This window comes from Primulina huaijiensis, chromosome 2 (assembly GCF_012295235.1).
Source record: "Primulina huaijiensis isolate GDHJ02 chromosome 2, ASM1229523v2, whole genome shotgun sequence".
Lineage (NCBI taxonomy): Eukaryota > Viridiplantae > Streptophyta > Magnoliopsida > Lamiales > Gesneriaceae > Primulina > Primulina huaijiensis.
Window position 1 is genome coordinate 29811344 of NC_133307.1, and position 106733 is coordinate 29918076.

The 106733-nt window shown below is 34.0% G+C and overlaps 9 protein-coding genes, 1 long non-coding RNA gene and 1 pseudogene across 18 annotated transcripts in view; 4 read left to right on the plus strand and 7 right to left on the minus strand.

Moving 5' to 3' along the window:
* LOC140961416 (probable flavin-containing monooxygenase 1) overlaps positions 1-2044 on the plus strand; it is a 2834-nt gene extending 790 nt beyond the window's left edge. The window contains exons 2-5 of the mRNA XM_073419920.1: positions 47-287; positions 974-1152; positions 1244-1593; positions 1691-2044. Of these exons, the coding sequence (XP_073276021.1) occupies positions 47-287; positions 974-1152; positions 1244-1593; positions 1691-2036 (1116 nt within the window). The 3' untranslated portion in view covers positions 2037-2044. The remainder of the gene's footprint in view (positions 1-46; positions 288-973; positions 1153-1243; positions 1594-1690) is intronic.
* An 8537-nt stretch (positions 2045-10581) lies between these two features.
* LOC140961424 (auxin-responsive protein SAUR76-like) lies at positions 10582-11233 on the minus strand. Its single transcript, XM_073419933.1, has one exon. It carries the CDS (start codon positions 11168-11170, stop codon positions 10748-10750), a length of 423 nt encoding a protein of 140 aa, XP_073276034.1. The 5' UTR covers positions 11171-11233; the 3' UTR covers positions 10582-10747.
* A 5088-nt stretch (positions 11234-16321) lies between these two features.
* LOC140971481 (phosphoinositide phosphatase SAC3-like) lies at positions 16322-36620 on the minus strand. Of its 3 annotated transcripts, none has more exons than XM_073433762.1 (17): positions 36499-36620; positions 35863-36256; positions 34890-35094; positions 34640-34805; positions 33716-33938; positions 32586-32662; positions 31989-32176; positions 31768-31865; positions 31456-31589; positions 31245-31373; positions 30477-30864; positions 29927-30048; positions 29540-29653; positions 19720-19911; positions 17639-17797; positions 17153-17261; positions 16322-16871 (listed from the first exon to the last, which is right to left on the minus strand). In XM_073433762.1, the coding sequence occupies exons 2-17, from the start codon at positions 35980-35982 to the stop codon at positions 16734-16736; spliced, it is 2562 nt and encodes an 853-aa protein (XP_073289863.1). In that variant the 5' UTR covers positions 35983-36256; positions 36499-36620; the 3' UTR covers positions 16322-16733. The 3 variants fall into 3 exon arrangements, with proteins under 3 accessions (XP_073289863.1, XP_073289864.1, XP_073289865.1); XM_073433763.1 differs by having other exon boundaries at positions 36564-36581; XM_073433764.1 differs by lacking the exon at positions 19720-19911 and having other exon boundaries at positions 35863-36557.
* Positions 36621-39491: 2871 nt separating this feature from the next.
* LOC140958307 (GDSL esterase/lipase 1-like) lies at positions 39492-42801 on the minus strand (annotated as a pseudogene).
* A 2238-nt stretch (positions 42802-45039) lies between these two features.
* LOC140971482 (suppressor of mec-8 and unc-52 protein homolog 2) lies at positions 45040-50564 on the plus strand. Of its 2 annotated transcripts, XM_073433766.1 has the most exons (12): positions 45063-45101; positions 45135-45268; positions 45547-45690; positions 45770-45819; positions 47115-47229; positions 48035-48083; positions 48174-48263; positions 48377-48445; positions 48525-48648; positions 48982-49334; positions 49462-49845; positions 50124-50564. In XM_073433766.1, exons 2-12 carry the CDS (start codon positions 45222-45224, stop codon positions 50400-50402), a joined length of 1704 nt encoding a protein of 567 aa, XP_073289867.1. In that variant the 5' UTR covers positions 45063-45101; positions 45135-45221; the 3' UTR covers positions 50403-50564. The 2 variants fall into 2 exon arrangements, with proteins under 2 accessions (XP_073289866.1, XP_073289867.1); XM_073433765.1 differs by having other exon boundaries at positions 45040-45268.
* Positions 50565-51445: 881 nt separating this feature from the next.
* LOC140971483 (uncharacterized) lies at positions 51446-55934 on the plus strand. 2 transcript variants are annotated; one of them, XM_073433768.1, is made up of 5 exons: positions 51446-51627; positions 52197-53071; positions 54131-54331; positions 54758-54953; positions 55518-55934. In XM_073433768.1, exons 2-5 carry the CDS (start codon positions 52232-52234, stop codon positions 55700-55702), a joined length of 1422 nt encoding a protein of 473 aa, XP_073289869.1. In that variant the 5' UTR covers positions 51446-51627; positions 52197-52231; the 3' UTR covers positions 55703-55934. The 2 variants fall into 2 exon arrangements, with proteins under 2 accessions (XP_073289869.1, XP_073289868.1); XM_073433767.1 differs by having other exon boundaries at positions 51456-51788.
* A 1788-nt stretch (positions 55935-57722) lies between these two features.
* On the plus strand, positions 57723-68263 carry LOC140971484 (1-phosphatidylinositol-3-phosphate 5-kinase FAB1B-like). 4 transcript variants are annotated; one of them, XM_073433769.1, is made up of 12 exons: positions 57723-58164; positions 58439-59124; positions 60130-60861; positions 61298-61451; positions 61624-61968; positions 63023-63868; positions 63962-64293; positions 64792-64915; positions 65006-65164; positions 65492-67024; positions 67305-67571; positions 67799-68263. In XM_073433769.1, exons 2-12 carry the CDS (start codon positions 58511-58513, stop codon positions 68123-68125), a joined length of 5433 nt encoding a protein of 1810 aa, XP_073289870.1. In that variant the 5' UTR covers positions 57723-58164; positions 58439-58510; the 3' UTR covers positions 68126-68263. The 4 variants fall into 4 exon arrangements, with proteins under 4 accessions (XP_073289870.1, XP_073289871.1, XP_073289872.1 ...); XM_073433770.1 differs by having other exon boundaries at positions 58548-59124; XM_073433771.1 differs by having other exon boundaries at positions 58584-59124.
* Positions 68264-68422: 159 nt separating this feature from the next.
* On the minus strand, positions 68423-83186 carry LOC140971485 (conserved oligomeric Golgi complex subunit 3-like). Its single transcript, XM_073433773.1, has 25 exons — positions 82589-83186; positions 82144-82227; positions 81925-82032; positions 80946-80990; positions 80786-80860; positions 80578-80673; positions 80215-80292; positions 78617-78702; positions 78256-78322; positions 78071-78133; positions 77867-77968; positions 77607-77711; positions 77288-77380; positions 75765-75853; positions 74276-74495; positions 73576-73662; positions 73119-73235; positions 73005-73037; positions 72612-72698; positions 72470-72532; positions 70963-71079; positions 70380-70472; positions 69320-69445; positions 69096-69196; positions 68423-68852 (listed from the first exon to the last, which is right to left on the minus strand). The coding sequence occupies exons 1-25, from the start codon at positions 82685-82687 to the stop codon at positions 68723-68725; spliced, it is 2364 nt and encodes a 787-aa protein (XP_073289874.1). The 5' UTR covers positions 82688-83186; the 3' UTR covers positions 68423-68722.
* A 2000-nt stretch (positions 83187-85186) lies between these two features.
* Positions 85187-86355, minus strand: LOC140961432 (uncharacterized). Of its 2 annotated transcripts, XR_012172346.1 has the most exons (4): positions 86284-86355; positions 86166-86201; positions 85703-85797; positions 85187-85612 (listed from the first exon to the last, which is right to left on the minus strand). It is a non-coding gene; the product is annotated as an uncharacterized lncRNA (long non-coding RNA). The 2 variants fall into 2 exon arrangements; XR_012172345.1 differs by having other exon boundaries at positions 85187-85797.
* Positions 86356-91402: 5047 nt separating this feature from the next.
* On the minus strand, positions 91403-94041 carry LOC140971486 (probable pectinesterase/pectinesterase inhibitor 54). Its single transcript, XM_073433774.1, has 3 exons — positions 93670-94041; positions 92985-93590; positions 91403-92190 (listed from the first exon to the last, which is right to left on the minus strand). Exons 1-3 carry the CDS (start codon positions 93971-93973, stop codon positions 91499-91501), a joined length of 1602 nt encoding a protein of 533 aa, XP_073289875.1. The 5' UTR covers positions 93974-94041; the 3' UTR covers positions 91403-91498.
* Positions 94042-103646: 9605 nt separating this feature from the next.
* On the minus strand, positions 103647-106692 carry LOC140971487 (pectinesterase-like). The gene is made up of 2 exons (XM_073433775.1): positions 105602-106692; positions 103647-104509 (listed from the first exon to the last, which is right to left on the minus strand). The coding sequence occupies exons 1-2, from the start codon at positions 106629-106631 to the stop codon at positions 103818-103820; spliced, it is 1722 nt and encodes a 573-aa protein (XP_073289876.1). The 5' UTR covers positions 106632-106692; the 3' UTR covers positions 103647-103817.
* Positions 106693-106733: the final 41 nt, after the last annotated feature.

Sequence of the window (106733 nt, forward strand, 5' to 3'; positions counted from 1 at the left end):
ATGAAATAAATAATATCTAAAACCATATATTTATTTCCATTTTTAGTGGCATACGTTCGAGTGTGTGGTGATATGCGCTGGGAAATATGGCGATATCCCAATGATACCCAAATTTCCAAATAACAGAGGGCCTGAGGTATACAAAGGGAAAGTGCTGCACACGCTAGACTACTGCAAAATGAACCAAGAGGAAACAACAAAGTTGCTCAAAGGGAAGAAAGTTGTAATATTTGGATTCAAGAAATCTGCCATTGATTTGGCATATGAATGTGCTCTAGAAAATCAAGGTAAAATTTCATANAAATTTAATCATGTAACTTTCAAAGCAAAGTATTTTAAATGGTTCTGCGTTAACCTTGAATAAATCTAATCCAACTATTAATATATATATTTTCTCGGCTTCTCAAGTTAATTTTCTTGATAGCGTGGTTGACAGATAAGTCAACTTTCCAATATAGTTGTTAAACTCGCAACCTTCTTGTAAGCAATATTATTATTCAATAAATTATTCAGTCATGTAATGTTCGGTCGATTTAAAATTAGTTTAAACTTTGAATAAAAATTCGTCCATCTATTATAAAATTCAAGAAAGTCCATCACATGTGAACCAAATTAAACAATGTTAAACTTTGGCCTTTTATAGAATATATGTATGTCACTGCTATGGAACTAGAATAATACAGAATGATGCACCCACTTTATTTATTTATTCCAATCTTTTCTTAAATGTATATTTATCATTACCTCTATAATTAATATGGAAATTGAATGGTCAGGCGTGGAGTGCTGATATCACCACGTAAGCACTCTAGTAAAGTACAACTAAATACAAAAAAAATTGCAACTTACAAGATGAGATCAAAATTTGACTACATAAATTATCAAAATCCAAAACACAACAACTTAGTCGATGATTTCAACTATTTTCCCGATTTAACGATATTGATATGGTTTCGTGTATGTTAATATACAGGACCAGAAGGTCAAACTTGTACCATGGTTATAAGGACTCTGCGGTGGACAGTTCCACACTACTCAGTATGGGGTTTACCGTTTTCCATGTTCTATTCCACAAGGGCTGCCCAGTTCCTCCAGGAAAGACCCAATCAAGGCTTCTTTAGGTCCCTTATTTGTACCGCACTCTCTCCTATGGTAACCTTCTACATATAATGTTTTTGCCAAATTTTAGAACTGTTCTTGTGGAGGGGGAGCTTAACTTTTTCTTTTTTCATGGTTTTCATAGAGAAAAATGGTGTCAAAGATTATTGAATCATACTTGACATGGACTCTTCCGTTGGAGAAATATGGGTTGAAACCCGATCATCCTTTCGAGGAAGATTATGCGTCGTGCCAAATGCCTATCTTGCCGGAAAATTTCTTCTGTGAGGCAGAAAAAGGAAAGATTGACTTCAAAAGAGCTTCGAAGTGGGGTTTTTATGAAGGGGGAGTCGAGCTCGACGATGGCAGCAGACTGGAGGCGGACGTGGTGGTTCTTGCAACGGGTTTCGATGGAAAGCAGAAGCTCAACGCCATGATCCCTGATCCATTCCGAAGTTTGCTTGAGTTTCCTTCTGGCATGATGCCCTTATACAAGTACTACACATTCTCTATTACATTAAAGTATTATAAAGCAATCTTTTTTCCGTTTATTCGACCCTCATGATCAACTCGAACTTCGTTACGTTGTTAGGGGAACGATTAATCCGCTTATCCCTAACATGGCGTTTGTCGGTTACATCGAGAGCGTCTCCAATCTCCACACGGCCGAAATACGCTGCAAATGGCTATCAAGGCTCGTAGATGACCAATTCAAACTCCCGAGTGTCGAAAAAATGCTCGGGGACACGATGGAGGAGATCGATATCATGAAGAGGACAACAAGATTCTACAAAAGAAGCTGTATCTCTACTTTCAGCATCAACCATACAGATGAGATTTGTGAAGAAATGGGATGGAAACCATGGAGGAAAAGCAACTGGATTGCTGAGGCTTTTAGCCCTTACAACAGCCTAGACTATGCAGAAAAGGAAGACTAAAGAATCTCATGGAAATCATTCACGCAAAATTAATATTTGTTGTATTATTTATTCCTTTTTATTAAGCAATAAATGGTAGGCAATTCTTGTAATAGGTTGATAATAAACACAATTGTATGGAAAATTAAATAAATTTTTAAATGAAAATTAATAAAATATTGGAGTGTTCACTACCAGCCTTCGATCTTTTTATCATGCAAAGGTTATATATGTAATTTTTATATGTTTATCACATCTTATAGATAAGTCTCATATCATCGGTTCTCTCATGAATGTGCACGGTACATGTCAAAACTTATATACATAGATTGTATGTATTGGGTATTGGGCCATAAGTGTAGTAGCGATTGGACCAAAATTACGAGATTTCATTAGCAAGGTTTGGGCCACATTAATTACTCGACGGACTGATAAATATTAACCACTCAAAACTTATATCGAGATTGGTGAAATTAGAATCATCTTCCGAAATAATTAAAATAAACTTTTTCTCGGTACACATAATTTCTTTTCTCAATAATAATAATAATAATAATAATAATAATAATAATAATAATAATAATAATAATGTCATATTAATACAACTAATAAAAATAAATTATGAGTATAAGTTAAACAAAGAAATATATATTTTAATATAAAAAATGCAAAGAATTAAAATATACGTAAGTGAAATATAAAAAAAACTATCTAATAAAATATGCAGTAGCTCCATATTATATCATCATATTAGCTCATTTTAATGAATTTGTGTGTTAATGTAAAAATAAAATGAAATATTTGGAATTTAACATAACTAAAAGCTAGTTTAAACAAATAATTTAAATTAAAGCCAAATTTCATTACAGATACTGGTAGAAGACCATTTTCAAAAATCCCTCTATTTAAAATAGGACAATTGATTAAATATGATATCTTGATTTTTTCTCGTCTACGATAATTATTTCCCTCAATCCTTCTCCTAACCATTGAAAAAACTTTTCGTGGCTTTAATCATGACATTTGTTGTAGGAACGAGAGGATGTTGTCGTACCAAAAGTTATAACATCTAGTAATGCTTGTGTTTGGATAAAATTGAGATAATTTTGTTTCTTATTAAATTTATCATAATATAATTTTTTTTTCAATATTATATATTACATAAAATTATGAATGAAGATATTTTGTCCCACCTAAAACATAACAGATCATGTCATTCAGTAATAAACTTCATGCTCGATCTCAACTCATGTACATTTTGAGTTGCTTGAGCTGGAGCTAGCTTGTGCTAGAAAAGCTCGAAAGTCTTCTTAATATATTTACGGTTTAAATTTTAGGTATCTATTGACAAAAATATCTTCTAATTTTTAAATCATCTGAGTTATGTACTCGAGAGTATAAACAACTAAACTCGAACTCGACTCGAGTAAAGTCTCGATATGCTCGAACTTGAATCGAGCACGATCAAATTAAGCTCAAGTTAAATTTTGATCGAGTCCACTCACAAATAACTCATTAGTAGTTCGAGTCTCTCGTATATCCGGTTTGGACCCTAATTTTGATAACTAGCATAGAGAATATATGGACTTGACAGTGATTTAAATACAAAAAAGAAAGAAAAATGGAAAATAATAAACAATAGAAGGCCCACAACTCATACACTAGGCACCAAATAGGGCTCAGGCAAATACCCTAGGCCATATGGCTAGTGAAGTGCAGCATATATTATATATATATAGGCTAATCTATACAAATAGCAAAGTTAGCAGGACTCGAGAAAAATAGGGATGTGCTACATTTGGTCTCGATTTTATTCCGACAACTTTTCAGAGGATTAATCATTAATAAATGTCTTTTTACCTTTATCATTTTCACTTTTCAAACATGCATATTGGATAGTTTTACTTGGACAAATATGAAGTACATGAAACTAACAGGGGCAAGCCAAAAACTTCTTTAATTTGGGGGAACATGATCGGTTTTAAATTTTAGATTGAATTAATTCATCACAAAAGTTATAACCAGCACCTAAAATTTTCCTAAGATAGTGAAAATGGGTTCATCTCGCTACCGAAATAAAATCTCATGCTCGGTATTTGTCTATACAGGTATGTAATGTATAAACATTTCAACTGTTTAAAGTTTTATTACTACCAAACAATGAAAATGGAAGGCTGATCATATCATGTATACTTGTGTAGTGGGTGGGTAACACATAGTGAATCCTGATGTGGTGGAGTTGCTAGTTTGAGTACAAAACTATGGTAGATGGATAATGTAGGAATGTATTGTGGGATGAATCCAAAATAATCCAATAGTGAATTTAATCATTTGAGCAAAATGATCCAATAATATGTATGTATATTCATTCAGCTCGAGTCATCAAAACACGTCACAGAAGCATAAATTTTTACGACCAAGTACGATATTTACATACATTTTTTTTATGATATCATATCCAGTTAACTAGACACAAAAATCCGTTACTGACACATGATTTATTTATCTGGATCAAAATTGTTCTGCCCTAACAAATAAAAGCAGATGAATTAAAACAAAAGGATATCCCGGAACAGACGGAGAGATCACTTGTTGTTTGGCATCACATCGTGTTATGTTCGTATGTGTCTTCTCTTTCTCTTCAATCATCTCATTTCAACACTTTACTTTTTTACTCCATTTTTGTATTCGATTCACAGTCTTTCTCAGAGAGTGCAAAAATAAAATAAAAGAGCCCATAGATTGTGCTGTGGGATTATTTCTTCACATGTCATGTTTCTTGGTTATGTACTGTTGGAGTTTAGTGCATGATACATCCCATTTCACTTTCATTTTCTTGAAATTGTTTTTATTATTAGCCCTATTATATTGTCCCAACGCGGGTAAGTTCGGCGTCGGGGTAAGGAGGGAAGGATCTTATTTCGGGGATTTCTACTTATGAATTTCATTATAATCTTATTTTGTTTTGGGTTACAGTGGAGTGAAAAGTTTTGTTTTAATATAGATTTCAACGTGTACATATCTTTTTTTATTTGAAAGATATCTATCTAACTTCATCACAGAAGAGTTTGGCAATTACCTTACTTTTACTTATATTGGACTATTTTTTGAGTGAGCAAGAGATGGAGATATCAAGATTGTCCAAAAGCAAGGGAACAAATTCTCTGCTTCACTTTGTGTAAACTTTGCCAACTTCACAAAGTATGGGTATAATCTGTTAAAAATATGGACTTTGACTCTAATTTCATCCCAAAAACTAGCTTGACGAGGAGCATTGTTCAAAAAACTTAGTACAGCCAATTTGAGACATCTTAGTATACCCCTCATGTTCGTGAATGAACGTAAAGTTTACAAAACATTAGTAGGTGGCTCATAAGGACAGTCCAACACATAATGGTGGGTTTTAGCTATGATATTATGTAATGCACAAGCTCAAATTTTAATTGGTACACTAAATTTTAATATTTAGCTATTTTTTGTCAATTACTAATATGACACCAGACAAGTCAGCAACTTCTTATGCTGCTTCGGTGTCACACCAGTATTTTCAGGTGTTATTTCAACACTCCATCAAAATATGACGGTAAGCTAAAAAAATTCAAAATTAAGGCACCACTAGCAAATTTTAAAACTTAAATTACTTAATGGATCATAACCTAAAATAGAGCAAATTAGTTGATCAAAACATTTATGTTCTCATTGATATAATTTTAATTTGCATATTTTTTATATATATTTATGGACCTCATATTATTTTATATTGATTGTAAAGTTATAATGATATGTTTTCAAAGTAGGTTACAATATGTCATTATTGGTATCAAGAACACTTCCCATCACCTTGTTTCTCTCGTCATTTCATTGGTTGTGAATTTTTATATAAAATGAAATAGAAATTATGCTTAATTTATTTTTTTAAGATCAAATAAATAAGTTTTGTGGGAGTACGGAAAGGTCAAATTATTAATTGAAGGATATACTATAATTGAAAAAAAAACACAAAATTATAAATAATAAAAATAGATTTTAGAACGCTGAAATATTATATGGATGTTTGTCCATCTTTCCTACGACAACATATTTTTTTATATTAAATTTTAAAATATTTTCATATTTCCATTTTGCTCCTACTCATCAAAATTTTATATATCAAGGGCAAAAATTATCCTCAATGAGGCAAAACTAACAAAACATAATTCTTACATTGTCGTGTACCAAGCCGAAATCGGTTAATTAAATAACGAGTTAACAGTGGGGAATCGCATCTTGAAACAAACGCGTTTCCAGATAATCTTACCAAAATGCGCCTAATTAATATTATAAATTGTTCAAAAGCGTAATTAAAGGCTTTGTCTGACAACAAACTAATCGAGTTAATCACCAAGAATCTTTACCTACCCAATCATTAGTGTCATAAACCCCACATTTTTTTTATTTCATCGCTAGTCTAAATTTATTTTAAATATATAGATTTAATTGTGTTTTATATTAATTAATTACTCAAAAGTAAAATTTTTTTGAATAAATTTGCATTGGTAATTAGATATTTAATAACCCACTATTAATGGCACGAAAGGATAATTTAGAACAAATAAAAATTGATTTTTGGATGTTCTAATCAAAAGCGGGTATGAAGCACGAAGACAATTTAAATTTACGGTTCGGACAAAAGTGTGAAGAAAGTGGGGTTAACGAAAACGCAATTAAATATTAGCTTTTTAGATAAAATTTTAAATTAACTTGTTTTATTTTTATAAATATATAATTTACTTTTGAATATTAAATATTTGATAATNCAACTCAAATATAGTTTAATAATATTAAGCAATGGTGCCTCCAACAGGGTTCATGAGTTATCGGAGTTGGTGAATATTTGAAAAATGGTCATGAGTTTGATTATCTAGATACCAACAATTTTAAGACAAACATATTGTACAAAGCTTGTCTAATGTAGTTTATCTAGCTAGCTAGTGTAGTTTATCTAGCTAGCTAGTGTGGTTTGCAGACTACTGCGTTAATCCGATAGTTTATAAAATGTGCATCGAATGGTAACAGCTACATGTTAGATGTCTCCCATTGACTGAATTAAGTTCTTGTGAATTCTACTTGGACTATTTTTCCCACATCCTAAATAATAATAATAATAATAATAATAATATTAAGCGGCGTATCTTACATGAAGTTATAAGTTGGTAAAAATCTTCCCTCGAGAAGTATTACCAAACATATAAAATCATCATTTCTCGACAAAATTTCCCCAATAAAATATTTTCCCAAAAACACTAAACTTCTTGAAAATAAATTGGAGGGCAGGTGTAGACTGTATTCCCAGTAAAATGAAATATAGCAATTTACATGTATATTTTCCTAAAAATGTTCAAATTATGCTACCCAATTTTCAAAATTTTATTATTTATTTGTTTTTAAAATATATGTTTCTAAGTTGATGTTCCTCTTCACATGCTTAACCGTGCAAAATTTTGTCTCTAACCGATCGAATATAACATAAAATAAAAAGTGAATGGCTCTTTTTAAATTTAAGTTTAACAGATAACTCCAAATTGGTGCTGCCTAAAGGGAAGTTTAAATACTGATTAAGAATAAAATTACATTGTAATTTTCTACTTAGGAATCTAATCTTATGTTTTCCCTTGTTACTTAACTAAGCTCAGGAAGTAATTAATTATAAATTATTTTTTAATTTGTTTACGCTTCCTAAATTTGTTGTTTGTATAATGCTCGTGATGTTGTCTTATATTACATTGCATTCCAAATTTTTAATTATAGGATGTGCATATTTGGAAGTTACTCATGTACATTTCTCGATTTATCATCTCGTTTGATCGAGGGCATCTGACCCATATATGGGTTCCATAACATTTTTTTAAAAAAAATTATCTTTTTAAACTCCAGAAAATCAGATTGAAACTCAAGCTTGTTAATTTTTAGTGCAAGATTAGTAGACTTTTGTGTGCTCCTGTTTTAAATTTCGAAATGGCCATTATTTTCCAAATCTACATTGATTTTCCATTTCAATTGTTGTAAATTAAGGGGTTTCAGTCGCCACCCATTGTAATAGAAGGAAAAAAACTCGAATTTTTCTTAAACATCGAATTTTATCACTCTCATCCTCATTTCTCACGTCTAGAAATTATTTAGGCATAGTTTGGTACACATGATAAGATAAACATGTGATATATANAGGTTCCGAAATATTCTTGATCGTTTACTCTTGACAATAAAAAATATTTCTAAATTTTATACATTTATTTTTTTTACCTTTGTATGTGTATGTGTTCTTTAATATATTAGTTGACTTAATATAATTCAAATTATAGTAAAAACCAAAAACACTTTATATNTGTGCATCGAATGGTAACAGCTACATGTTAGATGTCTCTCATTGACTGAATTAAGTTCTTGTGAATTCTACTTGGACTATTTTTCCCACATCCTAAATAATAATAATAATAATAATAATAATATTAAGCGGCGTATCTTACATGAAGTTATAAGTTGGTAAAAATCTTCCCTCGAGAAGTATTACCAAACATATAAAATCATCATTTCTCGACAAAATTTCCCCAATAAAATATTTTCCCAAAAACACTAAACTTCTTGAAAATAAATTGGAGGGCAGGTGTAGACTGTATTCCCAGTAAAATGAAATATAGCAATTTACATGTATATTTTCCTAAAAATGTTCAAATTATGCTACCCAATTTTCAAAATTTTATTATTTATTTGTTTTTAAAATATATGTTTCTAAGTTGATGTTCCTCTTCACATGCTTAACCGTGCAAAATTTTGTCTCTAACCGATCGAATATAACATAAAATAAAAAGTGAATGGCTCTTTTTAAATTTAAGTTTAACAGATAACTCCAAATTGGTGCTGCCTAAAGGGAAGTTTAAATACTGATTAAGAATAAAATTACATTGTAATTTTCTACTTAGGAATCTAATCTTATGTTTTCCCTTGTTACTTAACTAAGCTCAGGAAGTAATTAATTATAAATTATTTTTTAATTTGTTTACGCTTCCTAAATTTGTTGTTTGTATAATGCTCGTGATGTTGTCTTATATTACATTGCATTCCAAATTTTTAATTATAGGATGTGCATATTTGGAAGTTACTCATGTACATTTCTCGATTTATCATCTCGTTTGATCGAGGGCATCTGACCCATATATGGGTTCCATAACATTTTTTTAAAAAAAATTATCTTTTTAAACTCCAGAAAATCAGATTGAAACTCAAGCTTGTTAATTTTTAGTGCAAGATTAGTAGACTTTTGTGTGCTCCTGTTTTAAATTTCGAAATGGCCATTATTTTCCAAATCTACATTGATTTTCCATTTCAATTGTTGTAAATTAAGGGGTTTCAGTCGCCACCCATTGTAATAGAAGGAAAAAAACTCGAATTTTTCTTAAACATCGAATTTTATCACTCTCATCCTCATTTCTCACGTCTAGAAATTATTTAGGCATAGTTTGGTACACATGATAAGATAAACATGTGATATATAATATAAATATAAATTAAAGATAAATAAGACGTAGGATATTATATTTAAAATTTGCTATGATATTAATAAGTGTGATTAAATTTATATATTAGATTGTAATGACAAAATTAACCTTATCATAATAAATTTTATAATTTCAAAGTTGTTGCTTGAGTTTATATTTCTTATCTGTTCATGCGGCTTCATGCGTCGACAGTGCTTGCATGATTTATTTATTTTTACCTAATTTTATATATTATATAATATGATATATTTGAGCCTTTGATTTTGTGAGTCAAGTTAAATATCAATTTTTAAAGTTAATAGAGTGATACTAATAATTTTATTGAGATTTATAAAAATCATTTATATAATTATCTCAAATTCATTTATATAATTTGCATATTACATAATATATAAAAATAAATAAAAATATTTATTTGATGAAGCGGTGAAATGAGAGAACGATAGGGTTTAGGATTTTTATATATTGATGGCAAATAAGTCATTTATCGTGTTTTTTATCATTAAATTAAAAGAGTAGGTCTCATGTGATACCGTCTAACGGATCTTAATCCGTGAGACGGGTCAACCCTACTCATATTCACAATAAAAAGTAATACTCTTATCATAAAAAGTAATACTTTTTGATGAATGATCCAAATAAGACATTCGTCTCACAAATACGACCCGTGAGACCGTCTCATACAAGTTTTTGCCAAATTAAAAATCTCATAAAGTGATATTTTATCCTTGTATAAAATTATTTATCACAGGCCCGTGATAATTTTCTAAAAAGATATCAAATGTGGGATAATAAGGATTATTTATCCATCCCTCTCTTATCCAGTGTACCGAATTATACTTTAGATGATAATTTTTTTGTTGTACCTAATATATTCCCAATATTTTTAATTTTGGCTGCAATTATAAAGAATTAAAGATTAATAATTATTTATAATAAACATTTATTTATAATTTTATTTTAAAATATATGTTTGTACCGAAACAATGATAATTAGAGGAACAAAGGATGAAGAGAACAATTTTCAGATAACGATATTAGCAGTGTAAAATGGGTTAGCCGGTTAATCCTCACCGTGAAATAACGCTTTCCCCAACGTATAATAAATCCACACCGCTAATTTACTCGCAACATTTTGACCGGAGAGGACAAAAAAAATGGAAATTAATACAAATGTACACCGCCACCCCCCGCCGTCCGTTAGCATGCGTAGAACTCCACAAGCTCTCCCAGCGACTCCGACCGAGGATCGGCGTTCTCCAGCATCCAGAGCAGGTGCTCGAACAGCACAACCTCACAGGCTACGGTGACCGACTCATGATTGCCGACGGATCCCCGACGCCCGACGAGCTCACGGAAGAGAGGGCTCTCCATGACGTCGGATGTTATGAGGTAGCGCCGCCGAGAATTGCCGACGTAGACCGCGTGGAGGTCCTTGGAGGTGGAGTCGTCGTCTTCGTCGGATGGAATGGCGGCGGCGGCGATGGAGCTGGCGTTGGAGCGGCTGAGCTTGAAGGACTGCATCTTCTTGAGGACGGACTTGATCTTGTCGAGCTTTCCTCCTCTGGCCATTTTTGGGGAATTGTTGAACAAGGGGTGACTGTATATATAGGGAGCGGGCATTGAAGCTGGTACCTCGGAGCAGATGGGCTCCACTGTTTTTTTTTTACTTTTTAAGTGTTCGAAAAAGTAAATAAATAAAGCTGCGTGCTACTTTGAAATGATATTTAAATTTTATTTTGTGTTTATTTAATTATAAAATATATGTTAAATTTGTTTACAAATAAAATATAAATAACAAAAAATAAAATGTATATATCAACTATTTAAATAACATCCATGTTATTTCCTATTATCCAACAAACCCAAATTATCGAATTTTGTTTATACAACTAAACCGAACCGAGTTTTTTGAAACTTAATAAAACCGAACTAATTTATCAAATAAAAAATTTAAAAAGTAAAAATTGTTAAAAAGAACAACAATGTAAACGCTAAAACTCGTAGTCCATAACAAATATATATCATGAATATTATTTAAGCATGTATAAAAATTTTGAAAGCCAATGAATCAAATGGCAAAAATAGTGAATTTAATCTTGTAATTATCATGTTTTCTATTTTTTTTAGTTTATCAAAAAAACGAAAAGTACGATTTACAAAAATCACAAAAATATATTCATATTTTATTAAAGTTTCCTAGTTATATTTGTAATTTTTGAAAATTATTATTTTATTAATTTATCGAAATTAATATTTTAGCACATTGAACCATGTCGGACGGATAAAATATATAATTTTAAAGACGTTATTAATTTATCGAATTTTAATTTATAGAGATTTTACTGCATGGGAGTCCGAAAATAGTGTCATTGTACTTATTTCACTACTACCAAAGTTTTCTATTCTATATACGTCAATTTACATAACCATTTTTTTTAATCACTATACATGACCAGTTTTAGAATTGGAGAAATTGTAACTTTTTTCTTTTATTGGTTTTTGTAATTTTGATTTTTTATAATTTCAAATTTCAGTTTTAGTCTATTATCTTTGTGTTTTTGAAATTACCCAAAAAAATAAAGAAAGATACATTACTAAAATTCAATTTTGAAAAATACATAACTAAGATTTAATTGTAATAGTATAGATGACCAAAATTTTAGAGAGTTAAATATAAACGAAGAAAATATAAATTTTCTATGTTAGAATTTTGCCGATTTGTGTGGGAGTTGAGAAGATGGACTGATGGAGAAATAAAATGGGCACTGGAAACTAGTGAGTCTCATTATATAAATTTAAACTATTTTTTGAAAAAGAATTGAAGGTAAAATAAAAATAAAAAAGCATTCGTTTTTTTTATTTATTTCAGCAATCAACAAAATTATTATATTTTAAAATTTTGGTGTCTCTAGTGCCACAAATTAAAACTAAAATATAGTGATGTGTCGCCAATATTATGATTGCTTCATGTTATTCCTATACTAGTTACATGCGTGGCAACATATTTCATGGACAAAAAACTTCATTGGATAGTTTCGTGAGTCAATTTTGTGATACGAATATTATATTTAGGTCATTCATAAAAAAATTATTATTTTTATTGTAAATTCGTACGACATAATTGGGTAGCATGTGACACCACTACAGGAAAAGAAAATAATACAATAATATTCACTTTCCTTGACATATCCTATCTTTACTAGGGCAGAGGATTGTGTCCTGTTCTTAGGATCAAATCTATGTGTGAGATTAAACTGCTCGTAATATATAACCATTTTGGCATGAAATTTTTTTTTTTAAAGGGAAGGGACAATATGTCAAATCATTTTTGTATATATACACACACACACATACATATATGTTTGTTTATGTTTATATATTATTTTTATATGTTAATTTACTGTATGTAGTGAAAAGTGAAACTAAATTTTAATTAATTTATATATTTTCACATGAATATATATAGAGAAATTAGGTTCATGTCTCGCAATCGGATGTCATGTGGGTGAAAATAAAGTAACTGCAGACTAAGGGCTTCTGCGCTATCATTTCACGCTATGATAGCGCAGGGTTTTCACTTCAACGGAGGCTGCGTCATTTCTCCAAAATGGCACAGCCTCCCTCCTCTGCGCCATATTTGGCGGAGAGGAGAAACCCAGCGCCAAAATGGCGCTGGGTTTGGGCCTTTTTTTTTTAAATATTTTTAATAATAATATTATATAATTGATGAGTAAAATTAAATCGTGTTGATATAAAATATAATTCATAATAAAAATTAAAACACAAAAAAATTAATTATAATTATATTAGAAAATTTATAAAAATATTTCTAGTTTTTTTTTATTTTTGACATTTTTAACTCTCGTAAATATATAATTTATAAAATATCAGAAAAACCAACAGCAAAATTTTGAAATTAAAATTATAATACCCAATTGAAATACAAAAATACCAAAATTCTAAGAATATACTTTTTAGTGTAAGATTTGAAGTAAATAGGTTGGAGATGAATGTTATATTTGGTGCAGAAACTGCATCAAAATAGATTTATGGGTCAAAGATGGTCTAAGGATATGTTTGTCCCCCTATCTACACAATGGGGGCTTGTTTGATTAGGTTAACACTAGATCCACTTTGGTCAAAACGACATAGTTTATTAAGATTATTAGCCGGAGTTTGTCAATAAATAAATAAATAAAACCTAATAACCGGAGCATTTGCGATACATGTCTTATTGTTGATTGTATAAGCACGTAACGTATCCTAAATCGAAAGTGAATTTTTCTTTTTATTTCTTTGTCGACTTGTGTAAATTATAAGATTCAGAGCATACCATTATTTGGAAATATGAAAAAAAAGTCTTTCACTATATTAAACTGAAACTAAGCCAGATTTTCTCATGATAGATCGAAGGCCAATTTTAATTTAGCAAAAGATATTAGTAAATCTTATATATTTTTACATTCACATCAAAATTATATATTTATTTTTGATATGTTGAACACCGTGCACATTTATGTGAGCATGATGATGTGTCACTCACCATTGAACGTGATGAAATATAGAAAAATTGTACATCAAATAGGTGAGTGTAACTTCATCGGTGCTCATATAAGTGTGTACGATGAGTGTGTACCACATCAAAACTATATATGTCTACAACCAAACACCCTACAAGGCAGTGGGCCTTCCTAAAACACTGCAGTGGGGATTTGAAACTAGCCACCCCTTCAAGACCGAGATGGAGGCTCTTTGCAATCTGCTGCCTACTCAATAATTCTCATCACTTTCTGTGGTGACGAAGCCTTGGCAATTAACTCATTGAGGCAAAAGTTTTTTTTTTTTTTTAAAAAGGAATTTTGTGACATGGTAACCTGATGATATTCCTATTTTGTTTGTTTATTTGCAGTGGTGGAAAGAAAAGTAACCACATTGCTTACTGAGATTCTAAACTCGCGAGGATATTGTAGACTTCACTAGGTGGAAATGCACGAACGGCAATAATTTGCACAATGAGACCTACTTTGAGCCATGTAGAGCAATCAAGAAACACACTTTTATTTGCTACGAGTGCAAAGGAAGTAACAAATACGGCCCGAGTAAACATGGTTAGAAAAATATTCTCATACGAAGTCCATTTCGTTTCCTAATGCAAAACGGTTTTTTCCTATATATGCATCTCATGCAAAGGTTTTTATGTTTCCACATGCATTTTTTTGTATCTGGGGAGGTTAATATTTGAACCATATTTAAGCAGAACAGTGTTTATCCGTTGTCTCTTTTTAATATTTGAACCCTTTTTTGAGTGAAAAGATGAACTAGATCATGGCATTAGAACGTCGTGTGATAACTTAGTACATATTGTCAGCGGGCATTAGTGGGGAGAGAGAAATTCATGAGCTTAAGCGTCAGAGAGACCATGTTCAATCTCAGCTCGAGTTAGAAAGAAGTTCGCACAAAGAGCAAAAGCCAAAAGGTATATTTATTTATGTGTATTCCCATGTCGTCTTTCCTCTTTCTAACCTCAGATCTTTTTATTCCAAAATCATGGTCATTTCATGTTATATATATAGATGACAAGTGTGTATTATATATTTTAACTTTATTTCAAGATAATATATGATTTTTTAACGGACATCTGGGCTGTTCCTCTCATTGGGCTAGACATCCACATGTCCATCTCTATCTTGTTTTTGTGGAACGCATTTTTGAGTAATCTTGGTTCGTTTCAGGCATCAGAGGATCACCGGCCTTCTCGTCATGTGGTTAAACGTCTTTCTTATGACGAGAATGTCTCATGACTTTCCAGCAAATGTGATTCAAAAGCCAAGATAAGGAAGAAAGGGGGAAAATACAAACTTCTACAGGTGTTCTGGTAAATGAAATCAGAAATCTGGAGACTTGGCAAAGACAACTTGGTGAAGAGGCAAATCGTGCACTAGAACTACTTCACAAGGAGATTGTTTCTCAAAAGCTTGGAAGTCAGGATACTGCTGAATCAATAGCAAAGATGCCATCAGAAAAAAAAATATGATTTTTAACTGTCAAAGATACTAAATTGTTATTACTAATTTGTGTATTATTTGTAACAATCTTCTCCATGCAATTTACGTTTGCTATAGTGTATTTTATTAATATTAACAATCGATTTAGTTTGTCATATGAAATTATATAGGAATTATTTGAGAAATATTTTATTATCTATATGTTATCGTCTCAGTTCTAGGTATCTTGGGTTCCTTTTTGTCATCCATTTTTTTTTTGTTAAACTAAAATTGTCATATCATACGGTTCAATTTCATACGTCTTAGTAATACAAGATTAACAGTATATATATTATCTAATTTAATTTCAATATCATAAAAAAATTATTAATTTGTATGTTTTTTATTAAGGATTAGTTTCAGTTCATTAATTCAAATAATTTACAACTTGTATTGTAGTATTTGATTTGGTACGAGTATATTTTTCTCATTTTTTTTTGGAATATATGAATGATCAACCAAGTTTGCATGATTTTGTTTGACTATTTAGCCATCATTTTAGTTTTAATCGGCTTGTAGTTCATATAGCTAGGCTCGTCATTAATAGTCCTATTTGGACACGTTGAGGTGGTGCTTTCCTTAAATGGAGCATAACATCCTCAAAGACAACCAGGATCAAAAATGCTCATTGAGATCCCAAAGCTTTTCGTGATGATGAACCATAAAATTATCCCAAATGGTAACCATGAGTCATTAAAGTTTTTTATTCAACTATTTTCACAAAGTTAAAGCTGCAAAATAAACGTTAAAAATCAATGGCCTATTTCAAGAAGTCTCTACAAGAGTCGAGTTCCGATCATTATCTATATATCTATTTACATCGTAGAACCTCGGAGACTCCATCATGTAGACGACAGCTGAATACAAGGACAAGACTAAAACAGAGAAGCCAAAAAGAAATGGAAAAGAGAAAAAGCGAGCCGGAACGGACTATTTACTTGTTAGTGGTATAAGGGCCGGAAAGATCTAAGATATTTAAGTTACAAACCATACCGCAGAACAGAGGGTGGCTCTAACTTGGAAATTTTTTATCCAAAGAATATCGAACAGAAACATTATGTTTCTCCTTGTCACGTTGATTTCCCCAGAATCCTAGCATCACCTCTCAAAAAATTGGCCTAGAGCCTATTGCTTTAGAGTTATAGTGGCGGAACTCCTCGATGGCACAGTGCTTCGCCATTCATTACCCAATGCACAAAAATGTCTGAAAATCCCTCGACAACTTCAGTTTTACGAGCTTCACCATAGCGCAAATAAGATCCAGTGTGCTCTCTTCCCTGCATATACAGAACATGGTATCAAGAATTGGCACGGAGTAGTTATCAAAGAATCCACACTAAGAATTGAACCACCAAAATAAATTCTAAAATATGCTTGGGAATATAATGAGAATAAAAAGGCACGAGGAAAGGACAATATCTTGTTTATTTCCATACATTCTAATTTATGCCTTAATTTTTGGAATGAGAATGGCACCGTAATTTTTGGAATGAGAATGGCACCGTTGGTATCTCACTTTCTTTCAAGGACTAAAAGATGGATAATAACATATACTGACCATTGTGCTAGATCCACGTTCACTGGCGGACGAAGTTGTTTCTCTAGCCATTTCATTGATAACATTGTCTGACGACAGTACAGCAGTTGGAGAGGCTGATAGCATTGACCTGCGAATCAAAAAGTAAACAAGCTTAGCCTCAGCAAACAAAAACATTAAAATTTTCCCCAAGGAATCCCAAAATATACCGTTATCAACAACATTATTGTCATTCATTCAATGTCCTTGCGTGTGTGCAAGGGTAAGTCTGTGACTCTGAATAGAAGTAAAAAGTAAGAAACGCAAGATTAAATACAAAGAACCCTAGTGACTACATAGAGTTCATTCATGAGTAACCAATGAGTCCCACTGCACATCTGAAGAAAAGAATCTGGAGACTGTTTGTCTGAACAACAAAACCCTGGTTCTCAGCTTGTGAAAGGTAACTGAGTTCTGTAACTCATCCTCTAAGATAATAATGTAAAAAAATCAACTTGGAAATATTACCTTTCCAACAACTCCTCTTCGCATGAATTTGCAGATGACGAGAGCCAGTCCAAGTCAACAAAGTTTGACCAGTCAATTGCTTCCCCATTTTCATGTTCAATGTATTTACTTCTGTGCATTGCAGTAAACAGCACTCTTGTAGGAAGTGGAGGAGTATCTCTGCAAACACAAATATCGAGAATGATAAGGGTAAGGAATTACTTTCCAAATAAACGCTTTATAAGCCAAGTCACAAACTCATTCAGATGATATAAATAATTGCCAAACAAATTAACAGGTAAGCGATAAATACCTTAAAATACATAAAGCACAGATAAGCAGTCAAATATTAAAAAAGATAGAAAAGTAGTACTTCATACTAGAATAACCAGTGTCTACAAGCAAGCAATATGAATTTTCTCTCAAGGTATTTAGCTGAACCATAACCTTGTCAGACATGGTTGGAGTCCATCCACAAAACACAAATAATCAAAGGGCTCGTGCTTCTTAACTAAATATCCAAGGGTCTCATTCATCCTCCATTATCCAGATCAGGATGAATGTCGCAAGTTGACCTACTCTAAGCCATTGACCACTCACCAGCATCTCTAATCAGGAATCAAGTCAGTCACATTGAAAATGTTTCCCGATCAGAAATCACATTTTCTCGCATCTGTAGCCTACTGCCCTCATCAAATCCACAATTAAATCAAAATGCTCTATCATGCCTCAACAAGTCAAATAAAAAATTATATAAATGAAGAAACCTGGTTGCTTTCAATCTATGATGTAGACAGCATAAAATCATTAATGACCTAGTTATTTGGTCATGTACTGACAGATCTCATTTTCCATGTCACCAAGTCCATATGACAAAGAATTGTGGTGCATTGTAAAAATCACAAAAATCAGACTTCACAGCTTTGATCTAACATCTGATTTTTTCAAACTAAACAGAGTGAACTCAGAGAAACAAGTTAATTTGACTAGAAGAAGGCTGATAACACTCGATAAATAAAAACTCACTCTAAAGGTCAATGCCGAGCATGTTTCATTTGGTGAGCAAGAAAAAAGGAAAGGAAATGAACGATGGTAAACAAAAGAAAATATTACAACTTTCAGATCAGAGATGGGAGGTCAGAAGCCTGTAGACTGACTAGGTAATCCAGACCTTCCTTCCATCCATATTCAAGTCCTGACCCAGTTTAATCACTGAATTAATTCAAATGTTCAAGACCCAAAACCCAATTCAGACCCACAAATTCATATGATGGGTCTGGATCACATTAGATGGTTACATCCAACCTAAATGTACAAATCACATTAAAACACTGAAAGAAATATTAGATCCACATCAAACAATTCATGCATTCTAAACAGCCCAAACCGTTGCAACAGATTATCACTACAGCGAATTACCTCTCTTCATCCTTCTCACTGCCAGTCACTACCATCCAGGGACTCTCGATTTTTCCCCATGTTTACCTCTCTATTCCTCGCTCTCTTTGCATATTATTTAATAGTACATATTTACTTCTGTACGCCTACTAAGATCGCAATATGCACAAATACAAACAAACTCATAAAAGAGTAAATATTACAGTATGAAGTTTGGAATTTGAAGAGTAATTAAGGACGGGATACAGAAACTGAAAAGAAAGGAAGAAGAATATGAATCATCTGAATTCGGTGATTCGGTCAAGTTCAAATCTTACAGGTGGGGCTATGTGCTTGGATATTTAAAATTTAAGTGGGGTCTCAGCAGTGTGAGTACATTTGGGAGAATTTTAAACTACATATTACAGATGGCCCAGAACGAGGAGATAAAAGGAGGGAACCCACATTGATGGATTTGTTATTTAATATCAATCCAACCTCATATACCATCATCCGTCAATGTATCTCAACAATTCCATCTTCTCTGCAAACAAGGGGTCAGAGGGAAAATAGAGTTCCTTCACGGAGAGTTCTGTCGCTCTTTGTTAGGATCCCCCAATTAAATGTAACTACACCAATCTAATGCATCCATTCAGTTGATAAAATCTAAAGTATTCAGGTCATCAGAAACGTAATTGCCCTAAACGAATAGGAAATGGAAGCACCTTGGACACGCTAGCTCGCTTTCGGAAGTTGATAATTCGGGTGTTGACTCAGAAAGCATTATGCTTCCTCTGTTTAATTTGTTGGAGAAGGGACCATTAGAAAAACCTTTATTGATGTTTGATGTAGATGTGGGTGAGGGTGAGGGGCTCCCAAGAATATTCCCGTCCGACAACGATCTTTTGAAACGAGACCTGAACATCCAAAAATATTACATGAGGTTACCAGCATGCAGTACACAAGATTATATATCCATCTACAGCCTCACAAGAGCATTAAGCTAAGTACGTCATCAACAACTGACATGTAGTTCAAACCTGTGCACCACTCCCATATAGGATCAAACTTACTTCTTACCTCCTTGCCTTGAGTACTAAAGGAATCATGTGCCGCTTTCAACATCATAAATCACAATGCGGACCTTATATTAGCAATCTATAAATAGAAATGCTTTCAAGGAACTAATCATGTTATAACTAATGCTTTTATGGCCATTTATTGGTATCATATCCGGACAAAATCTAATTAATCATAAGTACGAGTATATAATGCATTATAAGCGTGAGTCTTGACAGATTTTGGCAGATATCATACTGATATTTCATAGCATACTCTATAAACATAATCATTGTGTGAAACTGGAGCATTGAATTTATTGTCATTTTAAAAAAAAGGAAAAATGAACTTGTTCACAATATACTACTCCCATGGCTTCACCTAGATACGAAAGTAGCATATCAATTTGTAAGCCAAAGAGTGGGGGACAGTAAAATTTTCATTGATATCTCTTTTCGAAGGGGTGGATGGATATTTTTCAAAACTACAGACAAACAGTTCTACCAAAAATCACATCGGACCACTGCCCAGTCTTGCTTCATACCACTAAGTTGAGGTGGGGTCCTGCTCTTTTCAGATTTGAGAATACTTGGCTGTCCCATCAAAACTTCAAAGATTTGGTTAAGGTGTGGTGGAATAATGGGGTAACACGGGGGTGGGAAGGATATAAGTACATGACGAAACTCAGAGCAATGAAAATCGAAGTCTCTAAATGGAATAAGGAGGTGTTCGGAGACGTAAGTGTTAGATACACCGAGGTGGTTAATAGGATTAATCGGCTGGATAAGTTGGAGACCGGGGGATCGTGGTCTGAAATTCTTCAAGATGAAAGAAAGAAAGTGAGGTCGGAACTGGAAGTGTTGGCATTTAAAAAATTTCAGATGGACAGTCAAAAAGCAAAGGTGAAATGGCTGAGGGAAGGTGACCATAACTCGAAATTTTTCCATGCTATACTCAATACTCGTAGGAACAAATCGACTATAAATAGGTAGAGTTGGAAGATGGGACTGTGGTTACGGAAGAGAAACAGGTTGAGGAAAACATTGTAAGTTTCTACAAACATCTATACATGAAATCTGATGGGGAGCGTGGGGGTTTTGATGGATTGGAATGGAGTCCCTTAGCTACGACTGAAGCAGAGGAGTTGGAGAATGCATTTTCTGAGGATGAGATTAAAAAGGCAGTTTTCGAATGCGATGGGAACAAAGCGCCAGGGCCAGACGGGTTTACAATGGCATTTTTCCAAAAGAATTGGGATACGGTCAAAGATGATTTATTTAAGGTGTTTGCTGAATTTTTTGGCGGTGGCATTGTTAATGCCATTACTAATGAAACCTACATCTACCTAATCCCAAAGAGAAAATATGCAACCAAGGTTAACGATTTTTGACCGATCAGCTTGACAACTAGTTTGTATAAGATTTTGGCTAAGGTCTTGGCGAACAGATTGAAAAAAGTTTTGGGAAACACAATTGCAGAGAGTCAGTGCGCTTTTATTAAGGGAAGACAAATTTTGGATTGCTGCCTGATAGTTAATGAGTTTGTGGGGGAACATCGCCGGAAAAAAAAAAGGGATGGGTGTTTAGAGTTGATCTGGAAAAAGCTTATGATAACGTTGATTGGAGATTTCTGGATTTTGTGATGCAAAAGAAAGGTTTTGGGACAAGGTGGAGGTCGTGGATTAATGGGTGTGTTTCGAATGTTTCTTTCTCAATATTCATCAATGGCAGACCGCGGGGCAAATTTCGAGGGGAAAGAGGTATTCGACAAGGGGATCTACTATCCCCTTTTCTATTTAACCTTGTTGTTGATGGTTTGGGTCGGTTGGTTGATAGGGCCAAGGCAAGACATGAAGTTACAGGATTGGTCGCAGGGAGAGACAAAATGGAAATTTCACATATCCAATTCGCAGATGACACACTATTTTTTATACAATCCGAGAGTCATCTAGGCATTAGTGGCAATTCTCAACAACTTCAGTGTTCATTCAGTATTGAAAATCAACTTTGAAAAAAGTGTGATCTTGGGCTTAAATGTTTTTGACGAGGAAATTGAGGGTATGGCACTAACAATTGGTTGCAAAAGAGAGAATTGGCCGATAACGTACCTTGCCGCGCCGTTGGGAGGTGATCCTAAGACTGCTGAATTTTGGGAACCAGTGTTATCAAAAATGTCGAAGAAACTAGCGAGCTAGAAGAAGTCCTTTCTCTCAAGAAGAGGTCGTCTTATGTTGATTAAGTCTGTGCCAAGTGCCATGCCGACTTACTACATGCCTCTATTCAGAGTGCCAATGAAGGTGGCGAAAAAGATGGAAAAATTAATGAGGGATTTCTTGTGGGATGGAGCTAATGGGGAAAAGCATTACCATGTTGTTGGGTGGAAGCAGGTTTGTAAGCCAAAGGATAGGGGAGGACTGGGGTTGGGGAATATTTGCCTGACGAACAAGGCACTTCTTGGGAAATGGTGGTGGAGATGCTCTTTGGAAAACGATTCATTGTGGAAGAGAGTTGTCAAGAGTATCTACGGGTTGCAAGATAACGGTTGGGACGTGAGATTGGCAAAGAACACAACTTTTAAAAGCCCCTGGAAATTTATCTTTCGGTCGTACTCGACTTTTCTACTTTTGATTAGGGCGGTTTTAAAAGGAGGGAATTTTATTCGGTTTTGGGAAGATGTCTGGGGGGAGAAGTCTTGTCGTTCAAATATCGCTTTCCATCTCTTTTTCTCCTTTCCACTTCGACTAATAAACCGATCACTAGCTTCTTAGATGTTTCAAGTTTAGGAGCCCTTAATAACTATCAATGGGATGTGCGTTTCAGGCGAGATTTAAATAAGTTAGAAGTAGATGAATTCATTGATCTTCTAGGGGTTTTGGAGTTGGTTAACTTGGAGAGGGGTACGGACGATGTTAAAGTGTGGTTGGGGGACTCGTCGGGGTTGTTTTCAGTTGGCTCTTTCTACACATCTTTTTTCCCAGTAACTGTTTTTCCATTGTTTCCTTATCACAATAATATTTGGAAGATACCGATACCGTACAAGGTTCAAGTCTTCTCGTGGATAGTAGCGCTGAAGAAACTCCCAACCTCCGACAAACTGCAATTAAGGTGGTCTACATGTGCATTATGCCCGCAATGGTGTTGTTTATGCAGGAAACATGAAGAGAACCAGGACCACTTTCTGCTGCACTGTTCGTTCTCAAGAGCAATTTGGACAAGAGTCATGCAAGAGCTGTGTTTCGAATGGACCTTTCCAAGAAATGCCAAGGAATTATTTATCATGGAGACGGTTTTCCAAAACAGCAGAATGAATAAGACATTTAGGTTTTTAGTTGTCCACGCCACTTTTTGGTCGATTTGGTTGGAGAGGAACAGCAGAATATTTACTGATTCGGCAGTGTCTGTTGAAGAAGTATGGGCTAAGATAAAATTCAGGGTTGCGACTTGGACGACAATATGGCCGGAGTTTAATCATTTACTTATTTTGGATTTAATTAGGGATTGGAAGTTTGTTTGCTGCTAATTTTAATTTAGATAAATTATGTCCTTCTAGTAATTTCGTTTAAGGATTACTATCCTTTGTAATCCAACCTCATATTATAATAAAATTAAGTTTCGTATCAAAAAAAGAAAATAATTACTTAAATCGAAGACACTTTTTTGATGAAAATATGGCCATTTTAGGAAAGAGCACAATTTTTTTTCCAACATACAAAAGAGCTTTAATTGGGCAGAGCAAAGGTGTAGAACAGAAAAAATTGCCATTTGAGTTGTGCCAACAACAAAGGATTAACAATAGCATAAAATAAAGGATCATGCGCCATGGGCACATTGATTTCTATGTTGGTGAATAATAGGGGAAATCATAATATCTACTTGAAAATGGAACACATACATGAGTGAAATAAAAGACAAGCTCAACTAAATGGATCAAAGTTCTTAGAAGTTATCCACGGTAAATTTTCTATGTAGTAATAATTCGCAAGGCGAAACAAAATCAATTCCCCCTAAAGTTCGTTATCCATACCCACTTATCCTATTATCTCAGGTGAGTATATTTCTTGGGTAAAACAATTATCAAGATGTACTGAAGTCAAAATTAAAGCATGACCAACTCCAACTATACGAAGTCTAGTGCCATATATGTATATCTCCATTGTAAACATTCATCTGCAGAACGGATTCTACAGCCAGGTAAAAACTGAAAGAAGGAAACGGTGGTATCATATTGTTGAACTACAGAGCCCCTAGAACATCCCACCTCTGCGCAATTCCACCAACTGCTACCCAACTGGTTCAAATTAACTCTAGCCTACCCAACACGCACAGCTTCCGCGGTCAAAATAGCATAATTCACTGTTTCCATAATCTTTATCCTCTCCTGAGCTTTCACATGGAATGACTAATGCTCAATCATGCTGATGTTATATATGCAATCAAAATGCCATCATTAATGACTGTCAGAGTCCTTTTGCGGAGGTCTGGCACAATAGTCGTCACAGCTGCTGATAAGCCCATACCACTTGAAATGGACTCGCAACTCATGGATCAGCAACTTGAATATTGGGCCAACCAGGGGATGTTTGTCAAGAATCCGGCCCAATTACAGGAAGAACCAGAAACTTCTAATGCAATCGAATCACATGAGGGAGAAGAGAGAGAGGGAATTTAGATACCTCATTCTAGAAGACGCAACAAACCCACATGGATGTACTACGTCATGTAACCGAGAGAGCATGTTTTCCACCCATTTTAGTTAGTTAAAATTCTGTTTAGCATTGTTTTTCTTTCTGTTATTGCACAGCAATAGGGGAGGGATACAAGTGTAAAGTGAGTATTTGTAGATTCATTGAGAAATATTATCAATCTGGTTTTGCTCTTGGGAGTTTGGCACAGACTCGTAGTGTGCATATCTCAATCTTATCATTGGTGCTCTTGTTGAGAGGAACCAGACGCGAAACACCCATAAAAGAAGAGGAATAAAGATGTAGCAGCAGAGACGAGACAGATGGAAACCAATTTCAAGATACACTCTGAATCCCAATTGGCAAGTTACATGAAGATGTTGGTGCAATATATGACGAGCATGGATTTGCGATTTGGGCAAGTCGAACAAAAGTTGCATGAAGGCTCGAGTGGGTCTCTGGAATCTCCCAAATATGACGGAGAAAACAGTCAACAATTGGGGATGGAATCACTTCTTATGGACTCGTTGAGAATGATTCGAATCTAGTTCATGACCTATTAGAAGTAGAAGGCGCTCTGGTGGGATCTTCACGGACAGAAAAAGATGGCAGTTCGTTTGATAATGATCGAGTTACATTGCTTCTTCGGCCCGAGCCGAGGAATCCCTTAGATATGATGCAAAATGGATCTTGTTCTATCCTTGATAAAAAAATTCTCTATGAAAAATACGATCGGCGTTTGAAGAAGGAACCAGACGCGAAATACCCATAAAACATGGGGAATGAGGATGTAGCGGAAGAGACAAGACAGATGGAAACCAGTTTCAAGACACACTCTAAATCCCAACTGGTAAGTTACACGAAGATGTTGGTGCAATATATGACGAGCATGGATTTGCGATTTGGGCAAGTCAGCAATTGGGAGAATAAGTAAAGGATCTGGCATCATACACAAAGGGATTTCGATTGGATTTACTCAAGTTCAATGGTGAAGAAGTACACAGCAAAAACATTTTCATCTCCACGCAATTCCGAAATAAGTGAGGTTACAGTACCGCCTTCCACTATGAAGGGGAATCAGCTGCATGGTACCAATGGGCGGATCTCAATGGGGTTTTGACATATCGGGATCAATTTTTAAACGCATTGAAGAAGTGATTTGGATCATCTGTCTTCGATGATCCGTTGGAAAAGATTGTGAAACTAGTGCAAACAGGTCGAGTTTCTCATTTCCAAGCGGAATTTGAGGGGTTGATGAATCGGATCGCGGGTGTGACGGAGCCAATGTTTCTCAATCTTTTCATTTGGGGTCTCAAACCCGAGATACGCCGGGAGCTCTTGATCAATCATCACAAGGGTCTCACGAAAGCCATGACAAAAGCACAATTGTTCGAGTTAAGGAACGAGGACCTGCGGCCTGTGGGCATTTGCAGAAGGAGATAACGCGTTCGAACGCAGATGATGTACCGTCGAGACCTACTGCTATGACACACAACTTCGTCGGACAAATGGCACTACCAGCAATGAATCCGAAGGCACGCTTGCAACCTCCTACCGAGTGGTCGTTCAAAAGATTAACCCTGACTGAAATCCAGGCAAAGAGAGAGATGGGCTTGTGCTTCACTCACGATGAAAGATACATCAACCATCACTTCAAAAATCATACTACGGTTATGTTGAGGGAAGAAAATGATGAGGCGTGGAATGAATTCGATGCGGAAAAAACTGATGATTATCCCAAGGATGAAGAGATGAAAGTAAACTTGCACACGCTAACAAATGTTTTTAGCCCATGAATTTTTCTAATCATAGCAACTCACCACCAGGTGCCAATTAAAATCTTGATTGACACTAGCAACCACAACAATTTCATACAAGAAGCGCTAGTCACGATAATGGAGATCAATTGCATCTTAGCCAGGCATTTTCGGTTTTACATGGGGAACGGGCAATATTTTTGGTATGATAAGTTGTGTCCTAAGGTATCTCTTATCCTTCAAGGACATGAATTTTGATTGATCTCTATGTTTTACCCGTCTAGGGATTGGAAGTAGTGCTGGGTATTCAATTCTTGCAGGCACCAAGGGCTTGTCTTCATGATCACTAAGATATGATCATGGAATTCTCATTCAATGGGGGAGCATATCTGTTTGAAAGGAAACAATGTAGCTGAACCAGATGCTATTTCTTATAACCAAATGTATATGTTGATGGGAAACACATCCATCAGAACTAGCCATATTATCACTCAAGAGCAATTGACAACCCAAGTTGATGAAAGGGGGTAAGGTAACACTTCCAGGATATTCTTAGGCAAGGACAGCACTTGTTGAAGAGATATCAAGAAGTGTTTGAAGAGCCCAAAGCTCTTCCACCACACCGAACAGTAGATCACCGCGTTCCATTACTTCCCGGCACGACACCCGTCAATGTGAGGTCCTACTGCTACCATTATTTTCAGAAGTATGCTATGGAGAAGTATTACAGGACTATTAATGCCATCATAATACGGGATAGATTCCCCATTCCAACTATTGATGAATTACCTGACAACTTGGCAGCTGCACGAATGTTTTCCAAGATAGATTTGCAACTCGGGTACCACCAAATCAGAATGAATGAGGGCATTCACAAAATGGCTTTTCAGACACACGAGGAGCATTATTAGTTTATAGTGATGTCTTTTGGTTTGTCAAATGCACCATCCACTTTCCAGGCTGCAATGACCATGCTTTCAAGACATATTTGAGGAAGTTCGTCGTTGTTTTCTTTGACGACATTCTGGTGTATGGTCGAATGGAATGGGAACATGTTGAACATTTACAGCTGGTGTTGAAGTGTATCGTAAATAGGAGGTATTTTGCAAAACTGAGCAAGAGCTGTTTTTTCAAACCACGGTTGAGTATTTGGGGGATCTAGTTATGGGTGGAAGGGTAGACCATGATCCAGTGGCCGCAACCTAAGACGATAAAACAATTACGGGGATTTCAGTGAAATACGGGTTACTACCACCGCTTTGTCTCTCAGTATGCGACCATTGCAGCTTCCCTCACTGAGTTGCTAAAAACAGACTCATTTCATTGGTCGCTGGAAGCCACGGCAGCCTTTGAAGAACTTGAGAAGGCCATGACAGACACTCCGGTATTGGGACAACCCGATTTCTCTAAGAAGTTTATTATGGAAACATATGCTTTGAAGGGGGGGTGGGGGGTTGGTGGAGTATTGATGCAAGCAAGACAACCAATAGCCTATTTTAGCAACTAGTTGTGTCCCAAAATGCAAGCATCTTCTACTTATGTTCAAGAATTACATGCAATCACTGAGGCGGTATCTAAATGGAGACAATATTTGCTTGGGTGACAACTTGTTATTCGGACCTATAATAAAAGTTTGAACGAGTTGTTAACCCAAACCCATACAGACACCGGAGTAGCAACATTATTTGAGAAAATTGATTGGGTACAGTTTGTGATTGAATATATGCCAGGACGGGAGAACTCGGCAGTTGAATCCTTGTCAAGAGTTTATGAGGAGGAAGGTAAAGGCACCAAACCAGTCGTACTTTCTACTTTATCTAAACCGGAGTTTGTTTTCTTGGATGTTTAGCATCAGGAAAATCAGGCAAAGCCCGAATTGAGAACAACAGGATTATGACCAGAATTTCATGGTGAAAAATGGGCTGCTTTTGTTTAAAGAGCGGTGTTATTTAGCTAGAGATTCTGTGCGAAGGGAGTTGATGCTACTGGATTTTCATAGTTCACCATCAGGAGGCCATGCAGGTGTGAAAAAAACACGTATCTGCGTGTGTCTACATGCAAGTATTAGTGCAATGGTCCAATAGTTATCCCGAGGATGCCACATGGGAAAACTAAACCTTGAGGACAAGGTTATTTTTTAAGAAAGGGGGAGTGATAAGTCCATACCACTCGAGATGGACTCTAAACTAATGGATCGGCAACTTGAAGATTGGACCAACCAGGGGATGTTTGTCAAGAACCTGGCCCGAGTAAACCAGGAACTTCTAATGCAATCGAAGCATACGAGGGAGAAGAGAGAGAAGGAATCAACCAGGGGATGTTTGTCAAGAACCTGGCCCGAGTAAACCAGGAACTTCTAATGCAATCGAAGCATACGAGGGAGAAGAGAGATAGGGAATTCAAATACCTCATTCTAGAAGACGCAACAAACCCACATGGATGAAGGACTACATCATGTAACCGAGAGAGCATGTTTTCCACCCATTTTAGTCAGTTACAATTCTACAAGTAGGAAAATAGAAGAGGAAACAGGACATTGATGCATTTTGTAAAATTCCTGCTGAATTTCTTCATAAATAAAACTCTTCCTTCTCAAACTTCTTGAATTCCCTTTCTTCTTGCTTCTTGAGGAGATAAGCTTTCCCGAACAAGCTCCCCGAACATATATGGTTATCTAGAATTTGACCGCTCTTGTGTATTGGAAAATAAAATCAATAAAATAATAAGAAAAAATTATTCATAAACTTTTTTTTACAAGATCTGATGTTCTCTCCCAATGAGCCTCAAGACCAACAGATTGAGAGGTTCTCTCGGACGAGCCTCAAATTTAAAATATCATTAATCTTAACGATTAGCCAATAAATCACCTCATAACCCGATTCATAACTCAGGACCGTAATAAGCATCTAAAGATCCAAGATATATTTTCATCAATTGAGTTAGTTACAGTAGAATGTCAACCAAAAGCATTCCGTGAACATTTAGGTGGTGCTCACCATAAGGCATTGAGTATACCAGCAACAATTTAGCAATGATTATTTTCTGTACCTCCCATTTTCTTCTAAAGTTGATCGTCCATTCCTTCTCACGTTGTAATGCTGGTCAGAATCAAGGTCCCAAACATCAGGTTTACCAGGTTGAGGTTGAAAGTGTCCCAGAAATCTGCGCAAAATACCATCATACAAAATGTTCGGTGAAACTTATTTGATCAGAGTTGAGACATACAATGAGAAATATAAATCAAGTTAACAATTCCAAAAAGGATGAGAAACCTTTTTAATTCATGATGAAACATATCAAAGATAAAATCAGTTTATCAAGTCTACTACACTCGGAATGATCCTTAATCCCCAACAATCTTCACTGCCTATTTTAATTTCACAGGCAATACATATATTTCCAAAAGCGTGGCAAAAGTCAAGAGTATGAACTCACACATTAATGGCATTTTGTTTCTCCGCATCCATGTATGCATTGTTGTAATATCTTTGTAGTGTTCGAAGAAATTCCTGGGACTCCGTAGCAGCTTTCCATTGACCTCTTCTCTCAGAGAAAATCTATGAAATAGAATTACATCATAGATACATAGCCAATGCTTTGGCAGAAAAATGAAACAGAGACTGAAAGAATGTGTAAGAAAATAAATAAATCTGGTTTGGAGTTATATTATTTTACTTTAAAACATAAGACATTAGTTTGATTTGTTTCCATGGATTTAATTATCTCAACGTATAGAAAGACTTGCATCATTTATCATTTGTATACCAAGAACGCATCAATAATTCAACATTCGAATTTTTTTTTGGTGCAGTCCCTTTGAAAGATTTCAGAAATTACACTCGGAGAACAACCAGGTTGAAGATGGCAAACTTTTATAATATTCGTATTAAGTTTGACGGACTCAACCAAGATTAAACAGTTTCCGTTAGGTCAAGGACAACTTCCATAGAACTAAAATTTCAAAGAGAACGATGCATTAATTTACCTTGTTGTGTGCAGCCGACCCTCCATATTGATGGGCAAGAGTATCTCCCATTCTCTCATAAAAACTCATCAATTCTTCAGCCAAAGGGTCATCAAGGTCTATCTTTGTCGAGGTTGTCACTCCTAAAGCATGCAGCTGATTCCCCAAAGCAGCCAAGCCATAAGCGTATTGCGCCACATTAGTGCGATCCAAACAATCTATGCAATTAGTCCGGAGCACTCCCTTTTGCACCATCGGTGGACCGACAAATTGATTGCCATTAGAAATATTATTCGCTCCACAAGTTTTTCTGTCTGGGTCGTCAGAGTCCTCATTTTCATCGTCATTATGTTTCACATTGTCAATGTTAGTGTATCTAGGATCGAACGTGTCAACAGCAACACCTTTCCTGTGTCAGACAAGTGTTAAAAACTCCAATTTCAGTATGAACTCATTCATAACATGGCAATTAAGTGAATTTCCCATTGCTCCGTGATTAATAAAAAATATAATGGAATACTGCAACCAATTCATCCATGATGTTTACAACTCCAATTTTAGAAGCATAAAAAATTGCGGAGTGGGCGGTCAGGAAAATAAGGAAATCAATCCAAAGAGGTAGAGTTAAATATATAGATTTGAACGGGTTCAAATTCCAGTACAACCACCATAACAGACCACAGGAAAAAATTTGCCAAAGTATCCGATTAACTCCACCTAGCCTACATCATTCCCACTCTTTATTTGGGCAATTTAAAGAAGATTGTAAGATTGAGCAACTAGACTTACTCAAAACAAGGCCAGGCAAGATGTTCGTCTGATGTTAATGCTTGTGTTACTTGACAATAGAAGAAACCTGTCAACGTTAGCGCATACACAGCTACCTTTCCTAGAAGTAGCAAAACATTTGTTTTTTTGCTGATGAAAGATCGAGACAAAATAATTAGTCAGACCACGTACCACAAAAATAAGCCATGCTCGAAAGGATACAATTAAGTACCTCCGAGAATGTTTATTCAAATCCCAGTGGAGAAATTTAAGCCGATTCTCTTCGGACAGATCTTTGTTGATGAATTCAATGGCATTCGCGAACTCGGCACGAAGTATGGATTCTCGAGGCTTCTTTTCAATGGTCTGCCAATAAATTTTGACCAGGCAAAACATAATGGATTTTTGTCAGGACTTGTAATCTTGTATATTTCTGTAAGCAATTATATATTTGATTGCATCATTGCAGATACTAAATAAGGGTCACATCATTATACCTATAACATTCTTGAGTATAAACACCAAAATTACAGCATTCTCCTACCTTAATCAAATTCAGAATGATGATAGGATTCCCATATCTCTTGGCAAGATTTTCAAAATGAAGTCTAGTGGCCTCATATGCTTGGTCCCTTTTTGACACTGGAGAACAGAACAATAATATAAAGTGATGCAAAAACAGTAAAGAAACAAAAAGGATACCAGTACTCCATTTCAAGATAGAAAAATACAGAATACATGGAACAATTAATTGCTCAAACATACATATAATATCAGGCTTAAGGTTGAGACGTGAGGTTTCTTGTGACCAGTATAGTGGGATGGAGCCACGATTTTGGACTACAGAACTAATTTGCACTGGAAGTCCTTCAGAAACATCCTCAAGCACCATCTGCTCGGTTTCAACATCATTTGCCACCCTGCCCTTCTCGTTTACACCTCGTTTTAGATATCTACATTCAAACAGAAAGATATTGAAGTAGGACAGAGAATGCTTGCCAGAAACTCTCTATCAACCCAAGTTGAAATAAATCAACAAAATAAACAATGATGATATGAAAGATGGCTTAGAGTTTTGGCATGAGGAATTCAATTTCTCTCATAGGAACCAGAGTATAGAAAGCACTAAAAATATTCAATCGAAGTATAGAGAAATAAAAAATAGGTACAAGTTATGTATGAAGGAACACGGATAAGACCATTGGCTGCCGTGCAGTTCAATCCTTGATAAATCTCATAGAAAGATGTGCCATGCATATGATAAAGGATATATAATGATGTAACACCTCAGAACGAGTAACTTGGAAACGAATCAGTAACATATAACTCAAATTTTAATCATGTATAAAACTAAAATCTTACCGGGTACCAGCATAATGCCGTGAACGCCTGGCAATTAATGTTAGCTTGAGGTTCCGTCCTGATATAGAAAGTGTAGCCTGGAATCATCAATATAAAGCAATTAATATCACATCCAATTCTAATGCTCGCATATAATTTCCTGCAAGATTTTATATACTAGAGGACCATTCGATTTCGGAGGATGCATTATTCTGATTCAGATAGATGTAACTAGAATCTTCCAATTATATTAAGATTTTGCTGGATTGTTTCCTCACATGTTTCAGCAACTCAACCTAAACAAAGGCTAACGTTTTCATCAAGATATATCAACAATACAAAGTTATGTGAAATTATTTCCTCTCTACATGGAACCAGAGGCTTGAAAGGTGAGAAGAGGTCTCTAAAAAAGTCAGAGCTAATCAATTAGTCTGTGAGCTAATGAATCTAGCACCGTAATAGCTCCCATTTCTCAACATCCCCAATTCATCATCACACTTTCAAATTCTTCAACACTTTAGCTTATGAGACAAGAATCAAGTGTCTGACTGTCAGTCAACATAGTGACTTTTTTATCTGACCAAGAAGCATGATGCTTCTGTTTGTAGCTAAGAGTGCTATTTTCATAAATGACTCAATCTTTTTAAGCCTTATAATAAGACAACCATTGACTGGTTCAAGTTGATTTTTTTTTTTTTACAGTCAGAAGTGAAGTAGTTTCTGAAGAAACCATTCAAGACAGGTGCCCATGGGGAATATGAAAGAATGACAGCAAAGTCGTTGCATCTCCCTAGAACCATTACCATCCAAGTTTATGAATTATGGCAGAGTCAAACTTAAAATATATGATATTTTATACTTCAGCTTTAAAGGGAATGTTGGAAATATGTCATTTAAATTTGAAATTATAATTCATTTAGATGCACCTGGGATTCTCGTAGTTATATTGAAATTTTAATTTGAATTGTTTACTAGTGGATTTAACACTAATATCTTTTACCGTGAATTGATTATTGTCTGAAAACCATATTACAGAAACGAAATTTCTTGATTGTAAAGGTGAACCGTAGATATACATTACATGAATGCATAAAATAAGAATAAATGTTGAAAAAGTAATTCCCGGTGGCCAAGGTCAAGTAAAAGCACACCTGCTTAAAAAACCCATAGACGAGTGCAACGGTCCATATAGTGTTTTGAAGAAAATTTCGTATTCCACGAGTTAGAAACTCGTTCCACACAAACATAGTTTCATATAAGACTTTCCCAGTCCTGTTGTCACATACATTCTTCTGGAGGCTCCTCATCACATGGTAGGAGTAACTGAAGAAGAAATCTTTCGTAAGATCCACCATCGACAAGAGTTTCTTGTACCTATGCAACCAACAAAGTGTTAACACTTGGTAACCAATTAACGGCGAACAGATTTTTTAAAAATAAAACTAGGTCAAGTTAACCAAGCTTATCATCATCTCTGGTCAGCAAACAATGTTCAAGTTCAAGAAAGCTGAAATTAGTACAAAGAATAAACATAAGGCATGAAGCTTTCTTTACATGATTTGAAACAGTAAACATCATTTAACACACAGCCCTTCAGTAAAATCAAATTAAGCAGCTGTAAAAGAATCTACTAAGCGAAAGAGGTGTTTGGTCAATAACACCAAGTTTGGCACAAAGAATGTGGAAATTTGTAACTCTATATGCATCGAGTACAATCATAAAATATGAAGAATGTGCCTTCATCATTTCTTTATAAGAATTAGGAAATTTGATAAGAAAATGCAAGCTGAAAATAGTGGTCAAATTGAAAAGAGAGAGTTAGTAAGGAAGCCATTATCAAGGTTGCAAGAAATGAATCCACCAAGAAGAGGTTTATTTAATTCTTTTAAGAAAAAGGGTCCATTCATGTTTTGGCTGAAGAAAACCAAGTTACGAATTGATAATCCCGCACAAACAATTAAACAGTTTTATCGATTTTTGCAGGAAAATGAATTAAAAATTAGAAAAAAGTGGACCATCCGTCATTTAATTAAGAGACATTAACAAGTACATTGTAAATGCAGAAAGGCTTTAACCTATTTTCATTCTTATAGTTAACTGTGCTGGATCGAACTGCAGAATTTGGTATGGGAATTATCTGACTCTTGGAGATAGCATAAACATTGTGGCCACAGATTGTACCAATCTGCCTCCTTTTTGTAATGAGTAACAGATAATAAGGTCCCAGAAATTTAATGAATCCTGATAAAAGAATAAAAAGAAAAATGATCAAGAATGCCAGACTATCGTTGCACAAGAAAGGGCTACATGCAAAGATCCACGTACCAACAATGCCATAACAAATAGTGACAAAGGTAAGTCCTCCTGTTGCTATGTTCCCCTCATGTATTCTTTTCAACAGGTCAGAGCATTCCCTTTCATTGTATGTGGTGGGATCTTCTTGTATGTGGAGCTCTGAGGGTTCCAACCTGCCAATTTTCAAAACTTTCCAATATGTTCTGCTTTTGTCCCTGCCTACCATATAAAAATTCTGCAATCAAAATAATAAAATAATTAAGAAAAAGTAAAGCCATTGGATAAAATATAAGGTGCACAGACATAAAACTTCAGTTACTGATCGAGCAAGTTAAAGACGAAAATTCATGTAGTCAATCCCAACTACTTTCTACCAAGACTTGTTCAGTGAGGACTGAGTATATGTCAAAAATAAATACATATACACACTATGTACATACTCGAATTCGTGCGGCGTAAAATAGGACACCATATACCAAATATGCTACATATTAGTTACATTTATTAAAAGTGTTTGCACATGCTATGAATTTCACACAGCAAAAGACATTGGTTAGAAATGCAAACCAGCGGAATAGAAGACACTGATTTGTGACCATAAAGTAGATATGTGGTTAGTTTTGGTCATCTGCCATGCTGACAAACAAAAAAAGATGAAGGTAAACAGAAACAGAGGACAGTACTTCCTCCAGCATATTTATTCATCAAATCAAGCTTCAGCGAGGCTTTTGAGCAAGAAGTAGCAGTAAGAAGCATTTGTTAACTTTTCGATTGATGATAATAAATTAGATTCAAAGCTGCAAAGTGCACAAACCCGAGATGCTAAGCCAATGAAAAACAAAGCATTTGCTGCATCTTGCCAGGCATATAAAGAAAGCGATCACAAGAATTCAAGAATAGCAAACGCAAGCATCATCAACTATCGCCGAGGCTCTTTAAGCTATGCAAACATCAGTATCTTCGCTGAATCTAAGAAGTATCCATCAAAGGAAGAAATTAATACCGATCGAGTTTCATAGAGTCTGAATTTCTGCATAAACATCTCGGGAGGAGGCAGATTACGAGGAGAATCAGGTCGCACTTCCTGCCCCTGCTGCTGCACCTCTTGTAACACATCCGCCATAGATTATTTCTCCTTCTTGACAATCCCCGGGACTTGGCCTCGGGGAATCACTCACTCTACCATTCAAAATTAGCTCACAACACTTGCACCCACCGCTACCAACTTCCAAACCCAATAGCCACACCCTCAGGTTGCTTCAGGTACAGCATTCCCCAAACACAAGAAAATAAAAAAAAAATTGAAACCCTAATAACCCTTTGACCTTTTCAATAGCCAAAACTAATAGCTCCAACAACCATGGAAGCACAAATCGCAAAATTACAGCAACTGATCCCTGATCAGCAATCACAGACCGAAAATTCACAAACTATTCAACAAAACTGAATATTATTTTTACATAATATCACAAAAAGCTAAAAAAAAACAGCTAAATCACACCAAACTCGGGGAAATGGAAAAAATTCGCAGAAAATTAAAAAAAAATCAGAAAAAATAAAACTACGAAGTAGAAACGATGATTGATTATGATAATGATTGATTATGATGGAATACAGAGATTGAGAGAGAGTGGTATACAGAATTCGCTCGATCTTATAAAATTCTAAGAGAGAGAAGGAGAAGGGAAGATAGACAGCTTGGACCTGGAAAGGCAATTTGAAAGCCACAGGTGATATGGTAATAGGAACATGCTTAGTAATTGGCCATTAGTTAAGTTGAGCCTTCCATATTTGTTGGTTCTAGTTTTGAGACCTGCAGTGGATAGTTTTTTTAATTTATTTAGTTAGATTCAATTATTTTTCTAAAATGGTGTGTGGGTAATATTTTCTCTGCTGGGTACAAAGTCGACAGTAGAATAAAGGTAAAACTGATCTCTAAAAGATATGAGACAATACCGACAGATAGACACGCACATCTCCGTACTCATGGCCTAACAGCCTGACCTATTAGCATCAAGTAGTTGCAATCTGCGCTACCATAATTATAAGAAATTAAAGTTGAATTTTAGCTAACAACTATAGTTTTTGACATATTGCTAAGCGATTGATCTTAACAATTGACATCAGAACGAGGTTGTGGGTTCGAGTATCTCAAAAAACACATTTCTATACTTTTTGGGAAAGTTAGGTCAAGCGTGCATGAGTTAGGGTATAATTGATATATGTGACATTTTGGGAAATTATTGTGTGTCAAGATGTTGACGTTACTCCGTCTTATCTAGTTAGAGTGGACCATAAAATAGTGACTTTAGATCTTAACAAGTGATACTATCTGTATTGGAGAAAGTATCTAATGTAGAAAATTGGTAAGACTAATTTCTAATAGATACATGACAGCACCAAAAAATCCAGACACATGAGCCTAATAGCTCGATCAATTAGCACTCATGTAGGTGAACTTTGCGTTGACATGAGTAAAAAATAAAAATAAAAATATGTCTTAGCTAATAATTATTCATTTTAACGTAGTAGTAAGCGTTTGATCATAACAACTAATATAGTTTTTTTTTACTATTATGAAACAAAAGGATTAGTTTTGTTCATGTACTTAAATACGACTAAGCAGCTCGTGGCTTCGTGTTGTGTCGAGCTTGAAATCATCTAAATTGTAAGTCCATCCAAGACAAAAGCTTCGCTGTTCCAGTTTTCCCATAGCTTTTTATAGCATGGTCGAAACAGTAACATGTTATGTGTCTATACAAAACGGAGAGACGAAATATTTAACGAGTAATATAATTATATATATTTGACAATTAAAGTGATTAGCAAACAAAAATAATAATATTTTTTTTTCAATTTATCACGTGGATACTAATTTAATTATTGTCTTATCAAATATAAATTTAAAGTTTATTTTTTTATTTCTATGTGTGTGTGTAGGATAAAATTTGTGAGAACCTGTTCGTTTTTGGTAGACAAGGGAAATAAATGACTTTAATGAATAATGTCTAATTTCGTGATGACTCGTCAATTGCCATGATAAGAGAGAGATTATAATAACAATTCATTTAATAAACTTTAATGTAATTTAATATATTCTTATATATGAAAATCTATCTTGTGTCATAATTTATTATGAGGATAGAGGAACTACCCACGTGTAATATTTAATAAGTTCTTTAAATACGTAAAATAATCAAATTATACAAACTAAAAATCATTTTAAAAAATAAAAAATAATAATAACATTATGGGATAGAAAAAGTAAAATCACAGTGTTACACCATGACACCAATATGTTAGTGTCGACTTTTATAGAATACTAGATATTCTGCACACGCGGTGCGTGTGTACACAGTATTTTTTATAATTATCGAGAGATTAAAGTGAAATTTGACAAATTATCGAGGGATTAAAGTGCAATTGATGAAATTTAAAAAAAAATTTAAAAAATGTTTGTTGAAATAAAAAAAAAATTGTAATATTGATACAATATAATGGCAAAATTGGAAAGGAAATTTGGTGTCCCATTTTGTCTCTATTAAGCCCAAACTTAATATATAGTATAGATATAAAATAAATTTTCAATAAAAATAAATATATATGATAAAGCCATTAATTAAATTTATATAAAAATTAACATATTGTCATCGTGGTGTATAAGAGATACCAGTTTTAATTAATTGATAAATAAATATTTTTAAAAATCGATCCAATTATCATATGCATGTCAAATAAATATTTTTAAAAATCGATCCAATTATCATATGTAGGTCAAAGAATGAGTATCGTCTTAATTTTGATTTAATATTAAAAAAAAATAGGTATTTTATGAGACGGAATATCGCGCATTTTTATTCGTTGTAGAGTGACGTCGTATCTTAAAAGAGTGATGTCATATCTTAAATTTTAGAATCTTGTTGTAGAATATATATATCATGTTTCATCCAAGTTATAGTTTATAATACGCCTCTCAAATCTAATATTCTCAAATCTAACTAATTAATAACATATCATTCTAAAAAGATTATTGTTATCAGTGCTTGTCAAAGCGACATATCATAAATAGTATCCCAACGATACGACCATGTTGGGATCTATGTTTCCATGCTTAACAAATGGAGTCATAGTTGAGTAGAATTATGATCTAAGTTTCCAATTATTTGAGGGGGAATTGATTCTGTGGCATTTAGGAATATTCAGGTTTTGGACTACAAAAGGAGAAGGAGTCTCTATAATTTTAAGTAACCCTTTAGTACCATGGGGCCTGATAATTCACATAAAATTTTAAAATATAGCGAACCCATTATTTTATTAATGAAATGTAACTTTCATTAGTTATAAGTTAACTGTTTATTCATTTTGGACGACGGGTAAATTTCAAAACGGCTATATGATAATCTTTAAAGTTGCGTAATAATAGGATTGAAGGATTTAAAACAAAAATTATTTTAAGTAAATAAGATCATTAAAACGATATGATGAGAGTTATACACCGAGAATACACGTAAATGTCACAAAGACATGCCAAATTCCGTTAGTAAAACGATACTTGTACCTTTTAAATATATATTTATTTGATTTGGAAATGCAGGATGATTTTGTAAAATCAACCATTCACATAAAAAAAAATTAGAACTTGTTTTCCAGAGTATCATCAACTAAATCAGCAACGGTGGTATCCTCCTCGTCGAAGAAGATATCTCGTAGATTAAACGGGCCAACAACTGGTCGGGGCCCGGCCCAAAGAGCCTCTGCAAATTGCTGATGGATCTTTTCAGTCGGGTGAAAAGAATCCCACCACACGTGTTCATCTGCATTGTCACACAATTCATAACTAGTCACTTTCTTTGTCCCTCCACAGGTGAAGAGCCCGGCATAAGGCCCGGTCCCGCAACAAGCGTTCACACCCTCCTTGAAACCTACAAATATTTATCATATCACCATGACCTGAAATCAGACTTGTATGCGACGTCGGATAACCAGGATTACAAAATCAGATGGGCAACTACTTAAATTATACTAGCTACTATGCACACGCGGTGCGTGTGTATATTTTTTTTTATAAATATCGAGGGACTTAAGTAAACTTTGACAAATTATCGAGGGACTAAAGTGCAATTTGAATTGTTAGAATTAAAAAAAATAAAAACAAAAATATTTGTTGAAATTAAAAAAAATAAAAATAAAAGTGTAATATTGATATTACATAAGGATAAAATTGGAATAGCAAAAAAACAGACCAAGACACCATTTTTGTCTCTATTATAGAGAATTTAGCGATGATCGAAACATATAAATTTTATTATTTGTATTTTTTATTATAGCGTAAAAATACTTTGGAGGTCAAACTGTATCATTTCGATAATTATATAGCGGCCATAGGGATAATAGGAGAAGAAGATCATAATTTTAAATGTTCTTTTTTAATTCGAAATATATAATTTATGTTTTGATGAAATTGATTTGGGCATAAATATAAAGATATGATAGTACAAAATTAGTTGTCTACGGTTCATCCTGCTAAATGTATCACGAAAACGAGATTAATCTGGAAACTTCATTCATGTTTGGAAAACGACTTCAGTCCATGCCAGATTCATTGGGATCCACAACTTTTAGGCTGGTGGGTATGGAAATCAAAAGCCTACTTGGGTATTTGAAATAGTGGGACAGGGACGTTATCACTCGTTTTATTACAAATTATAATAATGATGAATACGATACAAATAATTTTTTTTAAAAAAATTTATGGACAACAAAGCTCGTGTTTCTTGTGTTTTTTCAACACTGGCAATCATCTCTTCAAATAATTCTAATAATCACTTTAATCATAATATGTTGCATAATTATCTTTTCAAAATTATCCACATAGCACGATGAATTTGCTTTTTTTTTTTTTTCCATTTTGTTGAGGTCGTGTCATTAAATAAAAAACATGCTTGTAAAAAACGTTTAACACGATCAAATTATAGTTTATGAATTGCATACCGTAGTTGGACGGATTGCTTATACGATCTTGAAGCCAATCGTAGAAATTGGAGTTGGAATACTTGAAACCTTTCAACAAGTGATCAAGAGTTGAGAGGACACTCTCGAGAGCATTATTATGTGCTAATGCAAGAGAATTGGCCTGCTCCAAGCACCCTCCATTGGCTTCCGGATCGAGAGCCCTTAGCACAGGTAAGCACCCGAGCGACGACAAACTTAAAAATCCAAATTTTCTCGCACCGTTTGCATATAATTCCTGGGCAATTGAATCCTCGTGTTTTCAAGTTTTATTGAGACAATTTATGCTACACAATAACATTAGTCTTGAACAAGAAAATATATATTAAGATATCGCATTATGATGTTGCAGTAAAAACGAAATAAATAATTAAAAACCATTGAGAGTAATTGGCAGTTCATAAGTTTTTTGGGTCAAGTCTGGACTAAATTAAGAGACCAGAGAATGAAGGTCTAGTTGGGTAAAACGTGAAATTTTAGTAACCTGACGAATCAATAATCAATTGGATATTATGATTGGAGCCCAACTTGTTTTTATAGTTGGGCAACCACCCACGTTGACCATATCATTAGATAATGTAGAGTAGCAGAATCAAAGTTCTCGTACCATAAAACAATTAAATATGTTTGATAATTTCCGAATTATAATTGTCTGAGTTCGACTTCAATTCGATAATTTCAAATATGGATGAAAAGTTTTTCGAGTCAACTTGATTTGTTTATACTCGTACTCTTATGAACCACTAAATCAGTTTTCGAGCAACATGTCTTGAATATGAAAAAGAAAAAAAATCATATTGCAATCCATCCAAATTANATTCCCAAATATTCCTCGGGGGGATGAAGTTGTTGCATCCTAGGATTTCCAAGATAGCCACCTAAATAATCGTTGCTTCCAATACTAAAGAAATAAACCGCACTTGATATTACTTCCTCTGCTTTTGAGTTTCCCAACTTTCCCTCGAGCCATTTGCGAACAACCTCAAAGTACTTTAGTTGAGTCCTAAGATCAACGGCCTGTTTAAAAAAATTTCATGAACAAAAATCAATAAAAAAAAATTTTGTAGAATTTTATGCGATAAATATTATAAAGGTCGAAGGTCGCCCATTAGGACTGACCCGACTGCAATAATTCAAAATACATTTTATTATTTCTCGGAGGGACTGTTTTTTTTTTTTTCAATCAAATAATTTCTAGCTTGAAATGATACATTATGGATATAAAATCGAATGATAATGATTATATTTATTTACCCGAAAGAGAATATACCACGATTATTGAATTATATTTTGGGTCGTGAAAGCGTTTCTTTTGTTTTGTGATCAATATCGAACACTCGACGAGTTATTATTAATTAATAAAGAAAATCTGGTAATTTAAATATAAAGAGCCTGTAATATGTTTTTATTCAATAATCATATTCTGATTTCGAGAATTTCTTCCACTGATTAATTACCTGCCCACTGTTGGTCGATGAAAGAATGCCTGCCCCGCCGGAGGCAAAGTTAACTCCGTGACTATAATCAGCATATGGATCCAAGAATGGAGGAATTATTGGCAAATTAGCATATTCAGCTATGTAACAAAATATCAAATTAATCCATCTTGTGACTATATCCATGAATATAGCATAAAAGTAACCTATTCAGTAGTACCACATGCATACATATGAAATTTGATCATACCTATGAAATCTACGATGATCCGACCATCCGAAAACCGGCCCGTCGAATCCTTAAAGAAGCCATTTTGACCATAAGGCTTGTAGTTCGCTTGATTTTCTGGGATCGTATCAATGTAATTGTTGTTTCCAGGATCAACAGACGAGTCCCCGAATATAAAGAATGTCGCGTGACGTTTTTCCGCTGAAACCATATCTGACTTGAAAATCAGAATGACAGATATAGCAATAACGTTGAAAAACATGGCCATGTTAGGATGATAGTTGGGAAATTGTTGTCTCATTTTGGTTTCAAGTTTGATTAATGGTTTAGGTAATTAAGGTTTTATAGAGTCATTCGGACTTCCTTAAATAATAAATTAACTCTGTAAGATTGCGACAATGGCGTATATACCAATGGCTGAAGGAATTTTTTTAGTGAATAAATTATGTTAAAAAAATTAAAATTTAAGAGGATGAAGCTTGGAAATGTTCAGCCCTAATGTCCAAACGTCATCCCTGCCTCTTTAGGGTTTTAACTTTTAACACGTTAATCACTGCCATTATAAATATATCGATTAAATAACAAATTGGAGTCGAAAGTTATTCTGAATCGAATTTTGATTTTTTTTATTAGTTAAAATTAGATATTAGTATAGTAAATTTTTTCTACATATTTGATTGTTTTATCGTCAGATATTGTTGATGTAATGCTAAAAATTGTTTAATTAAAAAAAGTGACAAAAGCTTAAAAGAAATCAAATTATTGGATTAAATGTGTTTTTGACTAACTATATGAATAAATCCAATTTACAATATAAAAATTGATGTTTTCCTATATATACATACACATATGTGTGTGTTAAAAAAATTCATCTGTAATGTGTGTATTTAAAAAAAATTCATCTGTACTACAGACTATTATATTTTAGTTTTAATGAACATACTAAAGCTTTTTATTCCAAAATCACTTTTATGCCAATTTGTCCTCTGGATCTCCTCAATGCATTTAACCAAAGGACTGATATAATTTATACGATACCATGTAATTAAATGTAAGACGTTTAAAATGAGTAATTGTGGCCTATAAAGACAAAGTATTAACAAACAATATTTGAATGGAACTTTATTTTAATTATTTTTCCATGCAAAATTTGTACGCTTAAAATTATATTTCGTATTAGGATTTAATGGGATATGTTATTTTTTCATTCCATAATTTATATATTTTTCATTTCATGTCAAAATGATTCGTAATTTAATAAACATGTGTTGGTGTAAAAAAAATATATAAATCCAGTTGTCGGTTTTGAACATAGTCGATTCCAAAGCTAAACGTCATGCAAGACATTTCATGTAAGTCAAAATTGATAGAACCAATGCAAGCACACAAAAAACTAGTTTCATGCGGTTGCAGGGAAAAACAAGAAGTACATCAAGCTTTTCTGATAGTAGTACAAAACCTCGAGAATGCCAAATATGACAATTGAAAATTTAATGGCACATGACTGAACCAATGGATCTTTGTGGCAATTTTCATGTATTCGTCTTTGTTTTACGATAATTGTTAGTCCAATTTGAAGTGATTGTAAGTTATTATAATTTTTTTAGAAACTTTTTTCTTACTCATGTGGGATGAAGAATATTGTACTTAAAAGTATAAATATCTGAATTGAAAATGAGACGAGAGAATAATCACAAAGTATCTATCTCCATGCTCGCATATCACTGCAAATTTTGCTCATCAAAATGAAAATTTTTCGTGCATCAGATCATCAATTTACGAGTCCTCGTTAGATTGTCAAAGATCATCAGTGCTCATGGTGCAGCAGTATGTTGTAGCAATGTGTTGTTGCACATTATTTCAGCTTTCTCACAAGTTATATTCAATTGATGAAGAGGAGTGGTTGTAAAAGTTAATGGATCACCAATTTTATCATCTATATGATATATCGTAAATGAACTTTGGCTTGTCGTTGAACTGAATGAGTTGTTGCTAAGAGCTATAACTGATAAGGTGACTTCACTTGGATCGAGTATGCCCAACGAGATTGTATAAATCAAAGACTTCTAGTGAATTTATTGCATTTGTATAATATGAGAAATATAGATTTGTTTCCGAACTTTAATAAACAAATCTCGTCTTCATTTATCTACTTTACACATTTAGTTTCACATCCACTTTTATTGGGTTATAATATATGTCTACTCATTAGTCTTGTTATATATTCACTGGACCAGCTCGAGTTGTTTCCTCACTTTTATACAAAGTTACTCGATTAATCAATTTATAATAAGAATCGCTTATCGTTTACTAATCCAACCATAAGACACACTTTACACGATCTTAATATATTAACATGTATTTTTTCAATTTTAATCATTTTCAAATTGCATAAATTTTGCACTCAATCAATTAAGATTAAGGTTACCATTATGATTAATTGATAAGTTATAGTTTTATCGTTTGACTATAATAAATAATATCATATTTGTTTTCGCAGGGTAGTTGCGTACTTTCACGCATAAAATGTCGAAGCTATGGAGGCAAACTCTTCATGCGTTAATTTTCTGCCTCATCCCACTCCGGTGCCATGATTAATCTTAAAAGCCCTAATTTTGTGAGTTGAGAAAGGATCCCCAATCCAAAATTAAATAGCTAATATTGTGTCTGGTTTGCACGTTCTCAGAAATGTCCTCGAAGCGTAATCCCAAGGAGAAGACCGTTCGCCGCCACCCGTATGTGTTTCCTTCTGTTTCTGTTTTTTTACGTGTAATCATATGTTCTAAATTTCTAATTTGTCAAATTTGAATGTTTCTTGTTATTTTTTGTTCATCTGGTCTGTTTGGTTTGCTGACGCGGAATTTGTGTTTTTGCTTTTGTGTATATTTCTGTTCTGGGGTCCTAATAAGCTTCGGAGGCTCATCGTTTTAGTTAATCATTTGTTGGGATGAAGGGAGGGATTTTTCAGTTGAGTTATATTGGTTTTTGAGAGTGTGGATGTAAAATTTTGCAGCAAAGAGGAGAAGCCGGAGGAACCGGAGCTTCCAAAGTACAGGGACAGAGCGAAGGAGCGGAGAGAGGACCAGAATCCCGATTATGAGATAACTGAACTGACGTCCTTTCATGCTGTTGCACCCCCAGGAACTGTTGATCTCTTGTGAGTTACTGCCAAATATTGTCTATAGACCTTTTGTCTGTATGTTTTTGTGTAATTAACCGTGCTTCTGGTATTAAAGGTCTGCTGATGCCCATAAGTTATCTATTGAGAAGAGCAAGTATCTCGGAGGTATAAATTTTTAGATAATTCGCTAGTTCTTGAATACATGTTAAAACAAAATCCTATGTATGTGAATTTTTATGTTTATATGTTAGTTCGTTATGGTAGATAAATAACTATTCAGCTACATCTTCAGGCAAGAATAAACAAGACTTTATATGTTGCCCATGCTTGGCTTCTCAGTGCCTGTGGATATGTATTTTTGGAGATGGTATTGAAAAACATGATGTTATTTGGTTTGTTTTTTGAATGAGACATTTTTTATGCTTATTTTTTAAATAAATTTATGGATTTTTTTAAAATATAAACTATAACGCTGTGTGTTGGAATATGATAATAGAATTTTTTGGAATATGATAAAAAGTTTTGAAAAATTGATGATTATGTTGGTAGGGGTATAGGTGAAATGGAAATGAATTTTTAGTAAAGAAAGTTTAAGCAAGATGGTAATAGATTTCTCCCCCTTTTTTTTTATATAATATGTTTTGGAAAATGAAACCGAACATAGCTTTAGCTTTCAGTGCTTCTCCTTCTCTCGAAGAAAAAAATTTATAAGAAAGCTATCTGTGAACTTTTGTATCCAAACCAAAAACAATTTCTACTTCTTTTAAAATAACACTTTGAAAGTCATGCTTAATAACATACTTTTGTAAGCTTATTTTTTTGTATATAAAGATACCCAATTTCAGCCGTTTGAAGTTGAGCAACTCAACTTATTTTATTCAATTTCACTGAGAATGAGTTTGATGAGCGGAAACATAATTTGGATGTACTTTCATTGATTTTGTTTTTTCTTTCATTCTCCTTCAGTGATTCTTGGTCATATCACACTGTTACTGTTTTCGTCCGTGAAATCCAAGATATTAAATTTCAAATTAATTGTTAAAATCCTAGTTTGAGGGTTCTCTGTATGCTTTAATCACAAAGCCCTCGGGTAATTTGTAATTACAGATTATTTTATTTGCTTAAACTTTTGCTAAATTCCCTCCATACCAAGTTTATGTTCCTTGTACAATTGAATTTATAAACTATGGGTCGAAATTCGAATTCACATTGTTTTTGTTCAAATCTGTAACTCCTATGATGATCTTGCACTTGAATAGAGTGGGATTTTTAAAATCTTTTATCTCAAAAACATGCAATTTTATGATATCTTGACTCTGATAATTTGGGCTCGTCTCCATCATCATGAAAACTCATACAATTGATTTGTTCTTGATTGTCTAATGGAATAATGAGTCTGGATGTGACTGTTTCATTGTTTTAATGGACTTCACTAATGGGTGGGTGATTATGCTGATCAGGTGATGTTGAACACACACATTTGGTGAAGGGTTTGGATTATGCTTTGCTTCATAAAGTGCGAAGTGAAATAGACAAGAAGCCTGATGTTGGAGAAGAGGCCGATGGGAAATCCAAGTAAGTGTCTTTGTTTTGCTTCCAAGAACATTGAAAATTTGTTGAACGTGTTTTCATTTCTTGGCCTTGAGAAACCACTTATGTGAAAATACTCTGCTAATTTTCAGATCTTTCCTTTTTATTTTTGTTATCCTTAACGTAGAACACATGGCAATGGATGCTTTTTTAGGTACAGTAACAGGAGACTTATTGTCTCTTTTTGGAAGCCGGTGTAAGGCTCCGGCTAAGTGCTTAGCTGTATCTGATATGCCAAAAATGTGTTTTACATCTTAGTGCTTAGCTGTATGTGATATGCCAAAAATGTGTTTTACGGCTGATGACACTTATTCCAAAACCATTGTTTACCAGTTAAGAAATATGAGGATCTAAAAAGTGCGAGGGAGGATCCCAAATAACAAGCATTAATCTCTTTACAAGTTAGATGAAGGTAGTTGAACAGGACTATCTTTGTCGAGAATTGCAAACGCCTATACTTTTTTGAACCTTATGCTGAACCATCTCTTTTAACAAACAGAGTTGACGACTGTATAGCATTTCCTTAAAGACTGTCAAGGATAAACATTTTATTGACAATAATTTGGATAATGATTCTTTGCAGTACATCCACAGGTTAAGGTTTTGTTTAGAAGTTTCAAAACTTACAAGTTATAATCACTCCTAACAGACAATTTTATTTTACACATTTCCGGAATCAGATAATTGATAAAGTGAATGTAATGTATACATGCACTGGGTGCAAATGATAGAATATTCATAAATTTTTGTTTTTATCGACTTATGGATTAAGAACATCTCATGTTAACAGAGGATCAAAAGATGATCAACCAGTAGCTTTCCGAACTGCATCAGCAAAGGTGTGCACATTTTTGTCTGGTATTAGCTTAATTTTTGAGTTGCTGGATAATTTAGTTCTTTTGAAATAACTGTAATTCTTTTTGTTACAGTCAGTTTATCAGTGGATAGTCAAGCCACAAACTACCATCAAGACCAATGAAATGTTCCTACCTGGACGAATGATGTTCATATTTAACATGGTGACAATTTCTAATTTTTTACGTTTGGTTATTTGTAGCTTCTGAAGTTTTCCTTTTCTGATTGAATAAAATTGTGAGCTACATCTATTGAAAAAGCATTGTTTATGTGTCAGGAAAATGGGTTTTCCCATGATATTCCAACCACTATGCACCGCAGTAAAGCTGATTGTCCTGTTCCTGAGGTATGTCTTTTGTTTTTTTCTTTGTAGTCAGTCCTCTTGATATGTTTTCTGTTTGAATTGTTTTCTTATTTATTTCCAGGAAATGGTTACTGTCAGTGTTGATGGTTCGGTCTTAGATCGTATTGCCAAAATTATGTCATATCTTCGCCTAGGATCATCTGGAAAAGTTCTCAAAAAGAAGAAGAAAGATAAAGATGCGAAAGGTGCTTTACATAAGTTTGCAGAACATGATCTCAGTTTTATACATATGATATTACTGGATATAATCCTTGTAGTTCATTATCAATCACATTTCAGTCATGAAATGTTCACTACACTGATGGATTATTTAAGTACTCCCCATAGCTAGTGCTGATCTAGATCACGCTTGCATAAAAGTGAGAGAATAATGATTCCATATGTAACATGGAGGCAGCATCTCATTTTCTTATTTTAGGCCTTTATTTTTCAATTTATTTGTTTTATGCATTGTGCATGTTTTTATTTTTTCCAAATGGTTACAATTGCTTTTTATAATGTGAATTTGTATTATTCAGGGAGGCCATTGACTGCTTCTAATGGATACGAGGAAGATGAGAAATTGTCAAAATCTGATTTGCTGAAGAATCAAAATGGAAGGGAAATTCTACCACCACCTCCCCCACCTCCTAGAAAGAACTATATTGATCCAAAAGATAAACAGGTCCCAGCTGCTGTTAGGAAAGAAGAAGAGGATATTTTTGTTGGGGATGGCGTAGATTACTCTATTCCCGGTAAGGATATGAGCCAAAGCCCAATTTCAGAGGACATGGAAGAATCTCCTCGAAATAAAGAGAGAACTTCCTATTTCACCGAACCGGCCTATGGTCCGGTTCCTCCCTCTGAACTATCTCATGGCTGGCAACAAACAGTGAGTGCCTTGGGTTTCAGTTTTGCATAAAAAAGAAACATTATTATACCTTATCTGCCTGACTTTAAATTTTCTACCCTTTATTTTTGAAGTTCCACTTTTTTTAAAAGTTTTATTTCTTATTTAGAACGGATATGATGCATTGCAAGCTCAAGCATTGGCAGGTGGCTACCAAGGAGAGTGGCAGGATTACCAATATGCTGAACAACTTGTGTACCCTGAGCAATATCTACAGCAAGAAATTCAGGCATATGAAATGCAGGCTGGAGTAGATGTTCAACTCGAACCACAGTTGATGACTCAGGAAGAGAAGGATAGAGGCTTAGGATCCGTGTTTAAGAGGGACGATCAGCGACTTCAACAACTAAGGGAGAAAGATTCCCGAGAGAAGGATCCAAATTTTATTTCCGAGAGTTACTCCGAGTGCTATCCTGGTTACCAAGAATATAACCGGGCAATTGTCGACAGTGATGATGAAGATGATTTATCCAAAATGGATATGGGAGGACGAGTAAGTATTTTTCTGCTGTTACCAAATATTGATACAAATGAACACACTACATATATCTTTTCCAGATTCTTTAGTTATAGCATACTTGTGAAAAATTGTCTAGAAGTTTCCACATGCCACTGAATCATCCTTTCCCTTGTTTTGACCCCCTCGACATTCCTGGATTCACAAGAAACCGATGTTAAAGCTTCATTTTCAGTTTTGATTTGTGCAACAATCAGTTCTGCTTTTCTTGGGAGGGTAAAACAAGTTCGGAATATTCTTTTAACTTTTTGCAGGCGAAGGGACGACTCCACCGGTGGGACTTTGAGACAGAAGAAGAATGGGCTAAATATAATGAGCAGAAAGAAGCCATGCCTAAAGCTGCATTCCAGTTTGGTGTGAAGATGCAAGATGGGCGGAAGACCCGAAAACAGAATAGAGATCAGAAACTGAACAACGACCTGCACAAGATAAACCGAATTCTTGCCAGAAAGAACTCGGAGAAGGGAGAGAGAAATGATGATGGAGGGACTTACGACGACGACGCACATCCTGGAAAGAAGCTTAGAATATGAAGTTTCGAGACTATTTCCAGGCTGGGAGTTCTGCTGAAATTTTTATTGTTTTATATGTAATTTAGTTTTTGGTTCAGTGGAAAGATGGAGGACATTTTGTGTTGTATCCATTGTTGGTATTGTGCCTGATTTGGACGGTAAAAATATGGGATCTGTTTACTACTTTTCAGTCTTTAGTAAGCAAGTAATCTTATTTAGTTTTCCATATTTAAAAAAATAAAAATAAATAATAATAGTTTTTATACACGAAAAACGGTATTTTTAACTCTTCATTTATTATATTTATCGTTTAATATATTTATATAATCTTATTATTTTAATTATGAAAAACTTTTGTTTTCAAGTATATAATTGTTTTTGTTTTTACAAAATATTTTCTCTCAATTATACGTATAGTTACTTGGTTCGCATTAAATAATTGTTGGCGTGAGAAAATCAAAACCAGATGTGATACTAACATATCATTTAGAACTAGATAAAATAATAGTTGCTGTTTGTGAAATGAACACCAGGGATATGCACTTGGATGCAGATATTACGTAAGAAGTTGGAATTCATCATACCACTTTTATAAAATTAAAAAAAATCTATTTTTATTTAATAAAATTTTTATAAACACCTATTTTATTAAGTTTGTGGTATATCATCTATATCTATCATATATTAAGAAAATATTTTTTTCTTTATGTTCATTTTAAAATTTTAAATTATAATATTATCAACTTAAATAATTATTTTTAGTTTTTAAAGTTTTTAATTTTAATAAAATCTCTTGATTTTTCACACGAAAAACTATTTATTATAAATTTTCTAATATGTATGTATGCATCACATATGATAAAGATAAATTTAGGAATTTATTAATGACATAAACATATTTTGTCCATGAAATCAATTTATTGGTAAAACATATAATTTAATATAATAATATATATATATATATATTTTTAACAAAGAAAAAAATGAATATATATCATAAATCATTGTTCGTATTCAGTGTGAACGAAAATTTTATAATAGCACACAGAAAATAATCAAATATTAAAAAATTTCAGTTTGAAAAGGTGTTTTTTTTTTTGGAAGCGATAAAACGTCTCGTTTCGGCCACATTGAAAATCCCTTTTCTTCCATCAAATTACACAATTAGGCGATTTACTCTTCGATTGTTTATAGATTCATCTTTAATCTTGATCCAGTCGAGCGTTTTCATCTGTATTAATTTCAGGTTTTTCATTTTGAATTTCAGTTTTTAACTCCGTAACCCTAAATTAATGGAATTGTGCGATTGCGTGAACACTGTATTGGCAGCGATTGTTCTGGGCAACTAACTCTTTCTTCCTCGCGCAAATTTTTTTTTTTTTTTTAAATTTTGGCCGTGTTGTAAGGGTGAGCTGACTGTTGATTTATTTCCGAGCTGCTCGTTTGTTTATTTCTGCTCATGTTATATTTAGTTTGCTGACTCAATTATGCAGCTGTAATTGTTTTCTTGAAAATGTTTATATGAAACTTCACTCTATGCTGTCACAAATAACTAACTTAGCTCTTTGGTTGCAGTTGCTTTGAATATGTGTAATACCGGATTCTTGGTTTCACGATTTGCTTAGAATTGTTACTTTTGCCTGGGTCGCATTTTTGTTTCTGTAGATATGCATTTACAACTTTCAACTTGTTTCCACGTGTAACATTCTTAGAAGTGCTAGTTTTACCTGACTCTCTTGCTTTTGCTATTTTGATGATATGCGAGAAATCTTGATGTGATTTCTTATAGTGATTTCCTATTTCCCTTTTCTTTAGGGCGTCGTTATTGATTATAGGCTGGTTCGTAAGTTATGGCAGCATCGAATGGTAAAGTCATGTACTCTTCTATTTCGAATGTAGAAAGGGAAAATAGAAAGTTCACATTTGTAGATGACATCGATGATGATTCCTGGTCTGCTGCGCCTGAAGAGCCACACATGGAGGCCTTGAATAAAAAAGTATCTTATTCATTGCCATTTGGTTCTGATGATTTTATGGATGATGGGTATGACTCGGGAGATGATAGATACAACCTTGTGCGTCACAGTGGACCCCCTGAGGTGAACCTGAGGAATGTATTGAATGGGATGTTTGCTATCCTGACAGGACGTAATAAAGATCAGTCTAATCTCGGTAGCAGTTCAAATGTTTCATTTCTTGGATCTTCAAAGAATGGAGAGACATTCTTGCACTCTTCAGTTTACATACCAAGTGCTCCCCCACTTCTCGAACAGAAAGCATTTGATTATAATGCTTACAAAGAAATTTTAGAAGCTGAACCACCTGAATGGCTTCCAGACAGTTCCACAACAGTTTGTATGCAGTGCAATTCACCATTTACAGCTTTGACTAGAGGAAGACACCATTGTCGCTTTTGTGGAGGTATCTTTTGTAGAGCGTGTTCAAAAGGCAGGTGCTTATTACCAGCTAAGTTTAGGGAGAGGAATCCGCAGAGGGTGTGTGACACCTGCTACGATAGGCTTGATCCATTGCAGGGTGTTTTAATCAACACCATTAGCAACGCTGTACAGGTTGCAAAGCATGATGTAATGGATTGGACTTGTTCAAGAGGATGGATTAACCTTCCACTTGGTTTGTCCATGGAGCATGAAATATTTAAGTCGGCGAACACATTGAGGAGCTTTTGCCAGGTTCAGTTCCTTTGCTTTTACACGCTTTCTCGTAAGTTAATGGCTGTATTAGTTTACAAACAAACCTAAATTTACCAATTGTTGCGACCACATTATGTTCCAATACAAAATCATGAGGATTAAAGGATGTTTGATTGAACTCGACTTGTAAACTCCTAGAATTTATAACTTTTTTTAGGAGTTTATAAGCTTTTTTAGGAGCTTATAAGCTATTAGGACTTATTTAAAAAATAAGATAGTTAAAGTGTTTGGATAAACTTACTTTAAACAAGTTAAAGATGTTGATATGTTTTGTATTATAAGATTTTTTTTATTGTCAAAATTACCAAAAAAAGGTATAATGCTATGAAGGTAATGTAAATAGTTATATATATACGAAAATAGTTTTAAAATAAACCTAAATTTTAAAAAATGAAACTATTTTTTATTTTAATTTAGACAAATTGATATTATTTGGAGTTTTTTTAAAAAATAATATTTATTGGGTGGAGGACACGGTTAAGATTTTTGAAAACATGCAAGGATATTTTGCAGAAAGAAAAATTTAAAATAAAATATTTTTAAAAAAAGTAAGGGTACACCAAATTTTTTAAAAACAGCTTATAAGCTGTCAAACAATTTATTTTGACAGCTCATAAGTTGTTTGTCTAAATTAATTCCAAACATTTGAACAACTTATAAGCTCAAAAACAACTTATAAGCTATTTTGTAGAGCTTATAAGGCCAGCCAAACATCCTCTAAGAACCAACCAAAAAGATTTAGATGAAGAAATATGATTAAACATTATAAATAAAGAAAGAGAATTAATATGACAGAACGCTCGAACGGATCGGAATTTGCGCCAAGAGCAGGAGTAGCTCTTGTTGAAACCTCCTTGCCTCTAGCACCAGAGAGTCCTAAAAAGATTATAAAAATTATAGCATGTCCTCTAATCCAAAGTAAACTCTAACATACCCCAAGGTGGCTATCAAAAGCCTAATGGACCTGCGGTTCGGCCAAAGTTTACTGTTTATGAACGACCATCTGTATGAATTGAAACCAAAGTGTATATTGCACAGGCTGCAAGATTGAACCCTGAGAAGTCAATTCCTGCTACTGTTTTAAGAGGAGCCAGAGGTTTAGCTATCCTCACAGTTGCAAAAGCTGGAGTGCTACTTGCGTACAAATTTGGAACAGGATTAGTTGTCGCTAGGAGGTCAGATGGGTCGTGGTCTGCACCATCTGCTGTACTTTCTGTTGGTTTAGGATGGGGTGCCCAGGTATTAACAAAAGTTGTTTGCACATTTATATTACTTCTTCTGGTTTTATGGGTTCTTGTACAGCTTTTAATTTAGAAAACAGGACCAAGCGTCAGGAATAGTCTTATCATGGTGATTATTGAAATAAGAAATATCTTATGTGAAAGATTCGTTTGATTCTTAACTGTCTTTTTATCAAATGCCGCATCAGTAATATTGGAAAAGGGTAAAGAGAATTTGGATGCATGAGTTCTAACGTTCTCTGTTATTGGAATTATTTCAGCTCTTTTGTTATGATATCCTATTAATTTGCATTTCTCTTCTATTAAAACTTGATCAGTTGCTGGTATGCCACAATGGACTTCTGTTTTTGAAGTGACTGACTGTTCCTTTGGATATGCAAGTTGTGTTGCCTCTAGTTACAACAGACTTTTTATGTGATTACAGGCTGGGGGCGAACTCGTGGATTTTATTATTGTGCTACGTGACCATGAAGCTGTGAAAACATTTTGTAGTCGCATGCACTTTTCTCTTGGTGCTGGTTGTAGTGCTGCAGCCGGACCGATAGGGAGAGTAATAGAAGCAGATCTGCGAGCTGGAGACAAAGGTTCTGGCATGTGCTACACGTATAGTTGCAGTAAAGGTACCATATTCTTTATTATACTTTTGTGGATTTGTGACAGCTGAATGCCAAAATTATGGTGTTTTTGTTTCTTAAACTGAAAATTTAGGTTGCTACTGATTCAGATCGACGATTCCTAATGAAGATAGAACAAATAATGACCTACCTTTGGTTGATTAATAACTAGAAGCCATTGCATGCAACACTTCTAAGAATAAGTGGTGTCGTGAGGGAATTTTGATGAGAAGCTCGATATTTTATGACATTGCTAGCACAATTTGGCAACAGGTGGTTGTACACCACAACTCGATGATGGGTTTCCTGATTTCTTGCCTTTCCATTTTCTTTTACGTATTCCTATAATGAATTATGATGGCATATTCATGTGCTGATTTGATTTATTGTGTGATTACTAGATGTTCAAAACCTTTTTCGCTAAATTATCAGTGAAACCGTTATTTGTGAAACATTAATTTCCACCTAAATCTACGCTTAGTTGGCAAGTTCTTTTAGGTGAAAAAATATTTCTTTTTAGAAAAACAGTAAAAGAAAAATTCACCTGTGTATTTGGTGTGGACGGACCAGGTGCTTTTGTGGGTGTATCACTTGAAGGGAACATTGTTGCCACAAAAATGGATACAAATCTTCGTTTCTATGGTGATCCGTATCTCACCACTTCTGATATCCTACTTGGGACAGTGGACAGACCGAAGGCCGCTGAACCATTATACGCTTCTCTTAGCAACCTTTACACTAAGTTGCAATGCTAGTTCCATTTGCTCATTCAAATATGCACCTTTATAAGGTGAGAACTTGGTGAAAATTTCACGAAATTATGTGTGTGTTGAGTCTCACTTTCTTTGCAACTATTGTGAATATTGATTGTTATTCCCCTGTAATGTTCTTAAAGGTTAGATACAGCCTAAAGGTTAAATTACTTGTATATACATGGAAGAAATGATGTGTTTCATGAAACTATTAATGTAAGTTCTACTGTCTATATGTGCTGGAACCTATTTGCTAAGTTGTGCACTATGATTTATTTTCTACAACTTAATGACTTTTTTTATAAGAAATTTAGGAATGTTCGTTTGTTTTCTTTTAATATATTTTTATGAAAGTGTTATTTTGTGGAATAATTTAATGAGAGTAAAATGTGAATTTGCATTATTTTTTTGAGGGGGATACCTTTTTCCGTACTTTAGTGATATAAATATCCGATTTCAAAAAATAATGTGTAATGCATGCTGATTTAAAAGTATATTATGTAATATAAACTAATTTGAGTAAAAATATTAATTTTTATGTCAAAAATATTATTTTTCACTCTAAATATAGATCAAATCAACATGTTCTTAGTTGTTTTGAGTGTGATCATGCTATCAAATCATTTTACAAATAATTCAAGACTGTTTGATTGCATATGATATTTTTGTAAGCTCTTGTCTACCTAACAAAAACAAAAAAACTTTCAATTCAAGACTGATTAACTTATGTTTTATTGGGAAATATCTGGATACACACATGTATGTGTATTTATAAATATTTGTCTATTTTGCACATGATGTGTGCATACTATGTTTGATGATCATGAATTCCACTCAAATTTGATATATAAAATAGATAGATATCTCTTGGGATCTGTCATTATCCTTTTCTAACTTCTTCCCAAGTAAAATGTGTCTTGTGGAATATTATATTCGAATTCTAAAGTTTTAGAATCAAAATTTATAAAACAGTATGTAAGGCTTACCATCGAGTTAATCTTGTGTGCAAGAATTAAAACTAAATTTTTTTTATCCCGTTGAGTAAGATCGTCCAATTTACTCTTACGAATTCTTTGTTCAAGTTAAATCATTTAGTCCAAAAATTATAAAGAAAATAAATGATTAATACGATAAAATCTCACGGCTGCAAATTTCTTCTCAAGCATGTCTCTCCTGGTAATTTTTATTCTTTTTAAAAAAAGACTAAAATATATTTTTATAAAAACTGATATTCTAAAATTTTATAATAATTCTATGTTTGAAATTTAACTATTTATAAAATATTGTTTTTATGCGTGTTTTTTTATATAATTATATTTATATTATATACTTAGTAATTAATTTTCCACGATGTTGTGAATTTCATTTTCGCATTTCGTGACATTTACTTGTTTTTTTCCCCCAAAACTTTGGTAAACTTTTCGAAAAGTAAGAAAATATTCAAAAAAAATATCATCGTTTTGGGGAAAGATATAAAAATAAAAAGCATACAATATATTACTATTATTAAACAAGTGATTGTCTTTTACCACGAAAGTTTACACGTAGGAAATATAATCACATTTTTTTATATAGATTTTCATATTCAACTGTCTCTATAAATTTATGTAATATTATAAATCAAAAATTGAATCGATATATTTAAGTAAATTTTTAAGAAAACCACATATAGCGTCTATTTGCTACAAACACAAAAAAATCTTAATATATTATTTTTACAAAATTTTCCGGTACCCAATCTTAAAATATGAAACCAGATTTAGAATTAAAATCGTAAATTAATAATAAATTTTAAGATTTTGTAGTATATATTGACAAGTAGAATAACTAGTCAAACCATTTAATCCATATAAACTAATTTTTATTTTTATTTTTATTTTTATTTTTATTTTTCTAAATATTAATATTATTTTATAGTATAATTGTCAAATAATTAGTTCTACTGTCTCTCGTTTATTGCATTGCTACTTTTCTTTTTTACTTTTAAATTAATCCAAAATGGGAACGGTCGAATTATAACGGTGGTGAGTGGTTAACAATGCCGGCGAGGCTGTTGGATGGTTCCAGAAGTCAAAACGGCGGCGGCGCGTGGCTTGTCATCGTAAGAAAAAAAAGGCAGTTACAATGGCCATGCCCCCTCCCTCACATGACGACAGAGGATATTATATATATTTGTCTGCGCTATTTCTAATCACCTTTCCCTTGCCCGCTTCCTCTCATGCCTTTTTCGTGACTCTTCGTACTTTACCACTCTCCTCCATTTTCCTCCACACGCTTTAAGCCACAGCTCCAAACTATTCCACCCCGAATTTCTTCTCTTTTTTTCCCCAGTTTTTGTACGCTCTTGAACCACTGATTTCTCTTTTGTTTTGGCCCTTTTCTGCTGTTGTGGTTTTGGGGCGAGTTAATTGAATTGAGCTTGTGGATGGGGTAATCGATAAAGTTCTTCTGCGATTTGGGATACGGTACTTCTACTTTTTGAAGGAATATTGTTGTAAATGCTTATGGTTTATGAATTGGTGGACTGGTGGTGGACTTCTTTGACTATTGTGAATTCTGTGTTTTAGGTTCTACTTCAATTTGTACTGGCAGTTGATTTTGATTAATTTATGATTTATGCTATCTGTTGTCGCATATGATACTATAACATATGGTTTTTAATTGGAATTTTTAAGTTCATACGGTATCCATATAATTGGTTAACTTCTTTCCTGTTTCCTTATTGTATGGACTTTTTAGGAAGTTTGGTAACTACCACGAATGGTCCGGTGATTAATTCATAACCATGATATTTGATTGTTACATAATTTAATGGATACTCCTGATAGTAAGAAAGTTTCTGAGATAGTTGACGTTGTGAAATCATGGATTCCTCGGATGCCAGAACCTGCAAACATGTCCAGGGATTTCTGGATGCCAGACCAGAGCTGCCGCGTGTGCTACGAGTGTGATTCCCAATTCAATATTTTTAATCGCAGGCATCATTGCCGACTGTGTGGCCGGGTTTTCTGTGCCAAGTGCTCTGCGAACTCTGTTTCCTTGTCTTCCGATGTGCTCAAGAGTGGTCAGGAAGAAGGGGATAGGATTAGGGTTTGTAATTATTGCTTCAAGCAATGGAAACAAGGATCAACTAGTGGTGATTTGATGGCTGCATCAAGTCCTGGACCCAGTCTGTCTCCCTCATCCTCAAGTTTGATTAGCACTCAATCTAGTTGTCGAACCTGTAATAGTGGCTGCTCTGCTGGTTCAATTGGATATTCAATGGGACCCTTCCAGCATGTTTCATGTGATATCGGTCCAAGCCCATGTCAGTCTGAGCAGACGGATTCTAAGTCAGGAAGGCAAAATTTGGCAACAAGCCCCAGAAGGCTTGACTATGTTGATGCTGGGGATTCTTACACTGAACAGTTTGGATCTTACTGCAGGTCTTCTCATTCAACTACCTAATTTAATTCTAGCAAAAGTGATAAGTTTTTTGGTTTGTTGAAATGACGGTGGTTTGTTTTTGTCCTTTACTTACAGAATTGTTCATTTTGTGATAGGTTTTCCCTGTTTGGAATTCTCCTTGATTGAGTTTGTGTTTATCTACGAGCACTTTTTACGCGTTCTTGTTTTTTCGGTCTGATTACATCAAGTATTTAAGGAGTATCCTTTTAGATTCAATTGAAGATGCTGGTTTTAATCTGGTGTGTCTTCGTGTCTTTTGCCTCTGGCTGCAACATTTTTTCTCTGGATAATTGAGGACTCATTGTAGAGACTTATCAGGACAGCACCTACACTTGTGACAAGGAAACTTCCTTGTGTTGCACGTGGAAGTTCCTGGAAACACAACCATTTATTTATTTTCTAAAGAACTCTTGGGATTGAGATTTGTTTTTCCAGTGAAATTTTCGAAATACTTTTAGGTCTTTTCGATTTTATTATTTGACAGCCCACTTCAAGTGTTGATGAATCCTTCTACTGACTTTGAAATTCTGTGTATATAATACTTTACCAGATGCTTGGAACAATGGGAAAACACTCAGTATTTCCATATTGAGAAGTTTTTAAATCGTCTACAAGTTTCTTAAGTGATATTGTATATATCGATTCTAAATGCTCGACCCTCACCCCATTTATACCGAGGGTGAAGCCCATTTCAGTCGGAGACCTGACGTCTTTTAATAGACGGATTTCAAGTGGCACCAAACTTTACATCTGTGATCTCATTTAATAATCATCTATTTGTTCTTGATTAATGTTGTATCTATAAATCATATAGATTGGTTCTCTTTTGCCCCTCAAATATAAAATAGCTTTAGCATCAATCTTTGACACATTGTGTTCTTGAGCTTTGTATATGTTTTAAGGTATTATGCTTATTTTTTAACTCTTTCTTCCTAGTAATTCCCTCATAGTTTTATTTTTTCATTATGTGATTGGAATTCCAGAAGTGATGATGAGGATGATAGCTACCCGTCACATGTATCACATTCTGGGGCTATTTGCTTGAGCCCTTCTGATGTGTGTTATGGTACAATCAACTGTGGGGGGGATAAAAGCGTATACCAGCCACATGAAGTGCACCCTAATGATGAAAATGGGGATTCAACTTATAATTCGACTCTGTTTCCTGAAAATTTTGAGTCGCAGGGAGTGGACAAAGCGACAAAGCTTGGGGAAGAAGAAGAGCAAAATGATGCACAGCATGGCACTCCGCCTGTTAATGTTTTGAATGCTGTTGACAATGAACCTATGGATTATGAAAATAATGGTCTGCTATGGTTACCTCCTGAGCCTGAAAATGACGATGACGAGAGAGAAGCCCTTTTATCTGATGATGATGATACTAATGAGGATGCAGTGGGAGAATGGGGTTACCTACGCTCTGGCAGCTTTGGTGGTGGTGAATGTCGAAGTAGAGATAGATCAAATGAGGAGCATCGTGAGAGTATGAAAAGAGTAGTTGGCGGGCATTTCAGAGCTTTGATAACTCAACTTCTGCAGGCTGAAAACCTACCTGTTGGCGACCATGATATGGAAGAAAGCTGGTTGGACATTATAACTAAGTTATCATGGGAAGCTGCCACTTTTCTAAAGCCAGACACAAGTATGGGCGGGGGAATGGATCCTGGAGGATATGTTAAGGTTAAGTGCATTGCTTGTGGGCATCGAAATGAGAGGTGAACTTAATTGACATCCCATTACTCAGTTACTGCATCCATCTTCTTTTTTTGTACTTGGTGATTACTCTTTAATGCCTTGCAATATGATGGTATACATGTGGTTATTGTTGGTACAGAAATATGGCTCTCCAATTGTGCAGGTTACTTTTTTGTGAATGCAGCAGAACAGGTATCTGGAGTTGTTGGCTAGCTATAAGTATTAATTAATATATGTCAGTAGGCATTTTAGCTTCTGATTGATCATCTGTCAAATTCCAAAAGCATGAATGTTTTTTCCTAATGGATAAATCTAATATGGGAATATTTGAAGAAAATATCCAAGTTTCTGACCTCACAGCATTTGAAATATATGCTTGTTTTTAATGTGTTAAATATTAGTGCCATCTAGTAGTAGTTCATATTTCTGATAAGATCCTTATTGTTTTTTTATTAGTATGGTTGCCAGAGGGGTCGTTTGTAAGAAAAACGTGGCTCATAGACGAATGACTTCAAAAATTTCCAAAGCACGTTTACTACTGCTTGGTGGTGCTTTGGAGTACCAACGGGTTTCTAACCATTTGTCAAGTTTTGATACTTTATTACAGCAGGTTGTGACTCTGACTCTGACTCTGACTCTGAATTGACTTTTCTACGTTCTGATATTCTTTACCATCATCTATAGGATTTTAAATGGCTTTAATTGTGATTTTTTTTTCACGATGAGAAGATTTCTATTTACATGATCTTATGGACTCCTTGGCGGTGTTTTTCTTGTTTCAGGAAATGGACCATTTGAAAATGGCTGTAACAAAAATTGATGTGCACCACCCCAATGTTCTTTTGGTAGAAAAATCAGTTTCCAGATATGCACAAGATTATCTTCTTGCAAAAGAGATATCTCTTGTTCTTAATATCAAGAGGCCCCTTTTAGAGCGTATAGCGCGCTGCACTGGTGCACAAATAGTTCCTTCAATAGATCATCTTTCAGCTCCAAAATTAGGGTACTGTGAATTTTTCCACGTGGAAAAGTTTATGGAAGATCTTGGAAGTGCCGGTCAGGGAGGTAAAAAGTTAACAAAAACGCTGATGTTTTTTGAAGGCTGCCCTAGGCCATTGGGATGTACTGTAAGTCTGTAATCACTTTGACTGATCACACATATATTGTTTTGGTCGAGTGTGTTTTTAGTGTGTGTTTTTAGTTTATCTATGTCTAGAACAGGAGAACTATATATGCTGTATTTAGCGATTCTAGGTTTTGAGGGTTTGGAGACCTTAAGGTAATAAATAGTGCATGGCTTCTTTTTCTGCCTTCCTCAAAACGTATGTGTAAGATGTTTTTATTAAGGAAATAAATTCAATGACTGATCTGGAATTTTTTTATCGCATACAAATTTTTGAAACTACTGTTTGATCTAGTTAAGCTGTATTACGGGGCTGTTCATATCAGTGATGCAATACTGGTTGATTTCGAATGAGAAATTTAGCATCTAGTGAGTAATAGATGTTAAACCGTGGGTAAATTGCAAAAAACTCAATGTTTTTTGTAACACAAGATAGGTGATTTCTAGCTTGCTGATGGAAACGCTACGCCTATGTTTCACTGTTTGCCAGTTGCATCTTATTATCTGCTTTACCATTGTTTAAAATCAAATCTGGAATTTCAAAGTTATATCTCTGTTATTTTTCTGTAGATTCAGTTTATGCCTGATAGCCAAATAAGGACTGAGAAATTTTTTGTTTTCCATAAATTTACCTTTTATCTTTCTTGGGAAAAGTTGAAAGGTATTTCTTCTCCTTTTTTTTTCCGCTTTTCAAATCTCTCCTTTGCAGGGGTGATGAGGAGTTCGAGGATGTTTGACCTGTTTGGTTTATAAATGGAAAATATGGGTTTTGCTATTGAAGTTTTCTTGTTAAAGGGAAAATTCTGTGTTTCATTTTTAAGGATGAGTTGGTTTCTCTAAAAGGATAGTCTGGATTTTGTTGATGTCTTACTGACTTTGTTCACAATATCTTCTGCTTCTTTAATGGAGTTTATTGTGAAAACTCCTGCTGTTCCATTTTGCTTAAAACATGTTCAAATAAGAAAAGAGTAGTACGAATTTATTATGTACTTTACAATAAATTGCTTTATTGACTTTTCCTTTTTGGCTTATCCATTTTGTTTCTTATTGGGCCTCAGGTTTTACTCAAGGGTGCCAGTGGGGATGAGTTGAAGAAAGTGAAAAATGTTATCCACTATAGTGTTTTTGCTGCCTACCACTTATCTCTAGAGACATCGTTTCTTGCTGATGAAGGTGCTTCTCTGCCAGAATTCCATTTGACATCTCCAATCAAGGTTGCACTGCCGGATAAACCCTCAAGCTTTGAAAGGTCCATAACTATGGTACAGAACAACAATCTTCATCCTACTGAAAAACCTCAAGGGTTCCATCAGCCTATCTGTCAGTCTAAGAACAACCTGTTTCTTGATATCAGACAATCGTCTAGAATAGTTCCCATGTCTGAGACAGAGCCTCGAGGCTGTGCTCGAAGTGCCAATTTTGCATCTGCCATGGGTAATACTGACTCTATACCTCTGCAGGAGCATATCTCTGATGCTGATTCCTACAAGGAGACAACTGGTCTGGGTTTCAGAGAATGTTATGCAGCTAAAACGCATTTGAATCAAATAGGTGAAGTGGAGGGAAAAGATAATCTAGTTTCTAACCACATTTTCAGCCCAGAGGTGTCTAGACAGAGATTTGGCTTTTCTTATGCTCATGGAAATAAACTGCCTTCGCATTTGAACGGTTATGAATTAACATCTTTGGAACAGGATAGCATTGATATTCATGGGGAGTTAACATCGTCGAAGGAAGAGTTTCTTCCCTCACCATCTGATCATCAGAGCATTCTGGTCTCTCTTTCGACAAGATGTGTGTGGAATGGAAGTGTATGTGAGCGTGCTCATCTGTTTCGAATAAAATACTATGGATGCTTTGATAAACCTTTGGGTCGATATCTTTGGGATAATTTGTTTGACCAGGTATCTGATTTTTTCCAACATCTTCATATGCTACTGATGTGACTATATTTTACACTTCAAACTTTGAAAGAGTGGTTTGTAAATTCTTATCAGGGATACCGGTGTCACTCATGTGAAATGCCATCAGAAGCACATATTTATTGCTATACTCATCAACAAGGCAGCCTTACAATTTCTGTAAAAAAGCTTCCAGAATTCCTGTTGCCTGGTGAGCGAGAAGGAAAGATTTGGATGTGGCATCGGTGCCTACGTTGTCCAAGGACCAATGGTTTTCCTCCTGCCACCAAAAGAGTGGTTATGTCAGATGCTGCCTGGGGTTTATCTTTTGGAAAATTTTTGGAACTTAGTTTTTCAAATCATGCTGCTGCAAGCAGGGTTGCTAGCTGTGGTCATTCTCTTCATAGAGACTGTCTTCGATTTTATGGGTATGCATTTATTTTACTTATCTGGATATAATTTAATGTAGTGTTCTCCAATTTATCTGTTGACTGTTGAGTTTTTTGCAATCCTGCAAGTTGAAAATCCAGCTGAATCTCATATCTGCTCCATTTCTTGCGGGTGGGTAATAATTAGATTAGCTCCTTGATTAACTAATGGGATTTTTGTTGAAAATCCTGTTAGTTTGATGTCTGATATAAGGCATTCTACTTAATGTCCTTTTATGATTGTTGACTAACTGCCCCTTTATCCAATGTCCTGCTTAACGTCTGTTACAGACTTCCAGTTCCTTCATATCTGTGTGCAAAGTTGCGTCAGTTTTTTAGCTTTCTTAGACAGTTGTTTCTGTCCTAAATACAGATTTTCTATTACACTTTGCTTCAGAAGCTCTTGGCGTAATCTGAGTGTTGTACTCTTAGAATTTGGTAGCTTAGTTTGTTTTGACTGGATCTCAACATTTTCTTACATGGTTGTACTATATGCAGTTTCGGGAGGATGGTAGCCTGCTTCCGGTATGCTCCCATCAATGTTCATCGTGTTCATCTCCCACCCTCAAAACTTGAATTTAATCATAAAAAACAGGAGTGGATACAGAAAGAACTCGACGAGGTGAAAGTTTGTAAATTTTCGGCTCATTGCTCCCCCAGATATTTGTAGTTCGCAGCATTTATGCCATGGTACAATTATTCATTACTACAGGTCAGCAGCAAGGCACGTCTTTTTTTCACTGAGGTATTGGAAGTTCTGCCTCAAATATCTGAAAAAATTGCTAAACGGGCATGTGCGAAAGCACCTGAATCAGTTCAGGAGATTGCAGAACTGGAAGTGATGCTTCAGAAGGAAAAGGAAGATTTTGAGGTGGTTTCTATGGAAAGTTACTCAATTTGCAAACCCTAAATTCAATTGGGGTGAATTATATTTGTGCTTTGTTGAACTTGCATGAAGACAACCCATTCAGAAGTTTTAGTTTCTTAGTTTTAATCCCCCAATAAATGAATAAAATTATCAGTCATATTTTCTTCCACACAGCGTTCGTTAGTGCTGATGCCTTCCTCTAGTTTTTTCTGGATACAAATGGGAGTTTAAATTCTGATTTTTGCTTCTGAAAAAGTATAACCTTATTACTACAAGAACAAAATTAGTTCCACTTTTATCTCCATATCTAACCAAACTCATGATGTTTAGGAGTCACTGCGGTGCATTTTCAATAAGGAGGCTAAATATGGTCTGCCAGAAATTGACATTCTTGAGATCAACAGACTCAGAAGGGAGTTAATTTTGCGCACTTACATCTGGGACCAGCGTTTGATACATGTTTCTAGATCTAATTTTCTAGGTTGGAGCAACTCAGTACCACAGCTGACAGAGAAGCCTGGCAAATCATGGGAAAGACCAACTGGGATAGATGTGTCTCCCAGGTTAGGGAGAGGCTTCAGTAGCTGTGATTCTTCTCTTGAAAATTTTAAGCCTGATAGCGAACTTGCTGGGAAAGAGCATGGCCAAGTCAACTCAGGTTATGAGATTGATAAATCAGTAGACATGAGTTTGATTGAGAGCGATATAAAGAAACCTGACGGTTGTCAATGTTCTGGCTCAAGTTTGACAAGGAAGCCAGACATCCCAGAAATTGGAAAAAGTGTGCGACGGGCTCGATCAGTGGGGCAGTTCCCTACAGTGGAATCTCTATCTGATAATTTAGATGCGGCATGGACTGGCAATCTCCCTCCAGCATCTATGGTTTTCGAGGAGAATGAGATTGGATCCCCGAATCTGCTTTCCAGAAGCTCTACTCCTGGCATTGTGTCAACCTCAGAAGAACCTGCTGAAAGTTACTTTGATAGTGGTAAATCTATGGCTGAGGATATTCATACCTTACCTGCAAAAAGTCGTAGTAATGTGGACAATCCAAGTAGTTGGATTGGCATGCCGTTTTCAACTCTGAATCAGTCATTTAACAAGAATTCTTCTCCAAATGCGCTGCAGCTTTGTAAGATTAGTGACTATTATCCTGTATATATCTCATCGTTGAGAGAGCTGCTATGTTGGGGTGGAGCTAGGTTGCTGCTACCCTTAGCTTCTAGTGACATTGTTGTTCCAGTTTATGACGATGAGCCTACTAGCATCATTTCATATACTCTGGTCTCACCAGACTACAAAAATCTTATGTCAGAGGAACCTGAAAGACTATCGAAAGATTCTTTAGGATCCTCAAGTACGTTATCGATTTTGGAGCCATTTAATTTGTTTTCACCTCATTCTTTTGATGAGACACCTTCCGAATCCTTAAGGACTCTTGGTTCTACGGATGAAAGCATCTTATCCTCTGGCTCGCGAAGTTTCTCAGGTTTGGACCCGCTTTTAGTTCCAAATGCGTTGCATGCCAGAATATCTTTCTCTGATGATGGCCCTCCAGGAAAGGTGAAGTATAATGTGACCTGTTATTTTGCAAAGCAGTTTGAGGCCCTGAGGAAAGCTTGCTCTGCAAGTGAGTTAGACTTCATTCGCTCTCTCAGTCGCTGTAAGAAGTGGGGTGCACAGGGAGGTAAAAGCAACGTCTTCTTTGCCAAAACATTGGATGACAGATTTATTATCAAACAGGTAACGAAGACGGAGCTAGAGTCCTTTTTTAAGTTTGCCCCATCTTACTTCAAGTACTTGTCAGAATCTTTAAAGACTGGATGTCCCACTTGCCTTGCAAAGATTTTAGGCATCTATCAGGTATCAACTATTATCTACTAAGATCTTTTGACTAATTGCCTACTTCTTTGTGGCTAGTTAACTTTATTTTTAAATTCAACTTGCCACAACAGTTTATGACAAACTGATTTTGCCCACTATGCGAAGTTCATATAAAATGTCATGTTTAGAACTTCGCAAACCTTTTGTAACTCCACTTTGCTTTCAAAAACTTTTCAATTACATTCCGTCTTTTGACACCAAATTGTAGTCTGCCATTTCGGAAAGTTGATGTTTTATTTGGGTGGTGGTAAATACGAAGGTCACGTCAAAGTATCTGAAAGGAGGAAAAGAATCAAAACTCGATGTTTTGGTGATGGAGAATCTTCTTTTCAATCGTAATATCACCCAACTCTATGATCTTAAAGGATCTGCTAGATCACGGTATAATCCGGATTCAAGTGGAAACAATAAAGTTCTTCTTGATCAGAATCTCCTAGAGGCCATGCGAACTTCTCCTATTTTTTTGGGAACTAAGGCAAAACGTCTACTGGAGAGAGCAGTGTGGAATGACACTTCTTTTCTCGCCGTAAGTTGTGAATTTGTTTTAATTCTTCTAAACCAGTCGCCACTTTCACCTTCATGACTAAATGCATGACATAATACCATGCGAGTGCTAACGAAAAAATTCTTGGCTTCTGCGTGTTGATCACTATTCCCTGTTGTATTGGTCCAAATTTAACCATGACGCGACCATCTCTTTACGTAACATATGGACCGAGCAAAACTGACTTGTTTTTTTTTACTCTGGTACAGTCGATAGATGTGATGGATTACTCGCTGCTTGTTGGTGTGGATGATGAAAAGCACGAGTTGGTACTTGGGATTATCGACTTCATGAGACAATACACATGGGACAAACATCTTGAAACCTGGGTAAAGGCTTCAGGCATCCTCGGAGGCCCAAAAAATGCTTCTCCCACAGTGATTTCTCCTAAGCAATACAAGAAACGATTTCGGAAAGCAATGTCTGCTTATTTTCTGATGGTGCCAGATCAGTGGTCTTCGTCAATACCAGACAGTGGCTCTCAATCAGAACAATCTGAAGAAAACATACAAGAAAAGGTGCCTACAAAATCATAGTACTTTCATTTGTACGCCGTCTTAAGTTTGGGTGGGTTACTTTTTTTGCCCAAAAATTTTTCTGTAAATGTATAAACGCCTAAATGTTTCCAATAGCAAGTGAAATGTATTCCCTTTTTTTCATGCAAAACTTTTCTTGATGACATGCGGATCCGATTTCTCCTTGCATTTTGACTACCGGGTCTTTTGTAGCGGTTAATTTAAAGCATATTATTGCATGTAATCACGCATTATTGGTTTCAGAATTTAAGTTCGATCATCGTAAATGGACCAATCCATCAAAATTTACTTCTGCTCCTCTGTAACTCCTTTTTATTTCAGTGTATCACGCTGCATATTCAATAGACAATCAAACCACGCATGCCTAAAAGATCGCCCTTACTTGAGTTCATTAGTTTGAAAAAACTGTACTAGATTTATATCCAATTGGACCTAATGACAAGTTCGAAGACCTCTCTGTCCCTTTGTATCTACATGTTCGCCATGTTAAAGTTCACACACTAAATAATGAGTAAATCCTGTTTCTTAATTTCTTTAATCTTGAAAATATGACCTCAGATGAATCAAAACATGGCATCTTAAAACCTTCGAACTGCGTCACAAGAGACTATCAAGTTGAGATTGCAACTCTTGTACCGAAACCATATTCACTGTATGCATGTCATCGGTTGAATACTCTGATTTAAGCAGAGACTGTAATTGAACATGCGCCTCAACAATGTTGGTCCTGCAAATTTAGTTGATTATCGCATTAAAACAGTTGATAAACAAGAGAGTTAATTTGTATTATGAAAAAAAATGTAAGCAGTATACATATGATTTGTATGCTTTGTACTAGATTATTAGTCAAAAACCTTGTAATACAAAAAGGTTGAATAACTGCCCCGAGCTGAAAATAGTCATCAGAGAATAGAAATCCAAACGACAAACATCAGGATGGTAAAAACATGTAAGGGTGAAGAAATCCTACTTTATTGGTATGAAAAGTATTGCACGGGTCGAAGGATTCTGGAGATAAAGCTTCATTTTACTCATCACCCCTGGCAACTCTTGTTGGATAGCAGCACTCACCTGTTGCACGTCCAATTGTTTGTTGGTTCTCAGAGGACAATATATTAACAAAGTAAGTAATTCAACAGCTTGAACTGGATGGAAATTACACCGACTAGGGAAACACGAAATTCCAAAGTATACCTTTTGAACAAGTTCAGCAACCTTTTCTGGAGTTGCGAAAGCTTGATCTTTAAGTGGCCTATTGATGGCAGACTCCACCTTCAGATTTTGACTGCCAGAGGATATTGCAACTTTAACAGCAGTAACCTTCACAGAAGAACCATTTGTTGTTAGAGACCAATGTTCTAAAATGCGCCCTAGGCGCTAGGCGGCGACCTACCGCATCGATAAGGTGCTAGGCAGCCAGCCTAAGCGCCTGGGCGCTCCTGGGCACGCCTGGGCTGGCCTGGACATCCTTAAATAGGCCTGATTTGTTTTGAAAAAAATTGTTTGGGGTTTTAATATTTTAAAGCCCAATTAAAAAATTAAAAGTTGAAAAGAGGTTGTCCTAAATCTACCGCAGCACCAAAGAAATCGAGAAGCCTGATGGAAAATATTTACATATCCCATCTTGTGGAGCAGCAACGATGTCTTTCTTCTACCTCTTTTTTCTTTCGGTTTCTTGCATTTCTTAATATATCTGTCTTTGCTACCTCAAGTACATGAAACAGATTTGAAGAATTTTCATCACTGATTCTGATATCATTTTATTAAGCAACTTCATCTGGTTTTATCGTTATCTCAATCTCCTCGTTTCAGGTCAGTGTGAAAGTCCTTGGTACCGTAGAATCCGATTAGCGGCGCCTAGTCCCCGCCTAGGCGCTGGTCTAGCGCCTAACGAAATTTAGAACCTTGTTAGAGACTATTTCCATATCACATAAATTAACGACCACACACTTTCTACCACTCTGGTCGATACCCAGCTGTTTTCCCAAATTTGCAGCCAAACACATGAATTGCTGCTGTCCAATTGGGGCCTCGTACAGCACGGTCCCAAACTTGTAGGCACTATTTCCCGCTGATGAGTTTTATTCTTCCTTTTTGTTAGTTAACTGTAGCACATAAGCTAGCCATACCCCAGAACATGCCTTCCACTGCCGTCGTTAAGAAATGAACCAATGAAATATTTTCCCCATGCTAGACTAATGTATAACTTGCTTGCTACGTTAACTTATACATTACAACATCGAATATGTCGAACCTTGGTGACGAAAGATAACATAGGATCCACAACTAGCTTAGTGACTAACATAATGAACTCCTCACAAGAGGCTTTGAGGGTTTTCTCCAAATCCTGCACGTAAAGAGGTTATTACCAACAAATGAATTATTAAAATTGAACTTCAGATCCTAATAATTTAGGGAAACACAATAGAATTTGCACATGAAAAGTTCGGAAGAAAATTACCTCAACATAGAAAGTATTTGTATCGTGAACAGGGCAATATTTGCAGTTTATGAACCTATGAAGTATGAATTTTCCAAAGCATCAACTGACCTTTCTAAAGGCAGGAGATGATGATTATAATTATAAACATTCCTAATGCTCCCCATTTCTTAATGGCAAAGATTTTTGGCACACACTAAAAACAAAAATATAACACAAAATACAAGGCAAACCATTCAGATCAGAATTGAGAAAAACAAAAAAGGAGCCATTTGGGATAATAAGTGAGTGACCTACAGATATAAGTAAACACAAAATTCCTACACTGAATCGAAAGGTTGAATGGAAAATAAACAAACATCAAGTCCCACTTAAAGACTGAGCGCCAGCAAGGTACCTTCTTGGCATCAATTTGACTTTCCAAAACTCGTGGAGAAAGAGTTCTTGCCAATGAAGTGGACCTTGACCAATCAAATAGCGGGGCCTGACCTCTAAGAATCCGTCTCAAATGCTCCTGGTTTGTGCAAAAGTAAAGAAAATGATTATCATGGTCAACAATTAACAGATATGAAACATCTCTGCAACCTCAAAATAGTCAATTCAGAGTGTATGTGCGAGACTGCTCGGTAAGTCTATCAGATTGCATAATAAATGTCAACATCCACTTGAAATGGTTGTAACTTCCCCCAGATACCAGACAATATCAAGATCAACTGACTTATCAGGAAAGAAAGGAAACTTCAAGGTTACCTTTTCTGGAATGGTTTGTGAAGTTATGGCATTTAAAAGTTCATATGACTGGAGTTCACAGGAGAACCACCAAGCGTTTGAAATTGCCAAACCAGGTATTCTGATGTAAGAAATTGCCATACAATATAACCTAGCAATTAAACACATTATATGGCTCATATATTCATCCTTTAAGCTCACAATTTAAGCCATAGAATCACCCATTTTTTTATAATGAAGGCTGCTGCCTATTTTTTAAACAATTTATCCCAGATATGCTTAGTCAAGTAGTCACCAGATACCAAACTACACTGATGTGTAAAATTATCCAACTTCTCAATATGCTACATATCACTCAACGTGTGGTGCGCTAGGCACACTAAAATTTTCAACACAATTTTTTTGTACCTAGTAGTTTCCTGAAATAATGTTTGATAATGTGTCATGCAAATAAGTTTGAAGTTCATAGGACACTTACTATTTCATAGAGTATTTGATCTGATTATTGAGAGAGTGATATTTTAAAACTTATATTTTAGTTTGGACATTGAATTTTATTTACGAGTTTTTTTAGTAATTCTGTACTTGTGAGAGAGAGAATTCATTACGAAACTTGGGAATATTGAATTAGGAAGTTGATAAAAACAAATATATGATGGGCTTTAGCATGGAGAAATGTCAGCTCAAATGGCCGAACAAACAGAGCGCAAGTGTTCCAATAAGCCACGATTTTTATTCCATAACTAAAAGGTATGATGCATTTCACCTTTCAGTTCTGAAGTTCACTTAACAAAACCATGCAAGGGGCTTTTTCATCATGCTTGAAAAATTAGTTTGATGGGATTGATCCCCATCAAGATCGCAAGATAGTTCCCATGTCGCTCATTTAATAACCCAGTGATTATGATTAAGTGCAAAAGTAAAACACCATTAAAGAAAGAATAAACTTGAATGTACGCAGGATAGTTAATGAGACAGACCAATCATATCGTAGAGGTCAATAGGTGCAGTATCAAATACATTGTCCACATAAAAGCAACCGTTAGATACACGAAATAAAGCCCTAACTATCCCTTTTTTACTGCACGTAAGATTTTAATCATGTGCTTTTTTCCTAAAAAAACACATCTGAAACTTAGAAGAGAAAACATTAGCTTTCAAGGAAAATCACTTACCAGCAAATGAGAGAAATCAAGCTCCTTGTGAGTAACTGAAAATTCGATATCAAACGGTGCAATCTAGAAAATCAAGACTTGATCTGAGTAACAAAAAAACAGTGATCAATGAAGTCATTAATAATTAAAGAAAACATGTTACCCGCTCTCTGAGAATAAGAAGATGCTTTATTACGAATAGTTGCGCGTCCATTGTTGACGATCTTTTCGCAATTAGTTTGCTAGCTTTCTGTAAAAATAAATGACTAATTTTTACCATCCAAAAAACTAAATGAACTGGAAGTGTGGGTACCATCATGAAAAAAACACAACAATTAGCTTAGATCTAGATCTAGATCAAGATCAAGATCAAGATCAAGATCAAGAAAATCAAATTTAGAGGTGAGAAGTGAGATCAAACATCTGGAACCGGAAATGAAAACTTGCTTAAGAACTTTCATATTTAGGAGATGAGTGATTTTTTTAACCAAGGCCAATCCTCAAAGGAACAAGTAGACTTCCCATATCAAATAAACAAGAACATTTATGTACTCACCTGGATGGATGAAGAGCAACCTTCAACGGCTTCCTGATAAAAAGAAACAAAGAAGTGAGCGTGCAGGAATATTCATGTCTGTCCTGGGTGAAGATAAGCCAAGATGTAGAATACCTGTGCCAAACCAGTAAAAACTGCTGACTCTAGGCAGCGATACAGCTTGGACAAACAGGATATAGTTCTCTCCAGTGGAGGGTACCATGTTCTGGAAACATCTAGGTTTTGATCACTCTGCAATTGTACATGAGAGAAAAATAAATTAACGCTTGAATTTGAGTTGGAACAATAATCATAGAAGAAATACAGCAGCGCATCATCACATCCCACATGTACAGAAAAGAAACTAAAAGTTTAAACTAAAAGTTTATCTCCTGCTTAATTTATACGTCAAAATGAAATAATGTAGGAATCCCATATCAGACAACTCGACTACTTTCAACATCTTAAAAGACAATATACTTGGAAATGGCACTACATCCAACGCTGAATACTAACTATAAGGTAAGGGGGAAGTAAATCTAAACAAGATAAAAACAACGTCATGCATGCCGTGAAAAGCAAGAGGACTTACTGATGATGTATCCAAATTTGTCTCAGTTGATTGCTCCAGCTTAGCGGGGTAGTTTAGATCTTCATCTGTGGGAAAATAATTCGCAATCTGGAGCAAAAACAGATGTACCAGTTACAAAATTTGGTTGTTTTCTAGAATGTTAGGAGTGTATATCAAGTAACTATAAATGCAACTCAATCATCAACATCAGAAATCTTGACAACTGAGGAACAGGTAGAAGAATAAATATACATTGAGGTATTACGTCCAACACCGAGTCTCAGCTGTTTTAATTGTTTAAATTCTCAACACATTGAAGCCATATTCAAAATCTGAAAACACATCAGTCAGGTGTCCGAAGCGTTAGTGTGTGACACATGTTAGATGCTACGTGTAGCCAATTCCCACCATATAGGTACGTTCTAGTTGATGTCACTGTTTACCAAAGCATGCTCTCGAATAATTTATGATAGTAGATCAAACTTTATTTTCATAACAAATTTTACGATCACCGAGATGCTTCTGGATTTGAGCTAGACAACAGTCCCTCAACTTAAGATGCTTATGGAATTGAGCTAGACAAGTCCCTCAACTTTGAAATCCATCACTTGAAAGAGACAGTAAAAACCATAATAGTAGTGTATGTAACAACTAAAGATGATGATAATTATTGAAAAAGGTATCCCAATAGATGATAACTAATGTGGGATGGAACAATCACCTCATCGCGAATGTAGGTGCGAGCACGGAAAGTTAACCGCTCGTGAACATCCGCCAAGATCCTCTCCAACGTTGGACGTAACCCCACTAACGACTCACCTCGTCGTCTAAGCTGTTCCCCAAGGACTTCAACTTTAAGGATATAAACAAGTTCACATAGTATATCAAAATTTGCTTCATGAATGAGTTTAGGGCGCAATGTATCATATAAGTAAGTACACCTGCATAAAAATGGGTAACATGAAGGCCATTGAAATTGAAAATGAAGCTGAGGAACTAGCGTGATTAGATATTTAGAAGCGAATTTAACCAAGTGGTCTTAACCTGCAGCATCTGGGATAATGAAAAAACATGACTTCTAATGCACAATCAAACATTAGAACAAAGGCAGCTGTTTGATGTTAAATTTTTTGATGCAAGGAATGACCGAATAAAAAACTAGTCACTTCTTTCGTATATTGAACTTAAAATCTTCTTCTGCTGACGAATAAAAATGTATTTTCAAACGAGAAGGGACATCAACTTTGGCCTCCCAAAACATGTGAGCAATAGAACAGAGTTTTTAATAATTAATATGCAGATATAGAAGAGAAATCTAGACAACAAGGCTATTTGCTACATTATTCATACTTATGTGGATGGGATGACAAAGAAAAAAGTATACCATGCTTCCTCCTCAACTTTGTCACATAGAAAATAATATCCAAAGAGGTCAAAAACAAACTAAAGATGGATATTATTAAAAGGCATAAATAGTTTAGTTTAAAACCGATTGATTGCATACCTTCCAGCACATGCTTAGACAATTTTATAAATCATCCACACAGATTTAAAATTTCTACCCAGAAAAAAATTTATGGAATATTATTAAATACCCAACAAAGACCTGGAGAAAACTATTGAACTATTTTGGAGTTCATTCAGTAAATAAATTCCATTTTCGAGCTTATATAATCGATGAAGTAGATCTCAAATCCGGATTTTCCACTTTAGCGATAGAATATCCTGTGGGCAAGGCACATTTAACTCACTCATCCCCCCCCCTACCCCCACCTATCTGCGTGACTAATCTTAATCTGGTGTCATGTGGCATATTTAAATGCATTTATTTCTCCACATTTTTCAAAGCTATCCCAAATTCTCTTCAAGCTTCTCATCTACAATGAGGATGACAAGAAAAAGGCTTCTGAACCAAGTATACTGAATTGATTATTGTTGATCAGACGAAGTTGAGGCATTGAATCCAACCTTTTGTCATTAGAGACATTCTACTCTCCCTAACAAGGAGCATGAATGACAACACTTCAGTCAATCAGGCGCCAAAAATTATTCCAACAACATTTATGAGTACTAGCTTATGCACTAAGGAAGAGAATATTTTCTGGATCTTTTTAGTACAAAAAGAACTCTTTAATGTAACTTATGGACCATAAAAAGTGGACGTTGAACAGGTTCATTGGTGCATAAATTATTAGGTTCTAATGACTCACAGTGGATCAATTAGAGGAGCCAAACTAGAAACATCCTCAGCAGATGAAGGGAAGAAATTTTCAAAGAGTTGATGCTCAAGCTGACACGCCTGGAAAACAAAAATGTGATGATCAAACTGGCACAACCGCAAATTCAGTCATCTATATAATCTTTGTCCAGCAATCTCATCTTCAGTAACAAGACAAAAACAGGCATACACAGATCTAATAAACATGAAAAATATTACCCACGGTCATATTTTTCCATTCCTGATATTTATAAAATATAATACCTCCAAATAGAGGGCGACAACACATAATAGTTGTATATCTGTCATGCAAAATATCACTACTTGATAGTATCATCATCATCTAAAGCTTAACACCAAACTAAAGATATATCTTCTGCATGGGAGAAAAATGGAGTGATCTTCCTATATTTGACCGCACTCATAGTTGTCAATCGAGCGTAGCGCCCCGTAGCACAAAGGTTGACAACTATGACCGCACTATCTACGGGATGAGTTAGCTGTTGTCAGGCTGTTATCTACAAAGAATTTCGCCAACATTTAATCATAGAACAGCCTGTCCGTCGCAAATGGCATATATCAAACATGTGTCGGACATTGCCAATAAATTAAATGCAAGCAAAGTTTGATGTAGCTAAATGTCCAATCAACGTTGGTAAAAGCATTTTACAGAAAAAGTTACCAGTTAAGTGATGCAAGTTGCACAAGATTCTATTGCATATACAAAACATCATTAACAAGCTTGGGCATTCGAAAAGAAACAAAGACCAGTTTAAAAAAGAAACAAGGACCACAAGTAAGGAAAAAAATCATGATAGAAGAGAATAATTGATAGCAAAATAAAATGCAATTTTAAAATATACTATTATGTTTTTAAAGACATGAACAATAAACGAATTTGTCATTTTTCCCGAGTCGGTCTGGAACTATTGTGCATTTTCTATTGCAGAAATTCCAGTTTTTTACAACTGAATATTTTTATGTAAGTTACAGATAATAATTATATAACAAATGCCAAAAGTTTGGATAAATGATAAAATGATACCATCAATCACGGTAATACTTCGAGTCTCAGACTTCAGCCTTAAAAAAATGAAATGCAATGACGATTTTTCTTCCCACACAAAATGTATCCAATCTAGCATGTCTAATGATACAAACAACCAAGCTAGCCCCACATTACATCATGACCATGTCTTGGGAGAGAGAAACGCGAGAGTTCTGATAATCATGAAAATTGTTATCAGCGTCAAACTATGTCCCACAAGTCCATGAGTACATTTACCAAAGTGCTTGATACACTTTCATTATCTAATAGTCCATATTCTTAACACAGAAATAACATGAGCAGGAGTATAATATTATAAATGCTTGTGCTTTGAGAAATAAAAAGGTTCTGACACCAAAAGAAGAAAGATAACTTAGTTTTCCCTATTTCAGACCATCCTTCACCGTTCAACTTAACTAAATTTAGAACATGATCTTAAACCAATGAAAAAGTTATATCAAGACAACCTGCATTAAGTATGCACATCCAGATCTAGTCAATGAAGGCAAGGCTTCTTTCTTGGCAAATTCAGAAATGCGTTGCTGTACTATGCCTTTCACCTAGAAAAGGTAAAGTCAAAGGGCAAATAAGAGCAGAATAAAATTAGAGATTACAGGCACAGATGAACAAAACAAAAGGATTATCAACTTGAGGCGACATGTAGACAGCATTGAAGAAAGGAATTCACTCTGTAACTGAGAGTGGGGGGGTTTACTTTTTCTTTTCCCTCTCATTTTTTTTTCTTCTGGTGGTAAGGGGTGGGATTGAGGAGGCAGATTTACTCACCAACAGAAGCCTCTGCTCACAGTAAAGTTTGTGGCATTCTGTGAGTATCTGGCCATATTCCTTTCTGACTTTTCTGCTTTCAATTACCTCCAACACTGGCTTAAGCTGCAAAATGTAACTTTTTTCAAAATAACCACTCAATAAACAGTAATTGCATGCACCATAGTTTCAGTTTCCCAGTTAATCATCTCCCCTATTAAGTTTTATTCAGGCAGAAGATTGGAGTCATAACAACCAAGTAGGATGGAAACTATTATTACCTCATTTGCTGCTGCCTTGAACCGGACATAAATAACAGAAGCTTCTACACCCTCTGAAACTGTTGCATTGTTGCCAGCATTGCTTCTAATTGCTGCCTGTACCTAGAGAGGGGAACCAAAAAATTTTGATAGATGTAACTATTTTTCTGTACAAACAAACACAAAATTCAATGTATAAAACAAAAACAAAAAAAACAGATAAACCTGAGATGAGGTATTCTTGAGAACTGAGAGAACTCGAGAACGAATCATTCCTAAAGCTCGAGACTGTCCCATGATTAAAATACAGTCATATAAAAGCCAGGCAAGAAATAAGTCTACGAGCCGAAAACTAAAATTTCTGTCAGCAATACTGCTTTATATGAACCGCCACCATAGAGTGTAAATACCTGAAGTTGTCTGAACTTGACCAAGTACACATTGCACTCAGCGTACTGTGGGTTGTTCTCAACATATCTACACACAGTAAAGACATTTATGATATTAAAATTGCAAATATCTTGAAAATGTTGATTAATTATAAACTCACCAACATAATAATGCCTGGGTATAGCTGGAATCCCACATTTCATGCATTAATCAACATTTTTAGAATCATGAAATGAATAATGTTCATACAAGATAAGCACCACATAGTATACGGGTTATTGACTTGACGAGACTCGAGAGGCATCCTAATTGCATATGATATGCTAGTAATCTTACGGTTCAGTAAATTCGCTCAAGATGGCTGTGTATGAAATCACTTACGAAATGCACTCATCAAGCCTTTTGAGTAGAGGGAGGAAATTTTCATGAGTGACATTCATGCTTGGAGAATAAAAGTTAGTGGCAACCTGCAAATAAAGGCACATAGAGAATCATGAAAATATTACAAAAACACATATTCCAAATTTATAGACTAAAGAAACCTAACTTGTGTAGGCAATCTAACTTTATCTTAATTTTCATGTATTTTTCATTAATATATGTCAAGATTTTAAAATGTATTTTCCAACAAATGCCATACGAGTCATGTTTGATAACGAGTGAAGGATTCTTTGTTCAGATCAGCTTGTATGAAGCCATAAAAATTCAGAATTAATGTTATGTACAATATATGTATGTGAGCGGAAAATTGAAAAGTTAAATTATATAAAGGATCATTCATTTACTATGTTTCATTATTTTGGTTAAATTTTGGCAAGCAGGAAAAATATAGATGGATGGGGGGCTTGCGTGTTCTCGAATTTTTACATGTTATTCTTACCAAAACTTCAAGCAGGTAAGTAAGAATTTAGCAAGTTTTTTCATGCAAAATAAGTCACTTTAACCTCTAGATAGATCAGGATAGGATAATGCCTGGTTTTGTTAAGTAACTGCATTGGACATCAATTGTCCAAATAAAAGAATTATACATTAGATGGATTAATGCAAAATTCTAGAATAAAACAATACTAAATCCCCCTGTTATGTATAAGCATCGATTTTAGGGACGACAATGGGTCGAATTTTGGCAGGATTTCATATCCTCCGTCTCCATCTCTATTTAATATATTCATCAACATCCTCATTCTCATCCCCACCGGGTATTAAATTTCATCAACACCCTCATACTCGTCGAAGGATCGGATATTCATATCATACTCGAATATCTTATTACCGCTTATAATTGAATTTTCTAAAACTTGAATTATTTTGAGTACGCTGGATATTTACTAAATTTTGAGAACGATAAGGAAAAAATTAAATATAAAAATTAGAAAATTAAATATTATAAAAAAAATAACAAAATATTAGAAATAATTTATCTTATAATCATTATCCTAAAAAAATAACATCAACTCTATACTAATAATTTTCTTTATTTCATCCCACTAATATCGTTGAATAAAAGATATTAGAATTAACATAGTAGCCTAAAGATCACACACACACACATGTATTAATTTAATCGGATATTCGGGTCGGGTATGGATTGGATTCTTTGAGACCAGCCTTCATCTCCATATCTGATTACTCATTTATTTAACCGGGTACAAAATCCTCATAATACCCTCCTCCATTCAGGTCGGATATTGGATTCTCCGACGGGTTCGGATGAATTTGTCATCTCTAATCAATTTAAAACAAGTTACTAAAGAACTTTCATCAAAGATTTTGATATTTAGCACAAAATTTGATATACTTCTAAAATTAAAAGACAAATAAGTAACAAGTACAAAAATAATAGCCATATGTAAAAAGATTAAACTTGAAGTACAGTTTGGAAGGTGGGAATAAGTTCCAGCGAAGATCTCTAAATGATTGCTGATCTATATGATAAATTAGTAAAGTTGATTCTCCAAGTAATTTCAACCAAACCTTACATTCTCCAGTTCATCGAAGTAGTGGAGCTTAACACGAAGTGATTCAGAAAATTCGATTAACTTTTGCTTCTCCATTAACTGCAACAAGAATAACAAATGAACCAGGTGAGGAAATTTACTGGATTATAAAGTCTTAACCTAATATTACCTAACTTGTTTCGTGTCTGTAAATTCTCTCAATAATGATCAACAACTTGGTTTAGTATAGATGGATTTATGATGATTAAGGGAAACATAGAAGAGCGCAAATGAACTACTTCGTTAATTTTGATCGAATTTTCAGAAGTAAGGAACTTTTTATCAGCGGTACTTTTGCCTCAAATTTTAAGTACACTACCACACACCATTGGAACCATAATATACCAGTCGATCACATGCATCATGCAGAATCTTCGTTTTCTTTGCTACTGCCTGGTGCTGCAGTTGGAGTTCATTAAACAATTCAAGAGTTTCATCCACCTGGAGCAAGTCTGCTCAGCATTAGCTTATTTGATAATGAAAGCAAGTAACTGAAGGTAGATATTTAACAATATCTGAACACGACAACAATAAGCAAAGAGTAATATCTTGCCTGAAGGAGTATGTTATCACATGTTTGTATTCGTTCAGTTAATGTCCGCACGTAATGCTGATATTTCTCCTCCGTCTGGAACACGAAAAATAAGGAAAATAACACAATGATATAAAAAAAATAGTCATCAAGCAAAGTCAATATTAAGATATAAACTAACCTCGGATTTCATGGCTGCTTCGAGATCAGCAAACCACTTGTAGAACTGTAACAAATAAAGCATATCATAAAAGTAAAACCACTGTAATTTCTAGATATGTCCAAAAAAGAAAAACTAACAGAAAAAAAATCAACAAATGGAGACTCGGAAATTCATGTTTGAGGTATGAGTCCAATTTATTGAACAGCACAATCACAATTTCTTTAGCAGCGTAGAAGAAACTATGTGAAAGAATTACATTGCCTCATTTGTCACAACTTCAAATGTCCATCACTCGCTCTTGCGAAAGTAATAATGTGTTCAATTTCAGATCGACATTAAATATAGTAGGTGACAGAAAACAATATTTCTACAATAATCTTCCATGGAAGTCATGGTTTCAAATCATGGGATCGGTCTCTTATTTCAGGGTTATGGTCACATGCATTTAACATTTCCCACAGTCATGCAAGTTAAGTAGCTACATGCTTTAGATATGAATATTTTCTATGCACACAAAGTAGACACACAAACTAAGGTGATAGAATTTTTTAAAGAAACAACCAAGATAACATGCAGATTTTTCTAATCTAAGACGCAAGGAAAGTTCACAAGTACAAATAAGATTGTTACGCCGTGAAAATTGCTCCAGAAAGATAACAAAATTTCACTGATATGCATCAACCTAAAACACATGCTTTTTCACGAGAGAAAACAAGACAGAAATCCAGTCTTTCATAACCCTTCAACAGTCATTTCCCTAAATTTATCTTGAGGCAATATGACATTTTCAGAATTTTATACAAGATGAATTACACAATCATCATCAGTGTGAATAGATAAAAACTACTAAGAGGTGAAAGAGTACACCACCATACAAGTCTCTTCATAATATCCGTATTTCTACATCATCCCTATGCCATATCACCAATCAAGCAATTTAACAAATGTAAAAGTTTATTTGGCAAACATAACCAAAAGCCGTGATGAGTTAATTCACCTCATTTGTATTCATTAGGACAGTCTCTATGACCCCTGAATCTTCTGCAGCATTGTGCTTTGCCGAAATAGATAGACCATTCTCCTGCCTAGCCACTTGCTCCTGTGCCTTCTTATACAAAATAAAAGGGGAAACAAATTAAAAGAATGCTAAGTCTCAGATTAATAAGGCTGCAAAAAGGAATATCATGGCTCAAATTTAAAATGGAAGAAGACCAACCAAATTGGAGGGGAAAGGACCTTCAGTAACTACATGGGAGAGAGCAACAATTGCTGCCTGCTGTTGCTCCGTCAACGGAGCATTCTGCAAAAATTAAATTTAACAACAATATTAGATACCATATAAATATGCACCCCCGGTAAACAAAACTGGCAAATTTTCAATGGCGGAAAAAGAAGAAATGAAGGTCAGTAATACCATCTAAACTAGAGCAGTCGAGTGCAATTGATTCCAGAAGGCCAAAAAGAAACATTTTTACTTTTTTTTTCCAAATCAGCAATATAAGATCCAACAAATACTAGATCAATGAACATCAGTAAAAACAAGAAATGGTATGGCAAGTATAAGTGCCAGATCTATCAAAAAGAATAGCTTAGAAAAAAGTAATCAAGCCCATAAAATTGATCGCAGCAATTGAATAGATGAAAAATATAAAGTTAAGAACCTGTTCCCAGGTGGAGGCGAAGTTGTAGCCCTTAGAAATCGCGCCAGATTTCGGCACGCCGCTTTTCGACGATCCCGTGGAAGCCGTAGTGGTCACCATTCCCCCTTTCGCTAATCAAATAACTGGAAATTAACAAAAATTGCTCCGTCTGAATCCCCACCTTCGGCGGCAGTCGTACGAGCTCAGATTCCGATCAGAAATGTCGAGGGATCTCATCGGTCGAAGAATTGATGAGAATCAAATAGCAGTGGAAGCCATTTTCTGGATGTTTTGCTCCGTTTCTAGACTCTAATTTCCTCAGCTCAAAACAATCACAGTTCTTCCTTTGTTTTATCTGTAGAATACACTTGATTTTGCTGCCCACACTTTTTTTGTGCAAGAAATTAATCCAATTATTTCTCACATTTGATTTATTTCAATTAATTTAATTTAGATAATGTTTAAATTAATATTAAATCGATTCGATATATACACCAAATATTTCAAATTCATTTAAAGAAATATATAAAATAAACTGCTTTCTCAGGTAGTGTCCATAAAATCAATATTGCGGTTATTTTGGAATTGATTAAATGCAAAAATTATTAAATTTGAAAAGTAAGTTCCGTCAATCTATAGACGTTATACTGCTTGATCTAGTTGGTTAGGTGAACCGTAAAAAAATGACGTCAGATCTTAATATGTAATATTGTGGGAGACAAAACCGACGATAAAGAAATTGTAAGATTAATCTCTAAAAAGTATCAGATAATATTAGCAAATAGATACGAACATCTCTAGACTCATGACTTAACAGTCGGACTTATTAGCACTCAAGTAGGTGTATTATGTGCTACCACAAATATAAAGAAATAAAGTTGCGTCTTGACTAATAACTATAATTTTTTGTCAGCTTTATCTAACAACTTATATGACTTAAATTTTTATGATTTGTTTCAAATAATAACTAAATTTAAGTTTTAGTAGTTTAAATTTTTATAATTGAACCAACCTATAGCAAGACTCTAATTGCCATGGACTTCTCATGCCCTTAAAATCTTAGGAATCAATGGCATTTCAAAAAAAAAATTCCTTAGAAATCAGTGGGCGATTATTTTTGCGTGGAATGAGTTTTTAAAGGCTAATTGTGGGAAAGGAAAAAAAACAGGGAAAAAAACGTTTCGCTAGAAAAAGGTTATGCTCGCACATATTGTGTGTGAATTTTAAAAAATAATATAAAATTATTTTGAAAATTTAAAATTGTTAAGTTTCGAGAAACACAAATAATTTTGATTTTGATGATAATAAAATTTGTTATCGTGTTACGAATATATTTAATAAGATATACAATTTATAGACAATGATTTCGTTCTTAATGATTTGTGAAGTAGTTTGAGGATTGAAGCTTCCGTTGAAAATTCTAAAGATAAATCGAGTTTTAAGAAGAGTAAGACCAGCTTTGGAAGAGCAAATTAGTTTTGGAAGCTAAGCATATCAGTTTTGGGAGTGCCAACAAGGAGTAGCCAAATCCTTTTCAGCATATCCAATCTTCCGGCACATACCAGTTTCAGCATATACTGCAAGTTTCTGACAAATCTGATTATTTTGAAAAGCTAAGCAGATAAGTTTCAGCATATACAAGCTTCTAGCACAACTCATTGTTTCTCATATGTTCTCAAAATATTTAACAATTTTTAGAAAGATTATTTTGAATTCTTTCGCTAGATTTGAGAAACCGAACTCAATATAATCTTTGGTGTTCCGTTCAAATTTAAACATTCAAAAACAAAGTTATTTCAACTTCATTTATAGTATCGCATCAATCTAACACAAATACGATAGATTCAATTAATTATAACATAATAATAAATATAATATTTTTTAATATATACTAAATAAAATTTCAAACTCCAAAAATTTCAATAAAGAATTAAAAACCATTTGAAAATCTACTTTAAAAAGAGAAAATAAAATAATTAGGAGATAGTTTGAACATGGAAACCAAACAAGGCCAAAAACTTCTCAAAATTCTCAAAAATAATGAGAAACACAAGACATTATTATGATTACTTTTGCATATTGGAAGAAGAAATCTTGATTCTCGAAAATCAAGAACTTGGCAAGATGCATTTGCCTGGCTGATGAAACAATGAGTTGTGCTAGAAACCAAATAAAATCAAGATTATTTTGAATGTCTTCTACTAGATTTGAGAAACCGAACTCAAAATAATCTTTGGTGTTCCGTTCAAATTGAAACATTCAAAAACAAAGTTATTTCAACTTCATTTACAGTATCGCATCAATCTAACACAAATACGATAGATTTAATTAATTATAACATAATAATAAATATAATATTTTTTAATATATACTAAATAAAATTTCAAACTCCAAAAATTTCAATAAAGAATTAAAAACCATTTGAAAATCTACTTTTAAAAAGAGAAAATAAAATAATTAGGAGATAGTTTGAACATGGAAACCAAACAAGGCCAAAAACTTCTCAAAATTCTCAAAAATAATGAAAAACTTCCAGGCAAATTTTCGAGAATCAAGAATCAAGAACTTGAGAAACAATGAGTTGTGCTAGAAACCAAATAAAATTTTGCATATTGGAAGAAGAAATCTTGATTCTCGAAAATTTACCTCGTCTGCTAATTTCTGAAGGCTCCTCAGGAACTTGGCAAGATGCATTTGCCTGGCTGATAATTAACCCCTTCCAGAGAAATCCGTCCTATAAAGTGCAGTAGCACTATCCCCTGTCATGAGAGCAAACCTGTTATCAAAATGTTGTAGCAGTTAGATATGGAATGGAGTGGAATGTTTGAGTTATTCGAGACAATCCTTGCTCAGTATCGGATATCATATCCCAAAACAAAAGGATCACTTTTTCACCCTGGCTAGTTATAGTACAAGAAACATGACACCTAGTTTCTTTCCACCATCATGGATGCAGCTCCAAGCAAAAGCCGAGACTGATGGTCGATGTTATAAGCTCGAGCATAGGCCACATTTTCCAAAACATCAGTAGCATTTAACCCGAATCTATAAATTTAATCTGTTATAGCTGATTTGAGCAACGATTGAAACACAAAAATTGCTATCAATTTTAAATCTCAAAAAAGATGTAGTGACGTATCTGCTATCTGTACTAGTCTCTGTGGTCTGAATGTCCCCTCAGTATCGATGTACATTGCTTTACCCTCATCACCGCCTTGATCCAACGGCAGCTGAAACATAATTCAAGTTGTGAGTCATTGAGTCTCAACTCTCATATGTTGAAGCGAAAAGATATAAGCTTTCGTCGAGGCGATATGATCACTTGCTGCAACTTCAGCGAGGTTCTACAGACTGATTGGTGAGCAAAATAATACCAACATAGATTTTTCGATAGCATTATTTATAATATAGCACAACAAAACTTCATTCATAGACTTCAACAACAATTCAGTAAAAAAATATAGACAAGTTGCACTAATGAAGTGTGTCAGTACTTCATATTGATATAGTGTACTAAATGTTAGATAAAGATTATCTTAGTTGGCAAGTGACACACACAATGTGTGGCAAAGCTGAGTCTTGCCAGAGCGGAACTCACCATATAATTTTGTAATGGATCCCGTTTCAATCCCTCCTGTCAAAAACCAAATATAAATGTCAAAAAGTTTAGCAGCAAAAGATGGTATTTTATATTCTCAATAAATGGAAACCCATGCCTTCTAAGATTTTGTCAAGTTCTTTGGATCCAGTGCTTATTTGAATAATTTCTTGCCTCTGGGCGTGTAGTTTTAAAGCCACAAAATAAAGAAATGGGCGATAGCTCAAGAATATCACGTTTTGAATGTGTAGAACATGCCTGCTTCGATGATCTTATCAGCTTTCGCATCACTAATTCCTTTGATTTGCAGAAGCTCCTTCCTTGGAGCAAAAGCAACTGATTCTACAGTGCATAAACCAGCATCTTTTAGCTTTTTAATGTCCAGGGCAGCAACACCGGAAGCCTTGAAGAAGAACAAGAGGAATAAAACTCAGAAGAATCGACGAAACAATCAAATCCTTCGGCTAACTTTAAATGTTTTAGCGTTTTATCTTTAAGTTGTCTCTCAATCATAACAATACATTTCAGATCATATATTACTAGCAGTAATCTAAAATCCATTCTTCCATATTCATCCCAGAAGTCAAATGCTCCGATCCAAACACAAAGGAAACGGGCATCAGATTAAAAATGAACAGATACGGGTATTCTAATGCAAATTCCTCCTCAACCCATCAACTATAATATAGCTCGAAAATAACCAAAAAAAACTCGAATCTCAAAAACCAATCAGCAACAAACAAATTCATAGGATTCGTTCAACAACCAGGTTTAAACTTCTCCCATCGGAATGAGTTTAATACGGGCCGGATTTATACAAGGTCGGATTTAGACCCGACCCATTAACATGTCTGATGCTAAAGCTTCTTTCGAAAGATTTGTTACAAGGTATTTGGGCTGACTGGTTAGCTGATTTTAAAACATATTGATTTTTATATTTTATTTATTTTCAAATTCAATTTTACCAAGAGTAATTTAGTAACAACTATAATATTTTTTAAAAAAATATTTTTTTATGTAATAAAAATAAAAAGTCAGCTCGATACAAATTAATTGCAGATATTTTTTTTACATAAGGATTTTTAATTTTACTATTTTTTTATTTTTAAAAGTTAAAAAACGTGATTTCAAAGATAGGAAATGTGAGATGATATAATTTTTAAATAATCAATGATATTATAAAATTTAATATATATATATATGTGTGTTTTTAAGTAAATATAATATTTTATGGAATAAATAAACTTTATTTTGTCATTTCTTTCTATTTGGGAGTCTATTGTGACTTTTGGGTGGCCTTTCAAATTACCTCGAATGAAAATTTGAAGTAATTGTTAAACTAAAAAAAAAGTATTTGATTATAAATTTTAGAAAAAATTTTGATACATGATGAATGATTGTCTAAGACAATTAAATTTAAATGACGTTTATTATAATTTATTAGAAACATGAGAAAAAAAAGTTAGAAAGCTGTTCTTTCTTATATTGTTCGTTTTAAAAATATGTATAATCATACACAGATTCAGATAATTCGAAAAAATTAAATTTATGGAGCACGATATTAACCCAGATGGCCCCGAGATTATGAGAATATTGCATTCTGAACGAGGGGTGATTGTTGATTTAGAAATGAATGAAGTGTTTATCTTTTATCACTTACAAAAGTCAAATTCCAGTGTCGTTCATATATTTTTCAAGTTTACGTCACGTTGAGTTCATGTTAGCGTTATGTCAAAAAATAACTAAAATAGAAAAAAAAAAAGATTAATGATAATAGATTAAATAAAACTGAAATTCGACAACATAAATAATCAAAATCATAGAGAGACAAACATGAAAGACTAAAATCATAGTTTTCGATGCTTAAAATTATGCTCGACGAAGATGCTCCTCAACTGAACTGATATAGCGGTGAAGTGTGAGAAAATATATGAATGCTTATATGCTTGAAAGATCGGGCATCAATGGTGATTCGATAACTTTGAGACATTTTTATTTAAAATGTTGATTGAGCTTATTTTATGTTCTCGACCACCCTCTCTTTGTTTTGGGTCTCTCTTTTTATGTCAGCTTCTTCCAAATGTCATAAAATGATTTATTCGAGAATTCGCTATATTGTCTGAAAAAGACTCGTTGTATTTTTGTCTTGATGGCTACATCTCTTGAACTTTGTGCCAAACTATGTTCAATATAATTTTTAATAGTTATTTCTTTTCTTTTTTTTTTACGTATACGACATTATACATTAATATATTTACGTATACGACATTATACATTAATATGTGTATATTATTAACTAATCTTGATACTTTTGATTATATTAACAGAAACAACCACTTTTTAAAAAATGTAAATGGGATATCTACGAGTAATTATTGCGACCATGCATCATAAATTTTCCATAATCTTTCTTAAATTATCTTCTTCTATAATCTAAGATAATTTATATTAGTAAATATCATATTTCGAACTGTTTGCATGGAAATAAATTTTCAAAAATATAATGAGTTAAGGTACAAATTAAAGCAACGTGTGAGCTCTTTAATCTCTAGAATTCGGTGAGATTCTTTAAAAATAATTTATCAAATAATATAGATTTAAAATCTCGAAATCCATAAATTGAATTCAACAAATTTATTTTTTTATGAGTTGGATGAAGTGTGACCATATATATGCCTGCTTCTACGTGGATTTGAATTATTCCATTGAATACGCCAGTCTAAAATCTAGTAGAGTAGGAGACACTGTCAAATTAAATAATAGTTGAATTTTCGGGCACCTTTTCAATTTTTCTTTCGTGGCCCGACATTATATAATAAAAAAAAATGGTCCCTAAATTGTAGATAATGTGCTTGATTGGAAAACGAAAGCTTCATTGGGTTAATTAAGCAAGTGGGAACCTTTTTTTTATTTATGGCCTAAAAGTTGGTGGATTGAGAGAGAAGTGTGTCTATTAATTAACTTATAAATATGTCCACACCGACACTCTTTTTTATCATAATTTTTTATGAACTAGGACGGGAAATTTATGATCGATCAAGCTTAGGGTGTCAATCGGGTCGAGTGGATCGGGTTTCGGGTCAACCCGCGAAATTTTTTTATTTTTTTCCAAACCCGAACCCGAAGCAACCCGAAAACCCCCAACTCGAACACGAACCCGTCTAACCCGACTCAACCCTTCTAACCCGCTTAACCCGAATTTTTTTTATTTTTTTTAAAAAAATTAATGAAAAAAATTCGAAAAAATAAAAAAATAATAGTAATATTTTAATTTAAACATATAATAACAAAATTTTCGANTTAATTAACTTATAAATATGTCCACACCGACACTCTTTTTATCATAATTTTTTATGAACTAGGACGGGAAATTTATGATCGATCAAGCTTAGGGTGTCAATCGGATCGGGTGGATCGGGTTTCAGGTCAACCCGTGAAATTTTTTTATTTTTACTAAATCAAATAAACAATTGTTAAAAAAATACAAATAAATATTAAATGATGAAAATTTATCATATAAATATACAATAAATTTTGTTCAAACATACAATATATAAAAATATAGATAATATTTTCAAAAAATAAAAATAAAAATTCGGGTCAACCCGCGACCCAACCCGAAACCCGTCTAACATGGCACTAACCCGAACCCGAAAAACTCCAACCCGAACCTGATTTTTTCGTGTTGGGTCGTGTCGAATTTTGACACCCCTAAATTCAAGCTCGTTATATAAAAACTTTAAAGTATAAAATATAAAAAAATTGAAAGTGGTCGGAATACAACACAAAACTGAAAAGTAGACGGAGGATGGGGTTGCAATAATTCTATGATCGAGTATTCGTCGTTTTATCAAAAATTATGATATGTGGTAATTGTGTAATTCTAATCTTTTAAATTATAGATCATATCAAATATAAGGTTTCTATTGCTATCATAACGGGAACGATTATTGCGCTGCAACAATATTTTTCTCAATAATTGCAATCATTGAGAATCAAACATGAGACTTTGACTCTTATATCAATTGTAGGATTGAGTGTCTTATGTTTTACCAAAAATTTTGATTGTTGATAAATGTACAACTCTAATCTTTTAATTAACTAAATAACATCTCGAGAGTCACGTTTAGATTGTCGGTCGACGTATGATTCATGAACGGTTATACGATTTAAAATAATAAGTTACACAATTACTATTGATTATAATTTTTGTAAAACAACAAATATTTGATCGAATAATATCAACGTATGCTCTTTCTTAACCGGACATTAATACACTAAATTATGCGTTGTATACATTTAAATTTTATTTTCCTATGTAATAAATATTCATATAAAATAAGTATATTTTTAAATAGTTTTTTTTGTTTTTATTTAATTAATCAAATACATAATTGGAGCACACGTTTTCTATATTAGGAATATATTTTAATATATTGAATTTTATTGAAAACATGCATTATTAAAATAGTTTCTGTTTTTTTTTCTTTAATTGGATTGAATACTTTTTATGTTTTTAAATTATTTTATTTTTGTTATGTATCATTTATAGCTTTAAGATTTGTCGGGTGCAACAACTATTATTATTAGCAAAGCGGCAATCATGTAATATTTGAGCTATTCTATATATTTTAGTAAAATAATAAATACTTGATCAAACAATTAATATAAAAGTCAATGTTATATGTTCAATTTTTTATAAATTACAAGAAGTATAGTTATTGAGAGATTGATTGTAGAGTTTTAAAATAATTGTCGAGTGTTAGAAAAGTAGTAGACAAGTGATACTTAGTTGTTGTACCGTTTAAAAATATTAGAATTGTGTCATTATCACAAGTTATAATTTTGGTAAACTGATAATCGCTAGATTTTTTTTTAAAAATGAAATGAATGGTTTGATTTTTCTAAAATAAAAAAGATTGTAGTTTATTAAATTTGTAAATTAAATCCTTCAGAATAAAAAAATTGTAAAATTAAATTAGTACATAGACAGAATTAATTATCTATGCAATAAAAATATTTAAATGTAAAAATAGAAACCAAATATTTAAAGTGATAATTTTTATCTACGTAACTTCGATGTTCAGAACCTTTAATCCTAATTTATTTCCAGTCAAATCCGATAATTAGTGATTATTAATTAATTAAACACATAAATAAGGGAACATCATTTAGTTACATCGGCATCTTCAAAATTAAATTTTATAAACCCTACCACCTCCAACCTCAATCAGCTGTTATATATATAATAAAATATATGAATACATATATATGATTATTGGAAAATTTACATTTTTAAAAAAAATTTGATGATAAATTAATTATCAATAAATTTAGTCGAGCCCAGAAACGAAAGCGACACCAGTGGAAGGCAGCCATGAATTCCCACCAATGAAATTAGCCACCGTGAACTTCGAAGCCTCTGGCGTCTCGAGTACACGAAAACCAGCCCAGTTCACCCTACCGGAAGTCACGGCGCCGGCTCCTGTATTGTCGTACTCGGCAAAATATAATGTTTTGTAAACTGAACCGCCATATCCCGGCCACTCAATCCAGCCACGTGATTGGATAACTCCATCGATACTCGACTGCATCACCACCGCCCTGGAGTACTCTTTCCAAGGACGACCCAGGTACGCTTTATGAGAGCTGGAGAAATCTGACGCACCGGTGATTTTACAGTTTTGGAGCGAAAAACCCGAGTTCTCTCCCGGGTCAGTCCGCCCGTTTGCCAGGATCACGTCGTACCCGCCGCCGCTGCGAGGACTCCGGAGGTACAGTGAGCAGCTCTGGAACACGGCGACTGCATTGCCGAATATGAAGTCCACGGTACCGTATATGTCACATTCTCGATAGAACTGGCGGAGTGAGAGGGCGTACAATGTGTCTTGATTGCCTACGAGGCTGCATCTATATAGTACTGAGCGGTCTGATGCTATGGTCAGCGCTATCGCTTGTCCGGCGTAGGCGCCCGCCGTATTCTGAAACCCGATATCCCTTGCGATGAATCCGTCGCCGGTGATTGCTAAAAAAATACCAGAAATTGGCCTTCAGTTCACCGCCGTCGTTGTTTTGTGTTCAGGGTACTTTTTTAGTAATACATTTCTACATGAAGTGTACCACATTTCCACATGAAATGTACCACAATTTGTATGATATAGTACCACAATTTTGTGAGTAGGAAATGAACACAAAGAAATGTTTTGATTGGTGATTTTTAACCAACTTCCTTAAAAAGATAATAGGCTAAATAAATATAGAAAAACCTGATAAATCAGTCTTATTTTGCTTAGCTAGAGTATTGATTCGATGTTGGACATTGTTGGGATGATATTGATATTAATAACTTAACGTGGTGCTAGACATTAGCTACATATCCTAAATCACTTCTGTTATATAGCGACATACAACTAAAATAATAAGAAACCTAATTTTCAGTATTAAAATAAATCTTTGATTGTCGAGAAAATCAAAACTAAATATATTTTAATTTATTGGACGCTTTTGGGAATTTTTCATCAATATTATATACAAAATTGTTTGTTACAATAATTCTTGATAATTTTACATTTAAATTTACTTGTTATTCTAAGTTAAACAGTGAAAAAGAGATAAGATCGAGGAAATTTCTATTGGTCTCATTCTTGATTTCATAATAGATGGAATAAGACGCGAACATTTTGCTTACGTGGAGTTGACCTCTCGATTCGGAAAATCCAGAGAGGAAAACTAAATTTCTATCTGGAAAAGGTGTACTTTCGGAAAGACATGTAGCCAGTTTCTTTGAAAACGAACAGAATAAAAAAAAGAGTAACTCACAAAAAGTTGAAGATCCCCGGAGGGAAGATCCCTTGCCCACGCTGCTACTTGCATATATGATTGTAGAATATTTTCCATCGCCAATCAAAGTGATCCCATCTTTACTCGTGCTGATTTTCTCATTGTAATCACCAGATTTCACATATATCACGTATCGGCCTCCGTTCGCGGACTGGATTGCCTCAGAGATCGTGTCGAAGTCCCCGCTTCCATCTTTCGCAACAACGGCATTGGCTTTAATCTCCGCGCTTTCTAGCAGTCTCCTGTCACTTTTCGACACCCATCTCGGGAAATTTTCATCCTCGAGAAGTCGTCTTGATCTTGTGGGAAGTTCATCTTTCGGATTTCGTGTACTTATTCTGTTCGCCAGGGACAACGGGTTGCTGCACAATTCGGAAAGATAGCCCATTTTCTTGTAAATTTCGGATAAGACAACATTTGACAGCACATGATCCTCAGATGTATCCTTGCAAGTCTGTAGGAACGTTAGAGCGGCGGTAAGCCATGTCTGGATGTCTTCTTTGTATTTCTTTGGGGATTTCTGAATCGCCTCCTTCGCCTGGTTAAGTCGTCTCAGCGCCATTCCCATCAGTTCTTGACACTCATCTAGAAAAATACGAAAAAGGATCATACACGTAAATTTTCGTAATATATATATAAATAAACACGAAATTGTGGCATGTACCGATTGCCATCCGAGCTTGTTGAGCTTCGAGGGAGATGAAATGCGAGCTAAGTTCCACGAAATTGGAACGAGGCAGGCCCGTCTCGGATATGGTTTTGTTAACAAGGGTATACAAGAAATCGATTTTTTGATTCTTGGATCCTAATCCTGTCAATGTTTGTACACACAAATTTGGATATCTTGTGTACCGACATTGAGTTGAGATTTCCTCTGCATAACTATCAGTTGAAGCCCAAGATATGGCACTTAGAATTGACAAAATTACAAATAATAGAAAAAGAAGTATGCAATTTGATGTTCCCATTTGGCTTGAAAATATGGTTAAATTGAGAGTTTTTTTTATGTTATTTTTGTAGGGTGAATGAATTTGAAATGTAACAAGTTGGTTTTATAGAGGAAGGGACCTTGGTTATTTGGGCATTCAATTTTGGAACTTTTTGTGAGTAGTTTAGTTGTCAATTTATGTGTACGGATCTACACTACCTCATGGATAGGACATCCATCCATCAAGGAAATTTTTTTATTTATTTGACATATTTGATGGAGTATATAAGTGGAGAGTTATAATTTTACAAGCACAAGAAAATATAATTTACAAATTTGAGTTCGATTGAGTTTGAAATGAGGATTCGAACTCGAGAGTTGGATCTTGATAGATTCCACATTCTAAGTTTGGGCTGCACCAAATAATAAGCTTAATGTGAAAGATTAATGATACAGTTCCTTAATGTGAAAGATTAACATTTAAAAATACATATATAATATATTTAAAATTACTTTTTATATTAAAATTTAATGTGTTGGCACAAATCGCATGGCATCTCATGCTGTTCGTAAGTAATTGAGTTGATTAATTATCCGGGTGGGGTTATCATGGTGTCCCATGACTTTGAAATGTGAAATAATATAAAAGTTTCCAGCCTAGCTAATCACACATTGTTTCTTCTTGTTATTAAGTAGGATAACTGGGTAGGTTTGGCCGAATCCAGAACCCGTTTGCCTCAGTTTAGGCATATCCAGTCCCGTCAATCTGACGAGTCCAATCCACGTTGGATTCACCAAAATTATATTATTTTATATTTTATTAAAAAATAAAATTAATAAATCATTAAANATTAGATTAAAATTGTCAAAAATCATAAGTTAATATATCAAAATCAAAATTTTAAAATTCAAATAGACAAAAAAAAGACATATAATATGAACTTTATTTAAGTTTCCTCTTTTGATACACTCAATATCACTTATTTGGACAAACACGAGTCACCAATAGTGATGGATTATCCCAATTTGATGTCTTTTCAATATATATTATAACAATAACTTAAAGTGATGAAGACATAATAACAACGAATATTAAATACTATTTTCACGAAAAGTTTTAATGAGCCAACTGTAGATATTAATTAGATACACATGCTGTGTATTTAATAAAGTATTAAGTTAATTAATTGTAGTTAGTTAAATAAAATTGATAAAGTCAACTCTGCGGTCAGCTTTTTGTTTACATCTTGATTGAAGCTGTCCTAAAGAAGTAGGGCAGCTAATTGCATTTACGATGGAGAAAGGTACATCCCCTCTTATCTCTTCATATTGAATATAACATATGTGCTAATCTCATTTCCATTTATGAGTTTTTAAAGTTGAAGTAAAGCCTATTTCTCAATAGTAAGTAATAGATAATGTTTGTTGAGTGTAATAATTATTTTTGTTAGAAGAGCAATCAAATAATGACATTTGAACCGTGTGATTTAAAATATTTGATTTGCATAATTACCATCAATTATAATTTATAATAAAATGTCAAATACTTTGTCCTACTACGTTTCAGTTCCATTATTTATGTCTTAAGATTACCCACCTTTAACATAGCATACCTAATTTTTTTAAAAAAAGGTCAAATACTTTGTAGCCCCCTAAACTACCTACAGTCACAAAATGCCATGAAAGTTTTTGTTTTTCCCAAATTTATCGATGTCTATTGTCTATGGCATTTTCTTTTAAGAAACATGGTGCCCTGGGACAAGATCCAACGACCCCAATAATCAGAATTGTAGGAATTTCGTGGAATTTTCATTCTTGGTGAATTGAATTTGAGATGTGACCCAAATTTTGGACTTTGAACTATGCGAGACAAATCGAGAGAAAGAAAGTGGGTGTGTGTTATCAACGCCGTGTACGAATCAAGTCTCATATTTGCACTAAAAATCTGTATTATTTTTATTTCGTGTTCTTGAAAAAGTTTTGGGGATGTCTTTTCCAATAGTAACATGAAATTGTTCGTGTCAAATGGGGGCCATCACTTTTACAAAAAGTTTCCACTATGTCTCGAAAGTGTAAAAGGACAAGCACGTGATGGGTTCATACTCACATATGTTTTCCATTCTACAAATGTAATGTTTATGTTAGGTTGAGTTTGGGTCAAATTATTTAATTTGAAAAAAATTCAAATTTTATTTGTAGAAATATTTAATATTTATGTCGAACAGTATTATATTAATTATTATTGAAATTGAATAATTTGTTATGTAATATCTTCGAATTCACTTGAATTTTATTCATCAAAGCACGTAAACGAATTTGAAGTCCGTCATCTCAAATTTTTTAAATGACAGAATATTTTCAATTTAAATTATAAAAATCTAAAAAAAATCATTTTAGTAGTTATAAATCTTCTATATAATAAATATTTAACATTATAATATATCGAATTTTTTTTTTAAAAAAATCTGTAAACCATTGTGCCAACTTTAATAATTTTGATCAGGAATATAGTTGAGTAGCAGACATGTTTCAAAATAGTGATTGTGATGCGCATTTCATTAAACCTGCGTCGGCCACGTGAACATCGTCTTCAGCCAGAAAGAAAATAATAGTCAAAATTATAGATAAATTTCATCATTAAAATCAGAAATATTTATGTGTACCAACACATCTGTCAACCAAATAATAGAAATTGGACATCAATATTTATATAATAATAATAATATATTATTATAGCAATGATTTTAAAATTTTATAAAATATGTTATTATATCAATTCGTATTTCTAACACCCGTGAGTTTCTAATTAATATTTTAAAGGAAATATTTAATTCATTATTTAAATATAAAAAAATCGTCATTTTCGTGTAATTGGATTTGTCTGAAGTCCTTGCAGTGGCAAAACGATGGCCATGTTATATCACATAATGACAGCAATAAATAAATGCTTGACAAATATTTATTTAAGCAATAACAAATGTAAAATTCTTTTTTCTTTTTTTTTTAAGTTGGGAGAGTTTATTATAATTAACTATTGAATTAATTATAACAAAGTGACATGAAATAGTAGGGACTCCATTACATGCCCAATAATTCTCTTTATTTTATCACTGAGAAATAATAGAATGCTTAGATTAATCGTTCATGTTTTATAATAAATAATAAAAAATAATATTATATTTTTTATAGATGGAATTTACATTTTTTAAAAAAAAATTATAAATATTAAATATATAAACATCGATTCAAATTTTCGTCTTCTTTCACTCAGATTCAGACATCGTCTTCTGAATATGACTTTTATCATTTTGATTTGGTTGTTTAACCGTTTTGGTGTCATATCATTTGACTGACTGAGCTATGAGATAACATTAAAATACTTCAACTAGCCAGAAACTAATCTGTGCTGATTTTGGATTTCAGCATCTTAAATTTTCAACTTGAACAAACAATCACACATCAAAATAAATATATTAGAAACATGATAACAAGTTTTGTTATTATCAAATCAAAATTGCTATAATTTTGAAGCCCAACAATAGTATTTCTAATATTAATTCTAGAAATAAATGGTATACAAAATATATCATCTAAAATAATATGTCGTAAGAAAATAAAATCAAGACGATATTCCAAACAAAATATAAACTTCATGAGATGATGTAAATCTTGAAGGACAATAAAATGGAACACCAATAAAATTCGACCCACTCAATCCATCATCTACTACCAAAAAAACACATAAAAGCTCGAACAAAATATCGCTATCATTCCAAATATAATTAACACCAATAAAATTCGACCCACTTTACAGGAAAAAGGGAGCCATAAAACTCACTATTACACTTCAAGAATGGAAAATTTCAAAGGGAATCTAAGATTGATTTAGAGCGAGATTAAAAATGTTTTAAACTTAGATAAATATATTTAAAATGTATATAGTTACTTATGTTTTAAATTTTGGTAAAATTTTTTTTTGTATCTATATATATCTTATACATATATTTAGATTTCAAACTTGGATAACCATATTATTATTATTATTATTATTATTATTATTATTAAATGTATATAGTTACTTATGTTTTAAATTTTGGTAAATTTTTTTTTTTTGTATCTATATATATCTTNAGCTAAACTAGTTCGATGATTGGTCCAATTATAAAAACATTGGTCTTTAACTTATTCTACTGAGACTAAACCAGAAGACTAATGACCTATGAAATAAGAAATAATGTGTGATTTTTTTATTAATATTTTGTGTGTGTAAGATTGAGTGATATTTTGGAGTTATTCAAAGAGACATAATAACGGGGTATTAAAAAACGTTGATTCCCATTGAGTTTAGAAACTATAAAATATTTATTTTTTTATTTTTTCCCCCATTATTTTCTACCACAACCCTTTGAATTTGAAGGGTCTCGAGTTATTAATTAATTAATGGAAAAATATATGTCAAAATTAATGAATTAAAATATTTAAATTGAAGGACTCGGTCCAAAATCCAAATAGATAATGTTTTTATTTAGCACAAGCACATGGTGGTTATGATTACAACGTGTCAACTAATAAAGGACGAGTCCATTAATAGTGCTCCCCAACTGATTATAATTGGGATAACTCGTTTCACATCGTTATGTTAGGTTGTCTATTTGTATTATCCAAAGCATAGATTATTTGGATTTCATATTAGTGTAAGAATTTATAAGATATCGGTAGTTTTAGGATTATGCGTAACTTTATTTTTCTTATATTTTTTTGTGACAGTGTATATATTCATATTAAAAATACGGAAAAGCGTGAGAGATTTCAGTTACTTGCGTTTCAATAAATCAAGACTTATTATGTCTTGAGCAAACCATTTTACAAACACATCAACATTCCCAGCCACAAGAAATTGATTGCTTCTGGATCTGTTCTAGCGCATGCCTTCAGATCGCACGGGAAAATTGTTTTGTTATAAAATATAGTTTGGAAAATTGTTTTGTTATAAACAACTAAAAAATTACAAAACTATTCAATATAATTAAATAAAATCAAAGATATCATTTAAAGATATATTTATTCTACATAAATGTTTTTTATAACATGAAAATATATTCTAAATACGGCCACATATACTAGAGTATATATACACTTGTATTTCTTATAAAATATAGTTTGGAGTTTGGACTCGATCAAATATGTCTTGGCAGCGAGTTTAATGTCGATGATAAAGTTTCATGATTTCAAGTACACGAGTCTATATATGTTATGATTTGCTTTAAGCAATAATAATAATACTTTTTTTAATTGAATTTAAATAGAATTATTAAATAAAATGGCTCATAAGTTCATCTGATATGAATCTGGTGGGACATGCCGTGCAAATGATTGGAAAGAGGTTCGATGAGTCATTGCATGGACTAATGAGCAATCGAGAAGAGTTTGCAAGCAAAGTTCCAAACCTCGAAGGGTTCATGATGCATGGAAATGAGCTTGGGAGGCCATAGTAACGTTGTGCAAGTGTTAAATGAAGTGGAAGACAGAAACCTCCGCGTTCGAGCGGTCAAATCCTACCACCCGAGCGCCACACTTGTTGTACATGAATTCCAGAACACTCCGCATCCGAGCGGTAACATCTTACCACCCGAGCGCATCCTGTCCAGAATCCTCCGCGCGAGATGCTCGAGCGGTAGAATCTCGCGTCCGAGCGTGCCCACCTGCGTAATATTTTATCTTTACCTAGTTTAGAGTCCACTTGTTATGTACCTAGATTTTGATATCTTTTAGATTTGTAAACAATATATGGACGAATTTTATTCATTGTAATTAACTAATGATTGAGTTTTATAATATTTTGTGTGTTTTCTCTTAAATATCAAAGCTTGTCTTTGTATACACCTTTGTGTGTTTATCAAATTAAACTTATCAAAGGTTAACATTTTGTGGCTTTTGTCGATTGTTCTTCACTCGATTGTCAAAGACGAGTTCTTTGAAAGTTCGCTTGTGTTTATCTCATTAATGTTTGTTTCTAAGTTTTTCGTAATTTAAATGTGAATATTACAATATTACTTGTTTCAAAAAAATCGAGACAAAACAAATTTTTTTTATTTCATCGAATCGAGAGCATGACTCCGTTTTAAATACGTTTACTTTTCGTGATTCCAAGAATCGCATCATCATCCAATGTGATTACAAAAAAATTCATATTGGTCCACTTAGGATGTATTTATGAGGACATATGAGTGGATAATAATTGCCCTTAACCAATACATATATACACACACACGTCACCTTTTTATGGGAGTTTGTTGCCAACTAGGCCAACAAGCCTGTGGCCCCCAACCACTATTTTTGCTAATGGAGAACTAGCCACAAAAAAAAAAATCAATTTTATAATTTTTTATAATTAAAAGATCCAATAAATAAAAGTCTTTTATATATAAAAAAATATTCACAAGGTTTTCATACCAAAAACTCACGTCAAAATATAAAATGTATTCATTAAATTATTCATGAAAAGCTGCTCGACTTCCAGAACCGACAATACCAACGGTGATTTAATTTGTCGTACGATAGAATTTTGAATTATATCATTATAAAATAGCAAACAAATTTATCTAACATGTGGTCAGGTATGCGTTACATATTCGATCATTTTATTTCAACACATCCCCCATTTGTGTAAGCAAATGATGTTTTAATAAGATTTTATAATACAAAAAAACCTATCAATAATTTAAAAAAAAGGACAAGTATTTATTTTATCAAAAAACACAAACTTTTGTGAGACAATTCCACAAGTCAATTTTGTAAGACAGATCTACAATTTAGATTGCACATAAAAATATATTATTTTTTATATCAAAAATATTACTTATTATTATAAATATGGATATGGATATGTTTGACTCGTCACACTAAAAATCTACTAATAAAAAAATACTACAATTCTTTTCAAATTTCTCAACTATAAATGTACACGTGAAAGTGCATGAAAGCATATGGAAAGTGGAAATTTCCCGTTTCTATAAACTTATGTGTGCATTTTTCTTTGGTAAAATCAAATCATATTCATGAAATGAGTAATAATTACAACTTTTTACTCACGAGAATCTGTAAAAGTCAAATCGCTAGATTAATTTTTTTGTCATAATGCTTGAATTGACATATGCATAATTTAAATTAAATATTTTAGAAAGGTGTCGAAAAGGTTAAAATTTATCAGAAATACATCACTTCCATCCGACAAACAAAAATTAGGAAATTTTGATATGATAGGAGAGACTCTGAGATTTGAGTAGGTCTCTTGTGAGACGGTCTCACGAATCTTTATTTGTGAGACGAGTCTATGCTACCGATATTCACAATAAAGAGTAATACTCTTAGCATAAAAAATAATAATTTTTCATAGATGACCCAAATAAGAGATCTGTCTCACAAAATACGACCCGTGAGACCGTCTCACAGGTTTTTGTCCTCAAAATTTATACATGATACATATTTTTTAGAAAAAAATAAATTACTCGTAGAAGAAAAAATGAAAAATTAGTAAACGGCACAATGAAATTATATATATTGGTGAGGAAATTTCTTCTATTTGAATTGGGTAAATTTTATTCCAATGCACAAGTAAATAAATAAATAAAAAGGACAAGATAACCAAAACTCACATCTACAAAATAAAACCGTCAAAACCAAATCGAAAAATTGTATAAAAACATGTTAAAGATTATAATTTTGATTTAAAGTTAAAACTTTCTTTAATTAATATTCCAATTAAATATTTGAATTTTGGAACATTGTAAATTCTTCTTGCGTTGCCCGCTAAAGAAAAAAAAGTTGTTCTACGTTTAAATAACTCTAAGAAGATGGGCCAGCCTAGCCTAAAGCCCATACAATGGTACTGGTACGCCCATAATTATAGTTTAGCCCTTGGAAAAAAATAATTTGTCTATTGACACTGTTTAAATCTTCGATTAGTTTGAAATGGCTATAAAAGTTAATTTATTCATATAATTGAAAAATGTCTATCTATATATATAGTCCTAGCGTTATATTCATATATTATATTATCAAATAAATATATTCAACTTGAATTCAATTTTCAACACAATTATGTCGTTATCGTTGCAGATAGAAATTTTCGTATAAAAGTGGTAAATTTTTCATGTAAATTTTCGAAATAATTTTTTTTTAATATTTTTAATGAACATTATGTAAGAAAATATTATATTTTTCTTAATAGAGACCTTCAATGTTTGAAACAAACCGTTGAAAATTTAAAACATAAAATAGCTTTAAAAAAAATTGGAACATAAAGTTGATAAAGAAAAAATAGCCCGCAACTGGATTGGGTTTAATCGAGGAGAACATATGATTTTAAAAGATTTTTTCAGGAATTTAAAAACATAAAGATATTTAATTTAGATTTTTATAAACTTTATTGAAGTGAAATATATTCAAAATAAACTTTTTTAAAATTTTAAAAAATAAAGTCAAAAATGGTATCAAATATTGAGTTTTAATAGGTTGTTAAAAATCCAGAAATATTCAAAATTTATTAAATTCTTTTAAAATATTTAACTAAAAAAAACTCCTCCTTCTCTCTTCTACTAAAAAACTATATGAACACAGTTAATTCTTCATATTCCTCTTTAGATTTTACCTTTTTTTCGTTGCTATCGGTATAAATATTTTCTAAATTGTTGATTATAGCTCACATAAACCAATATTTTAAGAACAAATATTAAGAAGTCGTAACACTCGAAACTTTTAGAATTTTAAATAATTTTTGATTAAAATCTAAAATGTTTATCATTAATTATAATATTCAATTATAATGAAACATGATCCAAAGTTGTATATATTTTGATATACAGGTGTTTCAAACGCACGTTTTCTCTCTTTTTTTTTTCTCTTTTTTTTTTGGCTGTGTTTTTAAAAAAGGTAAATTTTTGTTTTGGAAAAGACATGAAATTATTATTTGCGCTAGCTAGGTGACAAAGTTGGGGTAGGATTTTGAAAATTATTGAGATGGATATGTTTCATATTAGATTGACATATCTTTTGATATATTCAACAATTATCATACAAAATCAGTAATATTTTTGTCTTTTTAATAAAGATCATCTTGATGTAACGCTCATTTGAAACACACTATCATAAAGATAGTGAAAACAAACACATAAAACAATGAAAATTTTGGTTTCACATTAAAAATGATATAATATCTTTCATATTATCAAGCAGGTAAATTTTTTTTATATTTTGATACTTAATCTTTCAATTATATATATATATATATATATATATTTTTTATAAAAACAATATTTATAAATAATCGAAATTATAAAAATTAACATATATTTTTTTAATAAAAAAGTCAAATTTCTTGTTAAAAAAAAAATACAAATTTTGTTTTAGGACGCAGCCAGGGGCCATGTGCATATGCGTACAAATTCGGTATAGCTGTAGGCCTAAATTGTACAAACTGAGCCTAACTTGTACAAACTGACAAAGTTGAGGGGCCTTATTTAAAATTATTATTATTATTTTATTTTTTCAAGTAAACGATAACCTAACAAGCTTCACAATAAATACCAAACTCTATGAATAAACGATGATGGGGGGCAATAGCTTTCTTCAAATCAAATTTTTTGAAAAATAACAATTAATTAATTTTAAGATAGCTTATAAGTACTTTGTCCAACTTCTTGAAGAAAAACAGCTAAAACGAAGCTGCATGCATGCATGCCTGTATTATTACCACATCAACATACCATTTTATTACAGCGAATTATTCAAGAAATAGAAATTTGAATTGGATTAACTCCCAGAAACGAAAGATAGATTACAATAATAATCAGCCTGGAGGACGACAATGGAGCGCACAAACAAAATTAAAGCCCCAAGGAAAATGGAAAGCCGGTTTCCGGCAGCCAGGATCCACCGGAAATAAATCTCCCCACTGTGAACGGCTGCGCCTCCGCCGCGCTGGTCAACACCCTAAATCCCTTCCATGTAACCCTGTTCGCCGTCGCCGCCCCCGGACCCGTGTTCTGATATTCCGCGTAGAACAGCGTGTTAAGGGCGAAATTCCCATCCCAGGGATACCACCCCGCCGGATTTATGACATCGCTGATCTCCGTCTGCATCACCACCGTCCGGGAATACTCCTTCCACGGCCTGCCCAGGTACGTGGGGAAGTTCCGCTGCACGGGTTTCAGATCGGAGGTGGCGCCGATCTTGCAATTCTGGATGACGATGCCGGTGTTCTGGTTTGGATCGTCGCGGCCCTGGGCGGTGACCATGTTGCGCTGGCCGGAGTTGGGGCGGCGGGCGTGAATATCGCATTTCTGGATCACCACATTGGCGTTACCAAAGATGAAGTCGACGGTGCCGGCGATGAAGCAGTCTACGTAGAATTGGCGGAGGGAGTGGGTGTAGAGGGTGTCTTGGTAGGCGAGAATGTCGCATCTGTAGAAGGCGCAGAGGTCGGCGTTCACGCGGAGGGCCACCGCCTGGTGCTTCGACGGCCCCGCCGTATTCTGGAAGGTGATGTCTCGGGCCAGGAACCCGCCTCCAACCACCGCTGCATGCAAAAGATCACATGCATGCAGTGTATGAAAAATTATAACTAAATTCTAATTCTAGATTAATAGATAAATGGATTTAATTAATCTTACACTAAAAAATAAAAAAATTATAAAATTGATTAATATACTAGTATTAATTATATATAATATATAAAATATCTTTTAGTAATCAGTTGGCACTTGTTTTCATGAACACCTAGCTTGATGGGTTTGTATTTTATGTTTATATATTTATTTGAATTTCTTATTTGTTTAAAAAATATATAATTTAATGCATTTTCAAAAAATATCTACAGTATAAAATATCTATAATATATGTTCAACCAGAATAATAAACCACTTCCACAACTATCCAATAATCGTAATAAATGCTTGAAAATACTATAATATAAATATCTTTTTTAATATAATTTATAATATATATTTTGGGGGCTTTAATGTTGTACTAATTAATATGGGATAGATTGCCTTTAATGCATGTTTTCAAAATCATAATAAAATTTCAGAATAAAAATAAATTTCAATAAAAAATCATGATAATAAAATAAAAAATTAAAAACTACATGGCCTTTTCAATCACTAATTTCAAATATTCAGAAATTAATACAAATCGTATATCGATTTTCACAAAAACAAAAGGTCAGTATTTGTTTATTTATCCTTTGAAAAGTATTTTGGTGTTTTTTTTTTGAAATGGCAAATAAATAAATCATGTTATTTCATAGTACTTCCGGGGAAAATAATTTGCAATCCATTTTCAATTATTTGGTACAATCATTATTCTATATTCAAGTTTTTTTATTACTCTTAAAAAAAAATAATTACATCACCACATTATATTTTAATACATTATTTTATATCTTTCAATTTTTATATTTGAAAAATAAAAGACTCGAAGATCATATAATTAATTAAATATATTTCAAACGACCGATTTCACAAAATATATATAGCTTATTAAAAGTAAATAGTTTTCTCAAGCACCGACTCGTTTCCCAAGATTATCACGAAAGCCCTTTACAGTTAATATGTTATCCGCAAGTAAAGGTTAGATAGCGACAATTAGCAACAAAAAATAGAGGACTGACCCACGGTGGCGGAATCGAAGGTGGTGCTGCCGTCAACCACGTTCTTGCTCGCCGTGATGATGGTCGTGGTCCGCCCATCTCCGACGAACATCAGATTCCTCTTACTCCTCGGAATCTCCACATTCTCTCTGTAAACCCCAGCTTTAATCCTGATAACATACCTCTTACTGCTACTGGCTGGGGCCGCCGCCACCGCCGCCGAGACTGTCCGGTAATCCCCACTCCCATCTGCAGCCACTGTAACGTCGGGGGTCACCGCAGACGACTGCAGCAAGCGTCTGTCTCCGGCGGACAACCACGCGGGCCACTTGCTATCCTCACCAAGCTTCCTCCCTTGCACAGAAAAGTGGGAGTTGGGGAAATTATTGGCCGCGATTTCTGTGTCTGACAAGTTCTTGATTATGGCCAACACATTGCTAACAAGCCGGAAAACGTGCATTTGGCCCTTAATGAGAGCCTTGCGAACTTTTTCATCAGCTTTATCGTGGGAGAATCCATCTAGGCACGAATCTTGATTCGTCTGCGCGGCACTGAGTAAAGTTTCCAGGTTTTCTTTGTGTTCCGCCAAGGAATAGTTCTTGAATCCATAGTACTTCAGCTCAGTTTCAGACTCGCGAAGCTCCTCCAGCGTATCGTCGATCATTTCCAGGCAGTCATGCAGCGCGGTCTTCTCCCTCCGCGTCAAGGATCGTCCGGCGGCGGTCTTTTTTATGGTGAAGTAGTTCCTCTCCACGGTGTAGATGGTGTAGTTCAGGGCAGTCAAGAGTACATCTTTGCTGCTCTTTATGACGAGGGACGCAGCCGTCGCGGCGGCGTGGACAGTGGAAACGCAGAGCTTAGGGTACAGTGTAACTGCGCAAGTGGACTTAACCACCTCCTGCATTTGGGCCGCGCCGCCGTCGGTGGCGGCGTCATTCTTTCGGTTTCGGGCAATTGTGGTGGCTACAATGGCCACAACTAGTAAAGATGCGAATGCTGCGAAAATGAATAGCTTTCTCTTCTTTGTAAGCTTCTTTTGTGAGTCATTCATTTCTTGCAAACAAGATAAAAGGCCTCAATTTTCAGTAACACTTGCCCCCTCCTCTCCTAGTTTATATGTATATACATGACAGTCCAACAAATAATATATATA

Excerpts from the sequence above, each read along its gene's own strand:
- LOC140961424 (XM_073419933.1), bottom strand. The coding sequence starts at position 11,170 with ATGCCCGCTCCCTATATATACAGTCACCCCTTGTTCAACAATTCCCCA.
- LOC140971481 (XM_073433762.1), bottom strand. The coding sequence starts at position 35,982 with ATGGCGGATGTGTTACAAGAGGTGCAGCAGCAGGGGCAGGAAGTGCGA. Across the intron at positions 33,939-34,639 it reads AACTATAAGAATGAAAATAG|GTACAAGAAACTCTTGTCGA; the intron begins GTTAAAGCCTTT and ends TTGGTTGCATAG. Across the intron at positions 29,654-29,926 it reads AAACAAAATGCCATTAATGT|ATTTCTGGGACACTTTCAAC; the intron begins GTGAGTTCATAC and ends TATTTTGCGCAG.
- LOC140971482 (XM_073433765.1), top strand. The coding sequence starts at position 45,222 with ATGTCCTCGAAGCGTAATCCCAAGGAGAAGACCGTTCGCCGCCACCC. Across the intron at positions 48,264-48,376 it reads TGATGTTCATATTTAACATG|GAAAATGGGTTTTCCCATGA; the intron begins GTGACAATTTCT and ends TTTATGTGTCAG. Across the intron at positions 49,846-50,123 it reads AAATGGATATGGGAGGACGA|GCGAAGGGACGACTCCACCG; the intron begins GTAAGTATTTTT and ends AACTTTTTGCAG.
- LOC140971486 (XM_073433774.1), bottom strand. The coding sequence starts at position 93,973 with ATGGGAACATCAAATTGCATACTTCTTTTTCTATTATTTGTAATTTTG. Across the intron at positions 93,591-93,669 it reads ACAAGCTCGGATGGCAATCG|ATGAGTGTCAAGAACTGATG; the intron begins GTACATGCCACA and ends GTATTTTTCTAG. Across the intron at positions 92,191-92,984 it reads CCGGGGATCTTCAACTTTTT|CAATCACCGGCGACGGATTC; the intron begins GTGAGTTACTCT and ends GTATTTTTTTAG.
- LOC140971483 (XM_073433768.1), top strand. The coding sequence starts at position 52,232 with ATGGCAGCATCGAATGGTAAAGTCATGTACTCTTCTATTTCGAATGTA. Across the intron at positions 53,072-54,130 it reads CATTGAGGAGCTTTTGCCAG|GCTGCAAGATTGAACCCTGA; the intron begins GTTCAGTTCCTT and ends TATATTGCACAG. Across the intron at positions 54,954-55,517 it reads CACGTATAGTTGCAGTAAAG|GTGCTTTTGTGGGTGTATCA; the intron begins GTACCATATTCT and ends TGGACGGACCAG.
- LOC140971487 (XM_073433775.1), bottom strand. The coding sequence starts at position 106,631 with ATGAATGACTCACAAAAGAAGCTTACAAAGAAGAGAAAGCTATTCATT. Across the intron at positions 104,510-105,601 it reads CTTCGATTCCGCCACCGTGG|CGGTGGTTGGAGGCGGGTTC; the intron begins GTCAGTCCTCTA and ends TTTTGCATGCAG.
- LOC140971485 (XM_073433773.1), bottom strand. The coding sequence starts at position 82,687 with ATGGTGACCACTACGGCTTCCACGGGATCGTCGAAAAGCGGCGTGCCG. Across the intron at positions 80,861-80,945 it reads AAGCAGCCATGAAATCCGAG|ACGGAGGAGAAATATCAGCA; the intron begins GTTAGTTTATAT and ends TTCGTGTTCCAG. Across the intron at positions 72,533-72,611 it reads TTCTTATTCTCAGAGAGCGG|ATTGCACCGTTTGATATCGA; the intron begins GTAACATGTTTT and ends TTGATTTTCTAG.
- LOC140971484 (XM_073433769.1), top strand. The coding sequence starts at position 58,511 with ATGGATACTCCTGATAGTAAGAAAGTTTCTGAGATAGTTGACGTTGTG. Across the intron at positions 61,452-61,623 it reads TTGATACTTTATTACAGCAG|GAAATGGACCATTTGAAAAT; the intron begins GTTGTGACTCTG and ends TTCTTGTTTCAG. Across the intron at positions 61,969-63,022 it reads CTAGGCCATTGGGATGTACT|GTTTTACTCAAGGGTGCCAG; the intron begins GTAAGTCTGTAA and ends ATTGGGCCTCAG.